The sequence below is a fragment of the Pinus tabuliformis genome, chromosome 6, assembly GCF_031772625.1.
Source record: "Pinus tabuliformis cultivar Carrire ecotype Pingquan chromosome 6, CPIR1, whole genome shotgun sequence".
Classification (NCBI taxonomy): Eukaryota; Viridiplantae; Streptophyta; class Pinopsida; order Pinales; family Pinaceae; genus Pinus; species Pinus tabuliformis.
Window position 1 is genome coordinate 1227355282 of NC_142292.1, and position 144179 is coordinate 1227499460.

General features: G+C 36.9%; 1 pseudogene; it reads right to left on the reverse strand.

The window, feature by feature from the left end:
* Positions 1-9195: 9195 nt before the first annotated feature.
* Positions 9196-83954, reverse strand: LOC149263118 (uncharacterized; annotated as a pseudogene).
* Positions 83955-144179: the final 60225 nt, after the last annotated feature.

Below are 144179 nucleotides of genomic sequence, written 5' to 3' on the forward strand. Positions count from 1 at the left end.
TGATGCAAGTGTAGGTGCAAAAAGTGGATGCAAATGAGGATGCAAAAGTATGTCAAACAAAAATAGATGCCAAAATTGATGCAAAACCTGGAACAAAACCTGGTGCAAAGGATGACACAAAACTTGGCATAAAATTTGGTGCAAAACGTGGTGCAAAACCTATTGCAATACCTGGTGCTAAACTTGGTGTAAGATTTGGTGCAAAACTTGATGCAAATTTTGTGTCAAGTTTTGCACCATATTTGATAAATGGATGCAAATAGCACCAAAAATGGGCTCTAGATGAAAAAAAAGAAGTAAAAAGGGACGCTAATCGCTGGTTTTGTTGTAGTGTACATTATTACATTTAGAAACGTTGGCAAGGTAATGTTCTCAGAGAATTTTATGCCAAGGATGTATCATTAACATACCTATAACCCAATAATAAGTCCTATTTCCAAGACACATGCACCCATAAAGTTAAAACAATGCTCCACTATTGTAGTAAGCTCAATATCCCCTTCCTTTCCTTGAACTGCACTTGAAAAGGTTAACTAGTTAACTACACAAGGCACAAGAAAGGCTAAACTAAGGAGCAAGGAGAAATAGCATTATATATGCAAAGATCACATCACCACGAGATGGTCATATTATCCAATGCAAGAGATGAAAATTTGTTTCAGATTACCAAGTAACATGTCCAGAATATTTTCTTTTGTTACAAGCCTTCATATTAGAATTGGCAAAGTGAAATCTACACAGAAAAATCGCTTAACATGGGATAATCCCTATACTAATTAGTACTCTTTAATGTGGCATCAGACATAAGCATCATGTATAGTCTAATAAAAGCCTTTGCAAATTCATACTTCAAATTTGACACTCTCAATAACTTGAAAAGAAACTTGCAAAGCTTCGTCACTACTTTCTTAGGCATAATCGGTTCAGTCCTTAGTAGAATATCCAACAAGACATACTGACGAGAACACATCAATGTTGCAATAAAATTTAGAGACTTTCACTTCACTCACAAAAAATAAGAAGCATTTCTATAGTTACATACGTTATCATGTTTGCAACCTTCTCCTCTGCTTTTTGTGCATCCCACTTCTTCAGCTTACCTTCAACAACTCTTTCTACAACAAGTAACCACTCTTTCCATTCAACTATAAGGGCCCCTAATATAGGCTATGCAATATTTGCATATTTTTGTGGTAGGGGCTACATGTGGCCTGGACCTCTATGCCTCAAGAAAAGCCCTTTTGATTTCCATGTTGTTTCATCTCCACAATCACAACACCCACCACCAAACCAAACCATTCTAAAATTTTGAGAACAAATCATTCTGGTGGAGCCATTGCAACACAACACTATAAGAGAAACAAATCAAGCTTGTCGTTTCCATCACACCTGCAAATAAATGCCAAATAGAATTTGTAAATTTTTTAAAGATGACACTTAACAACTCTTTGCAACCTTAAATGTCAAAATTTACCATGTGAAGAATATTTCTCCGTAAATGAAAAAGAAAACCCTTTGACTCACCAACGAATGTAATGGAAGTATTCAAAAAGAAAGAACAAGTGACCATTCTGTTGCCACATGCCTGCATGCACCTGTGCACAAAATCCCTGCAGTTGCAATGGGTGCTCCATTACAAATATAGAAAAGCCACAAGGGTGGCATTCCATCAATAGTTTCTTGAAAAATTCATTAAATCTTCCATAGCAAGCTGCTGCCAAATTCTTGTCTTTTAGCTCTGATTGATCAAGTTCAGTTGTGTACAACTCCATGGATTTATGCAAAGATAAAGAAAGAATTTGATGCAAAGGAATGTGGAATGATATATCTTATTGACTAACATCATAATTGATCATGGGTCTTTCATCTAATCTAAGTACAGTTGAACATTGTACTTCTACATCTAACCAGGTCCATGGTTCTCCTAGATTTTCATTACCAGTCATACAACTTTCTATCTCACTAACAACATGAGAATTATCTCTTTCCATTAGTAGTGTTCTTCTTGTTCTATCCTTCAAACTCAGGCTCAGAATATGACACAATTCGACACATGTAACACAAAAGTTCTATGAACATTGGGCCTCCTCTCCCCACATTTGTGTTTGTATCAGTTCTTGGAGTAAGATCAACTAAATTCAATGAATGTATAATTTTGTTTAAACCTCCTCCACCTTTTCCCTTCCACTGCATTGGCTTTCTTATCAAATAACTATCATAAGACTCTAAAGATGTAGGCTTTGGTTTTTTTGTTTGTTTTTGTTATATGTACTCCAAGCGAGTTATCCAAAAAATTTATGCATTCAAAAATAAGCCAACTTAAGGCATAGGTAACTAGAAATCCACCGCTTATCTGGAGAACATTCATAGATTTAGGGAAAGCTTCTTTTATTTCAGTATCCAATGCACTGCTTCTTCCAGTCATTCTAATCACTGAACCTTCCTCAGATGACCGACCACTTATAGCATGCCTATCTACATTTCTATCATCATCAAAATCATCTTGTTATGATACCAACATCTTACTTTTTACCCATTCTACATTATCTAGTGAAGCTTCCCCAGTCACATAAAGTGAATATAAGTGAGCCATTTGAAATTCTAAGATAAATGAAGGAAGCCAATGTTCAATTTTCTCCTCCCGTGAATACTTATTATTCTCCTCTTCATATTCATACCTTGCATAAAAGCAAACAATTCGATCCATGTTTTTGAAAGATCAGGCCTTTCATAAACCATGTTTTTGGCCACTTATATGTGGGTCATTACAAACCATATGTATTCTATCAATCGAACATAGACTTGATTTAAATTCGGTGCTTTACTTACTTGTGAAAACAAATATTAAGTTGTTTATACCAATTTCCAAATAAATCAGACATTATCAACTTCTTTAAATGCTACAATTAATTAGCATCAAAATAACCATTAGGGGATTTTTGAGGTCTAAAATGGGTCTCCCAAGGAAATAATAAAATAATAGTGGAAATAATAAAATAAGATTAGATTACATCATCAAATTTTAGAGGGAAGAAAAAAAAACTATTTTTTCAACTCGTATTTTCAACTTATCTCCCTATGGGTTTACTCAAATTTCACGCAGAAACACTCATTAGATGCAAAATTTGATTCCTCATCCAAGAAGTACCCATGTTGCATACTTTTGATGGACCCTACTACACGAAAATTGAGAAATACATGAAAAATGTGATTGCAATCACGTTTTTTCATGTATTTCTCATTTTTTGTGTAGTGGGGTCCATTGAAAGTATGCAACATGGGTACTCCTTGCATGAAGAATTAAATTTTGCATGCAATGAGTACATTCGTTTGAAATTTGAGTAAAACTTTAGAGAGATAAGTTGAAAATACAAGTTGGAAAAGTAGTTTTAATATTTTATTATTTTTTAATCTTTTTACTTTTTTACTCCAAAAATGGTGAATCATCCCCCATGGTTGACATCATCATCTTGAATCGTATTGGTTCTTATAACGTTTATTTTGGTTGTACATTTTTCTTAAGAGGCCCATTTTAGACCTCAAAATTCCCCTAATGACCCCTAGATGACATCAATAATGAAACATTTGGCACTAGAACAACACCCCAATGTCACATCAATAGTGAAACATGATTATTAACAATTAGTTTACATTGTGAACTCTTGCAAAAACAGGGAAAAACATGCCTTAAGAACCCAACTCAAATTTTCCCCAATCTATAGTTGATCTTGGTCAAAAAGCTTAAAATCTTTCTGCAGGAAATTTGGTTATATGATTGAATCACAGTCAGCAATGCAATCAAGACGTGGAAAAAAATATACCTAAAAAGAAAAGAACTTATGATAAGATGTAGAGGCTCTCACTCCATGGGTGAAAACAAGTTGTAGTTTCATATTTTCAACTGACCTTTTGGATAAATAGCCTGGAAAGTGCATTCACATCCATGGACATACAAACACAAAAGATGAAAAAGAAAAACAAAGTTTTAAATGATTTTTCCATACCCATAATAGTTTTATTTGAAAAGCCACTATGTGGTTGAGATAAAAAACTTAGTTTGCCTTAGAGTGGTGACTTGCAAGTATAATTTTTGTCCCATGACATGATTCCTAAAAATATGTAAGGATGATCTTGTGAGGAGCTACAAAACCTCACCTTTAATGTCTTTCACTGCATTCCAAATTCATATGTGCCACTTGGATCCAGCGACGATTCACTTGCTAGGTATTACCCTAACATTTGAAGGTTGAAGCACACTATTCCAACTTGGTTCCCTATTCTAATATACTTTTTCCCTTCTCTAACAAATACAAAAGAGTTGAAATCTCCCACAAATTGTGGCACATAATTTTTTAATGCACCAACATAGAAAGGTGGGAAATAAATAATCTTCTATGCCACTTTGTCTTCACATTTTCCTTTTCAATTCAAATCCTAATATTTTCCTACCCATATTTTCATGAATAATATTCTCCATTATACAAAATCTCTGATAAACAACACCATATACTCTAGAAATTACTCCTAAAATTAGCTCCAGAAAGAGACTTAACACATAATTGATGAATGAAACAACCTAGAAAAGCAGGAAATAGATAGTCTTCTACACTAATCTCCACATTTTCCCTTTGAACTCAACTCCAACAAACATATATATATATATAATTATTTAGCAATGTGCCATAGGACATATGGATATCTCTATTAGATAATAGGTAAAATCATAAATGTTAGATATTTTCTCTAGCTGTTGAGATATGGGCATGAATCTAAGCACAAATGCAATTATTGTCAGCATATTCCAATGAAGCAGAAGCTCTTAAAGTCCATTAAGGACTTGATGTACTAAAAGACAAGTGTTTGAAAGGTGACAATGATCAACAACTCAATGGTGGTTATCTAATCCCTCCTTCAAACTCCCCTACTTACAAACCTAAAGCTTGCCAAAATATGTTAAAGTCTAAATGTTGAAGCAAACTAAAAGGTTGATGTACTAAAAGACAAAGGTGTTTGAAAGGTGACATCGATCAACAACTCAACAACGATTATATAAACCCTCATTCAAACTCCCCCTAACTACAAACCTAAAGCTTGCCAAAATATGTTAAAGTATAAATGTTGAAGAAAACTAAAAGGTTGATTAAAGGGTTCAAATACAAGGAGTTGTTTTGTGTGTAAAGGAGGGGTTAAGAGACTTAAGCTCCATGTGCCCACTCACATGAAGTAGCAAAGCATTAAGACAGGAAACCCTTCCCATAATAATTATCATATCATGAGGGAAATGTGGAGGATAGGGCTTAAACAACCTCACCTTCTAATATTATGCATGTCTATTTGATTCATTCTCTAAAGAACTATATTTTGGTGGAAATGGATCCTACATGTGGGATTAATTGATTCATCCAAGGGTGAACGCTAGTCCTATGTGACATTAAAGAAAGCCTTGGTGAGAGGGATAAGGGTTCAATTGTATAATGATTACAATTGTTTGTGGTTAATGGATTTGAGGTTAGGGCTAATACCCTTTATGCCAAAATCATTGTGAGAATTCCATCAAAATTGCAGGTGGGCTTTGGCTATGAGTGAGGGTTAAATATTGGTAACTCAGTTTTATGTCCTTCTGCAGGATTATGAGTGCATTTTTTGGTGGAATTTTTGGAAATATTACATAGTGTTTCCTAGCATAGAGGGAATGGGATGATGAACCTCAGGCCTCTGTGACCATTTTTAGAAGGAACTAGTTGGAAATGGCCTCAAATATGGAGTCTATAAATGATGGTTGGGTGCACATTGGTTCACTTCAACCTCCCTCTAGAGGTTGAGTTATCTCCCACTCTCAACCTAAGAAACACCTTTGTAGACTCTACCTCCTTTTCCATACATCATTCTATGGATACACCCTAACTGCTCATATCTCAAAGCTGTTGGAAGGCCCCACTAAAGACAAACATGTGGCTATCTACTTTGATACTAGCTCTACAACAATGAAATATGAAGACCTAAAGGCCAATAATTTATGTGGACGTAGTAACTAAAGCCAAAAATGGGCATTATATTTTTATTTTTCTTTTAGTAACCTAGTGTGTTTGTTGAGTACCGTTTACATTATGCCAGTAGGTTAAGCAATATACCTGTGGACTTCTAAGAGGCAGATATGGATAGGCCTCCATACAATTTTCTTTGGCTACTTGAGCCTTCATCCTTAGCTGGGAATTCCAGGTCATGGTTGCCCAGGAATACATATTTTTTTTAAACTCAAGTTGTATGGTATGGCCATAGGATTTTTTTAATATAAACTCTACCTCCTAACCTTGAATAAAACACTTTGTATTTTCCACTGATCTCGCAGTTTACTTTTTTGATATCTTGTAAATGAGAGTGAATTTTTGGTCTTGAAATTTACTACATCACCCATTTTCTCATAATTGTTTGTCACTTGGGCGAAACAACTTCTAATGGCATCTTGACAATGTATTGAGAACACACCAGAAACAAACATCTGAGCCTCTGATTTATTCATTCTATGGTCTATAGGCTTCAAAGTCTCACATATGGAAACTATAGTTTTGGGGGTTGAATGCCAGAATAACCAATTTTCTTTTAGGTTTGGACCTTCTATAGATGCTTGTCCAGCTGAATCGTATTTTGGACTGGTTGATGAGAATTGGTCATGGTCGTTTCAACACATATTCTTTTCTGATTCTGATCGTATCTCTTCAGGGTGGAAATATATGCATTTACTATAGGCTCATTAGATAGCCCTCCATCACCTAATCGAGGGGATATTTCTACAAACGAAAAATATTCATCAAAATCATTTGAGGTTTCCATTGAAGACACAATTTTATTTCCTATTGATTTCATTTTGAAACACGTAACTTTGTCTTCACAAACTCTTTGATATATTAGGCTTGAATCAAAACTTGGGTAGTGTGCTGGAAGTTCCATAACAAGTTCTAGAAACTCATATTTAGGGAAAATATGATCCTCGAGAGACATTGTGCTAAGAAATGTTTCTCCCCATTGTGGCATATGTCCTTCATATATTTCAGGTTGCAGGTCCATTAGCGTCCACAAGATTTCAACCTCCACTGGGTCTAGATCAAACACAAAGATTGTTCTACTCTGGGTGCATCATCATGTCATATACAGGGGAACCTTCAAAATACAGATTATACCTCTTGTTTTTGTTTTGTTCCAAGTGATGTGACAAGTATGTTCTGGGAAGTGCTTTAGGAAGGACTCTTCTATTCATGTTCAGAGCTTCATTACATTTACCATGTTAATGTTACCTTTTCTGCACATTCGAGTCATTTTTTGGACAAATTTAGGTGTAAGAATGTCTCTTTTGTTCTTTCTTGAAATATTTTGAATCATATATAGGAGGTCCATCAAAAAATACAATATATGACCTACCTTCATTACATTTACCATGTTATTGTTCCCTTTTCTGCACATACGAGTCATTTTTTGGACAAATTCAGGTGTAAGAACGTCTCTGTTGTTCTTTCTTGAAACAATCTGAATCATATGTAGGAGGTCCACCAAAAAAATACAATATATGACCTAAGTCTCCAACGCTTGAGCTGTATGTAGATGTTTTTGTTATCAATGGAACAAAGATGTTTCCTAGATCCCATGTTTCCATTCCAATTCTAACTTTTCGTCAGTTTTGACTTCATGAGTTAGATTCGCCATAGGATCAGGTGCATAGATATCCACCTTTTCAACTTGAAGACACCACTATTCTTCCTTCTCATCACAATTTCCATTTTCACCCAACATTTCAAAATTTTGACAAAATCCTTGGTATTCAAAACTATAATTGAAAATCATGGAGCAACTAACCTTAATTTTACCATACAGACCAGCCAGAGTGATGGACTGATGATCATCATCATATTTCAGCATAGTATTCACATTATTATTTTGCTAAAACTCATATCGAAATTATGTATTGTTGTCGGTACCATTGGCTCCATTAACCTTGTTTTCAGAAAATTTAGATTCCTCCGCCTTCAAGGCTTCACAAACCCACTCTTCTACCATATCTGTTCATTACCTACATTCAAGGTTTTGTTCCACGTTTAATTGAAATATAACCATATGATGGATCTTCTAAGTCATCAGTCTTGGAGAAGTGTGACATGATCCTTTCCTTCTATAGTGGATTTCCCAGACAAGGTGCAAAACGGGTGGACATCTGCTTGATTTGTTCATTTCTCATGCTAGAAAAGGCTTGATCCTTATTGTTTTCAAGTGTGGGAAAATTGTCAGAATACAGTACCCCAATGCACAACTATCGTGAAGGAGCTCTGGACTAGCATCATTCTGAATGCCATTTTGACAATACCCATTGTGTTTGTAGGCTAAGCATTCTTCTACAAGATGAGAGGGGCCTTGAAAATTGGGGTGTGCATAATCATGAGTGCCACATTTCTAGAAGTTGATTTCAATCAACCTTCACAATAATATGACCAAAGATTTGAGTGTCAGGAAGGTTTCCCTCAAAAGTAGTTGATAAGTTACAAAGTTTTATGTTTTTAAACTCAGGAGGAGAAAAAGGAAGTCTGCCATGTTTAGTCACATCAATCCTTGAATTTCCATCCACCATTTCAAATTTGCCATCACCATCTTCCTCAACGACATTGAGTTTACCTATTATTGTTGGATGTTGATAAGATGAAATAGGTGTGAAGGATGATGCTTTATTCTCTAGACCTTTCCTTATCAAACTCTTGCAAAGATCAATTCCAGGAGTAAATGGAACGTGAGGGACCAAAATGGAGAGAAACACACAACATGATCAAAATTTGAAAACCTAAGTGCTCAATTCCTAGAACAACTACAATATTCAAATTTTTGGTTGAGCATAAAAATGTCATTAAAAAAGAAAACCCATACACATACATTAGATTTACAAACTATGATTATTATCAAAATTCAAGACGATTATTATCAAACTCAACAAACCTATACACGTACATTAGATTTAGAAACTACAATTATTATCAAAATTTTCTCACCATAAAATATAAAATAAGTTTTTCAAAATTTATGGGAAGCACTTTTTCTTAAAAGTATGTCATTCACGCCTACCTCTGCCCATGGAAACAATTATATTTGTCCAATCTCTATGATTTTTTAAGTTTTCGTGAACAACCAAGAAGACCAAAAGGCAGAAGAATTTCATATTCAGCAAAACAAAGGAGAACAAGGCTTCTACATCTAGAACTAACAACTGAATACGCATGTCCATGAAGCCCCTTTCTTTGTAACGTTTGAATAAATTGGAGGAACTCTTCTTTTTTTTCCCACCATTGTATAATAGCTGAATGGTCCCACTAGTGACCTGCATTTTCACAAAGTTGAATAAAAAACCATGAAAATTTTAGCTGAAAAACAATTATGCTAACCAAAACAAACAAAAAGGATTAAGATATAAAGTTAGATTCCATAAAAATATTATTGAAATGTGTGGAAGTATTGGTTCATTGGTGAGCTCCACAATATTAATCATTCTATGAATGGTGTGGCCTTATACCATTGGAATGGCATGAGTTTCATAGGGATAAATTTTGGTGAAAGAACCAAAAAAACCACTGAAATCAAGTATAACAACAAAAAACACATACACATTTCCACTGCTCTTGGTGATTTTGAAGAGGGACCATGGAATAGAATCATCATTGACTTTAACAGGGTGACCAATAATCTTTCCAACCATTGGGATTATAGGTCTCCAAGGAGAATCTGCCACCATGGCTATCTGGTTTGTCTCACATGTAGAAGGATCCAACTTCATCTCCTACAGGCCAAAGGTATATTTTTCCATGCATATTCTTCCTATGACACAGAAAGCCATCATAATAGTAGTCTATCATGCCTTTGCAAAAGAATCCCTCCACCACTACACGATCAGAGGTTGGCACTGCAATGGTAGAAGGTGCCAAGGGAGGTATCCTGTCCTGCATGTAAAACCAGAATTCTGCTTCAAAGGGAACTATGAGTGGTGAATTTTCTGAGCAATACTTGATTTTATTTAGTGGAGGGAAGCCACCCTTGGTGTTTAGACATTGAATGTAGGACACCCAATATGTAGTCCCAAAGTTTTCATGGAAGCTGGCCTCTGCCATAACTTGCTTAGTGCTTATAGAATCTGAACCAAACTTTGATGTTATCTGGTTTCATGAAGCCAAGCATAATGATCAGTGTTTAGTATCCATGAAAGGAATATATTGTATTAGGAATTTAAACATTTCATACCCTCAACATCAAAAGAGAAATATGGAACTACGATATGGCTTGTGTTCTTAGATAATTGAATATGTAGCTCTAGTTAACAATTTATATTTTAAAGAACAAATTCCAATTAAAAATAGAATAATGAATTATTTTCTGATACAAGAAATGTGTACACAAAAAATTGATACAGCAAAAACAAGGCACACATATTCTAAGAACATAAACCATTTTTTGAAAATACCAAAAAAGATAAATGGTAAAACCACAATGTAAAGAAAAAGGTATGGATTGAAAAAAAAGGCATCGTTGCAAGAGTTCATTTAAAAAATTAGCTTGAAACCATAAATGGAGACTGTTGCATGCTAGATTCACCAAGAGGCAGGGAATTTTCAAATGGTCCCCATTACATCACAAAATTTAAAATCAAACCCACTGTTTTGAATTGTATTATATCATAACAAATGATGCAAACTTCCAATGGGGTAATCTATTGATTTTATCCCATCTCGGTTTTCTCTCCAAGGAGCTTCACTCTTTATACTAATTTATTTTGAGAAGGTTACTACCATATGCTTATATTTATCACAAGTTTTGCATCTGAATACTACAATTTTCAAGTTCCAAATTTGCTTGCACTCACACAAATATATTATCATTACTTTTAGTATATTTGTACTTTAGCTTGGGCACATGTACCCTTGATTTTTACAATATTTCTACCTTTATATTGGCAAAATGCAAACACAAAATGTCTAGTTGGGTCACATGAAAGTGATTGATCATACAAAATGCAATTTCTTGCACCACTAAAAACCACATTGTATATCCAAATGTATAAGCAAGGGTTGCTTCATCCAAAATTCAATTGCTTGCACCGCTAAAAACTACATTGTATATCCAAAATTATAAGAAAGGGTTGTAGTATAAGTAGAAAAAGGACAATAGGTTTCATTTTGACTCTTCTTCCAAACCTATAGGAAATTCACATGATGACTAGAGTGATTTCCATACTCTTGATGTTGCAATTTCATTTGGCAAGTGTAAGCCTATGAGAAAAGAAAAGTGATTGGTAAATCTAAGGATTGGTGGTATCAGGTTTTGGTGATGCCAATAATGACAAGCCCCCCACTCTCATAAATATGGAATGTTACATTTCAAGTGGACTATCTACATAGTACATGACATCATTTGATAAAAACAATGAGGCTTGTGTTCTATTAATGTTGAAGTTTGATTGATATTTATGAATGTGCTAGAGAGTGAAGAAAATTTTATTAAAAAATTAAATGAATGTTTGAATAAAAAGTGAAATGGAACAAATTATAGAGGAGTAAATGTGTGTGGGAACTTTGTATGGGAATTTCTAAATAACTTTGAATGGATATATGTTTGGCCTTTACTACATGGATTTCATGGAAAAACAAAAACGCTACCCAAAACTATCTAAACAATGGTATCACAAATAGAATGGGGAAATCATGCCTCATCTATCCTGAGAGAGAAATTTAAGCATCTACACTAGCATGCTTAAAACCTTCACAAAGAACGTGCACAAAAAAATATTTGCACTCATAAACAACAAATATTACAAGACTGGTGTAGAAATATTATTAGAGAAACCAAAAAGTTACAAGACAAAGGCATGCTGCATAATACCAAAAATATTATTGGGTGCATGAGTCTTTGCCCTTCTATAGAACTGATCCCTCATATTTTGTGCATGAGCTAGCATTACAATATTTCCAAAATTATTTCTTCTAAGAAGATAAAGGCTTTCACTTAAAGTCTTCAAACACCATACTAGACAATTCCATTAAGGAAGGCATTGAAATATCATGTGTAGGTCCATCAATCATGGACAGGGGTGTAAATATGTTTGAGATGGTAATCTTAGCTATTAAATTTAAATTAATTTGATATTCCAAAGTTTTCCAAAATTATGAAAATGCAGTTTGTAGTAACCAAGAAATCAATGCATAGGGTTGCAAACAATGGATGTTAGTTAGAAACAATTCCTCAGTATATTGGTCACTATGAAAACCTAGTAACAAACCTACTAAAACTAAACCTTCTGTAGAACACGACAACCATAACAAACCCTGTTATACAACAGCTATTTTACATCAATATACAGAATATAGAGCCATACAACAAGGAGGGAAATGCTACAATATGTGTTGTAACTCAAATTGACCCAATTAGTTTTTTTTTTGCTTCTTCTATATTGGCTCAAACTCTACTCGCTTTTTCTCTTCTTCAAATCTATTTGGGTGTTCTCATTCATTTGACATGTCACAACTCTGTCCAACATTTTCCATGAACAATATGTGGGATCAAGCCTATCTACTTGTATTTGGTGTAAACAAGATACTACATCTTTCATCATATTATCGTCAAAGGGAACAAGCTTGAATGGTGTGCCTGGAAGTTTTAGAATAGTTAGGACGACTCACCAGTATGATTCATAGTTATTTTCTCTTTTCCTTCGTTGGAATTGAAAGAAGATTGATATTGGAACTAGAAACAGAAATTTCTTAAGGCATATGGGTAGTGCATAATGCAACTGTAGTGGTACCACCATAGTTATCATTTAGGGTGCATTGGTCTCGTAAGAATTTCTACCAATGACTTACATGTGCTTAATTTAAATCATTTAAAATTAAAATGGTATAGGGTGGTTGCGCAAGGACCTGGGAAAAAATTTTAAATCCTCGAAAAGGTGAACGCATTAAGAACAATAATCTTTCTAAGACAAATGAAATAAACAATATCATGGTAAATAAAGTGATTATGTGTTATACGTTTGATGGAATTCATGATAGCTACAGGAAAGGAAGTTTCCAAGTTGCAACTAGACCATGGTTTGGTTATGGAAATAGATCCAACAAAGAGAAATAGGGTTACCTCCACTTTTGAACAAGCTGCAACTCACAAACTAAATGTTGTTAGGGCTTGGGACTTCAATGATGACCAATACAGGGTATTGTAGACTTCACCTGGTGCAAATGTTTTCGTTAATGTAGGAGATTCATCCGAAGTGAAATATGTCTCCTTATATGGTGGCTATCTACTGGATCATGTAATCTTAACCATGTCACTGGAACCTAGAGATAATTATGAAGTTCAAGTTCAATTTTCTCTTGAACATGGAATTCTTGCAATGTTGGTTATCATATCTACACAGAGGTTGCCTTACCCTTCTAGTGCATTTGACGTTGGATCATATAGAAAAATGATGTCATTTTGGATAACATTTACGTTTAGCAAACGATTAAGAAGGCTACTACAGAGACACAAGTTTCTTTAATTTGGGATTCTATATAGTATTGGGTTGAGAACTTAGAGCGGGGGTTAATTTATGTAATTCATTTGTTTCTAGTTCAATACCAAAACAACGTTAGAAGGATGTCATAATCGTTTCCCAAAAAAATCATCTCATGACACTGTATTGAGTGCCAAAAAGGTCAATCTCTTTGCACAGTTGATTCCTATTTGGGTTGTCTTTGCACAATGTTCTACTTTCTTCATAAAATAGGGTATCATAGTGGATAGTGATTATTGGACATATTGAGATCCCTCATGAATCCTTGCAGTGTTTCATAACCTTCAGTTTTATTGTGTTTGTGCCTATGTCTAATTAGATCTTTGTTCCACTAGCCAAAAATTTTACAAGTCTCAAGCACGACATTATGATGCTCCAAAAGATAAGATTTCGGGCATTTTTTTATGTTCTTGCCATGATAGTTGCAACACTCACAGAAATCAAAAGACTTAAAGCATCAAAGGATAATGGTTTAGTAGACCTTCCCAATGCAATAATTCCAACGAATATCTTCTAGTTGCTTCAATTATACATTCTTAATGGCATATCATAAATCTTTGAAATTAGGTCAAGTACAAGAAACAATGAAGTTTATGAAATTTGGGGCAAAACCAAACACCTTCTACATTGAAGAAGATGCCAAAGGAAATGGAAAATGGAAACCTTATAGATGAGCTTGAGATCTTATTCAACTCATTCATCCTTCATGATTGGAAGGATTCAATCATCACGTTGCAGACAACCAAGGCTCTCTTGCCTTGATATGAAGATCTCAAAATTGTCAATCGATGCATTAACGCAATTGCATGTAAAGAAATGGTGGATCCGTCAAAGGTAAAATGGTCTTACAACCACATTAGAGGCCAAAAGTATTATAATACATTGCAGAGTGTTTCAAGCCCTTCATTGAGTGAACTTCATAGCCGGAGATTCTACATCAACCTAAGGATTCAAATGATTTTGTGTGATTGTGGTATTTTCAATTGAAAAACTCTATGAGAGGGGTATAACCATGCTAGAATCCTTTGGAAGTGTTATGTCTTGTTTAATATCTTGTATTGGAAATTTAGAAGATTTACTAAATTCTTGATCCAATTCAATGGGGTAAGTTTCTCTAATAGATTTCCCAACATGCATTTGTGATGATAGAATAAATTATGTTTTCATGATATATTTTCCTTGAATTTCAGCAATTATTACAAGATTTTCCATGAAATTTTGTTCAATATTAGGAAAACAAGTTGCCTATTACAAATTTGGACCCAAATTTGTAGTTGCTAGTCCTAAATTGTTAATTTTGGAAACTAGGGCCAAACTCCACCTTGGACAACTCATACAATGCAGCTGATATTTTTATTAGATTCCTCTTCTCGAGAGGTGTAGGAGTGGTCTAAATATTATCTCATTCTGACATGTACAAATGGAAATATGAATTTATTTCTATTATGGATAAATTGTCAAGGTCGACCAACAAAATTATGTAGGCTTAGAAGCCAAAAATACATGTCTTTCCATCTTGAACATTGCAAATAAATAGAAGGTGAATCTACCTCATTTGGACATCATTCATTCTCACACATTTCTCTCTCTCATCATCTGATCAGGTCATACAACATCAGGGTAGCCTTCTTCTCCTCCACACGTGTGAAGTTTGACTACATATTTCTATTTTGCGCGTTGACCGAATTGCAGGAAGGTTTGACCAGCATTGGTCAGAAAACAGTTGACCAAGTTTTACTGCATTTTTGTTGGGGAGTAATCTGTTTGGGTAGGCCACATTTCTGGGCATAGAAATCGAGACATTTAGAGTTTTTTTACTAGCGTTGATCGCAACAAGTTTGACCGTAGGTTTGACTCTACGTTGGCTGAGTTTGACTGATATTTTTGGGATTGTTTTGGGCTGATTTATACTATCCTTGGAGGCCGAGTTGACTGGGTTTGACTGAGTTGATTTGGAGGAGATATTATGCCACATTGACCAGCGTTGAATTTCTGGTTAAGACATCCTGTTGACTGCTATTTGACTGGATGGATTTTGACTGTGATTGGGAAAATAAATTTGTATATTGTACTCTCTATCTCTCTCTTTGCTGAACTTTTGAAGAATAATAAGAATATTTGATCAAAGGGTTTTCCCATATTAGGGTTTTTCCATGGAATCTACCAAATATTGTGTCCTCTTGTCTTGGCTTGTCTTCTCGTTATTGTTTATGTTCTATCTGGATTTTAGTATTATGTTAAAGTGATTGCTAATCTGGAAATTGATATTAGGCTGATAAGGAAATTGAAGTAAAATTGCTCTTAAGCATAGAATATACCATTGTTGTCTAAAATTAACATGGTATCAGAGCTGAGGTGAAGACAAATCCCAAGCAAGAGTGAGAAGAGAAATCACTGAGATTTATTGATCAAGGACAAGAGTCAATGGCCTCCACATCCTACTTTAAATCTGATGACAAGCTTCATGATAATTCTGATTATCATGCATGGAAGATGTCTCTTGATTTGGCTTTAGAAGAGCAAGATGTTATGGACTATGGGCAGGGAAAAATTATTGAACCTCCTTCAAATGCATTGGTTACTGTTAAGACAAGTATAAGAAAGGTGAAGTAAAAGCCAAGAAGATCATTAGGGATTCTATTCATAAGAATTTAGGTGCACATCATAGGAGATATATGATAGGTTGGTTGGTATGTTCAAAGCTAGCAATGCAAACCAAGTCATTTTTCTCAAGAAAAATTTGAAGGACATAAAGAAGGGAAAAGGTGAAGATATCCAATCCTAATTCATGAGGATTACTGAGAAAAAAAATAATCTACTTTCAATTGGAGAAGTTATTGTTGATAGGGAGCTCACTCTCATTTCCCTTGGAGGTCTCCCTCGTGAATGGCATGTGTTCAACACTACTATCCTCAACAATGACAAGATTCTAGGTTTTGAAGAATTGCTGACTAGATGTTCTCAAGAAGACACAAGGATGATGGAAATTGACATGCCTTCGAATAGAAATGATCCTACTGAATTCTACACTCATTCTAAAAAGAAGAACAATGCAGGTTCAAAGAAGCAATGTCAAGGAAGACCGGGATTAAAAAATGGAAGGAAGGGAATATGCTTCATTTGTAACAAGTTTGGCCACTATGCTAGGAAGTGTCCTAATAGAAGGGGTACACCTTCTGATGATGACAGCAACAACCACAACAATTTCAGGGGCAACAACAATTAAAGGAATGGCAGATTCAAAAACAAAGGAAAAATGAATGCTTCCGCTACTCAACTTGGAAATGATCAGCCTCCCAAATGATCAAGAAACTCCAGGTATCTAGTGCTGTAGATAACAATAAAAAAGAAGTTTATGTTATATCTTCCCTCTCTACTACCTCTCCTCTAGACACCTTGGGAAATTGGTTGATTGATAGTGGTGCCTTAAGGAACTTCACTGGGTATAAGAAGGCTCTTTCAAATCTGATAGAAAAGGATACAAATTTGGAAATTATCCTTGGAGACAATGCCACCTATCCTGTGAAGGGAGATGGAAATGTTACACTTCAATTGAATCAAGATAACATCGTTCATATACAAGAAGTACTATAAGTACCCGATCTAAATAAGAGCCTGGTATCTATCTCGGTGATGGAAGACAAAGGATTCAAGGTGGCATTCATCGATGGAAAGGTATGGGTTTGGAAATGAAATTTTAAAGAAGCATTTACTATTGTATTTAGGGTTGATAGCCTATATCAAGTTGGAGGAAGTCCATTGGGAGCTATGACTTGAGACACATCTCTTCAATCTGAACTATGGCACCAAAGGTTTGCTCATCTTCATTATAAGGCTCTACTAGATGCAAGGAAGATGGTTATAGGTATGCCCAAATTCAAAATAGAATATGAAGGTGTTTTTGAGGGATGTTCTTAAGGAAAACATATAAGGGGACCATTACCCTCAAGTGATAGCAAGACTACTGACATTTTGCAATTGGTTCATTTTGATCTATCTGGTATGCTTCCCGTGACATCTTTGGGCGGATATTTATATTATGCTATCTTTGTGGATGACTCCTCTCACAAAACTTGGATATATTTCTTCAAGAATAAGGACAAAATGTTCTCATGGTTCCGTTCTTTGAAAGCCTTGGCTGAAAATCAAACTCAGAAGAAGATCAAAACATTAAGGACTGATAATGGAACCAAATATGAATCAAATGAATTCAATGACTATTGTAGAGAAGCTGACATTATGAGAGAGACTACTACTGCATATACTCCTAAGAAAAATGGTGTTGCTAAAAGTAAGAATCGTTCTATCATAGAAGCCACTGGTGCCATACTACATGATCAAAGCCTTCTGAAGTTCCTATGGGGTGAAGTTGCGAACACTATTGTGTACATTCAAAATAGATTCCCTCATCAAGTGATGGACTCCAAAACTTTTGAAGAAGTTTTCACCAGTAGGAAAATTGATGTTTCTCATTTTAGAATTTTTAGTAGTCCCGTGTAATTTCATGTTCCGAAACAAAAGAGAAGAAAATTAGATGCATCTGGGAAGAAAGGAACATTTGTGGGCTACAATTAAACTTCCAAGGCATATAAGATCTATGTTCCTGGTCAAAAGGAAGTGGAGATAACTCATGATGTCACCTTCGATGAAGATGCTTCCCTTGGGAAGATTAGAAACCTTCCTATTCCAAGGAAGGAAAAATAAGCATATACAGGAAAATAGGGAGAAACAAAGGATGACTCGATGCCCGATGTTGAAGAACCAATGGATCCCATTGATCCACCTCCTCATGAGACCTCCTCCTCTAAAAGGAGACCCTCATGGTTTAGGGAAACTCTCGAAGATGTCGAGAGACACATTGCACCAAGGAGGACATTCTGTGAAAGTAAGATTCTAAATAGGTACCAAGGGTACTTAATTGCCATGAGCACCATTATTCAATCTGAGCCTTGCTCATTTGAAGAAGTTGTGAAGCACCAAGTATGGAAGGATGCTATGAATGAAGAATATGAGTCGATTATGAAGAACGATGTTTAGGATGTGGTTCCTAGACTGTAGGACAAATCTGCTATCACATCTAAATGGCTCTACAAGATCAAGCATGGAGTAGATGGAAGTGCGGAAAAGTTCAAGGCCAAATTTATTGCTCGAGGATTCTCTCAAAAGGAAGGTATGGACTATGCTGAGATATTTGCACCAGTTTCCCAATATACCACCATTCGTTCGGTCATAGCCCTTGTTGCCTCACAAGGATGGAACCTACACCATATGGATGTCAAGACTACCTCCTTGCATGGTTCACTTAAGGAGGAAGTCTATGTAGAACAACCCGAGGGGTTCAAAGTCTCCATATCATAAGACACATGTATGCAGGTTGAAGAAAGCCCTATATGGTTTTATGAAAGCACCCTGGGCTTGGTATGAGAGGATCAACAACTATCTGATGGAGCCAGGATTTACAAGAAGTGAAGTTGATCTGAACCTTTAATTTAAGGTTGACAATGATAGACCTCTCATATTGGTACTTTATGTGGACGTTCTCTTTCTGACAGGTGCAGACCCTCTCATTCATCAATGCAAGAGGGAGTTGGATTCCGAATTCGAGATGAAGGACCAAAGAATGATGCATTATTTCTTAGGGCTAGAGGTCTAGAAAAATCCAGGTGAGATATTCCTTTCTCAAGGAAAATACAATGTGAAGCTACTTGAAATATGTGGGATGGTGGATTGCAAATCCATGACTACTCCAATGGAACTTAACTTCAATAAGTTATGTGGAAGTGCTATTGGGCCCAATTTGGGAAATCCTTCTAAGTATTGTCAACTCATGGGGGCCCTGATGTTCTTGGTGAACTCTCGCCCGAAAATATGTTTTGCAGTGAATACATTGACTCAGTTTATGTTTGAGCCTCATCACATTCATTGGATTGTTGCCAAGAATATTTTGAGATATCTTCGAGGCACAATCACCTACAGAGGGAGATACACTGTCGGGAATGTGAGGCTCAATGGTTACTATGATGTAGACTAGACTGGCAGTGTGGTGGATCATAAAAGCACATCTGGATGTTTCTTCTCTCTAGGTTCTACTTCGATATCGTGGATGAGAAGGAAGCATTAGTCGATTGCTTTGAGCACCCTTGAGGCTGAATATATTGCTGCTAGCATGGCCCCCTGTGAAGTTGTTCGGTTGAGGAAGATCTTTAGTGAGATGTTTGGACATGTGTTGGATACCACCATGATCTTTTTGTGACAACCAATGTGGGATTCATATTTCTGAGAATCCCTTGTTTCCTGACCACTCCAAGCATATTGATATTAGGTACCACTTTATCCAAGATATGGTACAACATAGAGCAATAAGGCTCTATCACATTTTGACTGATGAACAAGTCATAGATATTCTTATGAAGCCCCCGGGGAAGGTAAATTTCTTAACCTTCTGTGAATGAATTGGAGTCATGGAGAGACCCTCTTATGAGGGTCCCATATGAGATGGATATTAAACTTTGGGAGCTCTAGGGGGCTTGGGGTACTTTTTGGAGCAATGAGCGACCATAGGGTGAGCGGTTCACCTTCCCCTAGTGGTGTGCTGTGTACAGGGTGAGTGGTTCACCTTCCCTTGTGATTCCCCATGTTGATATATGCATAGGATGAGTGGTTCACCTTATCCTATCACATATGAACAAGATGAATGGTTCACCTTTTCCTACGGGTACATCCTACCCATGCAGTCTCGAACTCATGGGAAGTACCTCTCATCTGGCCAATGAGTAGGGAAATGAGGATAGGGACCATTGTACTACCGATGGACGCATTGTGTACTACCATACTCCCTATGCTAGGATGTTTGATATTTATCTGGGATCAATGGAGACTGACTTCGGGTCAGTGGAGAGTGGTATGATACACTCTTGATTGGAGACTGACTTCAGGTTAGTGGAGAATGGTATGACACATTCTTGATCATTTCTTCTTCACTATTTCTTCATGGTTCAGCATATCAGAGCAGAACAAAGAAGAGCATAATAGAGTATAGCAGGGATGTCAGAGATGGTACAGATTGACAGATGGTTTGGCAGGTGGAGTTCTCCCTAGTTGAGAGGGAATGTTAAATTTGAAAACTAGGGCCAAACTCCACCTTGGACAACTCATATGATGCAACTGATATTTTTATTGGATTCCTCTTTCCAAGAGGTGTAGGATTGATCTAAATATCATCTCATTCTGACATGTACAAATGGAATTATGAATTTATTTCTATTATGGACAAATTGTCAAGGTCGACCAACAAACTTATGTAGGCTCAGAAGCCAAAAATACATGTTTTTTCATCCTCAACGTTGCATATAAATAGAAGGTGAATCTACCTCATTTAGACATCATTCATTCTCACACATATATCTATCTCCTCATGTGATTGGGTCGTACAACTTTAGGGAAACCTTCTTCTCCTTTACACGTGCGAGGTTTAATTGCGATTTTTTGTTTTGGGTGTTGACCAGATTGCAGGAAGGTTTGACCAATGTTGACTAGGCAATAGTTGACCAAGTTTGACTATGTTTTTCTTGGGGAATATTCTATTTTGGCAAGCTACATTTATGGGCACAGAAATCGAGGCATTTAGAGTTGTTTGACTAGCATTGACCGCAACAAGTTTGACCACAGGTTTGACTCTGTGTTGACCAAGTTTAAATGATATTTTTGGGACGCATTTGGGTTGATTCAGACTATCCTTGGAGGCCGAGTGGACTAGGTTTGATCGAGATGATTTGGAAGAGATATTCTACCACATTGACCGATGTTGACTTTCTGGTTAGGGCATCCTATTGACTGTTATTTGACTAGAAAAAATTTAAATGTGATTGCATAAATAAATTTGTATATTGTACTCTCTCTCTCTGCTGAACTTTTGAAGAATACTAAGAAGATTTGATCAATGTTTTTTCTCCGCATTGGGGTTTTTCCCTAGCATATGCCAAATATTGTGTCCTCTTGTCTTGGCTTGTCTTCTGGTTATTGTTTATGTTCTATCTGCATTTTACTATTATGTTAATGTGATTGATAATATGGAAATTGATATTAGGCTAATAAGAAAGTTGAAGTAAAATTGCTCTTAAGCATAGAACATATCATTCTTGTATAAAATTAACATAAATCCATACATATATGCATGCTCACTAGGATGAAATGTTTATCTGTCCCACTCAAGTTCACATTATCATTACCTGAATTCATGTGAAGAATATGAGAGGGATCATGGGGCTTCATTTGAGGCTTCCTAGAGTCTTTAGCCTGCGCAACCAACAAATAACATGAATGATGAATAATTCATCCAAGGGAATATCAGAAAAAAATAAAATAAAAGAAAATAAATAAATAAATATATATATAAACGACGAAACATGTTACATTTGAAATGGATTAGAATTGAAATCATAGGTGTCTCTTCCAACATAGAGAAACAACGATCCAAGTCATATTTCCAAAGACTACGAGTTAATACAAGACAAATCACCAAAGCCACATGACTTAGGTCACTTACTTCAACCCACATATAGGGAATGAAATGGAAACAAAATAAAAGAAAAATATATTTTTAACTGCTACATCTCTCAAATTGTCATTACTCACAAGATACAACTCAATTAATTGTGTTGAATTAGCAACATGCCTTACTATGGAAGTTCCTTGAGTACCAAGTTTGGAAGCAGTTGCTAGTGCTTGTAACGTCTTTTTATGTTTCACATTTGAATTATTAAGTGTGTTTGTGTCAGATGTGTTGGCATTATGATTCAAGTGTTGTCCTTGATGGCAACTCACTCAGAGGATGGTACAGGTGCTCAGAGGTTGGTACAGGTGATGGCAACTTAATCAGAAGACAGATCTTAGTACAGCATGTCAAGGAAGTTCATATACGCATGTTCGTTAAGCCCAAGTCGCGTGTACACGCTAGTTGGATTCAGAAAAAGCGCGTGTATGTGGAAAAGTATCTTTGGTCCATGGTGGTTAGTCCTTGGAAGTTGTGCCTATGATTTCGGACCATTGTGTCTCGACGGGCGTGTCGATCCCTAGTTTTGAAGTTGATGGTATTGTGTTACTATGGTTTTGGCTCTTGGTATTGAGCTAGGCCTAAGACTATATAAGGAGAAGAAGATCATTAGGCAAGATCATCTTTTCAACAAGGCTTGAATATCTAAGAGAGAAAGAGATCTGATATGCAGGTTCTGGGTTGCTTGATCTAAGCCAAGGAGAGATCACATCGGTTGATGGAAGACTAGATCTAAGGATAGATCGGGATCTAATGGTTTGAAATGCACTATCATGATATGGTTGATTATGCGTATTTCTAGATCTGCATATTGTCGCAATGTTATGTTCTGGGTCTAACTAATGTCTGGTACAGCTGCAAATTGAGAAAGTTTATTTTTAGATCTGTACGCAGGTTGGCTTCGGTAAAAGCGCGTGTATACGCGGGTTTTGCTCATTGAAGTAGCGTATATCTTTTGAAGCTTGATTTTGGGTTTACAGTGGGGTCTGACTATTATTGCAGAGTTCTGTAGTCTGCTCTGTGTTCTGGTAACTGGTGATTGACAGGGTTCAGTGGTTCAGTGATTCAAAGTTTGGTTGTTTTATGCTTCAATGATCTATTGTGGAAATTGAATGAATTGTGGTCTTCAGATTGTAATGTTGTGCTTCAGGAATATCCAAGTCTGAAAATGTATGAAAAGTGATACCTGAAAGAAAGAAGATTGTAGGTCAGCACCTACGTACTAGTATCTTGGCTAGTACAAGAGCAAAGGGGGTTGGAGCTCCCTTCCAAGGAAGTTTGGAGAACGAGAGAAGGTTGTAGCCTTCTGCAGGTTGTAGCCTGCGTACTGGTATAAGGCTGCACCAGTACAAAAGATTGTAAACTGAAGTTTCATATTAAAGAAAGATAGAGACAACTTGCAGCAGGTGGTTTTCACCCACATTGGGTTTCCACCTTATATCTTGGTGTTCATGTGTGTGGCTTTTGATCTGTTCTGTTATACTGCACATGTTTAATGTGGTGAATAATGTCCTGATGCACTTAACTGAAGAATAAGCTAACTAAATTGTGAGTTTTCTTCTTATACGCTGTTTTACTTAGTCACAGTAGCGTGTACACGCTGGTTCACTTAACTGAAGTAGCGTATATGTTTCTGAGCTTTGAAAAAAATTGATTGATCTGATAATACTGATTCACCCCCCCTCTCAGTATTATTTCCAACAAGATGTTGTTGCTTTCCCAGATGTGGTAACAATGCTTTACTAGGACCTTAGGGAGGATTTGTCTACTAACATTGATCATGCTTTTTTGTAGCCTATGCTTGTGTAATGAGGTGCATAAACATAGTTAGGTTTACCACTATATGTATCAATACAGAAGGTATTATATTTGAGTTCAGAGTGATTGATCTATTTGTATGTTAACCTATATCAGTTATCTAGGTCTCTTTTGTTTCTCCACTCTCTTCCTCACATACAAATGGAATCCTTATATTTAAATTAATATATGTACAGTTTAGCTTATTGTGAAGGACTACAAGGTTGTTTGTGGGAAGAAGAATGACTTACCAAGTATTGATAGTAGATCATTGTTTAGAGGGAGGCTCTAATATCGTCTCTTTGAAAGGGAGGATCATGATAGTATTGGAGGATAATGGGGTGGGAGGTTTGATAAAAAACGAAATTCCACCACCACAATATCCCCAACAGTTGGCCCAACATAACAATAATGACATCAAGGCTAATTTGATACAAATTTGATAAAATTAAATTTTGATAAATATTGCTTTTTAATTTTATCAGGGAAAACTTTTGGATTCACCTAAAAATTTGCAGTTGTTATGTGTATTGCATATGTGGATTTCAAAATCAGAATATGATGAGTTTGGACCCTTAATTATTCACAGGAACTGCTTCTAGAATATTTAGTACTTCTATCTAGGAGGAGAACTGGATGTGTATGCCTTGGTAGTTTTAGCTTCGATGGAGGACTAGCATTGTGAAGAGAGGATTTATGTGTTTATTTATGCACTAACTTTCTTGAGTTGGTTTTAGGGCTTTGGTTGTTCACTGCGTTGGATTCATGACATAATTTGAGCCTGTGCTTGATTCATTATATTTTCTTACATATATTCATACGGATTGGGAAATATTTAGCATGTGTGAAATGTCTCCGCATGATTGTGATCATTGTAAGAGGATGAGATGTTACCATGTTCTTGAAAACTTGTTGCATGTTTTGTTTTTACTTTCTTCGCAGGCTCGTAGCTTTGGGAATAGTATTTACTTTTGACATCTTAATATTCCTAAAAATTACTTCTCAAACCCTGTTTAATCAAATAAACGCATCCCAACTAAATGGGTGCATAGTCCTTATCTCGAATTCTCTTCTTATCACTTTGAAAGATTGGCACAAAAAACTTAATGAACAGATGGGTCATTTTAGATACAACTTAAGAGAAGAAGCAATGGATTCAACATCCATCAGATAAAATCAAAATAAACCGGATCTTGTGAATTGTTGAAAGGCTAGACACTCTTATACTAAATCTAACAAAATGCCTTGTGATAGAGATCAATGATAAGTACCTTGTTCCACTATAATTTCTATTTAATTTGGTAGCCCACGACCATTAATGTGAACATCATCAGGATTACCAATAGATCTTCCCACATCAAGTGTTCTTCTAAGGATCTACCCAAAGATAGAATATAGTCAGAGATTGATGCATTGCAAGAGAACATTTTGGTGTATAGGCTGAAGTTGAACATAAATAGTCTCTTTAATTTCAAGAGATGTACATGTATCAGGGATGGATTAATAACTTACTAAAACATTGGTTGTGTACCAGTCACCTATAAGCAGAGTGATATCACCATTAGGCAGAGGGAATGGAACATGGATCATGGCCCTGCTAGCTACATTTAGTCTTCCAAAGCCCCCTGCAACTTTCTGTAGATACAATGATGGAAAGTAATAGTAGCTACCTATTTGGTCCTTCACTTGGAACTTGTACATAAAGTTATTTCCTGGTGGTATAGGGAAGTTTGTGCTAGGTACTCCATCTTGCTATGAATTTCTCCATTATCTGGTGGTCTGTGATCTTCTATAACAATTGGGGCCTCACTAGGAATGTGCATGTACTATTTGATGTGTTCTACAGAAAAAATGTAGTTTGCAAGTGTACATTGGTTTTGTATACTTTTAACAAACGATCTGTTCAATGATAGACCATAAGAGAAGGTCATCCCAACGAAACCTGCACCAATTCAAATTGTTAGGAATGATCATCTTATACATAAAAACATTCAGTAATAGCAGAAATCACCCACAATTGACATTTAGTTTCATTGTTCATACCAGGATTGAAGCTGTCCTGTGGGAGTAGAACCATAGAAAGAGTAGAGGAGAAAAGAACAATCGCATTTAACACCTCTAGACATTGAATCAACCATTCAATGGCTCAAAAACTGTGGAAAAATGGGCTCAAATTTTTGTTGAAATAAGTCCTAAGTTCTTCTTCAAGAACTGATCATCAACCCTGAAATCCGTAATGGTCATTATTCCTACTATGAACTCGCCAAAATGATTTACAATGGGTGACTTTGTTGTACATTTATTTTCATCAGTTACTTAGTAGAAGAAAAATAGTCTTCTCAAATACCACAACCTTGTCTCTTGAATTGTGCATCGTTGGCATGTCATTGCCCTCATTCTGCCAGTCACTCTCCATAGAGGTAGTGGGTTGAACCTTCTTTCTGACTATAACCAAGGCATTGACCTGTTGTGGGTCGCAGCTTCAATTTTCACTATCAACACCATGGTGTTGCTAAGGTGGGAGGAGTGACCTCAAGTCTGCTATTGTCAAGACCTTGTCTATGCTATATGCTTTGAAGGGATTATAGTTGGGACTGAAATTTGAACCATGTTTTCACAACGATTACTGTGATGCCAATCCCTAGCAAGACATCATGCTCTGCAAGGGCTATGTGAATTATTTCCTGAGATATTTAGTGGTCATGGGACTCCATCTTTCATTCTTATTGTTACAGTGCTTTATGTTGTATCCTCCCTCAATTTTTTGAATGTGATTGTTGCTTCATACGACACAAATTAGGGCACGAGTTTTGAAAGCTATCAAATTGTCTTTGTGTGATGGGACTCTCTTTGTGTTAGTGGCTTTGAAAAATAATGTTCACTATTTTTATTTGTCCTATTTCAAATATGCTTATCATTTATTGTTTCTTTTGAACAAAATCTGAATGTGTATTTTACTTTTGAGTGAACACTAGAAAAATAATACTCCATTAAGCGTTGGAAAAATAAAACTTTTATTTGTAAAGAGAGTCCATTAGGTTAAATACAAGGACGAGGTAATATTTTTTGTAGAAAAAAAATTACATTAACTCCATTAAGCGTTGGAAAAATATAACTTTTATTTGTAAAGAGAGTCCATTAGGTTAAATAAAAGGATGGGGTAATATTTTTTTATAGAAAAAATTACAATAAGGGGTTTTCCAAGATAATTTTGTGGAGAAATTTTGACTAGAGGGGTAATCAAGTAGGGTAAACAAATTTATTAAGGGAAAAAGAGTAATTGGTTGGTTGGTTTAATTAGTTATTGTCAATGTTGTAGTATTTGTTTAGTTATTTATTTCCTCACCCAGGTTCAAATTCCTGATGAGACATTTTTCCTATATTTATAACACTAGAAAGGTAGAAGCCTCCAAGGAGTAGGACCACCCTGCAAGTGTATCTCCAAACGTCTTGACCCTTCTTACTAAATCACGTGTTATTAGTATATACTTGCAGCATATTGGATATACTTTTGAGTTATATTAGAAATTATTCCATTCCATCTCAAGTGTAGCTCAAATCACTATGATTAATTACCAGTGTTGGGTTTCTCTATAAACTTTTCCTAGAAGTAAAAAAGAACATGACTTTCAATCTAGAAGGGTAGTTTCCCCAAGGAGTGAGACCACCCCACAAGTGTATTTAGAGATGTCTTGACCCTTGCTAAACCATATGTTATTATTATAGAATTGGAAAATATTGAATACACTCTTACGTTACAGTGGAAATCATTTTAGTTCAACTCAAGTTTAGCTCAAGTCACTATAATGAGTTGTCGATCTCAAGTTTCTCCATAAAGTTTTCCTTGAAATAAAAAAGAGCATGCCTTTCAATATTTAATTGGATGAAATATGTATCCTCCTTGTGAATATTTTCTTAACTTAATTAAGGGTCATGGAAAATTTTAGGTGCTATTATTTGCAGGTGGGCTAATATTCCATGCTTTTTCCGAAAAAAAAGATTCGCCAATTTCCATTTTTCTAAAAAATAATTCGCCCAAATTTTATAGGATAAAATTATTTTACCTTATAAATTCACCAATATTATATATTGTCTAATATAAAATAAGTAGAAATCTAAACCTTTTTACAAAATTATCATCAAACAATTTTAAATTTTGGATATTAGGGAATAGCAAGATTCTTTTTTTTGCTAAAGCAAGAATTAGACCTTCTATTCATATGAAGCTAAAAAAATTGGTTACATAAAATACAACACTACCGAAGGAGCAGAAATCCAAAGAGTTAACTGGCACCTGTGCTTTGGTATCTGAGCCAGCTACTCGAGATCCTGGCTTAGGGCCGACAAAATAGAACAACCTTCTAAACAAAAACAAGTGAGCAAGAAGTCATTAAGCGGACTCGATGAGGAAATAGAGACCGAGGTGAAAATATTTCAAGTCCACCAAGTAGATAACCATCGAGCAGTTGTTCCGCCCAAAATTCCCTAATCTCGCTCCTGAGCAGGAATGTGCAAGGAAGATATCCCGGTCCCACCAACTAGCACCACAAACCTTAGCCGTAGATCTGTTACCACTAGATCCTATGGTTGTGAAGGATATCAGGCTGTAAATAAGAGCGAGGAATACCCACCTGATGAAGGCGGTATCTCTCTCCTCCTTAAGTCCGAAAACCACTATAACTGTAGCAAAGCCACCTTGTACTGTAGCAAGGCTCTTGGTGCCTCCTTTTGGTTTCTTGCTTTTTCTCCTCTACTTTCCATCCATCTGCGTGACCCAAATATGCCAGTTCTTTGGTCGTCTGTTTGTCAAACCCTTAACATCCATCAGCTTAATTTTCAACTAGCTGTTTCCCCTTCATGTACTGATAATGCTCCCTGTCTGCACAAGCCAGAGTGTAGCAGTCCTCATGCAGTTGTCCTGTAGGAACCAACTCCCATGAGCAGCACTTGTTGTCTCTTGTACATAGCACCCCTTCATTAGCTAGCCGGTCCGCCACTCTGTTGGCATTTCTACGCACATGAACAAAGCTAAGAGTTCTAAGTGTTCTTAGGTGAGATTGAATTCAGTGATAGACCTGCAAAAGTCTCCAGTGGTTCGAAACTTTGTCTATTGTTATGCCAGTGCCTATCCTTTTGACTGAATTAATTGTTAATTCTGAGTCTGCCTCTATGATTGTGTTATGTAAATTGTGATCAATCAGAATTTCTAAGCCTTGCTCAATGGCCATGAGTTTTAGTTTCCCTCCCCAAATGACTGTGAAGGATGACTTTTATATTGCCCTCTTCATCTCTTATGACTCCTTCGTAGCCAGCATCCCCGGGGTTTCCTTTTGAGGCTCCATCTATGTTGAATTTAAAAAAGCCATGGGGAGGGGGTTGCCAGAAAGCCTTTCCTTCTAATATGTGCCTTGCTTTCTTTTTTGTGCCCTGAGGGACATGTGACTGAAGCCCCAACAGTTCGCGAATGTGAGCATCCTGTTGACCAGGGGGTTTCTTAGGTGGGGTCTTTAAAAGGGCATTAACTGTTTCTTTGAGCTGTTTTAGGATCTGAGCCATGATGCTTTGTGTTGAGCCAGATTTAGCTTTGAAGATCTTGTTGTTGCATTCTTTCCAAACATCCCAAATCAAAAATCCTTGAATCAAAGTCCAGGCTAAATTGTCTGTCTCATTATCCGAGAAGTCTTTCCTCCAATTCTTCAAAGTTTCGGTAATGTCATTTTCATTCCTGACTGTTTGGTTGAAGATAGAAGCCACCCAATTCCATAAGGTGGAGGTGAAAGAGAAGAGGTTGAGAAGGTGATCCATAGTTTCCTCCTGCAGACCACCTAACTGACATCTTGATGGACCAACAAAACCTCTCTTTCTGAGATTTTCCCAATCCAGAATCTTTTTATGTTGTACCAGCCACATGAACAGTTTGATCTTCATCCAGTGTGGGTTGTTCCAAAGATCTTTCCAAGTTTTGTCAGGGCTTGGATAGTTAAGTCCAGTGGCTATTATTTTGTCTTCTTTGAGGTTGAAGATGCCCTCATTGTTTCTCCCCCATCTTAGTAGATCATTCGAGGTTGAAGTTAAAATTTGCCTCTTTTAGAGAATTGCTTCAAGAACTTTAGCTTGGGCCTTCAAAGGGGTCTCTTCATTGTAATCTAGTACCTTCCAAATCCTCCATTTACCAGTGTCTCTTGACTGATCCCAAAAGTCACTTACCCTTTTCAGTCCTTTATTAATGGTATCATTTTTGATGATGTCCAATCCTTATCTACATAGGTTATGTTCCTACTGCCAGTTGTCCTCCCAGAACTAGGCTAGATTCCCATTTCTGATCTCCCAGAAACTATGTTTCTGAACTAAGGCTCTATTCTCCCAAGCATTGTTCCAAATATGGGAACCCCTGATGTGTCCTGTCATTCGAATGTGGTCCCTTTCCTACCAGTCCATTGCATATTTCTGTTTCCAAAGCTTAGCCCAGGGGTTTCTCATTTCCTTTAGCCATCTCCACCAAATTTTTTCCCCCAAAACTTTGCTTAGAGTGTCCGGGTCATGGAGACCCAAACCACCATGGGTTTTGGGTTTGCAGAGCTTGTCCCAAGCTACCAGAGCCCATTTCTTTTTCTCTTCCCCTTTACCCCAAAGAAAATTTCTTTGGATATTCTTGATTTGTTGTAAAACTCCTATTGGGACAGGAAGGGGTAAAAACATGAAAGTTGGAATGGTTTGTAGTACGGCCTTTGTAAGAATTAGCCTTCCTGCTAAATTCAAGGATTCGCTAGTTCAATTTCTAACTTTGTCCTTCAGTTTATTTGTAACTGACTCCCAGACTTCCTTACTCAGAGGTTTATCAGTGAGAGGCATTCCCAGATATTTGGAGGGAAGATGATCTCTTTGAAAGCCAAGAATTTTGGAGAGGTTTCTTTGAATAGAGATATCAGTATTGAAAAAGAAAACTTTTGATTTTGAGAGGCTTACCTCGGTGCCAGCCGCCATTGCGAAATCATGTAGGCTTTGTTTGAAAGCTTTGGCTTCCTTGATTGTGGGTATGCCCTGCAACATGGTGTCCTCCACAGATTGTTGGTGAGTCAATGTGGCCCCATTCTGAGTAAGTTTGAGTCCCTGTATTCTTTCTTCCTCCTTGGCTGAATTGATCTCTTTGCCCAATCCTTCCATCATGAGAATGAAGAGGAATGGGGAGAGAGGATCTCCTTGCCTGAGGCCTCTCGATGGCCTGAAGGTTCTGGATGGAGAGCCATTAAGAAGGATTGAACAACTAGCAATGGTAACCAGGGCCATGACCCACTTTATCCAATTGTGGTCAAAGCCATAAGCTTTAAGAACTTCCTTGATGTAAGACCAAATTAGCTTATCATAAGCTTTCAATATATCCAGGTGTATTATTATACTTGCTTGCTTATTGGTCTTGAGGGAATGAACCACTTCGTGGGCTTGAATGATATTATTGAGAATTTGTCTACCTTCCACATATCCAGTCTGCTCCTCTGACACGAGCGTTGGAAGAAGGGGTTTGAGTCTGTTAGCAATAACTTTGGAAATGATTTTGTACACCACATTGCATAAAGCTATGGGTCTGAATCTCTCTGGTGTCATGGCTTTTTCCTATTTAGGGATTAAAGCTATGAAGGATGCATTAAGCGCTCTTAGAACTATTCTTGATTTTCTCGAGTCCTCCACTACATCAAGAATGTCATGTTTGATTGTTTCCCAGCATGCTTTGAAGAAGCCTACATTGAAACCATCTGGGCCTAGAGCTTTCCCATTGTGCATCTCTTTGATTACTTCATTGACCTCTTCTTCCGTTACTGGCCTGTTGAGATTATAATTATCTTCCCTGGTTACTAGTTTTGGAATATGCTGAGTGAATCTCTTAGTGAATTGAGATCTGTCTGCAATGGTCTCCTATGCTATGCTTTGAAAATGTTGTACCAGAACAGATTCCATTTCCTTGTGAGTATTTAGCTCTTTCCCTTGATGATCTATGAGTTTTGTGATCCAATTATGAGCCCTGTGTTTCATGGTAAACTTGTGGAAGAATCTAGTATTTATCTCCCCTTCTTTAATCCATTGAACTCTTGATTTCTGTCTCCAGAAGATTTCCTCTTGCTGGCATCTATTGTCCCATTCTTGTTGAAGAGAGTCCGCTTGCATTTTCCTTTCCTCTATGAAGCCTTCTGTGATGAGAATTTGATTAGTTTCCTATAGTTTTTTTTCCACTTCTCTTTTAGCTTCAAAAATATTGCCAAACTCATTTTTGTTCCATTCTTTGAGCCTTAGCTTGATGTGTTTTAGTCTCTGTTGCAGGAGGAACATTATTGTGCCTTGGGTGGGCATGCCTTCTGCCCACCATTTTCCAATATTAGTGATAAAGTCAGGGTGAGTGAGCCATACATTTTCGAACTTGAAAGGTATGTTCCTTGGGGTGCCAGTAAATGAAGCTTCCAACTGGATGGGCTAGTGGTCTGAGCCTCCAAAAGGAAGGATAAAAGCTGTCATGATACGACTGGAGAGAAGGAGATCCTCCAAGATTATAAATCTGTCTAGTTTCGAGGCAACCTGGGAAGTTCCTCTTCTCTTATTATTCCATGTGAAGGTACCATTTATTGTGTCCATATCCACCAGTCTCATGTTGGTTAGGAAGTTTTGGAAGGCAATTGAGTCTCGTCTAAGTGTTCTGGTCCCTCCTTTTTTCTCTGTGAGAGATCTGATCATGTTAAAGTCCCCTCCGAGAATCCAGGAGATTACTAGGTGTCTTTCTCTCAGCTCCTCCAAAGAGGTGAGGAACCTGATTTTGTCTTCAAGAAGTTAAGGACCATAGACATTTGTGATCATGTAACAATCCTTGTCCCCCAAAGGTTGTATAACCATTGAAAGGTGGTTTCTGGATGCCTCAACATCCAGGATCTCAAATTTCTAAGGATTCCATAGAGTAAGAATTCCCCCCACTGTATTATTTGCTTTGACTTCTAGGTACTCATATTTGATAATCCATTTACTATGTATTTCTCTGATCTTGTCTAGGGAGCATTTTTTTTCCTTTATAAACACCATGTCTGGTTTCTCTTCTTTTATTCTATTACTGAGATTTATTTGTTTTCTTTTACTTCCTAGTCCTCTAATGTTCCAGGTTGTAAGCTTCATAATGATGGGTTTGTGAAAGAGTAACTGGTGAGATCTTTCATCTTACCTGAATTAATCATGAGTTTCCCACACTCTGACAGAAGTTCATTCTGTCTCTTTCTTCCTCTTTTATTGCTTGGGATTTTGGTGGAGTGTCCTAATGTAGTCTCCATTGATTTAACCCCTTTGTTCTCCTGGTTGTCATGGTTCCTTTTGACTTCTGCAACCTTTATTTGAGACCTTCGAAGGAATAGCTGTTGTACTCTGTCAAACTCCTCTTGTGGTAAACAGTCAATCCCTTTGTTGGTTCCCTTAGAAACTTTTCTAGTTCAAGGTTCTCCCTTTCAAGAATCTCCTGTAGGTCTTGGTCCTCCGTGCCTCCTTCGCTTGTGGTCATCTCATGGTCCCTACCAAGTTCCATAGTGCTTGGTGGGTCCTCCTTTTGTTCATTGTATTCATGTATGATTTCCATGCTGTCCTCTTTTTCTTTCTCTGTATGAATGTCCTTCGGTTCCCTGTTCATTCCATCCCCCCCCTCCCCCCCTTCTTCTAAAATCTCGAAACTATTATGACTTGGTAGCTTGTTCTCGCTAGGTTTCTTTTGGTACCTTTTTCCCCCTCCTTTCCCTCTGCCTCCCACTTTGGTAAAACCTTCAGGGTATTTTCCTGTGTTGGTTTTCAGGTTGTCCTTCCTTTTGTTGAGTGGGCAGTCTCTGAAGAGGTACCCATATTCATGACATTTATGACATCTGAATCAGATGTGTTCATAGTCGACCGCCTATACCCATTTCTGATCATATACTTCTAGGATGACTTCATCTAGGTGTGCTCCCGATAAGTCCATTTCTGCACATATGCGGGCGAAGGAGGTATATTTACCTCGCAGAGTTGCCTCTGATATCTTTATAAAATTCCCTAATTTATTACCTCTATCTTTTAAGGATTCCAACAACCAATAATCTAAAGGTAAGGAGTATAATCTAATCGTATGTAAAGGCCTACAGCAGCATAGAAGTAGGGTCCTCATTCGAAAACTTTGTCTTTGTCCTCCAGGTTAGTGAAAACCACTGTGAAAAAACCCTTGGACCTAAGATGTAGATTTATTTCTCCCTTTGGTTTCCAGTTGTTTCTTATCCATGTGTACAACGCTTTCTGCATGGGCCATATACCAATAAACTTATATATGGCTGCATAAGTCGCCATATGATCTCTGTGCACCTGTAGCGTAGGATCATTTAAGACCACCCAGGGTATAATGTTAGACTTGGGATTGCAAGGTCCCATCGTAGATATGTTTTCTGTTCTCTGACTGCTGTCTCCAGATTTAGTTTCCCTCCTAGCCTCCTTGTAGGTCCCTTCCTTTTCATGGTATTTACTGCTTTCTGGATTTTGAGTACCGGTTGTCTTTGTCTCTGCCTCTATTGGTTTTCGGAAATTGTTCAGACTCGTCTCTTTGCTTCTATTTGAAACCACGTTACTGTAGGAGGGACTGGAGCTCCCTCCTCCATGCCCCTTGTTCAAAACCCTCGTCGCTCAGATCGCCTCCATCGAAAAACCGAGGAACCAAAAAGTACCAGGGACTAGAAAGTTTCACCAAGGTTGCTAAACTTTAATTTAAACTTCCACCCTTAAAATTTTCTCTGGTAAGGGTTGATAAGGATCTTCTTGGTTTCATTGGTTTCATCAAAGAATTAACATTTTATTTATCAACTCTTGATTGTGAGAGGATGAATTGTCATGTGAATTATCACGTGTGTGTTGTTCTTCTTTCAATTGTATTTTTGGCCTCCACGATTAATTTGGTTTAAGTCCTCTAGCTGGTAGTCATCAATCACCCATTCATTTCCATGTCAGGTATTTTACTTTTCAATAAGTCCAAGGCACCTATGTTGCATTGGGATCTAGTTACCTTGTTTAAAAACCCTAGAAAACACCTTTGAGACCATCTATTAGCACTAGTTGGACTTTAACTTGAGATTTACCAAAAACTCAAAGGAACGAATTATGGGGGTTGCTTGGCCAATCCACTCATAGCCTAAACCTATTTGTTAATGAAGGGAAACCAACTATAATATATCAAACATCTTCCCTCACACACATGCATGGAGGCTCTATACCTATAAAGGTTTTCATATGTGTTGTTTACATGGTTTGAATATGAGTTGTTTACGTTAATCATTATTAATTTTGTCACTTATTATCTAGTCATATATTTTAGTTTGAGACTAAATTAGTCATTTTATTTAGTCACTTTTAGTTTGGTCACTTATTATGTAGTCATATATTTTATCCCTAAACTAAATTAGTCGTTTAAGTTAGTCATTTTTAGTTCGGTCACTTAAAATTGCTAAAATTTAGTAGTAATTCACTTGAAATAATTGTGGTGACTAAATTTTAGTCACCTAGTCACTAATTTTGTCATTTTATACTAGTGAGAATATTCAAATGTTTACAAGGCACTCAAGACTTTAGTGTATGGTATCCCAAAGATGAAGTTCTCACTCTTCATGCTTATACAGATGCATATTGGGAAGGAAATGTTGATGATAGAAAAAGCATTAGTGGAGGAGCATTCTATATGGGGCCTGGCTTGGTATCATGGGTAAGCAAAAAACAAAGCTCAATTGCTTTATCTACAACAGAAGCAAAATATGTTGTTGTTGCATCTTGTTGCACACAACTTCTCTCGATGATTCAAGCATTGCAGGATATTGAAATCAATTGTTCTCCACCCATTTCCATTCTATGTGATACTACAAGTGCCATTAGTATTTCAAAAATTCTTGTTATGCACTCCAAGACCAAGCATATTCCAATTAAATATCATTTTATAAGAGAAAATGCGCTTGAACATAAGGTCAAACTAGAATATGTTCCCTCAAAAGAACAAGTTGCTAATATATTTACAAAATCTCTTCCACTTGATGCATTTGAATATATCAGATAGAAATTAGGAATGGTCCCTGCTTCATCACTCTGTTGATTCTTCAAGTTCAGGTGAACTGACTTAGACAGTACTATTATAGACATTTTTGGGCACTGCAACCCCAATCATACATGTCCATAAACCAAGGGCTCTTAAGTCCCTAAAAGTGTTGCTTCACACCCTAAAGGAACAAGGTCAGCTGATTACATCATCTCCCAGAAGTTCTCCACAGAAAACTGCTCAGAACTGGTCAAAGGTGGACCATACAGGCTGCCCTATGCAGAGGGTGCGATGCATCTCACCTACACAGTGTAAAGGGTACGATGCATACCGGAAATCCCTTCTGTAGGGTGCGATGAGCGAGAGTAGACAAATGGCAGAGATAGTTTGCAAGGTGGATCGTCATGGAATCTTCCAGAAACTTCTCCTGTGACACTTGCCTCTATGAATTCGCCCAAGGATGAGTAAGATATCACCAATCTCCAAGTGGAGCCAAGAAATATCAGAGAGAGGACACTAATCAAAATCCCAGAAGCTGACACACCCCCCTGCAATCATCTATATATGGATCCCTCATCCCAGAGATCCAGGGGCTGGAATTTGATATCTTGTAAGGAAGTGTTGTTGGTTTCTTGGTGGAATATCATAGTGTTGGGTGATCTAAGCTTTTCATGAGGTGAAGAAGGGCTTTCATGCTGGGAGGATGACTCTGGGTCAGAACAATTCGTTGTAATCCTCTTTGCTATTCTTGATATTAATAAAGCTATTCAAGTTTTCCTCCACATTCTTGTATGTTTGATGATATATGCATTTGCGTGGTCAATATATATCTGGTCCTATATTGTTTATGATTGTAGATCTCTGTTCTTCGATAGTATTATGCTGCTTTGATTCCACAGGTGCTCTTTGAAGCTGGGTAGACGAAGGAAGAGCAGCAAGGCTCTGTCAGAAAGGAGAAGAACCAAGCAAGGAACCAAGCGCAAGACTGAGGTTGGTGTCCTTTGTTCCCCTCTTATCTACTTCTCATAAAGGAAAACGAAAGTAGTTTTAGTTTGTTTGTTTCTAAGATACCTACCAGTCTTAGTGGGACTAGCAGCTTCGAGTGGACACTAGATTTCCCAATAAAAAAATGGCGACTCCACTGGGGAGCGAATAGATTGTTTGCTTGTCTATATTTGTTTGCTTTATAAACTTACAGATGGAGCCTGAAGTTAAGCCAGCTAGCCTTCGAACTGCATTTGCTATGCAAGTGCAAAGTAGATCAATGCTGCTTCAGTCTATCTCCGGGTTTTGTTTATAAACTGAAAAATCGATTTGCAAACATCATAATTTCCCTAGTGGTAGCTCTAGTAACCTCATTAGATCAACCCCTGTGATTTATATTTACTGAACATCACTTGCTCGGCCTAAATCCCTGAACTGAGCTGCAAACTGTGACCAAGAGCCAAGTAAAGTCTCGTCCTGGTACCATCGCACCCTCTCTTCAAGGAAGTCTGTATGCATCGCACCTCCCATGTGCAGTAGGTGGGATGCATACTAGATTCCCTGTGTAACAGGTGCGATGGTCAGAAAAGGCTAATTTTGCCTTCAGAATTTGGTTTTTCTTCACTCTCTTCAGCTCTATTCAGGAGTTTTGCTGTCTGTGATCAGTATACTACTGTGGAAACCCCCTTCCTTTCCATCATTCCACCTCCATTGTGCAAAGAACTGTGAATGTTTTTATGTATTGTGCACCATTTTCAATTCTCTTTTACAAAGAAGTAGCATAATCGAACTGTCGTTTCTTGATTTGGAAGTGTCGCAAGTGTCGTTTTCAATCGTAGAAAATAATCCTATCATTCTTGATGGTCGATTATACTTTTACTATTGTATTTGATTTGTATTAGTAGTTTTTCAAGTGTCGAAAGCAATTTTCAATTCAAATAGCAAAGTGTCGTCATTATCTTCCCTTCATTTTTGAAGAGAAATTTGTTAGTACTGTCACTTTGAAAAGATAATTCAGATTTGTACTTAGCATTCTTCTTGTCATTCACACATTAAGAAAGCTGAAAACAAATACATGCATGTGCATTTGCATTTAGACTGCTTGTTGATTTGATTTAGGACAGTGCATCTAATGTGTGCTCTCTACTCTATGTTGAAAGAATATCATCTCTCTTTCTTTAGTAGCTAGGATTTTCATTGCAAAAAGAAGATTAAATGATTGTTTATCATCTTAGATTGCATTTTAGGAATTGTATATCTACATCACGCGGTGAACCTGAAAGGCAAATTTCTTAAGAAAGATCAACTGTAAAATAAATTCAATGAACATAAAAATGCTTTGGAACCTAACGCACAACATCTAGAAGTCTAGGCTAGAGACGTATTCCGGCGTCGTAAAGCTTGGTAACTGTTGCTTTCATTGTTGGTTGGGTGATTCCTCCTCTTTGAGATGACAAGTGCCAGTATGAACTTGTGCTCCCACGTACCGTCGATTATATATTGGGAGACCACAATAGGCTATATCCTTTATCCATAGGAAGCCGTGTCTCCCGCCCTATTGGTCGCAATGCATTGAACACAGCATTCGGGAAGATTGACTGCCATACCGTAAAAAGTATTCTGCAGTTTTGCGATTGGTTTGGTAATCCCTCTATCTAGATTTCTAGAGTAGTGTCTTTCATTCGTTTTCAAACTCCTTAAAGGAAAGGTCCATCTGAGCACTTGTCACTTCAGGCTCATTAAAAATCGAAGGCGACTAGAGTCATCTTTTGTTTTTTCTCGACTCTTAAAAATTGAAAAAACAAGTTGTATCAAAGCGTCTAAAATTTATTTTAATCGGAATAATATCACCATTCCCTCGTTGATCTTAGGTTGAGGAAAATGGAGTCCACCAACCAAGGATTTCCCCTTGGAGGAAATCCTAGTCCTTTCTCCTCTTGGGGAGATGTTGGTGCACCTCATATGGCCACATTTTCGCTTCCAGGATTGACGATTGGCTTGCCAATATGGCTCTTCTCGACCTCCATCGTTCTGAACACTGTGATTCCTGAACAATCAAGTCAGCAACTAGATGATACTAAAGCTACTCCCCAACCTTCTACTTCATCCGATTCTCCCTGTCCTCCTTCCTCTTCGCTTGATGAAGCTGGTAAAGTGAAAAATCAAGTAACTAAGAAGGAGAAGAAGGGGAAGAAGAAGAAAGAGAAGAAGAAGAAGGAGCCAGAGGCGAAAAGGGGTAACCGAGCATCGTCTAGTGAAAATCCACACACTGCACCGTCCAAGCCTAAATCTCCATGTGTCATTTGTAGAGGAGACCACTATCATCGAGATTGTCCTTGTATCCCTTGGATCTTAAGGGATTGGTCTCCTCAATTGCACAATCCGGTGTCATCAACCTCTGAAGATCATGTTGAAGTACACCATCAGCTAGTGAAAGCGAAGCATTTGGATAGAAAAGGAAATGTAATTTTCCTTGTAAACTGTGTGAAGGTGATCACGTCGTCCACCGTTGTCCCTTCCTAGATGAAGCTAAAAGAGTCTTGGATAACCGTCCTGCTTCACTGCTACGGCTTCCTCCTCGATATAAGAAACTCTTGCCGAGTCCATCACTAGTTGAAAATCTGACCGACACACCATTTTGGTCGATCGAAGCATCTGTCATTGAAGATAAACCCGCTAAATCCATACCAGACGAAATTCAAAAGTTGAGGCGGCAGTCGACCCGGTCTTGTCTTCGGAAGGTCCATCTTCAGATGATACAATCACCGAAGAGAATGAGAATGACACCGTGCAAATTCTTTTCGTAAACACAGACTCTAATGAACATGGGGGCAATCTACCCATTCCTTTACCGCAGGAAGGAAGTTCGTCAGAGTCATATCCGGCTGTCTATTCGGTCCCACCTCCAAGCAACCTAGTCATTTCCTTTGATTGGAATCTACTAGGCAGACCCCGTTTACCGTCTAGTGTACCATTCCGAATCATTGTACAAGCTTACAAAATGGTCATGGTCGGTACCATCATAGATGAAGGGGCTTCTGTGAGTATCCTTTCATCAACTGCTTGGAAAGCGCTTGGTTCGCCATCGCTTCTGCCTGAGATGAGAAATCTGACAGGCTTCGACAAAGGAACTAGTCGACGATTAGGGATCCTTCCCAATGTGCCCATAACGTTGAGAAGGAAAACCATTTATAGGAACGTAATGGTAGTCCAAGGACCTCTAGATTATAATCTACTCCTTGGGCACAACTATATTTATAGCATGGGAGCCATTGTCTCCCCACTCTTTAGAGTAATGTGTTTTCCGCATGAAGGCCGAGTGGTCCAGCTCATAGAACAGCTTTCGTTCCTCGGCTCACACATAGCTAAGAGTCAAATGCCATCCCTAAATGGTCTTTTCACGCAAGGAATGTCTCATCAATCTCCAGTCCGTCCACCTGAAGAACACGAGTAATTCGGGAGGACATGACTGAAACCCAGGGGGCATGCATCGTGGTGTGTTTCAGCAGAAAAACCTTAGGTATAGGGTAGGTTTCTGCGGAGGATATATGACTAGTTTGACACACCCGTCCGTTTAGGAAAATCGGATTAGACTGGAATAAGATTCCTTCGTCAAAGTTATGTGAGTGGAGGTGACCAAGCCACTCACCTTTGTCTATTTAGGTAGACATTGCTAAGGAAGTGTTTTGTCTGCGACGCAGATAGAGCAATCTTGCGAATGCGAGAGCTTTCATATGGTAACCTGGAAACTCTACTTCACTATGCCTGGGGGCATGCAAACCTTTTTGCTTGAAAGTAAAGAGCGACCATTTATTTTCTTAGTTTGTAGTTTCTAAACCCTTTAAACTCGTAGGATTGGTCATTCCTAGCTTACATAATGAAAGGATACGGAGCAAAGTTTCGAATGGTGCAAGCTCCCTAAAATTGAACCTATCGATGAGACATCCTTATTATACGACTGGCATGAGCAGTTTTTATGTGGAGTTCAAGCTCGTTAAAAATGAAACCTAAGCAATGAGCAAATGTTTCCCCCAGAGTTTAAGCTCATTAAAAAAATGAACCAATTTCCGGTAAATAACCATTATGAATGCATTATCATCAACTTTTGAGCATTGGTCATGTTCTCATCATCACCTCCACTCTGTTTTAGCCAATCATTCACCTCCATTTGATTGTTTACCCATTTTGAGGAATAGCTGCAAAGAGTGATCCTGTTAGCTATCCTTGTGACACTGTCGTGATTGGAAAATTCCAAACCTTACTTGGAATCAGCTGCTACCCGAAATTATCACTTGTTCCTCAAAAAATGAGTCTCCTTTAAGCTCTTTTCACCTGACTCGTAAAATATGAAAATATTTCCGAGTGATTTTCCTCTCCAACTCGTTAAAGCTATCGGGGGTGCTATCCCTCCTTTAGATTTTAATGTTTTTGGACCTGAGGGATTATTACACAAAAATATCGAGCACTTGTTTTGTTCGGCTCATTAAAATTATCGAAAATTCATCCCCTTCGTATCATTTTATACTTTTTCAGACTTAAGGGATTACATGACGAAAAAGGATTATTGGAGTCTCCTTTATGTCCCTTTCAAACTCTCTAAAATTGAAAAGGACCGAGTTGTCTTTGTTGTTAAACTCATTAAAACCAATAGCGACAAACTTGTCCATACAGACAAGAACGAGTTTCACTGTCGCTAGGCTCGTTAAAACATAGCGACGGGTTTTCCCGAAGGGAAAATTATAGAACAAGCATATGTTATCCTCCTCAAGCTTGATAAAAATAAAGAGGTACTGGTCAGCAATGACTGGGGAAAAATTGGGAAGAAAACTTGAAGAAACATTATTGGTAGCAAGTTGCTCTTGAACATGACACTTTCACTCCACGTCCAAGTCGAGTTGGGTTATTCTGTTCACTGGTCATATCACCATTGGTCCATCGCACCAGCCATATTTGGGGTTAATGCTACCAATCCATGTCAGTGTTGCCGGTATGTTCAAGAGAAGTCGCTCAGAGAATTCACCTGTGTTTCATCCACTGCAATACATTCACGCTCCATTCTTTCATGACCACCACCCTGAACCCTGTATCATTAGATCATTTTCACCTACAAAATAATTTACTCCGTTCCGTGTCGTAGATGTGGGATTCATTAAGGCCCTCCTACGACAGGTCACTTCTTGTCGACATCAGCTCTTTATCCAAGAAGTCGACTTAGGAACAACCCTTTTAGTACTTTGAAGCTTGCATGCCTCAATGGCAAGTTTCTCACTTCCAGCGACAGGTTTACATCAATGGCCTTCGACCAAAATATTTTGCATGGTGTTCGACGCCAAGTCCCTTTTTCACACCAACGTGAATTGTACTGTAGTACCTTAAGGGTCATCATCATTATCAGTGATTCCTCTCGTGCCTGTTAACAACTTACATCACTGGCTGGTAATCAGGCGATGTCTTTCCATGTTCGACTCCAGAACATCTTTCACATTGATCGACTTGTACTCCAAGTGAAGATTGAACAAGTTTGAAGACCCCGGATCTAGTTTCATCCATCCGGGCTGCGATATATTCAAGAAAATAAAGACATCAAATGTACATCATTGCTGCACAGATGATCATCCAAATCAAAGGATGATGCCTCTATCAGAATCATCAGTCTGCCACACAGACGGTTGTCTATCTTATGTACATGAAAATGAATTTATAAAGTTGAGCATGGGAATGCCCGCCTCAGCTAGATCATGAAAATATTATTAAGATAATGTATTGTATTGTATCTTATTACAGGTCGCCTTCCAGTTCGAAAAAACTTCGGATCCTCATGATAAAGCATTTCACCCGACATCAAAAGATTAATGACCTCATGCTTTAGGGGGCAACTGTTACAGACATTTTTGGGCACTGCAACCCCAATCATACATGTCCATAAACCAAGGGCTCTTAAGTACCTAAAAGTGTTGCTTCACACCCTAAAGGAACAAGGTCAGGTGATTACATCATCTCCTAGAAGTTCTCCACAGAAAACTACTCAGAATTGGTCAAAGGTGGACCATACAGGCTGCCCTATGCAAAGGGTACAATGCATCTCACCTGCTCAGTGTAAAGGGTGCGATGCATACTGGAAGTCCCTTCTATAGGGTGCAATGAGTGAGAGTAGACAAATGGCAGAGACAGTTTGCAAGGTGGATCGTCATGGAATCTTCCAGAAACTTCTCCTGTGACACTTGCCTCTCTGAATTCGCCTAGGGATGAGTAAGAGATCATCAATCTCCAAGTGGAACCAAGAACTATCAGAGAGAGGACACTAATCAAAATCCCAGAAGCTGACTCATCCCCTTGCAATCATCTATATATGGATCCCTCATCCCAGAGATCCAGGGGCTGGAATTTTGTATCTTGTAAGGAAGTGTTGTTGGTTTCTTGGTGGAATATCATAGTGTTGGGTGATCTAAGCTTTTCATGAGGTGAAGAAGGGCTTTCATGCTGGGAGGATGACGCTGGGTCAGAACAATTGATTGTAATCCTCTTTGCTATTCTTGATATTAATAAAGCTATTCAAGTTTTCCTCCACATTCTTGTATGTTTGATGATATATGCATTTGTGTGGTCAATATATATCTGGTCCTATATTGTTTATGATTGTAGATCTCTGTTCTTCGATAGTATTATGTTTCTTTGGTTCCACAGGTGCTCTTTGAAGCTGGGTAGACGAAGGAAGAGCAGCAAGGATCTGTCAGAAAGGATAATAACCAAGCAAGGAACCAAGCGCAAGACTGGGGTTGGTGTCCTTTTTTCCCCTCTTATTTACTTCTCATAAAGGAAAACGAAAGTAGTTTTAGTTTGTTTGTTTCTAAGATAGCTACCAGTCTTAGTGGGACTAGCAGCTCTGAGTGGACACTAGATTTCCCGATAACAAGTACAGGCTCAGGAGGATTTGAAGGTAAAAGGTTTCAGTATTTCACCTTCTGTACGTGGATCCTATAAAGATAAGTTAGGTATATACACGAGTTTTGAACTGAATAATCACGTATATCTTGCTATAATGAAGAAACAAGATCTAATTTTTCTTGTTGATTCTGGAATTGGTTGATTATAATCTACAAATTCTGGAATTTCTATGCTTTTAATAATGCATCATTGAAATTATAATTTCTTAGCACATAATGATGTTTATCAATGGTGATGTTTCTTATGTTGCTGAAGTTCTTGAATGATGATGGATGAGTTGCTAATTAGGGTTGATGATTATCAGTTGTGGAAAGAACATGTAGATCTTGTTATCTCATGCTATGATTATTTGATGATAATGTTGCTACCTTGGATGAAGTCTATGGAATGAGTGGTTGAGTTTCATAGTTTTTGATGTATGAAGAATTTGGGTCAAGAGAATGATGTTGCTATAGTTTTCACAAAGACATGGTTATTGATATACTACCGCTACATCTACTTCATGATACTTGCGAACATAGCATTTTTTGTTGATGTTGAAGAATTATCTTATAATATCCTACCTTACTTTATGATGATATGCTTGGTCCTCACTTATGTTGTTGGTGCATGCTTAGTCACAGGTTGATGATATTGAAGCTACATTGTCCTATCTTGCATATTGAAGATGGGTTGCTGCTCATAGATGCTTATGGTGCAAATCCTACATAGTATATGGTGGTTGTTGTAGACTCTCTTGGTCTTGTTACCTCACTATATAGGTATTTGGTCTTTGTTATACATGCCATATCTGTCATTTTATGTAAAGGTCATGATGTAATCATTATCAAATTAAATCATATAATGAATATTGTGGACAAGTCTTTTTGGGCATATGATGTAATTTGTAACCCCATTGTTGTTGGGTTCTTGATGTCATAATATGTAAACCCACTGTGATTGGGTAATCGATGTAAGTTTGAGTCCTTGGTGATAGGAAAAGTCATATGCAGTTGAGTCATAGAGTCATGTATTTTATTGTACATCCTTCAGAAATTTTAGCATGTGCTCAAGGGGAGCATGGTCAGTGTTCATTGTTCACACTCATTCAGATCATATTTACAACACTCATATCAAAAATGGAAGAGAAGCCTTCAATCAAGCATTGGTTAGCTCTTTTCCCTTGATGTCAAAGGGGGAGAGTAACTTGGTGTTTGAAAATCTTGGTGCTTAGCTTGATGTGTTTTATAGGTATCTACATGTGGTGGTGACCAAACACCAAAATGGTCACCATCAAGTCCAAAGGGGAATATTGTTGGCATTATGACTAATGTGTTGTCCTTGATGGAAACCTACTTGATGCATATGTACATGTGACAGAAAAAGATCATCAATCTAGAGACAAAAGAATGATAAAGATGAAGTTTGAAGAAGTATACGCAGGTTTGGTGAAGCAAGTCGAGTATACATAGGTTTTATGAAGCAAAGTCGAGTATACATAGGTTTTATGAAGCAAAGTCGTGTATACACAGGATCTAGGAAGAAAAGTCATGTACACACTGAGGTTTGGGGAAACAAAGTAGAATATACATGGGTTTTTTAAATAAAATCCACATACACACGCAAGTATGAAGAAGGAAAGGCACATACAATTTCTACACCGTGGTATTCTAAATACCAATGGTATTTACCTATTAACCTATGGTATTGAGCCCAACAATGGATATTTGACCCTGTCTAAGAATACCATTGGCATTAGTATGGTTTTGACCTATGGTATTGGATAAGGGCTAAGATATATAAGGAGATGAAGATCAAGGCGGTAGATGTGTGCAAGTGATTAATATTTTCATGAATAGTTAGATCTGAAGCAAGTGTGCATGTAATGGGCTCTTATTGATTTGTTTGATCTAAAACTAATTATGCACCTAGGAATTTCATGATGAATAATATCCAATAAATCTGAAATGGCAATGTTGATTATGGGTTGATTTGATCAATGATGATAGTGTCTTGACGTGTGATTTTTCTATGTATGCCAAGATCTGGGTATGTCTAAAGTTATCTGATACAACAAAGGTCTGTGCCAGTAATTGCAAATATGTATGCAGGTTTGATAACCTAAAAGGCGTGTGCACACACAATTTTAACACTGGTAAGTCATGTATATGTTTAGATATATACACGGGTTTGTTTCCTAAAAAGTGCGTATACACAGGGAAATGATTTAAGGAAAACACCTATATAAAATAGGGTTTCACTGTAAAAGATGTCCGATCAGTTTAGTTAGTCTTCGTGTGTTTCTGTTTTCTGTCAATGAAGTCTTACTTGATGATCTGGGATCAATAATGATGCTTTGATTGAGGATTGATCGATTGAAGAATGATGAAACTATTAATTGCTTGTGATTGAATATCAATGATGATTTTGTGATTATATCATAATGATGTAGTGGTTCTTTGTATGATTCAATGTTTATTTCAAACTAACAATGGTTCAGGGTTCAATGTTTCTAGATCTGTACATGGGTATGCCTCATCAAAAGCGCATATACACGCAAGTTTACTACATCAAAGTAGCATATATATTCTTATATTTTATTTATCAGGGCTTTCAATTGATTCTGTAAGATGATGCAGTGTTTGGGTTCAATATTAGTACTCTGGTTATAGTGATCTAACTATCCTGGTTCTTTGAGAATAAGTTGATTGAGTTGGGTTTCATTTGATTCATTTGATTCAGAGATTGGTTGTTTCAATTGATGATTGAGTGATTTTTTGTATTGATTAGTTTCAACGTTGATGTTTGATTTTGGGCTTAAATGATGGTAGTGGGTCTAGTCTGAAATTTTGATGAAACATGGCCTACAAGTTGTGATGTTTTATAGCAGGTGGATCTAGTATGAAAATTTATGAAACGCGGTCCACAGAGGTGTTGAGGGTTGGAACCTTCAATGAGGAATGTGAAGCTTCATTCTAGTGGTAGCTGGTAAATTAGATTAGGGGGTTGGAGGTCCCTTCAAATGGGAGTCAGTAAATGCAATAAGGGGTTTGGAGCTCCCTTCCAATGGGTGCTGGAGAACGGGAGAAGGTTGTAGCCTTCTGTAGGTGGGTTTCTGCATGTTGGTATTAGTCTGTGCTAGTATAAGATTGTAAGAAGTTTCCTTTATAATAAAAATAAGACAAAGATGACAACAACGATGGTTTTTTCCCACATTGGGTTTCCACCTAAAAATCCCAGTGTTCATGTGTGTTGATGTGTTTCTTATGTGTGATGGTTTATTTTGTTCTTACTACACATGGTTACTTTTTATTTAATGTCTAATGAATTAATGATGCACTGGATCAAGATAAACAAATGACGAATTAACTGAAATGTAAGTTTACTAGTTATATGCTAGTTGTCTTAATAACAATCATGTACATATGTGGGTTCCCTTTAGTAAAGTTGCATACAAAAATATAGATATAAAATTGAAAATTTTAATGAATTGAAAATACTAATTCACCCCCTCCTCTCAGTATTTTTCCCAACAATATTTATAGGAGTGGATCTTGCATGTAGGGAAGCATGATAAGAGGTATCAACAACTGAAATAGATATTGTAACAATAAGGTGAAGGTGATAGGGTTGAGTAGCATTACCTCATGGTAGATGCTTGGTGAGATTTATGAACATGGTTTATGTGCTAGATATCAGTGAGCTCACGAATCTTATCTAGAGGGATTTTCATGTCAATCCATATTCAGGCCACCCAGGATACCAGAAGGCTTTGACAACAATGAAGAAGGTCTATCATTGGCTGAACTTAAAGAAAGAGGTAGCTGAGTTTGTTGCAAGATGAGTTGACTGTTAGTAGGTGAAAGAGCAATGTAAGTATCCAATTTTTCTATTGTAGCCTATTCTGATTCCAAAATGAAAATGGGAGGTCATTTCCGTGCACTTCATTACAAGTTTGGTGAGGACATCAAAGGAGCATGATTCCATCATGGTTTTGGTTGATAGGTTGATCAAGGTAGCTCACTTCATTGCATTGAAGTCAACTAATTCAGCTAGTGAGGTAGCTTATATCTTCATCGGGGAGATAGAGAGGTTGCATGGTGTTTCTTAAAATCAGAAACATATGCCAACTTCACTTCCAAGTTTTGGAAGGATGCTTTTACAGGCTTGGGGAAAAATAATATTTTAACACAACTTATCATCCACAAATATATGGAAAAGCAAAGAAGGTTAATAGGATTCTTGAGGACATGTTGAGGATGTATGCCATGCATCAACAAAGGAAGTGGGAGGAGTATGTTCTATTGGTTGAGTTTGCATATAATAATGGGTATCAGGAGTCCTTAAGGATGAGTCCATTTGAGTGTCTTTATGGGTGAAGTTGTAATACTCCTATCAGCTAGAGTGATCTAGTGAATAGGGTGTTGATTTGACTAGATATGTTGGTTGATATGGAGCAGGAGATGCAAGTTATTAAGAAGAATTTAAAGGAAACACAAGACATGAAGAAGATTTATGTGGATCAATATAGAGCATTCAAGGAGTTTCATGTTGGAGAGCATGTGTACTTGAATCTACACCTAAGAAGACACCTTCAACGCTTCTCCTTTGCTCAACTCAACAACCAACCCTCTAAAAGTTTGTGGTTTACCAAGGGAATATGCCTCCACTCCTACGTTTCCCTTGTCTGCTTATTTTACCTCATACACATCACCTAGATGGGCTCTAGCTGCCATCTATGGCATGCAACCTAGCTAAACAGCTAGTTGTAGCTACAACTACCTTATACACAACCCAAACGACCTTTAAACAACAACCTTTTCTCCTATTTTCTACAGCTTCTTCTGCCCTACAAACCGAGCTCAAGAACAAACATATCATGCTAAACACATCCCTAAAATAGGCCACGTTGTCACCTACAACAATGTGGCTTTATCACATAAAATACCTTGATGTTTAGGCCTCCTTACGTTGTCCCTTGTGCCCTTCAAACTGCATCTAAAACTTCTACAATCACTACTCTAAATCCATACTTGAAACATCCCCAAACAGATTTGTCTAACCCTTAAACTTACCTCAGAAATACGTTGTCCATACAACCCTTCCATGCTGTCTAGGGAAGCCTCCTAAACATTGTTCCAAGCCTCCTTCTCCATGCATATTTAAAAGCTATACTTAGAGATATATTTCCACAAAAGGATGCCTTAGATGAATCAACTTTTCCTCAATATATAGGCTTTATTGCCTCCAACGAGTTCACATGTAGAGACAAGTCTACTTGGAATTTTCTTCAAGTTGACCTACTTGAAAATCCAATATTTATTATGTCAACTTCAAAAATTCTCATCTCTCTAATGAAAACTCAGATTCAGACAATTTTTGATGTGTTGGAATATTATTTCTGAGAACTATCATCCTCATCCATTGCATGACATGAATCCATCATGGATTTTCCCTAAAACACGATGGGTGCCAAAACCCCATACTTGGGTTCAAAGCCCACAAGCTGCCCTTGTGCCACTTTGTCCTCCAAACCCTAAACCCTAGGGCTTGGAGTACCTCCCAAGCTACAACAATAAACACTCCCTCTTAGCGAGGTAGGTAATTCCAAGACTAAGAAGTATCTCGTCATCATCATCACTTCTCACAACACTTTCCCAACTCTTGGCGCTCACAATCACGGCAATCCATGTATGCTGAACTACACCCTTCTTGGAAGTGTCGTTGCCACTACCAGAAGCAACCTGCTTCTTCTTCTTATCCTGTAACTTCTTCCACTCTTTCCATGATTCCTTCTTGGTAGTTGTAGGATCACCCTTACTCACCACTAACCACACACTCTTCTTGGGTTGTTGAGTCTCCCTCTGAATCTACAAGCTCCCTCTTGATCTAGACTCCTTGTGAGTCTCTGGAACTTGAACCTTCTCAGAAAATTGTACCTTATTCTCAAGAACCTATGCCTTCTCCTCTTAAGCTTGCACTTGCACCTGTCCCTGCTTCTTTCCATGATCCTTAGGCTTGGCAGTCAACCTGTAGAGACAATGATTTATAACTCTAAGTACAATCCCATCAGAATTAGAGCATTTGAGCCTGAGTCTTTCCTTCTCATCTTGGGACAAGACCTAAAACCCCCTCTTCTCCATAATTGAGATGGAGAGAACATTATATCTATGTCTTGGTACAAATAGTACATCCTGGACCCACATCATATGCCCCGTCTCCATTCTAAATGGAACAAAACTTGATCCTCGGATCTCCAACTAACTCTTGTCACCCAACATGATGTGCAACTTCGAGTCCCATCCATATAGAGTCTCAAAAATATCCCGTGATCTTTTCATATTCTTCGTCACACCACTGTCCAGGTACCATCCATCCTATTTAATAGTACTCCACAAGAAATGAGAAATCATAGAAAAATACTCCTTCATCTTCCAATCTTCTAGCGAGCTCATCCATATCTTCTTTATTGGAAATAAGGGCAATCTGCTTCACTTTTCTTTTCTCATCATCTCCCTTCTTCTTCTTCGGACATCTTGACGAAAAATGACCCATCTCGCCATAGTTGAAACACTAGACTTTACTCAAGTCCTTCTTTTTCTTACCCTTCATTCGTGATGCAAGTGCCACAACATCATCTGAAGCTTTCTGCTTTGGTGGAAGATCCTCATCTCGCAACTCTTCCTAAATGAAGTCATCCCACAATGTATCCTAGTCTGGCAGCTTCTCCCTCGTAATGATTCCTTTGATGAAGGGCTTACATTCCTCAGTGAACCTTTTCAAGGAAATCCTTACCATATATGCATCTGAGACAGTCACACTGATAGAAGCAAGCTCATCCTTGACTTGAGACAATCTCATCAAATACAAGGTCACGCTTTCACCCTTTAACATTTTGGTGGACTTCAACTTATCCTCCAATACCAATACCTTGTTCTTGTTCTTATTCTAGAAAAATTCTGAAGAGACATCCACACCTCATGTGCAGTGTTATTCCCAGACAAATGGGGTATTATGGCATCCCTCACACCATCAAGGATGATCAATCTTTCCCTCACATCCAAATATTCACATATTTCTAGCTGCTTAGGGTCGGTTGGCTTCCTGATCTCTTCCTCGGCAAAATCCCAAATATTGTTGAGCTACAATATCAACTTGATCATTTCCTTCCATGGAGTATAGTTGGATAACCCCTATAACTTGTCCTCATAACGGATACCTACCTACAACTTCAACATTGTAGTGAATGCTTCACTCACAATGTGACCAACTCCCTCTCACGTTGTACTTCATTGCGCACAACTCTTATTTACTTACTTCCAAAGTAGCAAACACGCTTTGATACCATGTTGAATTTCCACGACCTTGGGTCTAGGTTAGGTTCTTAAAATCACTGATGCTACTAAAACAAGAATATCGACCATAAAACTACTTTGCACATCAGAAATATAAAGAAGTAAATCACGTATGCACAATATACACAATTTTAAACAAAATTTTACAATATGTACAATCCCAATCTTCGTTATATTAAACAAACTGAGTAATACAATAGTCTATGGTTTACAAGATACAATGACAAACTTCGTTGCGCAACTTCTATGTCATATCTTGTCCTATCGGTCCTTCACTCCAGTGTTTCTCAATAGTAGTGCCTTAGTCCATCAAGGCATCTAAAAATCGAGACTGCAAGAGGGCTACCTCCTGTCACTGCTACAAGTCACGTTTGTTACAATGAGCACAAGCTCATCAACTTCTCTCTGGGTTGGCCTAATTCTTGAGCTCCAATCTACTAGGATAGCAACAACTTTAGCCCATCAAAGTGTTGCACTTTGGCACCGTCCTTCACCCAAACTTCAGTTGCTCTTCGTCCTTAAAGATAACTTGTCTAGGGCTACCTTTGGTAGCCAACATGCTACCCTCCAACCAACTCTATGTCATCCAATACTATCACTGTTGAATCTACACCTAGGAAGACATCTTCCCTCCCCAGAATGTCTTCCAATTGGCTCCAATAGGCTACTTGACAATTTGATCCAAACGCAATAAAATACCTTGACCCAATACACCTCCAAAAAAATGTTGTTCACCTTACTGCATTGCTATCACTGTACCAATGGTTAGGGCATCAACCTTCAGCCCTTCTCCTTTACTCAACTCAACAACTATTCCTCCAAAATATTGTGGTTAACCAAGGGAATATGCCTCAACTCTTAAGTTGCCCCTGTCATCTTGTTTTACCTCAAACACATCTCCTAAATGACCAGTATTTGTTGACTATGGCCTGTGGCCTAGCCCATCATCTAGTTGTAGTTGCAGCTCCCTTATACACCACCCAAACAATCCTTAAACAATAGGGCTTTGCTCCTCTTTTTTGTGGCTTCTTCTGCACTAAAATCCAAGCTCAAGAACAATCCTATCATGCCCAAAACAACCCTAAAATAGGTCATGTTTCCACCTACAACAATGTGGCTTTGTCAAAGAAAATACCACGCTGTCTAGGCTTCCTTACTATGTCCCTTGTGCCCTTCAAACTGCGGCTAAGACTCTTGCAATCCCTGCTCTAAATCTACAACCCCAAATGGATTTGTCTAACCCTTAAAATTACCTCAGAAATACATTGTCCATACACCCCTTCCACACTGTCTAGGGAAGCCTCCTAAACATTGTTCCAATCCTCCTTCTCCACTCAAATTCCAAAGCTATAATTAGAGATATATTGCCACAAATGGATGCCTTAAATGACTCAACTCATCCTCTATATATAGGATTTACTGTCTCCAATGAGTTCACTTGAAGAGACACATCTACTTGGAATTTTCTTCAAGTTGGCCTACTTGAAAATCCAATATTTATTATGTTAACTTAAAAAATTAATATCTCACTAATGAAAATTTGAATTCAGACTATTTTTGATGCGTTGGAATCTTCTTTCTGATCGCTATCATCCTCATCCATCACATTCTATGAATCCATCATGGTTTTTCCCCAAAACACGATGGGTGCCAAAACCCCATACTTGGGTTCCAAGCCCACAAGATGCCCTTGTGGCACTTTGTCCTCCAATCCCTAAACCCTAGGGCTTGGAGTACCTCCCAAGCTACACAAATCAACAACCTGGTCTTGAAGGAAGTATTGTTGATGTCCGCTTCTTCGATGTGTACCTGATGGTATCCTGGTCACAAATCTATCTTTGAGATCACTAATACTCCCTTCAATTGATCAAACAAGTCGTTAATCCTCAGTAATGGGTACTTGTTCTTGATTGTCACCTTGTTTAGCTACCTGTAATCAATGCAAAACCTAAGAGCACCAACTTTCTTCGTAACAAACAACACTGGTGCACCCTAAGGTGATACACTTGGCATAGTGTACCCCTTTTCAATCATTTCCTTCAACTGTAACTTAAACTCGACTAACTATGATGTGCTCATCCTGCAAGGTGCTTTTGATGCTGGTGCTACCCCTGGTACCAAATCAATAGAAAAGTATACTTCCCTGTGCAAAGGAAACTCTATAATCTTTGCTGGAAACACATCCTGAAACTGCAGCAATACAGGGTACCTCTTGAAGATTTATGCATCGTCAACATCCTTACCCTTATCACTGGAAATATGAACTGCAAACATCACACACCCTTTTCTGCAACTGTGCTTATCCTGCATAGATGTGAGCATCCTCTCTGATGTAGTATTCTTCTTCCCCTACAAGATTCTCTTATCTCCATTATCATTAAAGCACTCAATAGCCTTGTCATAGAAATCTACTTTGGTCCTTTGAAGATACAACCAATACGTACCCAAAATCATATTATACGATCCCAATGGAAGTAGATTCAAATATGCTGCTATAGGCATACCATTCAACTAAAATGCACAAGCTCTTACCCAATGTTGAACTCTCTTCTTCATACCTGTAGCCAATTGCACCCACCAAGATTTTTCATGCACTTATTTTCCCAAGCCACACTTATCTACCAGGTCAGGATTAACATAACTATAATTAGATCTAGGATCAATCAAAATAGAAATAACTTGATCACAAAGCTTACCATCCATCTCAATGATAGATGCATGGCGATATGCCTTCCTGTTGTCCACAGTCACATAAATATGAGGAATACTATGACCAACATCCCCAATTGTCTACACCTCCTGAGAACTATAGATTTGAGGCCTACCTCCTTGGTACAACAGAAAGTCCTTCTTATAATGATCTTTGCAACATATCGAACACTGCAATGGTGCTCTACTATCACCTCTAGTATGCTACTCTCTAGGGCGCAACACATGTCCCTTCTCAACTGCAGTAAACTTCTTGTAAGGAGCAACATTTTATTTTGCACCTGCATCTTGAGGTCTTCCCCGCTTCGATGGCCATTTTCCTTTTACTTTCTCATTTCCCTTGAAATCATGTTTACGATCAGATTTTTTCTTTGACTGCTCATAATAATGCTTCAATTTACGAATGGCTTCCTCTAACGATCTAGGATCATAAAACTTAATCTGGTCTCTATATTCTACTAGAAATCCATTGATGAATCTCTAGATCTTAGCCTTCTCCTTCTTGAGATATGGCACATAACTCAACAAATCTAAGAATCTGCTAGTGTACTCATCATTTGTCATAGAACCCATCTGTAACTCATAAAACGCCTTAGATCTATGATCATAGTACCTCTCCAATAGGTACCTCTTCTTGAAAATCCTCTTGAAATCATCCCAAATCAGTCTTCTTCCTGAATGCCCTTGACATTTTTCAAATCTTCCCACCATATATCTGCCTTCCCTTTAAGACTAAAGGTGTCTATCTTGGCTTTCATGTTCTCTGAGTAGCTATGCAATCTGAAAATTTTCTTCATTCCAAGCAACCATTCCTATGCATATTTTGACTTCTTCATTTCTCCATCAAATGTAGGAGGCTTTACCTTCTTGAAATCCTCATGAAAATACTCACCCATCCTATAGGGATGATGACAGTGATTACTATAACGATGTACCTTGGATGAGGAACTAGAATCATGCCCATACATACCAGTCCTCCTGTCAAGTGTATCTAGTGATCTTCCATCTCTAACTGTGTCCCCTCTATCCAACTTGTATCCGAACTGAGATTTACTACCATCGGCTTCATTAGTTTTCTCTTCGTGCTCTTGACTGATTCTCATGTGTCCCTATTTCTGCAACTATGACAAGCTTTGAAGGATTTATGGATTAACCTCTACCTGCTTCTCCTAATCCATTGCAACTCTTTCCCGAGCCTCAACCAACTTGTCATTATCTTCTTTGCAACTTGTGATCTCTACCCTCAAGCTCCTTAATATATCTACTATAATAGAATAATACTCTTCTCCTTACTACCCAACTGATATGTAAGAAGTGTGATAGGAACTGTATTATACAATTTTTCTTGTTATCTTGAATTATCTTCTTCCTACAGTTATACCATGTCAGATAAACCAAATAGATACCAAAATAAAATCCATACCTTCGTGATGTTTAGGGGGGGATTATCTCATCTGCAAAATCAATCCACATTAGTATGTACATGTATAATCATAAACATATCCATGTAATAACATAACATCACAACAACATCATGCATGATCATAGCAACTGCATACCCTAATCCCATGCATGACAATCGTAACCTTGACAACATTAGATGTACCCAAAGAGAGTGAAACCACGCTCTGATACCACCTTGTGGTATCAGATATGACCTAGAGAGAGCGTAGCGCACTATGATAGTACCCTGTAACACACCTCCTCTCACATATACCCACTTTCATCGGCTTACCCATGGTAAACATGATATGAGGGGCTACTATGATATGAGTCAATCTCCTAGATGAACTTAAGGAAATGGAGTTGACACAACAAGACCTTACTGACTTCCCTCAGGTGCCACAGGACCTCCAAGATTAACCCAACCCCTCCAGGTGTCCAACCCTTAAGGCAACTCCCCTTTTCCCTGACCTAGAGCCCCAGTCGCTCCCTTGCCAAGGCCTCCATGTGACTATGGGTCTCCATTCGCTCCCATAGGCCTACATCAGTGTGACTGTGGCATTTTTCTACCAACTTTGTGCCAATGACTGTGAGAATTAAGGATATCTTTTAGGGTTGGGACTTAGAATCTGCCCATAAAGCTATGAAACTTTTGGAACTCATAAAATACATTAAGACAATTCTTGTAAACCAAAACTCGAACCAAGACTTGACCTGACTATCCCCAATCGGGACTGGCATTCTATCAAACACTTTGTAGATATGCAACCTATAGGTCATGAATGCAAGTCTGAACATATGGGACTGAAAACTTATCTGAGGTTTAACAAGAAGGGTCTCTACCTCGTCACATTAATTTTCATAACATCAATTAGTTATTTCATCCATTATTCATTGAGTTACAAGTAAAAACATGAATAGAACCATGATTGAGATTTATCATATAACCATGCTTATAGCCAACATATAACCAGATAAATAACAATGAGAGAACAACCATTAAAGCCACATAATAACAAGTACATTTACTCATCAAATCATGAGAAACTTAGCATTAAACATAGGAAAAATCCAACTAGGCTTAGGACTTCCATAAATGTCCTAACCGTAGATTGGTTGAACCATATCTTTCTTTCAGCCAAGTAGCCCCATGCCATATTCCAATCATGAATGTGGGATCTCATACGATAAACTAATCCAAATACAACCAAGGGAATCCATAGGTTAAACCACCTGCACCCTATCCATACCATGATCACACCTAAACTGGTGTTGATATCACAAACCGAATCAAGCTTGGATGCCTCAAAATTTTTTCACCATCCTTGACGAAGTTTCTCATCTCCACCCTCAGGATTTACCATGTATTCTGCCATTACCAGTCAAGGGATTCCTAGGCCTTTGGGAATTTTCCTGAGACCACCTCACCCCAGATTCTGAAACCATCCAGCAACCCATAGCTCAAACCAAGAACAATGCCATCACACCATGGCTATCCATAAATGGCTAGGCTAGGCTAAAATCCATTGTCGAATCCCTTCAAAATCCATGCCAATGACAACAAAATAACCATATACCAACATGCACATTCCATGCATGCCAAAACCAGCTAGGAAATCACACATGCAATCTGTTACTTGCAAGTATTCCTTCTGAAATTGCTTGATCATTACCATCCTTTTCTTTCCTTGTTCTTCTTTTGCTTGCTTGCTTGTTTCTCCTCCTAGTGCTTTTCCTCTTTGAGACAAATTCTAACACTCAATTGACAAAAGACTATCAACTAATGATCTGAGGTAATTTTATTAATGAGGCCTCTAATTTCTTCAATTTTCCATTATTTTCTTTCATTTTCCTCCTCACATGCAACTTGTGACCTTTCACCTTCCTTTTCTCCTAATTTCCATTATTTTCATAAATAATATGCCAAAAATACATTCTTCTTTTTTTCCAAATCCTTAGCCATTGCCTTTTCCAATTTCCACTTAGCCATAAAACACAACAAGTGATGCCCACTAGGATATTTTTCCCAACATTCAGCTCGGAATAAGTGTCCCTTGCCTGTGGTCTTGTTTTATCTTTATCAACTTTTATTACATTAATTTTTAACCTGGGGTCATTATAGAGCTTATGATCTTCCTATGAATCTACGTCTGCAATTGACGATAATGTGTCAAAATCTATGTTGAGCCTTAGTTTTGGTCTTATTTTTGCTCAAAGAAACTTACTTATCCATCTATTTTCCATCCATTTTCCCTTCATTTATCCCATTTTGATGTATTTTTGATATCCATTCAGGTATTTAATTTTAATTTTTCAATTTCTAAAGTTTTTATGAAAATTTGGTTTTGAGTGCAAAATTGGAAGATTCAGAAATTCCCGTAATAGCTCTATGGTTGAAATGGTTGCAGGACACTTGGGCACGAATGGAATGCATGGATGGACAGCTTGGGAACTAGGACTAATCCAGAAATGCTTAGTTCGAACTGAACAAGCTTTATTAGGCCCATTTGGTGCTAGTCAACCATGACTAGTCATGCAGGAATCCCATAGAAATAGGGCTGTTTTGAGATTTCATAGGAATGGTCATCTTTCTTGGGTTGGGGATAATGAATTCGACTTGGATAGGTGGATGAGAGTAGATGGGTTTGTTTGAGTGATTATAGATCAGTTTGTTCATGAGACTTCTTATTTAAAGCCAAAACTTTGATGGCTTATGTATTGATTTTGGGATATACTTTTATGTTGTGACATCTTTGGATTGAGAAGTTAATTTGAAGACTTGTGTTATTATTATTTGGCTGTGCAATGATATGGATTTGTGACTGATCTAAGCTTCTGATATCACCTCTCAAAGTGTGCAAGGCAAGGGTGGAAGGCCCCCACTCCAAGCTAAGTACACTTCCTTGTTAAACTAGTTTTATTTCCTTGTAATTTGGTTGATTGTAGCACTAGTTTTTCAAAGCTTTATTTCAGTTTGCTTTATGGTTTATGAATAGTGATTGATTTCATTTGTTAATAGCTTATTCATTACTTTATTGAGTTGGAAAAACAGGTGTTCAAGTTGGGCATCCCTTCTGCTAAAATGATGAATCAAAACTAGTTTCTTTTGTTTACATGCAAGCAATTTTATTTCCATTTAGATTTAGATATTGAGATGAATGAATTATGATGGAATATCTTATGTGTCTCTTAAGTTAAGAGCTTCTTTCGTTTATAATTTATCCATCTTGAGCTTTTGATTTCAATCTCTGATTCATTAAGTGATAATTGAGGTGAAGGTGGACTTCTTGAGGTCAAGAACCCTTTCAATGTTTCTCTCTTTTTAAGCTGATTGAATTAGAGTTATAAGATGTATTATCTTTAGCTTTTGAATAACTTATCTTTCAAGGTTTGGTTATATCTGATCTTCACATATAGTGAACTTGCCTCAAAGCATAAACAACCCGGATTGATAAGAAATAATTGTGTTAATTTAGGACCATAAATTAGCTCAACATTTTGGCGCCGTTGCCGGGGAGGCAAATATCGACATAGTCAATAGAAAGATAAAAAAATTCAAAAACACAAAAACATTAGTTACATTCCATTTAAGTTATGTTTCTTTATGCCTAGATATAGAGATCCTCAAGGTAGATTTATTAAAAACCCCCCAACAGTAGAAATAGGATCATCACACAGTCCAGTTACTAGTAATCCAACAATTGAGGAGTTGGTAGAAAAGCAAAGAACTGGCCAAAGATTAACCTTGATTGAAAGGAAAACCTTGTTAGCTTGGGAAGCAAAACAAAAACAATTCTCCACTTCCGGAAAACAAAAAGAGAAAGGAAAACAACTTGTTTTTCCATCCATCAATCCTCCTATCTTCCAACAAGTTGAAATTCCACTTGAAATTGAGATAAATCAAACAATGGCAGAAGAGGGACATGGATCCGTTATTCTCACTCCTGAACAACAAAGGGCTTAATTTGAAAGACAACAGAGGGAATGGAGAAGGAAGAGAGAGGAAGAGGCAAAACAAGAAAATGATAGGAAGCTAGAAAACGACCGGAAAAGACAAGAAGATGGACTTGACCAAGAAACTACTTTCGGTTTTCCGATAGTAGATACAAGTGCAATATTGGGAGAAGAAGTAAAAATGAAAAATATTCCATCTTCTGTATTTCCAAACTTCTATGGAATGTCTACAGAAGATCCTGATTCATTCATGTTTGAATTCGACATCTTATGTAGAACATATGGATATACTAATGACGTTCATAAACTTCGTCTTTTTCCTGCAACATTAAAAGCAACAGCTTTAAAATGGTTTATGGGTTTAGGAGAACAAACAATAGCCTCTTGGGATGATATGCAAACCGTCTTCCTTAAGAAATATCAAGCTTATTGTAGATCTAGAGATTCAAAGGAAGATGTGTTTAGAATGACACAACAAGAAGATGAAAGTTTAGAAGAATATTTGGAAAGATTCGCATATAATCTTCAGAAGTCTAAACAACATTCTCTGACACAAGAAACTATTCGCACAATCTTTCTCAAAGGTGTAAGGGATGAATACCTTGACATTTTGAATGTGATGGGTAAAGGAGATATTTCAAACCTTCCATTCGATGAAATTGTCGAGTTATGTCAGAAATATTCTAGAGGAAGATCAAAAACCGGAAGAAGGGAAGTGAGCTCCAAAGCAGCAAAGTCAGTTGTAGGAGGGATAACAAGAGCTGAAATAGGAAGTCTATTAGAAAATTTCAAAACAGATCTTTTGAGTACATTAGGGACACAAGTGGATGTGCTAAAGGCAAACAAGAAGAAAGAAGAACAAGAACAAGCCTTAGCAATATTTTGTTCAAAATGTAAAAAGAAACATCCTTTGAGAGACTGTCCTTTGGATAGTATTCAGGTTTGCGGTCTTTGTACAGGCAATCATTCCACAGAGAGTTGTGTAAAATTGAAAGAGTTACAAATGAACTCAATGGAAGAAGTGCCAGGGATAGAAGGTTTCTATTATGTTGCACCACGAAGACCATGGCAACCTAGAATGCCTCAACCAAATCAGCCACAATTCCCTCAACAAAATTATGCTTATCCACCTTATAATCCTTGGACCCCTCCAATGCCATGGCAAGCTTGGCCTCCACAACAATATTCACAACAACCTGCACAAGGTTGGAGAGGATATGGTTATGGCAACCAGCAGCCTCAACAATATCAACAACAATACCAACAACAATACCAACAACCATTTGCATATCCACAATATCCGCAATCCATACCGTTTCAACAACAACATTCTGTATATCCGCCATCCATCCCATTTCCACAGCAGAATCCACCATCATTGTTGACCCAACCACAACAATTACAATTACCTACAAATCAACCCAGACCAACTCAAGTGCCAGCCCAACCGATGGCCAATCCAAATAACAGGGTGGACAAATCTGCATACACAGTAGAGGAAGCAGCATGTTTTCCTACATATTCGATCCTTCCTCTTGATGATGTCCATCTAAAGTCTGGAAAAGTGCTTAAAAAGGATTCTCCTCCAATTATAGAAGAACCAACTGAACAAGGAGAATCATCTGAAACATCACAAACTGAGGTACAAAATCACAAAGGAACAAATGTTACAACACAAACACCACCTTATCCAGAAAGGTTGGTGGAGCAACAAAACCAAATAATCCTTCCTGAATTTGATATCTTAGATGAGTTAAAAAATGCTTATGTCAAAATTCCTTTGTTGAAAGCAATTAAAGAAATACCAATATATGCTAAAACAACAAAGGAATTGTGCATTCGAAAATCAGAGAAAAAGAAAAAGGATCCTACAACAATCCAAGTCATTGGTAAATTAGCAAGTCTCATGTCTACACAAACCTTAGTAGAAAAATATATTGATCCCGGTATCCCAATGGTTACCATATCAATAAATAATTTCTCTGTACCAAATACATTAATAGACTTGGGAGCAACTATAAACGTAATGACAATGGAGACAATGAAAACTTTGCAATTAAACAACATTAGATCAACTTCAACAATCTTGGAATTAGCAGATAGATCTAAAGTTGTTCCTGAAGGAATATTAGAAGATATCATAGTCTCCTTGGATTCGTGGGAGTATCCTGTTGACTTCCTGATCTTGCAACCAAAGACAAACTTGGGAGGACATCCTCTAATTTTAGGCAGACCATGGTTAGCCACTGCTGATGCCTTCATAGGATGCAGATCTGGAAGCATGATTATTTCACATGGAGATGAAAGGAAACATATCACTCTTTATTCACCTGCACAATCCACTTCTTTAGAATCAATACTTGAAACTCAAGAAAAGCAACAATCAAAAGCAGTTTTAAGTATAAATCAATTCTTTGATTTTAGAGAAGAAGAAGAGAATGAAGATTTAATGGACCTTTTTATCTCAGAACCAAGTATCTCCGAGCAGCTTAGAGAAGCTCAATATGAAGCTGCCAATGAACTTTTGAATCAATGTTTTCAGGAAACCTGTATTGTTCAAACTTTGCGAAACTCTTTTATAGACATCTTTCCTGTAAACACAGTCTCCACTCCTACAACAAAAACAATTGAGGTATATCCTGGGAAGATTTTAAACATTGGAAATCAATTGCAATCAACACAAGAGCAAGAGGTAATGGCGCTATTACAGAAATATTCAAAAGCTTTTTCTTGGGATTATACTGACATGCAAGGAATTCATCCTAGCACATGTATCCACCACATCTATACAGATGACCAGCTTAAACCTGTAAGACAACCTCAAAGACGAATGAATCTGATGATGAAGGAAATAGTGAAAGAAGAGTTACAAAAATTGTTGCAAGTTGGATTCATTTATCCTATTTCAGATAGTCAATGGGTTTCTCCACTGGTTATTGTGCCAAAGAAAAATGGAAAATGGAGGGTATGTGTAGACTATCGAGAATTAAACAAAGCTACACTCAAAGATCATTTTCCTCTACCTTTTATTGACCAAGTGTTAGACTCATTAGCTGGCAAGAAATTTTTCTCCTTCTTAGATGGGTTTAGCGGATACAATCAGATCAGAATAGCAGAAGAAGACCAAGACAAGACAACATTTACTTGCCCATGGGGAACCTATGCATATAATGTTTTGTCATTCGGTCTATGCAATGCACCTGCAACTTTTCAAAGAGCAGTACTTGCAATATTTGCTGATCTAATTCATGAATGTGTAGAGGTCTACATGGATGACTTCACAGTTTACGGAAACACATACAATGATTGTTTAAATAACCTTGAGAAAGTCTTGAAACGATGCATTGAAACAAATTTGTCATTAAGCAATGAGAAATTCTATATGATGTTGACAGAAGGAATAGTTCTGGGACACCACATTTCTGCTTCAAGAATAAAGGTGGATCCAGCCAAGATCCAAGTCTTAGTAAACTTAATGCCTCCTACAACACAGAAAGAGGTTAGAAGTTTCTTAGGCTATGCAGGCTATTATAGACGATTTATTGAAAACTTTAGTAAAATAGCCCAACCTCTGTTCAAATTATTAGCAAAAGACATTGAATTTCACTGGACAAATGATTGTCAAAATGCATTTCAAGTTCTGAAAGAGAAATTGTCTGTTGCCCCCATTCTTCGTGGGCCAAACTGGTCATTACCATTCCATATCTCAACTGATGCATCTGATACAGCGATAGGTGCCTCTCTGGGACAGAAAGAGAACTTGTCTACTTATGCAATATACTTCATCAGCAAAAATCTAACACCTGCAGAAATGAACTACACAGTCACAGAAAGAGAAATGTTAGCTGTTATACATGCAGTAAATAAATTCCAGCACTATATAACAGGATATCAAGTTTTCATCCATACTGATCATTCAGCAATCAAATATTTGATGAACAAACCAATCACCAATGGACGAATAACAAGATGGTTACTGTTACTACAAGAATTTAATATCACAATACAAGACCGGCCAAGAAAAGAAAATCAAGTGGCTGACTTTCTGTCCCGCATACACTCACCCTCTGATCCAAATCCAGTTGTAGATAACTTTCCTGATGAACATCTGTTTGCCATCACAGTCAAAACACCATGGTTTGTAGATATTGCAAACTATTTATCATCTGGAAGGTTTCCAGCTCAATTCACTAAAAAGCAAAAACACAAAATTGTTAGAGCAAGCTCTAGATATACATGGGTCAATGGTGATTTATTTTATACTGGTTCAGACTTAATAATTAGAAAATGCGTACGAGAAGATGAAATATTAGACATTCTAAGAGCATGTCATGATGAACCCTGTGGTGGCCATTTTGCAGATAAACGAACGGCATATAAGGTGCTGCAACTAGGCTATTACTGGCCATCCATCTTCAGAGACTCTAAGAAGTATGTCAAGCAATGTGATAGCTGCCAGAGAATGGGACGACCAATAACATCATATGAAATGCCACTGAAGCCACAGGTTCTCATAGAACCATTTGAGCAGTGGGCACTTGACTTTGTTGCACCCATCAATCCACCATCAAATGGGAAGAGGTACATCTTAGTATGTATAGACTATGTAACCAAATGGGCAGAAGCAAAAGCAGTTAACAGAGCAACAGAAGATACAGTGGTCACCTTTCTTTCTGAACAAATCTTTGTCAAATATGGAGTACCTAGACAAATTGTAACAGATCAAGGAACACAATTTACATCAAAGCTGGTACATGATCTAACAGAGAAATACAAGATCAAGCACAGGAAATAAACACCATATCATCCACAAGCAAATGGTCAAGTCGAATCAACAAATAAAGTCCTGGAAAATATTATGACAAAAACAGTACAAATGAATAGGAAAGACTGGTCTGAAAAATTAAAGGATGCGCTCTGGGCCTATAGGATCACTTGGAAAACAACAACTGGTTTCAGTCCATACCAGTTAGTATATGGGAAGGAAGCTCTACTTCCTATAGAGTTTCAGATACATACATACAAACTAGCAGCTGAACTAGGACTCGACTTGACAGAAGCACAACAACAGCGGATCATGGAACTGAATCAGTTAGATGAGCATCGTCAGCAAGCTATGGAACATACTACATTAGTGCAACAACAAAGAATGAAGTGGCACGACAGATACATCAAAACAAAGACATTTCACAAGGGAGACTGGGCATTGCTTTTCGACTCCAAATTCAAAGACTTCAAAGCAAAGTTCACAACACACTGGCTAGGCCCATATGAAATTGATGAAATATTTGACAATGGAGCAGTAAAGATCAAGACAATCGACTAGGATTCCACCTCATTTATAGTGAATGGACATAGGCTCAAAGTTTATAATAGGCCTATCAGTAAAGAAGCATTTATGAAACAACTGATCAAAGACACAGAACTAGAACTCATGGCGCCAGATTCGCCATCTTCCAGTCTACTAGTTGAATAAAAATTTATTAAAAAAAAAAAAAGAGAGAGAGAGAGAAAAAATAAATTGTTTGCAAGTGAAAACCAGGCAACTGGCACATTGCAAGCACGAATTCATAGGGGAAAACCAGGGTAATTTGGACTCTATGAATTCTTTCTACTTGTTCTACAGTTCTCTGATCTCTTTAATGCAGGTACACTCCACCAACCAATGACTTGAGGACAAGTCAACTCTTCAACAAGGGGGGAGACTTGCATTTGCTCTTTAAGTGGACAGCTGAAGTTGCAACCATCAACTCTTTAGCTGGAAACAAGACCTGTATTGTCAATAGAAGGACCTGATATACCAAATCATTGCCAGGGGACCTGAAAGACCTGCCAATGTCAACACAACATGTGCATCTTTTGTAAGCAGAAAAAGGGACCTGAAACAATGCATCATTACAGAGGGACCTGATTATCAATTCAAGATTAGAACCTGAAGAACAAGGAGCAGCAATAAAGTCTACATTTGAATCCATCTACGATCAATTAATTTCATCCTACTTGTACAGCCATCATCCAGGGGAGTATATGTGGTCATTTTGTACTTTAAAAATTCAAATTTTTCTTAGAAATTCTTAGTTTTTGTTAAGTTGAAATTAGTACCTGGGGATATTCATTATCATTTACATCCTATATTCCTATAACCCCTATACATTATAACCCTATTCCCTTTTATTTCCATATATTTCCCTCTTTTCACTAACCCTAATACCCCTAAGTATTTTTCTTTGCAAGCTTAAAAAGGCCAAACTAGGACAACTTTCAACCTGCACATACAAGTTCATGCAACTCAGAGCATTAGTAATGGTAATAATTTTAAACATGACCCCAATGGTCATTTTAAAATTATAGAACTATGTTATATAAAGCAAAGCAAAAGCAAAACCTATGCGCTATATGGAAATCAAAACATATATATACCATAATATATATGGAAATATCAAACAATACATATACCATAGGTTGACAAAAGGAGTGAATAGTACAAAACACGCAAATGGTATATGGTAAAAGGTATATATGTGTTGTTAAACGCGCATATGGTATAAGGTATGGCATATAACATAGTCACAAGCAAAGGTTCATGCATCGACGTTAATGAAATATGGTGGATGGTTGTGAATGAACAAACAATAGAACGTTACGGTGGGCATCCAAACATCATTGCATAACCTATCATTACACAGCAAGCAGTGAACACATGGTAATGGAAGCATACGGCGGTGGGTATGATGATAAACCATTGCAATGAATCAAATAAGTAATCCCATACGACAACCGGCCAACACTTAACACGGTGGCATGGCGATTTGTTTACCCATTGGTTGATACGCTGCGCAGGGATCATGCGTACCAAGCCATGACTTGGCATCCTCATGACACAGTCGGGCGACTGGTCAATAGGACAGCCATGTAAGCCATGACTTTTCAAACACCAATGAATATACATTTCGGTACAGCCTGAAACGGTCATGAACACTGACCGAGCTCATGAGCAGTTTAAACCATAACCCCGTTCCTCATCGCTGCATAAGCTCAGAAATGGTGTTTGAAGCTGCCACCCAGTGAAAAGAGAAGCGAATTGAGTCGGGAGAATTTAAAGAAGAAAATTGTTCCGGGATTGATGTTTGAATAACGGATTTTCAGGGATTTATTGAGGTAAGGTGTTGGTTGTTTTAAAAGCTCGGCACAGTGAATCGAAGTTAGACTCTCAGTTGTTTATGATAACGATTGTTTGCCTTGCCACCAATCAAATTGAAACGGTTAAACCAAGATTTGGAGCGCCGATATCCCTCTAAGTGCTCGGTGATCTAAGGTAAGCCGAAATCGTAGCCCCAACTCGGTGATTTGCTGCATAAAAATTGGTATGAATCCTTAGTGGATCAGGTTTCATTTAAATGCGATGGGTTTGCATGATCAACATGTAGATTTTGGCAATGAATGTGGAATTGTATGCTGTGTCGTGTCAAAAACGTAGCCCATGAACTAAGGAAACATACAGTGCAGTGTTATTGAATGGTGAATGGCGGTGAATGTTAATAAAAAGCGTTGTAGAATGCCATATAGTTGTGCGCCGATTTAAAAACAAGCAGTCAAAAACAACATGCATCCCTTGCTGCGCACTGATTTATATCAAAACAGAGGATTGTTATGTTTTAAAAGATTGAATGCCTAACGCCATCTTTGATGAAGGGATTGTATGTCAAAATCATTTTGAATATGCTGTGTTTGTTTTGTTTTGGGCCGAGAATTTTTATGAGACAGCCGAGAGCGGTGTTTACAAACTTTTGATGGGCCGAGGATGTATTTTGCTTGTAATTTGTTTATAAGGCCGTGAGCATGATTTCAAATGCGTTGTGTTTATTTATTTTTAGAGGCTGAGCGTATGTGAATAGCCCTCTAGTTGCCATGCTAAGATTAAATCGCCTTCGTGCTCATAGCTCTGATTGCACCTGAGTATAGTTGATATAAGATTGAGGCCGTGTGCATAATTTTGGCACATTACACAGTCAATTTTTTTTTTTTTTTAAATGATGATATATTGGGTTAGGCCGAGAGCATTTCTGTACAATTGTTGGTGAGGCCGAGAGCCAAATGTAGGTGCATTACACAGTTTTCTTGGTGAAAACATAAACAGTCATCAATGATTTGAATTTTGGCAAAATAAAAGAGGACCAGGAGCATGTATAAACATCGTTTGTATGTATATTGTTGTTTTCAAGAACAGAGGGCAGCATATTAACAGGGTATACAGACATTTGTTGCATTGAACAGGGGATAAAACAGTGTTGTTGCAGAGGGCAGAGTTAAACAAAGGTGAATTGAGTTGATTGAAAAGAGGAAGGTAAGGTTCTTTGCCTTCAAAAATTTCATTTCAAAATCAAGCAAATAATTACATCTTTCTTTCAAAATGAAATTAGTAACAGCAGCGGAATTTATTCATTGGTTTACAGAAGCAATGTCAAACAGAGTAGAGCCAAAATTCCAGATAGAGAGTTGGGGGAAGGAAACAATAGAAAAACTTTACCAAGCAGGGATGATCAGTTTCCTACAAAAATTTGATGGCCACTCTGAACAAATAACCAGAGAGTTTATAAACAATTTCAATCAAGACCAGACACGGGTGGGAGATGTCATTATTCCTGTAACCCAAGAATATCTTTCTCAAGCCTTAGATCTGCCCATGATAGGTGAGAAGTATTACAAAGGCCTGCACTTTAAAGAGAAAGCTTGGACTTTCTTTCTTGAGAAGAAAAGAAAGGGGACATTTGACATAACAAAAGGGATACCCAGGGAATGGTTTAATGAACCATGGGGTGAGTTGGTTTTGGTTATCCAAAAGTTCTTGACCTGTGATAGGGGGTATATCATGGCTCACTTGTATCATGTCAGACTTCTGCAGCATATAAAAGGGGAGGATATGATAAACATGCCTTATTTCCTATATAGGAGCCTCTTGAGAATGATAGAAACAGTCAAACATGAACACAGGCCTAAAGCAGGACAGATATACCATCAAGGATTAATCAAAATCCTAGTTGAGTATCAGGTGAGATCACAGGGCATAGTGTGGCGAGAATTCATGTCTAGAAATCAATTCATTGAACAGGTTCAGGAGGTACAGGACAAAACAGAGCAGGAAAACAAAGGATTGATGAACTCACCCTTATATCCTAGAACAAGAGCCAAACAACAGAACAACATGGCCATGCAAGAAAATCAAACATCTGTTATGTCTATTCCTAGGCAATTTAGGAATAAGAGCCCCATTGACTTAGAGAAGGAAGTAGAAACATATTCCCCAAGACAGCAAGAAGAAAATGATTTTGCACAAGAGGCATTTGAGAAGGATTCTTCCTATGATGGTGCAGCAGCAACATCACTTATGAAAACAACACAAGATTTTGAGAGAGAACTTAACTTAGGAAGAATCAGAGATCTAACTGACCAATTGGAAATTAGCAAAATCTTAGAGAAGCAATTAAAGGAAGAAAATAAGGCAAATAAGAAAGATAATGCTAAATTGGTCAAAGCAAATGAGAAACTGAATGAAGAATTGGGGAGGCTAAAGAGGAAAAATGATCTACTCTCTAAGCAAGCATTTAAGTGGCTAAAGGAAAAGAATATGTGGCAGGAAAAATATGAGAAACAAAAGGTCAAAGCAGCTTTGTTTAGGGAGAGACATGATACAGGTTTGGATTGTTTGGCCAGGGCAGCACAGCAGGAGGCATCTACAGGTACAACATCTACTACAGAAAGGCGAAGGTCAAAGAGGAACAAGCAAGCATGGGGACATGCTTGATGATAAGCAAGGGAGAGATGTTGAGCCTTAGTTTTGGTCTTATTTTTGCTCAAAGAAACTTACTTATCCATCTATTTTCCATCCATTTTCCCTTCATTTATCCCATTTTGATGTATATTTGATATCCATTCAGGTATTTAATTTTAATTTTCCAATTTCTAAAGTTTTTATGAAAATTTGGTTTTTAGTGCAAAATTGGCAGATTCAGAAATTCCCGTAATAGCTCTATGGTTGACATGGTTGTAGGAAACTTGGGCACAAATGGAATGCATGGATGGATAGCTTGGGAACTAGGACTAAGCCAGCAATGCTTAGTTCAAACTGAACAAGCTTTATTAGGCCCATTTGGTGCTAGTCAACCATGACTAGTCATGTAGGAATCCCATAGAAATAGGGTTGTTTTGAGATTTCATAGGAATGGTCATCTTTCTTGGGTTGGGGATAATGAATTCGACTTGGATAGGTGGATGAGAGTAGATGGGTTTGTTTGAGTGATTATAGATCAGTTTGTTCATGAGACTTCTTATTTAAAGCCAAAACTTTGATGGCTTATGTATTGATTTTGGGATATACTTTTATGCTGTGACATCTTTGGATTGAGAAGTTAATTTGAAGACTTTTGTTATTATTATTTGGCTGTGCAATGATATGGATTTGTGACTTATCTAAGCTTCTGATATCACCTCTTAAAGTGTGCAAGGCAAGGGTGGAGGGCCCCCACTCCAAGCTAAGTACACTTCCTTGTTAAACTAGTTTTATTTCCTTGTAATTTGGTTGATTGTAGCACTAGTTTTTCAAAGCTTTATTTCAGTTTGCTTTATGGTTTATGCATAGTGATTGATTTCATTTTTTAATAGCTTATTCATCACTTTATTGAGTTGGAAAAACAGGTGTTCAAGTTGGGCATCCCTTCTGCTAAAATGATGAATCAAAACTAGTTTCTTTTGTTTACATGCAAGCATTTTTATTTCCATTTAGATTTAGATATTGAGATGAATGAATTATGATGGAATATCTTATGTGTCTCTTAAGTTAAGAGCTTCTTTCATTTATAATTTATCCATATTGAGCTTTTGATTTCAATTTCTGATTCATTAAGTGATAATTGAGGTGAAGGTGGACTTCTTGAGGTCAAGAACCCTTTCAATGTTTCTCTCTTTTTAAGCTAATTGAATTAGAGTTATAAGATGTATTATCTTTAGCTTTTGAATAACTTATCTTTCAAGGTTTGGTTATATCTGATCTTCACATATAGTGAACTTGCCTCAAAGCATAAACAACCCGGATTGATAAGAAATAATTGTGTTAATTTAGGACCATAAATTAGCTCAACAATCTATGACAAATAAAACATTCAATATTAGTGTTCAAAGGAGAGAAATGATTGTTCTTTATATTATTGGAAGAAAATGATTTCATTTGAAAATTCACTTTCCTTGGTTGTTGGTTTGGTTGATTTCTTAATTGTTTAACTGGTTTTTTAGAGTTTTCTTTGTTATCCTCAAATTGTTTTGCAACAACTTGTGAACTATATTCTCCTTTAACAATTTCATGAAAACCAAGACCAAATTTGATGGAGGGAGACCTTTGATTGTTAAGAATATTATCCAATATCTTAGATCTATCTTAAAATCTCAATTGCTTATCCTTTTATGTTAGTTTACCTTCTAGTCTACATACCTCAACCTCTTTTTCTCCTTTTGTCTTTTCCAACTATATTCTTAACTAATGATCTCTTCTTTAAGCTCATTTTCGCGTCCTTCAAATACTTTAAGTATCTCCTCATATAATTTTTTTGACTTTTCAAGATAAGATTTGAGAGATATTATCTCAGCTTGAAGTCCTTCACAATAACTTGTTCTTTCTTTAAGTTCCTTGATTGTTGCATATCCTCTAGTCTTTGACATTGATCTTCCTTTTCTTTATACTGCTTCCTCATTCCCTCTTCAATTTTGCTTCCTTCTCCTAGTCGATTCTTTAACCTGATAATTTACTCTTTGTAAGAACTATCATTTCCATCAAATAGTTTTAATAACTTTTGATGGTCTCTATTTTCAATTGTGATATTTGTAATCTCTGCTTCTAGAGCCATTATTTTTTAAGTTGGTTTCTCTAGAAAATGATTACTTCCACTTCTACCCATGAGATAAATTTAGTTGATTTATAATTTTCATCACTACATATACAAGGAAACGAACTACAATTATAACAAGATCCAATACCTAATTATTCTTGATCATTATCTTCCTCATTCTTAACCAACAAAATACAAGGTGCTCCTAAATCTGAATATTTGTTGATATTTTTCAATATAGTTTGTCCTTGATCTATGAACGTAGATATTTCCATGACATAAGATACATCATTGTCACTGCTTTCCTAGCTTGAACTCTTCCTTTGTGTTTCCTTATTCTTGTGCTTCATTCCCATTGTCCCTGATCCACTCTCAAGCAGTTAAGCTTCTACTAGAGAGACCTACTATGATACCAATTGTTAGAAATACTTTGGGGGGGGGGGGGAATAATTATTTCATGCCCAATTAAAACTTTATGTTAGTGTGAAAATTCTTAGAAAGTGTACCAAAAATTCTTTACTTAATTTGCTAGTGACAAGAAACCCTAACAACAAAATATGTCTATTGATATGCTTCATATTTGCAGCGAAAAATTAAAAACTTGGAAAAGATGATATGAAAATAGAAACATATAATAGCAAAAGACATTAGAACAACTGAATGGAACAATGCTGATTTTATTATTATTGATAAGACAAATTACACCTGATGAGGAGAAATATGTAGACTCGGGGTCTATGAATTCCCCTCTGTAGGATGGGTCCTTTGTAACCATGTGCTTTAGCAGGATATTCAGGTCTCTCTCAATGGTTCTATGTTATGGGCAGAAGATAGCAATGAAGGATTGGCCTCAATATGGGAGCTCAAATGTCACAAGATGATAATAGGGATGATGAAAATGGTCATCGTAAAGAATGAGGAGAAAACCCCTCTATTTATATAAAAAAAAATTAGATAGATCGAGATTTAGAAAATAATAAAATGTTATAGAGTAAAAAAAAATCTAGTTGTTATGAATATTTTATTATATTTTTGAGAGGGGAAGAATATTTGAAATGATAAAATATCTTGATTTAGAAAGTGGTTAAAATAATTAACAAATAAAAAATTATTTATTAATTAATTTATGGTAACTAAGTCAAATTTAAATTAGAAACAATTATTAAATAATGATTTAATAATTATTTCATAAGAGAAGTAAGGGAATAACAAATAAGTAATGATTTATTTAATTATTCCTATGCGGTTAAGTAAAAAATGGTTAGAAATAATTATTTAATAATTATTTCAAGAGAATAATAAATAAATAATTATTTATTTAATTATTCTCATGGGGTTTTTGGATTTTAATGAGAAATAATTTAGGAAAATGGTTCACTAAATTATTTCCCAAGGTGAAAGTGGGTTTTAATATGTAAAAACCCATCCTACATGGTGTATTTCGATTAATCTAGTAAGATATTACTCGGTGATCATTTTTTGGGTGATAACGGATTGCCCCCCAATGTAAGAGTGTTAATAGCACATCGTATGACAGAAATACGTTGTAGGTTCACTTTCATGAGACATCGAAGAGGAGCCAGAGAGAGAGAGAGAGGGAGAATGTTGAAGCAATGAAGGGAAGGGCTGAAATTGGAGGGGCCGAGACCTAATTGTCAGATAGAAATCTCCTTTTATTATGAATATAAGATCTAAATGAGGCGGGGGAGGCATACTCATACCTTCCAAGATAACCTAGTACAAATGATAATGTTGTGCCCAACAATACAAGTCTGAGCTGCAAAGTACATGATACATGATATGATGGCTTCAATTAGGCCAAAGAGTGATACAATGATAAAATGTGTCCCATATACATAAGTTTCCTGGAATACGGAGGCTAGGACTGATACAATAAAATATGTTGATCTAAGGACATAGGGCATAATGCCCCCCAAGCTAATACGAGGGGGAGATCACAAACAAGGAATAATTTTTGAATAGGAAAGGGCTTTGAAGGTTTGAATGGAACATTTGAAATATAGGTACATCTTATGGCCTCTGCGATCATTGGAAACCGGGCGAGTCAAATCTACAAAACTGCATCTGAGGCTGATCATAATCTGTTGTCATCCAAACATGTAGGGGGTTACCTGAAGGGCCACCCCCTCATGAGTTATGGAACATCTCACACACATAAGAAAAGTTGGGACAATCTATTGGATCACTGGACCATCAAGTGTACAAATCTAAATCGTGTGGTAAGGAGCCGAAGTTGAGAACACAAGAAATGAACAAGTAAAGGGAAATGATGGTTCCCTTTTCTTTATCTGAAGCATCGAACAAGGATGAAGGATGGAAACAAGGTATACCATCGTCTAGACCACTCTCCTAGAATAAATGCATTGAATTCGACAAAAGCGGGCCTGCTAGAGGTGAGGCAATGACGATTAATCCTCAACAAATGCATGAGGATCATAGTAATGTGAATAATATAAACCAAAACTAGGGATAATGGTGGGGAAATAAGGGGAATGATGGACTTATGACTTCCCTTTTCAGAGAAGAATATGCAATTTTTACTTGGCAGCGACTGATACGATTATGGAGGGGATGGTCAATTACTTAGACAAAGGCTTTTCAAAGACATGTCAGAATAGTTGAAGGCCAAAAATGAGCAAGATGGGATGAATGTAGGACGCAGGTGGATGGTATATTGTAACAGGAATCAATGGGACTCTGAACAGACTCCATGGATGGAGGGGTGACTCATCTCAGATGCTTTGAACAAGGTTGACTCTATGATGTTTCCACATGGGAAGGACCCAAAGGGTACCATAAAAACATGAGTAAACAATGGTTACTCATGATGAAACTTGACACATAAGTAAACAGGTGCAAATACAAAGTGGTGTCAAAGTATGAGTGACTCATATGCAAAGTGAGACCTCATGGAAAAAATGGCTTCCGAGTAAAGTTTTAAATTGCCAAAAATGAAGAGAGACCGTTTATAGAGATCATTGAGAGATTTCCAATGGTGTAGCTGGTCTATCAAACCAAGCTACGGTTTTTTCATAATCACGAATGAAAAAATTGGGGTTTTTCCTATAAAAGGCTTCTTGCCCCCAATTCCAATTCTTTTGTAGAGTGAGTTGTTTGATAATATGTAGAGGAGGAGGCCCTAAATCTTGGTGAGCCCATATGGGAAAAATTGGTAATTGGTTTTTGGATCTGCGGCTTTCAGGCTGATGGCCTTACTTGTCTAAAAATGAGCTTAATGCTTCTTGGAAGGATGGTTCCTTGTGAAGAATAAATGTCAGAAAGGAATGCGAGAATGAACTACTAGAGAAGATCTAGTGTCATCCCTGCCCACCAAGTCAAACATGGGAATTAGGTGGTTAGTGTGGAATCACATAAAATAGAATATTTGAAGATATGGTATCAAGCATATACGATATGTGATGTGTATATGGATTTCCGAAGAGGTTGGTACGAAAAACTATCCAAGTAATGAAAGGATAATCGCTCATACCTAAATCGTTGAGGTCTAGGTCGAGACTGTTATTAGTGAGAAGGTGGCCAGGGGTGCCATCATGTCCCCAAGCATGAGATATTTCCTCCCATCATATGATGATGGAGGGGACTTATCGGGTATGAAAAGGTGGGAATAATGCCCCTATCTAGATGAGTTTGTGGAGCACCATTGTGTTCTAGGTGCTCAAATAAGGGATTCAAATATTCAACCCTATTGACACAAGAGTCTCTAGAGGATGATGAGTAGATGTAGGGGCATAGATGCCCCCCAATTTTGTATGTATGGTTATAGCATGTTATGGAAATGCCAAATGTATTTAGAATAATGGATTCCAAACACTTATATGGATATACATAATATGGTTATGCACTTTGTGTGTCTTCATCATTTCTTGCTATGGTTTTCTTCTTATGGGAAGAATGGATGGATATAGTTGGAGAAAGGCAATGGTGGATTGTAAATCATGCTTGGAATTGCATATACAAGTCAAACAGACTGAATTTCTAGGTTTTCATACATGGCATCACCATACCAGAGAGTGGCTTCTGATATAATGAATTGATGCTCACTTAGATGACACTGGGGTTGAACAACAATAATGTCTAAGGGACTGGGTTGTTGATATAAAAAGGAGGGATGATGAAATGGATCATCCCTATGGTGATATAAATTGATATGATATTCTAGAGGTTCTTCAACATGGGGAAGTGATGGGACTAGAATAAACACTACTAGATGCGATAAGAGGGTTGGGAAGAATTGCTTCTCATGGACTCTCAAAAATGGATTCCTCCTTACCCAAAAATTGAGTGGAAATGTAATGGCCACAAGGTGGGTGTGTTTCGAATTATTAGGTTAAAAGTAAGGGGTGATTGAACCAATAATGATCATGGGAGACATGGTTCACATACACAATATCTACTATGGTAGACTGATGACAAGTGGATACAAGGTCCACCAATGTTGAGACCGAAGTGTCTTCAGAAGATGTTTCTAAAGAAACACATTTAGGCGCTCCCAATGAGTCTAAAGAATTTGATCCCATGGAATACGAAAGGTAGATAATTGGTGTTGAATTATCCATCATCTCAACATTAGGAGGGGGAATCATAATAGTGGTTTGAGAAGCCTCCTGTCCTGGCGAAGAATTGGTGCACAAGTATAAAAGAAGGAGAGTCACTAGAAGTGGCATATAGTTCACGATGAACATGGATCATATTGCAAAATTATTTAAGACGATAAAAATGATGGGAATAATTTTCGTATGTATCGCACAAAGAACAAGGGTGGTCCGTACTTCACAATTTATTTTTCTTGGCGGACTCAGGTAAAGTGACTTGAACCTCAAGAATCTTAGGATTGGGTTTAATATCTAAGACTACACTCTTAACATGGTGAAGGTCGGTAAAATTATTGGTGGCATGCCTAAGAACATCACACAAAGCGCATGGAGGAGTAGACTTCAGTGGTTTAGTAGGAGTGGTTCTCGCTTCAGTTGCCTTGTCCTTGCCCCATTTTTTCTAGGATTTTACCCCGTTACTAGATGCTTCCACAATAGGAGTTTCTTGCTACTAAGGTAATTGTGTAACTAGACAGAGGAAGGGGTGGTAGGAATAGGTTTTATTGGAGTCAAATCCATGTAAGGTTTGAGTTGGTTAGGAGGTGTGTTTGTAGGAGGAGCGATATACTAAACTAGGACCCCTAAAATCAGGTTAGGAAGACTCAACATAGCCATTACAAGAGTAGAAAATATTCCTAGTGATGGGGATAAAAAATGTATCTGAATAAAGTAGTAATGACCTAGAGGAGATCCTATAGAAGGAGGAGGTCCAAAAGAAAAACCATCTGAAGGGAAATGGACTGGAGGAATTGTTTCTAAAGGATAAGGTGAGTCTTGAGGAGTGGATTGTTAGGGAGTTGATTGTTAGGAAGACATACCAAATTTCCTATTAGTAGCCTTTGATGCATGAATAATGAAAACACGTGAAGAGATAGGCTCAAATGAACCAGACGATCGTCCATAATAAGCCTGAAGAAAAGTGGAATATTTATTGACTCCAGGGAAAACATCGGTAAAGGTAGGGGTGGTCTTATTGCCTTCCATTGATGAAATAATATTTTGAGGAGAACTCTGAGACTAACGGTCATAGTAAGTCAGCTGATTGATAGTGACAATCTTTCCATTGTGAGGAAAGAACATCTTGCAAAAGACAGAACATTTGATAGCTGACATGGCATACATATAACTATGACCAAGAAATAGTTTATAATATAAAGGGGTGTCAATAACTTCGATATCGATTATGATCGTATTGCCATCAACAACGATGGGGAAATTCCAATATAAACTAAGAGGATATGAGGGGTGGCCTTCAATGCACAAAGAGTGAAGGTGGATGGTGAGAGGTCAGTTGAACCAAGTACTTTCAAGACATTAATGACTATCATACAAGTGGAGGCGCCTTCATTGACTATACATTGTTGAACAATGTCATTTTTTGAAGAGACTGGTATCTGAAAAGAAACAGAGGAGGGTATGGGAGGATGAACTGCTTTATCAACATCAAATATGATCAGGAAATCATCAAAAGGATCCACAGTCCCCAAAGAAGTGAGTAGATATTTCGGTTGTGATGAGCACTTTTGGAGAACTTCTAGTGTTGGCATGGTGGCAAGAGAATGTGCCAAGTCATTTACTATACATTAAGTGTGGACAAGTTTAGAACTACCAACATTTCGATGTAGTGGTCCTTTGGTGATCTTAGGGTTAACCTCTACCTTAGGTTGGGATATCTATAAGGTATCATTTGGTGACAAAAGGGGCTTAATGGAACTTTTGGGTTGAGAATCATTCATTGACTTATCAGGAGGATTGTCATACTATCGCAGCCAAGTCTAGAGGTTGATATCATCGTAATTCATCATGAGAAACTGAAAATTTCCATTCCCTGGCTACGAAGGTTGGGGAGTTGGAGGATTTTGGGTAGGTTGGGAATCACATATTCTTCATGAGGGAACAAATTAGTAAACATTGTTGATTGCGTGGAAGGTGGAGGCGGTTAAGCAATAGGCTTCTTCCCTTGAGAGGTAGCTTCTTGAGCTTCCCATGTCTGACTCATCTGAGGGAGAAGGGGACATTCATTAGTGTAATGGACATAAATTACACAACAAGCATAAGGTTTAATTTTCCTAAGATCCTTGTTCTGCTTGGGTAGTCTGCCTTGTTGTTGGGTTGCAGGATTAGACTGATCACCCTTATTGGCATTAGGTTGCCTACCTTGTTGGCCTTGATCATTGTTATTGGTATTAGGTTTTCCACATTGGTTTCCTTGAATGGGAGAACTTTGTTGGACATATACTTGACTCCGTGGAGGTAGTTTTTGTTGCGATAGAGAAGGTTTAGGCATGGAAGGTTGAGGTGTTGATTCCATTGGGGCTAGAGCACTAGGAGGTGAAAATGGATAATAAAGGTTTATGATAACATTTTGGTAACAAGGGTGAGAAATAGCTAGCCCTGGCATTGGCTAAACAAAATGGGAAAATGCATATGACGTGCTTGTACCTTGGTAAGAGTTGACACACGAGGGATTAGGAGGATGATAAGTGTAGGTGGAACTGGCCCCCCCCGGGCCCGATTGGCCATAACTCGTAGGAGGTTGAGAATATGGCGATGGGTGAGGGTGATAAATGGATCCAATGATACCTTTAGTGGCAGATTCCCCTGGTGCAAAAGTGACACCAGGCCCAGGGAGATCAGGAAGGACAATATAAACATAACCTGACTGTGTGTAAGTCAAATCATATTTGAGAGCTATCTGGAGAGCTTCTTCCTCGATTTGAAGAGAGTTTGAGGTGGCATCCTTACTTATGGGAGCCAAGAGAGTTGCGAAAAGCCAATCCATGTAGAAAATGTCCTCAAGTTTAGAAGCTTTACAATGGCTACTCCTTCTACGCCATTCTTGTACATGATCAGAAAGGAAAGTGGCCAAGTTTGGTTCTTATGTCATACCGAAGAGGTTATTGGATATATGATAGGAATACATTGGAAAAAGTCAGAAAGGTGCAATGAGAGGCATGTGATTGGTCGACATACCACTTGGTAGCAACTCTAGTTAGTGTTTTGGAAGAGAGGAAGATGAATGGAGTCCTCGATTATGGATTTCGATGAGAACCATATTTGGAAAGAGAAAACATGATTGGTAGTGTCTCCTCCATGATTTCCTTCAAATTTGGGGATATTATAGTGGAGTTTGGTTGGCATGGAAGACCAATTTTGGTCATGGAGAAGGGGATCATTGATGAGCTGACTTAAGTTGGGGAGGCTCAAACCATCCATGTAGGGAAGTAAGAGTTTTTTAGCGATCATGCCCAGACATGTTGTGTTATTTCTTCCTTGAGGTTTACCATGGTTAGAACCAATGTTACCACCTGGGTTTCCACCACCCGCATTGGGTTTGTCATTACTGCCTGCATTAGTACATGACATGGTAGTGGTGTGGGGTTAGGAGGATGTAGAATCTAAGGAAGTAGAAGAATCGGAAGAATTGGAATCTATATATGGACTAGGTGGAGTAATATGGGGATGGATCCTAACTTGACGAGTAGGGGTGAGAGGACATCCTAAAGAAAACTATGGGAAAAGGCCATGATGTCTCCTCGACAAGTGCCTAGGGTGCACAACGGTGTCAGGACAAGATAGGACATAAGGATAAAGGATGAGGATAAAGAAAAGGAGTAACAGAAAACAAGAAAACACCTAGTGCAATGGTGTAAGGTGAAAACTAACTATAATGATATGCTACATTAATCCAAGAAAACATGTCCTATCAAATAGAAAATGATCTCTATCCTAAAGGTTGTCTAAATGCTCAAAATAGTCGTAGCTCTATTATTTTAGATGGCCTTCCAAAAGAATTCTTACATGACAGGGTCTGATATCTGCAAGTAGAGTTAACTATGGTAAGCTAAGGTAGAGAGATGGATAATTGCACATAACCACCTCTATAGGGTGTTTTACCTAAAACTGACCACTAAGGTTACCTTCGTCCAACGAGGACAGTCAAGTCTTGAGCTTCTTGGTAGTTAGTGAACAATGTGGAACCCTAGACCAATGCTAAGACCTAAGCCTAAACCTCTCTATATTGGGTCTCTATCACTCTTTGATTTTGACCATGGGATTGTGAAGGATTTTAATCTTCCTATAAAGACAATTGTCTATGTCTCAGTGTAAGTGATTGATGGGGTTTTTGGAATCCTATCCCACCAATCCTAAACCTAACTACAAGATTGTTTTTCCCTACTACCCGAGTGGGATTAATCTATTTGAGTTAAGTTATGATTAATGTGGAGTGTTTCAATTCTTAGCTTGACTGTTGTTAACAGTCTCATGTTATCTTAAGGTGTGAGTGTGTGGATAAAAATGTGTATGCGGATGAGTTGATTAAATCATATTTTATGATGCCAATGTTGTTGAAAAATAAAGTGCATAAACTATAAATAATACTAAAAATAAAAAGTAAAATAACAACAAACTCAAGCACATAATTACCCACCCAAAAATGTTATGAAGCAACAAGAAAGTGATGGAAAAACAAGTTACTCAAAAACATTAAATGACCAAAATATATAATGTCTAAAGGGACTAGAATCTAAGGTCAAATATACTTAAATGATGCAGAAATATTAGAAAAAAAAAACAAAAAGAAAAGTGTTGGAAAATAGTAGAAAACAAGTTGCAAATAAAAGGATACTCAAGGGGATCCTAAAGAAGAAGAAGAAACCCAAGTTTCAAAGGGAAACAAAGTGTTATAAAATTGAAAAATGATGGAAACAATGGCTGAAAGTTTTGTAAACTAGACTCCTCAACTCAACAATTTTTCTCCTAAATGGAAGAGGTATACTCTAAACCTTATGGGATTTTTTCCTTCCTCAAAATGAGAAAAAATTCTAAAATACTCTAGGCCTAGGGGTCAACAAGAAAAGCAAATAAACCATTCCTGACACACAGGAAAAACTCTAGGGAAAAAACTAAAAATTCTGAAAAACAAGTGGGCACAAGCTTCGACTTGTTAAGGGCGCCCAGTTACAAAAAAGGTCCCAAAAAGTGCAACCTAGGTCGTAGTTTCTAGTCCAAAAAGTGTGCTCTGTCTCCAAAGTTTATGCTAGATAGAACTGTTGCAGATTGTATCGTATCCTATGCGGTTGGTACCTGTGGCCTACAAAAAAGAGTACCAAAACCCAATAGAAGTAAGAATTTCCCAGAAAAGAAGAGAAATATAGAAATAGAAATGAGAATTGAGAGAAAGAAAAATATTGAAAAATGCTGAAAATTGTTGTAACAACAGTCACCAGGCTTCTGAATTTTTAAACCAGTGGAGTCGTCATTTTTTGACGACTAAAGATCCAGTGAAGTCGCCATTTGTTAGTGCAATTTTTTTGGAGAAGTGTACCAAAAAGGATTTACTTAAGTTGTTGGTGACAAACAACTCTAACAACAAGTGTGTCTACTAATATATTTCTTTAAATCTGCAATACAAGTGTTAGAAACCCTGCAACAAATAATATGAAAATACAAAGGAACATATAACAACAAATATTATAGTAGAAACCCAATGGAGAAATGATAATAAAAAAAATTATTATTATTAAATCAAAATTGTTACACCTAATGAGGAGAGAATGTAGATTTGGTTATGTGAATCCCCCTCTCTGAGATGGATCCTTTTGATACCTTGTGATTAAGAAAGATATTCAAGTCTCTCTCAAGATGTATGCTATGAGCAAAAGGAAATGGTGATGGAGGATTGAACTCAAGGTGAGAGATCAAATGTCATAGGATGATAATGGGAATGATGAGAATGGTCATGGTGAAGAATGAGGAGAATACCCCTCTATTTATAACAAAATATTGAGATAGATCAAGATTTAGAAAATAATAAAATATTATAGACTAAATTAAAAACTAGCTGTTATGAAGATTTTATTATATTTTTGAGAGAGAGAAACTTTGAAATGATCAAATATATTTATTTAGAAAGTTGCTAAAGTAATTAAAACATAAAAATTGTTTTATTAATTACTTAATGGTGATTAAGTCAAATTTGAATTAGAAACAATTATTAAATAGTGATTTAATATTATTTCATGAGAGAAATAAGAGAATAATAAATAAATAATGATTTATTTAATTATTATTGAGTGTCTAAGTAAAACAATTGTTAGAAATAATCATTAAAAAATTATTTTGAGAGAATAATAAATAAATAATAATTTATTTAATTATTCTCAGGGGGTTTTTGGATTTTAATGAAAAATAATTTAGGAAAATGATTCACTAAAATATTTCCTAAGGTGAAAGTGGGTTTTAATATGTTAAAACTCATCCTACGTGGTGTATTATGATCAACCTAATAATACATGGCTAGGTGATAATTTTTGGGGTGATAACACTTTACTTAGATTATACTTTTCGTTTTAATGCATTTGATCCATTGGTTTATTACCATCATTATGTGATGATGCAGGAGCATCCGGTTAACAAGGCAGAGATAGAAAGAAGGTTGACATGGTTTCTGAGAAGGACAGAGAACACAGCTCACAGAACGGACGACATGTCTGTTTTTTTTTTTTTTTTTTTATTATCTGTCGTTTTTGTTTTCTGTTTAAAATTCCTAGAATAATGTAACGAGTTCTAATTAGGAACAGTAGTATTAGTTAGAATCATTAGTTGCCGAACAGTTATATACTGTTGTAAATACAAACAAAGGAAAACATGCTAGTCATGAATAAATTTCAAATATGAAATAACTGATGTAACTGACAACAGAACAACTAACAGCAGTTATCCAACTGCTTGAGAACAATGATACAAAACGGAGGAAAACAAGCCCAAGAGGGGTTCGAGAGTGAAAAGATAAAGAACAGAAAGAAATATATTCATTTTGTTTTCAGTGCACAAACAGTCCCTACGTGCGTCCTCAAAAGAAAAACTGTACAATTCAATGTTGTGTTTCTATTTTATTTTTTATGTTGCAAAACCTATTACATATTCTTGACAGACTTCGAACCGAGCGGGAGGACAAATAAACAAACGAAAGGTGACACCAACCGGCACAGGCCACGCAGTTACAGTGTCTCAGGCAAATACATTTTCAAAGGTATGCAAACGAAACCATAAGGGCGATTCAAGATTTTCTTTCCACATAAATTCACGGAATAAATATAATTATTAAAAGTCCATCTCAGCATTACAAATTATTGTTCAACGTAGCTTCAAACCCTACCCAGTTCACAGGCATAGGGATTGACAGGGTTATGATCAAAAGCCCGCAGTAAGAAGTTACCCAATACAGTACCCAACAAACAAACCAACAGTCCATACAAGAATCCAACCTAGTACAGCCAAAGTAAAGAACAATTCTACCCGTATGCTATCTAGATTGGCCGGAAGCCCAAAGCGTTCGAGCCACCGAACGACTCCACCTGCATAGGGACGAATAGAGAAAGGGTCAGTTACCATCCATCGAAGAAAACCAAGAAGCTGAGAAATTGAAAGGGATTACTGAGAGAGTAAACAAGGAACATTACCTGAAGGTGAGCCGCAGCTGCAGAGCAAACCCCTCAAACGGACGAACCCCTGCTCACAGAGGAGCTGGGCCATTAGTCCCAAAACAAACAACGAAGAAAAAGTCCAGCAAAGAACAAGAACTTACCGGCTAAAATAGTAGAGGGACGAACAGAGCAAGCCGCGCAACCCATCGAACTTGGAGGCTGACGAACCGGGACTGTAACCAATGTTCCATTAACTTTACAGTTCTCGAATAACCATGGACTCTTGAGAGAAACGAATAGACAGTGAAATAAAAGCACCATGACAAACATCAAAACCGGAAAGAAAAACACCACAGCGACAGAGGAAACATATATATATAAACAGTACCATAGCTCGAACCTTACCAAAGCGACACCAGACAGTCGAAAACATACAGGCCCAGACTTGGAACAATAGAACCGCAACCAAACGCTTGCTACACAGTCGACCGAGTAGGTGGGGTTCGCATACTTCACCGCGGACATTACAACAGTCACAAAGAAAATCGCCAGAGACTGCAGAGCTAAACGATTAGGGTAACAATGACAACCCAAAGGGCACGAACAGGGTAAAACCCAAGCCGAGGCAACTTTCCAAGATCTCGAGGAGGGACAGTTGTCCACCCGATAGACCATCACAGTACATGCCGTAACCTAAGGTGATTGTAAATCAATCCATATTTATTACCAAATCAATTGTAATACTGTCTGATTCATAAGAGTGTTACACGTCCGCTTTGGAACGGCGGGACCACGTGGGCTGGCCCCATCATGTGAGATAAATATGCGATTATGAGTAGCATTAATCATTAAACATGTAAACCATAGAATTCAAAGCACATCAACATAAGACATGCAGGAACATTGGGATTTCAGGTGGAAACCCAATGTGGGAGAAAACTATTGTTTCTTTTATCTCTATCTCCTTTATTATTATATAAATAAAAGCTTAATTACATCCTGATCTTGTATTGGCACAAACTCTTGCCAGCACACAAACTCCTACTTGCAAGAGGCTACAACCTCCACACATTCTCCAACACCCACTAGAAGGGGGATGCTACCCCCTGAGGCTATAAGATCTACTCGTCCTCCAAATCCTACTTGAAGGGAGCTACAACCCCTTCACTGAAGGAAACAACCATCAATACATATGTGGACCACGTTTCACAATGTTTCACACTGGATACACCTGCCACAAATAAACATCAAAACTTATATGCCACCTTTCATCAATTTTCAAACTAGACACGCACTCTGCAATAAACTCAAACCAATATACCAACTGAATTCCAAACCGAATCACTAAAAACCAATACCAATACTAATGCACCAATCACTGAGAACCAATCAATATGACCAGACTACCAATACTAAGCCAATCAAGTACCAAACCATTGAATATTGAATCAAACCCATTTACTGAAGCACTGAAAACTAATCTCTAAAGCAAGTCAATATACTAATCACTAAAGAACCAATATATGAAACCAGGGAATACCAACTTAATCATTGAATAGAATTGAATCACTAAATAATAATACCAATACAACCAAGTCAAACCAATATACTGAATCAATGCCAATAAGCCAGTTAAACCACTATAACCAGATCAAATCAACACATGTCAATATTTGTAATGAACCATGTCTAAATGCTCAACTATAAACTCAAGCTAATATCAAACCAATGTACTAATCAAACCATAAAAAAATATCCCACTGTCACTCAATTGTCAAATCCTTCTCCACTATAATTTCTAAATGTGCATAGATACAACATTATTGTCTCACGAAGACCTCTTTATTCATAAATAAAGAAAATCATGCAAATTTCATGGAAAATGACAACAACAACATATTCATGGTCATAACACATACTAATCATCAAAACTCACTACTAGTATGCTCAATGATTGTACTCGTGTAGCTAGGAGAGAAAACATAGTGTCGACTTTACTAGTTTCAACAAGTGACAAGGAGTAACATAAATACACTTTGACAATAGTTCAATCAAGAAACCAAGAAAAACCATAACTCTCTCGCATCAAATCAAATATCACCATAAGAAAACATCTTATCTACTCAATGTTGTCAACTAATTCAATCCTTCAAACAATTATGTCATCATCCATCATTTTAAAGATCTGTCATAACTCAGGTCATTTGATTTATATGGGAAAAGGAACAAGAAGTAGCGTATAAGTTCTCTATCATAAAAATCATGTAATCTCTTGCATATTGAATCACATATCCCTGCATAACCCTTCAATAATTTTGGAAATAAAAACTTTACATACTACAGGCCTTTCACTACATCACAACTAATGAAATCCAACATCCTCTATTGCTAATAGCATAAGAAAACCTTAGAGGCATTCTTCCTACTCATCAATTTATCTCATTGGGATTGCATATGTTCTCAAGATTTTTAGAGCACATACAAATTCTAATGCTAACTTAAGAAACATTGACATTAAATAAATATAAGACAAGAGCTCTTTTTCACTGTAATAGGTCTCTGCCCAAATAAGTTCTTCCCACATCAAAACAATTATTCACCACATATTATGTTCAGACCTCTGCAAGCCATAACAACCTTTGCTTTTTTCTGTGCATACACATTACTATTAGTCACAAAATCCTTTGTTAATGCACATAGGTCAAAAGGATACTATAAAAATCAATTCATATGTGCAACAAGAAAAATATCTACATATACCTTATTCCCATCGAACTTTGCATCAGGTCATTGCTATGATTGATTATTTATTGTATTCATAAAGTTAATTTATCAATCAAATAATTGTCAATACATTAATAATTTTTGCAGTTAGAGCTTCTTGCTAATCCTTGTATAGATTATGATTCTTGCAATCAATGCACTGACAGTAGATCTAAATAGATGGAAAAAAAATTAAGAGTCATATAAGTAATTCATTCTTTATAACATAAATTTACTTCTTTGGTTCATCATTACACCTACAAATCACACATAATGCATAACAACTCATTCAGTAAATCTCTTCTCATCATTCATCCTTCAAATATCCTTCTGATTCATCACCGAGGAAGAGATCCAAGTCTCCTTCCTCTCCTAGTGCTCACATGCATCGAAATTATATCACAAGAATTTAATCCATTTCACACCCTTTGCTCTTGGTCGACCTCCTTTATATAAAAAATTGATTTCCAAGTACCCCAGGAAAAACCAATGTATTTTCAATACCACAAGTAGGTAAACCAGTGTAATTCATTTACCATGTCAATACAACCCTATGCGCAAAATCCAACTAGCAAAACCCTCGTTTCGTGTGCAAGTTATTTTTTGCACCCTACAAGCTCAAATGCACCCATAAACACTCTTCCATGTGGCTGGGAGGCCTCTAGCCACACCCATAAGCCTTCTCCCATGTGGCTAGGAAGCCTCTAGTTGCACCCACAAGCCTTCTCCCATGTGGATGGGGCATTCTAGCTACACCCTTAGGCTTTCCTCCATACAACTGTGGTTTTGACTAGGGAAACACACCTTTTCTTGGTCTAGAACTTGCCCAATTTTTGCTACATGTTATTCAACACCTATTCATGCCTATGAAGTCTCTAATCATCTTAGAAAATATTTGTAGGCCTCAGTAACTCAATTATTCAGTCACTTCTCTAATCCTACATTAATTTTGCAATGACACTTTGTTCTTGCACAAATCATCAATCTTCTACTAGATTCTCTAAATTTATTCAAGTCTCTACAACTCAACCTTTATCCTGCACTTGACATTTATGTTAACCATCATTAACCTATGATAATTCATACATGTAGACATATGACACACTGTGGCAGTTCATCAAAACCAGGCCATGAAGTCATACAATGATCCATAGACAAGTTGACACATTCATCAATGTAGGTTGCCACCAAAGATGACACTAGAGCCATCACTAGTACAAAATTGCTAATTAGTTACTAAAACAATGACTAAAATTTGCATATAAACGACTATTTTTTATTTGGTGACCAGTAGTAGCTAATTTACAGTATCTTACAATGCGACCAACTTTTAGTCTTTTTTAGCTTAGTCATTAATTGGTTGTCTCAATTTTATCACCTAGTAGTATATTTAATCATAAATTTGTTAATTAATTTAGTCATTGATTTAGTCATTAATTGCCACAATTAATGACCAAAGAAATATCACCAAAATGTTGGTCGTGTTATAAGACATTGTAAATTAGCTACTAATAGACATATATATGCAAATTTTAGTGATCGTTTGAAATCAATTAATGACCAAAGAAATATGACTAAATTTTAATCGTGTTATAAGATATTGTAAATTAGCCACTAATAGTCATATATAGCAAAATTTAGTTGTTATTTATAATCACAATTTTATCATTTATAGTAGTCATTTATCTTTTTCTCGTAGTTTCATATTCATTATATAAATGACTAATTTAGTAGTTTATATTCATTTCATTTACTTTTATTAAAAATCATTATAAATGACTAATTTAGTCGTATATTCATTTTATTTATGTTCATCATTAATCAATATAAACTATTAATTTAATAGTTTTAGATTGACTTTATGTTTTCATTATTAATCAACATAAATTAATTAGTATGATTTTGCCACTAAATTACAAAAATGTCATGCAATGTGCACTGATTCATCTAATATGAAAATCCAAAGTTACATATGTTAATTACAATACTAAACAATATCAAGTGCAACTATAAATAATCTCTTGACGGTGTTGGACCCACCAACATGTCAGGGGATCTCCCCGGTAAGAAATATCAATTAAACCTCAAACTATTTCGTGTACGAGTCCCAGCAGTGGGTCGTATGGTAATGCCTTGACCGTGATTTCGCACAGAGCCAAGTAAGATAACTCTGTTGGTAGCAAGGGTGTCAGAACTACAATGAGTCAAGGAAGGTGCATGAGAGGTTCTAACACACTGAGGGTGAGGTGAGTGCACCCCTTGGAAACCTAAAATAGTACGCGGCTTGGAAGGGAACACACGAGCGAAGATGCATCACAAGTTGGAAAGAAAATTAGAAAGCAATCGATAGTGATGGTTAAACCAATAGCACAGTTAAGAAAGATTCATACATATTTATACAAAATAGTATATACTTGCATGCATAAGCAAACCAATACATATATCATTTAGAGTAAACCAGATAGCATAGAATACAATACAACAGATGCATGAAACGTGTTGGCTCTTATTATATAAAGAAGTGTAAGTTCCAGTCATACAATACATCCATGTCCAATCATTAGTTCCAATAGTGGAATGTTACAGCCACATTCACCTAATCCTCCAAAGACATGTACTAGCTCTGCACAGTGGAGAAGCCAAGGCTTGTTACAATTTTGTCCAAGCTTTCTCCAAGATAGTCTTATCGGAAGCTTGGATGACCAAAAGCATATACAATGAGTTATAAGGGACAATTTATAGCAAAGGGTGGGGTGAACCTTGACATTCACCTTTGTGAAAGTTCAACTACCCTCATGAATCTTCACGTAGGGTTTAACCCCATACAGAAATTACCTCGATATGAATTCTAAAACACAGAAAATAAACAATGTGAGAGCATAACACATAAAACACATATACACAGAGATTTTCCCCTGAATCCAAAAATTGGGCCTACCAACTTGATTTTTCATTATGTTCCTTTCAATGTTACAATACATATGTATACATGCCGAAGCATCCAATACCATGGACCGAAAACCATCACGTCCAAAACCATGGACCGAAAACCATCGTATCCAAAACCATGTGCAAAAATCATGCACAAAATCATAGGTAGATCTGCCCAACCTAACATAGGGTCCAAAACCAAAATTTTCCAAGTCGCTACCCTGGACCCCATAGAGTGGAGTCACCTGCACCCCTCAAAACCCATGTTACCCCCCCACTATGCAATCTGTGCAACGAAGGGAGGGCTCCGCCCCCCCTCTAACCCCCCGGTTAACTACGTGGGATAGTCGTGGAAAGAATATAACACAACCCAACATTACTCTATGACTGTTACATCCACCTATCGCAAATTGAATTACACTTGACATGACTTTACGTTACAATGCACATGTACTCATGTCAAACAAAATGGCATAAGAAATTTAAGCTAGACATCACTCTGACTTAGACAACCATGGAAGTCCAACTCCTCAACATCCTCATGTTGATCGATAGTAACATACTGATGCCAAGATTGATAGTCCTTAATGGTGTTTGTGTGCTCCACAGTGACATATGTCTGAAACCTAACTCTTGCCTCCAGAGCATCGGGGTACACCGCACGGGATCCTCTGTCCAACTCGTCTAAAAGCATGTGCATCATTGTATTCAATGCGGCTGGACCAGAAACATACTTGTGCATGATGTACGCACTGATGGGAAAGTGTGGGCTGGTGGAAATTCACATCAACTCATCAAAGTACGATTCAAGCTCTAGTGGGACCTACTTCTTTGTCTTCGCCTGGGTGAGAGTCACAATAGATGGAAATGCAGGTGTGCGCACCACAACATCCATACTCTTGAATACTCGTGCATGGGAAGCCTGTGTGCTAGTGATGAGCTGCGAGAGCTCTTCATGGTTCTGGATCTAATTCTGGATATGTGCTTTTAGCTCGACCACATTGGCCGTCATCATCTTAGGCAAGTGAAATGGGGCTCCCTTCTATTTCATCATCCATGTTTGCATGTCATCAACAGTAGCATGCAAGCTTGTTAAGATACATGCTCTTCTACAATCCATTGAGATGGATGATTGCCTTATGCGCGGTACCAAACTTGGAGTACAATGATCACATCACTATGTCAAGGGACAATACTTCATCTATAATTGCCTTCTTCAGTTCAGATCGGGTGGACGTTGTCACCAAGTCTCCTCGTTGCTTGGTCATCTGTAGTTCCTTCGCCATTCACTCATTCTCAACTATCAGAAAGTGAGCACTTGAGCTAGTGGCTTCGGCATACACTTTGGTTGCATCGGTTAAGGCTATTGAATGTTTGCACACATCAGTCATGATCAATCGTTCTTCAACTTGCGCTGAAGATGTATGACCCTCCGGAGTTGATACTCTGCGAGACTGCACAACTTTATGTTGAGATTTGTCGAATAAGTGTTGTGCATCTCTCCTTCCGGCTGATCACCAAGGATCTCAATGCCTCCTTGGTCACTTAGACTTGCTCATCTTCTATATGTGGTGAAGTGGGTATGTCGACCTCTTGGTGATGATGCTTGAGGTCAGTGTCCTGTTCCAACTCCTTCTACTCCATGTCTGCATCCAACTATTGAAGTGCTAGTTCTATCTCATGAGCGAAGTATTTCTCCTATGATGGTTCACCTTGTTTTCCTGATGCCAGTTGTTCTAATAAATCAACTACTTGTACAGGCATTGTTTCATCTGTTTTCACATGTTTCACCCCTTGTTGTACCTGTTGTTGCTCCGGTTCCCTCTCCTTTTTGAGCAACTCTTGTTCCTTTTGGAGTTTCTCCTTCAGCTCATGTGACTCCTTCTCTACTTCTTCCATTCTTCTCTTATCCCTCTACCTCTGCACGATTCACATGTCGTGTTTATGCCTCCTTGCCTCTATAACCATAGTTACTTTCTCTACCAATGGATTTTCTCAGAACTTGCAACTTTTCTCCTCCTCCATGCGATCAAAAATCTTCCTCTTACCCTCGTCATGCACTCATATGCTTTCCTCTGCTACTCCTACTATTGCTAGCGCTGGTTCTCTTCGTGATGTTCCTTCATGTTGCTTCGCTAACCACTGCACAATGAAGCTGACCTGTTCTTTGGGTCTAGAGAAACTGTAGCAATATCTCCATGCATCCTCCTTGGCCCAATGAAATGCCTCGTGGATCCAGTTGAACTAAACTCTCATGCAGTGATCCTTCACAATACAATGTGGGTCATACGGATTGCAACTTTGGAGGTCGAATGGATACTCCTTCATTTGTTCTTCTTCAACATCCACTTGCTTGATACTCTGGATCTCATATAACCCAATCCACAACGAAAGAGCGAGCCAAGGTTCCTTCTTCTTGCGGTGCAGTCTAGTTGTGAATCCTACCGAGATGTGATAAGCTACTTCCTACATGACAAGTATGTCTAAGGAAAACTTCGGTAGAACATGCAGAGGCTTCTCCGAGCTGAACATTTAGATGAAGGTGTCAGATGGTGAGGCATTCTAATCAACAATGTCTAACAGTGCCTCCATTGCTTCCTTTGACATGCAGGGTGGATCTTGTTCGAATATCATCTTGTAGAGAGGGTGATAAAATGATTAGACGGTCATGTGATTACTCCTCTAAAGCTGCATTTGGGCAAGAACTTGAAATATGTGTTCACAACAATCTCCACCGGTGACCATGCCCACTCCAAGCCTGGGAACTCCTGCTAGGCACAGATTGCATCTAAGATGGAGGTAGACATGTAAATCTCTGCATCGGGTGACTGTCGAGCCTTTGTTACTTGTTCCTTCAACTGATGAGCCAACATGCTAACCAGTTGCATGGTTTTTCCTCTCTAGCCAGTTGGTCCAACATGATCACCCAACTTTGTGGGAAGGTTTCTGCGCTTTCTTGGCCATACATTCAACATGAAAATATGACCAAGTATTGATACACCTTCCACAATATCTTTGTCTTACAGATCTGGTTGGGTGTCAACATGAATCGAGTCAGCTCCTTTATCCAATTCTCTAGAATGTCTCTGGAGTTAGCACTGTTGTTGGGTAAACTGAAGGGAGTCTTCATGATAGTCGCGGGCTCTGACATTTGATACATATCATGATAGTTTCATGCCTAGAAGGTTGCAAGCTTCGTCCCACTGACACTGCTCAAGGTCATCGTCTCGAGATCAGTGTGAGAGACGATCCAGTGTATCATGTCCCCGCATGGGAACGTAGGGTATATGCATGCAATCTGGTACAAGCCGGACTTGTGAATTTTCACATACACCTGACGGTCTTTGAGATATTCCTCAAAAGTGCCTGCAAATGCTTCATTGACCTCTTACCACTTGAGTTTGATGTCCTTGTCTAGAAACAACCTTGTATCTTCATAGATCGGTAGAATAGAGGACACTCACTCAACTGATGCTCCAGTTGCCTTTCCGTTAGTGTCCTATGATCTCACTCTCTTGGAAGCCATTGATCCTGTAATTCTAAGAGGTAGATGAACACATGAAAGATATGGAGACAAGCAACATGAATGGCAAGAAATTTGTCAGTGAAAACTAAAGCAAATTCGGGGAATGACATAGCACATACCTGGGGAACTGATAGGCAAGATTGTGCAATTTCTTCTTAGAGGCTGGGTGAATGGCTGCTAGAATTGCACAAAAGGGAGGCAAGACTTGTTGCTAGCTATTGGGATTGCGTAATGCACAATTCCAGTTGGGAGTGACTGTGGGCTCATGGACTACATTGAGCAATTTTCTGGGCCAGTAGTCACTACCCCTCAGAAATGCACATTTTTGGAGAGGAAGATAGAGCCTTCCTTCCCCAGATTGTGCAATGTTGTCTCGAGGGAAGGTAGAGTACGGGCCAAGGTTCGTCAGACTCGCCAACGGGTAATTGAAAGAAAATATAAAAGTGAATGCCTGGTGACACTAAGTGAAAGAAAAAGTGATAAACAGTGCATGAAAACAAGAATGAAAGATTCAGTAAACAGATCAACATGCATGTGGGTGAAGCGAGTCACCAAATCAGTGACCATTCATGCAAAACAGTTTCATGCATGCGACAATAGTGAGATAGCAACGAAAAACAAAATAGTGCTAGGACAAGCTAGTATACATGTAAACAACAACAAGTGTTCAAAGAAATCAAGTAAACAACACTCACACAAGCGAAAACATAAAAAGCGACAGGAATGCTGAAAAACACAAGTTGAGGCCACTTAATTGTGAATAGCTGAGCTAGATGTGTCAAAGTCTTGGATGTGTTGTGGGATGTCATAGCTCCAATACTGATGTGAAAGAATGAGCTCTGATGCGTCGAATAAATAAGTTTTGAGCTGATGATGCGCATGCCACAAATATAGGAAAAAACGACACTTGGAGGAATGTTTCTAAACAACTTTGAATGTAACCTCCAGCTGCTAAAAATAGCTCCCTGAATCATGGGATGCCTTTTGCATGTTGCTTTTTTCTATTCCGGGAAAAAAAAGCTATGCGTGCAAGTCAAGTTTCCTTGGTCCTGGGTGGAACTGGTTAACCCAACTGTTGCATGAAACTGCGCAACTGTTTGAAGGAAATGCACATTTTTGGCTAGGAGCTGGGTTGGTTGCCCAGGATATTTGTGCAATTTCTGGGCAGAGCAGCTGAATTTTGCCGAGATTTGCTCAAATTCTTACCTGAGCAGACCTGCTGGGGAAATTGCACAATTTTCACTATGAGGGTTGGCTGGAAGAATTACGCAATTCTCGAGCCCACAAGCTACCAGACAGGATTGCGCAATTTCTTGAGGGAAGGTTGGTTTCCCTACAAAATTGCACAATTTCTTAGGGAAGCTGCTCTGCGTGCAACTGGACCAAGTCTGGATGAATGACCTGTGAGGGGAATGCATCAAACTGTGATCGACAGGCTGCCTTTGGGCAAGAAAAATACTTAAGCTTGTGTACTTGATGAAGCAAGACAAGGTGCTATGAAAGGTTGGTAGGGAGGCTCCAAAACGAAGATAAGGAAAAATTTTGGAGGGTGGTTGTAGCCACTACAACACTTGGCAACACACTGGTAGAAATCCAGCTCTCTCAATGGACCTCGTTCTTGAAAAGCAAGTCTAACACCTCCTGAATTATTGTTTAGTTCTCAGCTCATCTTGGTTTCATACTAGCTTAATTTTAAGATGTAGCATCTGCCAAGATCTTGGTCGATTGACACACATTCCAAGCCAAGGAAACACCATTCTTTTGATTGGGGTTGAGGGGTATATTGGTGCACAAGTAGTATAGTCTTCAGAGTCTTAGTTTCATCTTTGGTGTTGCTCCGCTACAAGCAGGCTTGGACAATACCTCGGCAGAGTCACATAGGAACACAAGCATGGCTCTGCTGTGAGTGAGCCTGGTTAATACCCCAGCAGAGTTACTTGCATCAGCTCTCTGTGCAGGAAGCCTTTCTCTTCTTTCGCCTTATTCATTTTCATTTCGAATTTTTCATACTTTTTCATTTTCTCGTTCTTTTATTTTTTTTAGACTGTGCATAGCACTTATTCATTTCATAGGCGGAAGAGAGATCCTGACTTATTGAGAGAAAAAGAGGTTGTTCTAGTAGAGAAGTAGTTTATTATATCTCTAACGTGCTTTTTAAGGTTTTCCCCCTCACCTTACTTTACTTCACTGAGCTAACAAGGGTTAACCCAAAAAACAACCGACTAGAGTAGGTGACACTAGTTAGCACGCAAGTGTTGTGTTTTCACCAAGTTTCACTTTGAACAATGTGTATTTTCCTTCAACGTATCATGGACTAAAAGTAACAAGTTCTTCATATAGAGGCAAGGTGACAAATAATCAAGTAGTGATAGTTGTACAAGCCCTCTTATACTTTACCCGGCTCATTACAAGAGTCATACGTGGTTTCATGCAAAGCTAACCTATGAACAAAACAAGAAAACTAACAAACAACAAAAAAAGCAAGAGCAGAAGCAAAAGTGAACACGGAGCTAGTAAGCAAACAAGCCAGTGAACAAACAAACAAACAAAGTAAGTAAGCAAATAATCATGCAAGAAAACTAACTGAAAGCAAACACTACTCCTACTCCTAAGCTAACGGTGCATGGGCCTGATCACGTGAAGTGATGTTTCCAACGCAGCCACTGGCGCATTGGTTGACCCATGTTGGCGAAGGCTTGGTCTGCGAGCAACCCAATTGTGCGAACAAACCAGCAAGAAAGATATAACAATGAAGACAACCACACTTTGTGTTTCAAAGTGCACACAGGACATAAGTGAGTACACATGCATGGCGAGCAGTCCATGGACTTATCATGAAGCTGTGCAACACTGCATGCAACTTTGAAGCATAAGCACATTCTTGATTGGGACATGCAAGCAAATGAAAGAAACAGAGATAACTTGCGTTGTGCATGCGTGCTTGTAATGTAAGATTCCTCCAATGCATGAGCGATAGGATTTTGAAGTTCGAGTGGAGGAAGCATGATCTGTGTGTGAGATTGATCTTCAATGCATACAGATGAGTGATGAGGAGCCTTGGGTGATTGAATAGTTTCTTAGTTGGAAGTGAGACTAACCCCAAGAGAGCAAGGACTTGACATAACCATCAGCTCAGGCTGAAGTGCCTCGACAGTCTTGGGTGTTTCAACTTCATCATCAGGTAAATCATCATAGACTGGTGTCATCCAAAGATTAACTGTGATAGAGTCTTGATCGTGATCAAATATTGTAGTAAATGGATCACAACTGCCACGATCATAAAAATCAATGATTTCATCGGCATCCTCATGATCAGATGAATCAAATAGAGGGCTAGATGAAAAGTGAATAAACTCGTCCTCTATGTTTATGGGAAAGACAGATGAAAGATCAAGTGGATTTTCAATGAATAACTTATCCTCTCCATTGTTGAATGATGGACCAACATTCGGTGTGTCCTGCGAGTGATCAACAATGGATGCATCCGTGGATGGAGATAGACATGCAAAATCATGCATGACAGGTTCACCAAAGATGTTAGGAAAGAACGGAGGAGGCTCGGACAGAAGGTAGTCATCCTTCACTGAGTGTTGATGTTCTAGCTCCCACTCATACTCTTCATGAATGACAATGCATGTTGGCCGTGTAACACAAACTTTGTCAATGGCTTGTTCCTCGTTCACAACAAGTGAAGAGTAAAAAATGGAAGAACACAAGAAAGTATCATCTGGAGGAACAACCGAGTGCAAAGACGGAGGTTGTGGAACAAAATGCATATGCCAACTCGAAGGACTCACAACCAAATCTATGTGAAAATTAAGTGAAGTGGTGTTGGGAGGATGTGAAAGTTGAACATGTGTTTGAGCATGATCCTCAACATCACTTGATTGTGGTGGATATTTTTTATGAGGGGATGGCGGACAACCACTCGTGATAGTGACCACATCCATCTGAGATTGCACAGCTCCATCACTGAAGAAGGTTGAGCGAGGCTTGATTTCAAACCTCTTGTTGGGACGAGTAGATTTCTTGATGAAATACTCAAATTGGTCCCAAAGATAGAGGAATTTCATCTGGCTCCTTGGAGCTTGAAACTGCAAGTCATGGAAGCGCTGCCAAAAACCCATAATCGATTCATGCAGAGCCTTCTGTTGTTGTAGCAGTTTTTGGTCAAGATGGTCTAGATAAAAATGATAGAAAGTGTCTTCAATGAGATCACAGAAGTGCTCAAGTGGGTGCATGCTATCAGTCAGTAGGTTGAACATCCATCGAAGTGGAGATTCGCAAAGTGTGTATGCAAGCAGCAAGCCGACCTATTCATCAGAACACCCATCTTCCTCATGAAGCATGGAAATAAAGTCATGTAAGTACTCAGGCCAGGCTACTTTTCCTTCACCATCATACATGTAAGTGGACAAGTGATCAAAAAACTCCCTCGTGATGGTGACATCTTCATGATTCAAAAAACATCACAAAGGGAGAAGAGTGCAAGAATCCATGAAAGATATGCAAAGGTTCAAAACAGGATGAGAGGACATAGCTTGTCATCTGGCCCTCCTTCTGGCGCCATAAATGTTGACGGTGCTGGACCCGCCAACATGTAAGGGGATCTCCCTGGTAAGAAGTCCCAATTAGACCTCAGACTGTTTAGTGTACGAGTCCCAATAATGGGCCGTATGGTAATTCCTTGACTGCGACTTTGTATAGGTGCAAGTAAGATAACTTTGTTGGTAGCAAGGGTGTGACAACTGCAATGAGTCAAGGAAGGTGCATGAGAGGTTCTAACACACGGGGGTTGAGTTAAGTGTGCCCCTTCGTAACCTGTAATAGTACTCAGCTTGAAAGGGAACACACGAGCAAAGATACATCACAACATGGAAGGAAAGTTAGTGAAAAATCCAAAGTGATTGTTAAACCAACATCACATTTCAGAAAGATTCATACATACTTATATAGAATAATGTATACATGCATGCGTAAGCAAACCAATACATATATCATTTAGATTAAACTAGATAGCATAGAATAGAATACAAAATATGCATGAAATATGCTGGCTCTTATTATATAAACAAGTGTAAATTCAAGCCACTAGTTCTTATAGTGGAACATTACAACCACATCTGCCTACTCCTCCAAAGAGATGTACTAGCTCTGCGGAGTGGAGAAGCCAAGGATCATTACAATATTGTCCAATCTTTCTCCAAGGTAGTCTTATCGGAAGCTTGGCTAACCAAAAGCCTTTACAATGAGTTATGAGAGACAATTTATAGCAAACGATGGGGTGACCCTTGACATTCGCCTTTGTGACAGTTCAACTACCTTCATGACTCTTCACCTACTCTATGACTATTACATCCAACTATCACAACTTGACTTACACTTGAAATGACTTTACGTTACAATGCACATGTACCCATGTGAAACAAAATGGCTTGAGCAAGTCAAGATAGACATCACTCTCACTTAGACAACCATGGAATTCTAACTCCTCAACATCCTCATGTTGATCGATAGTAACATATTGATGCCAAGATCGGTATTCCTTGATGGTGTCCGTGTGCTCCACGGTGACGTATGTATGAAACCTGACTCTTGCCTCCATATCATATGGGTACACTACTTGGGCTCCTCTATCCAACTTGTCTAAAGCATGCACATCATTGTCTTCAATGCGGCTGGGCCAGCAACATACTTGTGCATGATGTCTGCACTGATGGGCAAGTGTGTACTGGTGGCAATGCGCATCAATTTGTCGAAGTACGAGTCAAACTCTAGTCATACCTATTTCTTTGTCTTTGCCTGGGTGAGAGTCCCAATAGATGGGATCACATGTGTGTGCACCACAACATACATACTCTTGAATAATCGTGCATGGGAAGCTTGTATGCTAGGGATGAGTTGTAGGAGCTCTTCATAGTTCCATATCTAGCTTCAGGTACATGCTTTCAGCCCAACCGCATTGTCCCTCATCATCTTAGGAAAGCGAAGCGGGGCTCCCTTGTATTTCATCATCCATGTTTGTATGTCATCACTAGTAGCCTGCAAGTTCGTTAAGATATGTGCTCTTCTAGCACATCATTGTTGCCATCTTTTGAGATGGACGACTGCCTTATGCACGATACCAAACTCGGAGTACAATGCTCGCATCATTGTGTCATGGGACAATACTTCATCTAGTATTTCCTTCTTCAATTCATCTTGGGTGGATGTTGTGACGAAGTCTCCTCCTTGCTTGGTCGTCTGTAGTTCCTTCACCATTCACTCATTCTCAGCTATGAGAAAGCAAACACTTAAGCTAGTGGCTTCGACATACACTCTGGTAGCATCAGCCAAGGCTACTGGATGTTTGCCCACATCAGTCATGATCACTTGTTCCTCAACTTGTGCAGGAGATGTATGATCCTCTAGAGTTGATACTCTACGAGACTACACAACTCTATGTTGAGATTCGTCGAATTAGGTGTTGCGCATCTCTCCTTCTAGCTGATCACCAAGGATCTGAGTGCCTCCTTGGTCACTTGAGACTTGCTCATCAACTAGATGTGGTGAAGAGGGTAAGTCGACCTCTTGGTGATGAGGCATGAGGTCAGTGTCCTATTCCAACTCATGTTGCTCCATGTCTGGATCCAACTATTGAAGTGCTTGTTCTATCTCATGAGTGAAGCCTTGCTCCTACGATGGTTCGTCCTATTTGCCTGATGCCAGTTGTTCTAATGAATCAATTACTTGTATGGGAAATGTTTCATCTATTTTCACATGTTTCATCCCTTGTTGTACCTGCTTTTGTTGTGCTTCCCTCTCCTTTTTGCACAACTCTTGTTCCTTTCGGAGTTACTCCTTCAGCTCATGCAACTCCTTCTCTGCTTCTTCCATTCTTCTCTTATCCCTTTGCTTCTGCGCGATTCACATATCGCACTAATGCCTCTTTGCCTTTGTAGCCATAGCTTCTTTCTCTACCAATAGATCTGATCGAAACTTGTAGCTTTTCTCCTCCTCCATGCGATTGGCATTCTTCCTCTTACCCTTGTCGTGCACTGGTATGCTTTCCTCTGCTGTTACTATTGTTGTTGCTGTTGGTGCTCTCTATGATGCCACTTCATGTTACTTTGCTAATCACTCCACAGCGAAGCCGACCTGTTCATTGGGTCTGGAGAAACTATAACAATATCTCTATGGGTCCTCCTTGGCCCAATGAAATGGCTCGTGGATCAAGTTGAACTGAACTCTCGTGCAGTGATCCTTCACAATACAATGTGGGTCATACAGATTGTAACTTCGGAGGTTGAATGGATACTTCTTCATCTATTCTGCTTCAACGTCCACTTTCTTTATACTCCGGATCTCATATAACCCAATCCATAATGGAAGAATGGGCCAAGGTGCCTTCTTCTTCCGGTGTAGTCTAGTTGTCAATCCTACTGAGATGTGATAAGCTACTTCTTGCATGACAAGTATGTCTAAGGTAAACTTCAGAAGAACATGCAGAGGCCTCTCCATGTTAAACATTTGAATGAAGGTGCTGGATGGTGAGGCATACCAATCAACAATGTCTAACAGTGCCTCCATTTATTCCTTTGACATGTAAGGTGGATCTTGTTCGAATATCATCTTATAGACTAGGGTGAAAAAATGATCGGATAGCCATGTGATTACACCTCTGAAGCTACATTCAGACAATAAATTGAAATGTGTTCATAGTAGTCTCCATCGTTGAACATGCCCACTCTAAGCCTGGTGATCCAGGTCCGGGTGTGAAGAAGGACCCTTCTAAGACCTTTTACTTTCGTGATTTTTTAAAATTGCATTTTAAAATAACATTAACGAATACATCTGTATGCGGAAAAGAAGAGGAACATAACAATCATCAACACATGAAAACATAAGCATTGATAACGGAGTTTGTCCAAGAGGGACTACGTCTCCAGATCTTGGTGTCAAGATGGTGTAGGCCACTGCATTAAGTGTTGTCAATAAAGGTGATGTATAAAAGTCTAGATGATGTCATGATCATACAAGGAAAAGTGCCCTCACGCAGGAGTGGTTCTAAGAGATATTCCACAACCAGAATTCTCAATCAACCTCCTATCAGTATGACACAAAAGCATGCATGGTGAGAATCCCGCAAACATGCCACAAAAGGGATGTCAAAACAAAACACATGCATGATGACAACAAGAGTATCCCAACATCATACAACAAGGGATCTCAAAGCATAACATGAAGAGTTATGACATCAAGTACATCATATAGAATATTATGCATCAAATCAGCAAGGAATCATGACAACATGGAATAAATAAGATCCTGCCTCAATATCAATCAAGGATCTATGTAGCATAATGGAATAAGAAGAAGTATATAAACAATAATCATATACCTCACACCACGGGCCATCTGAAGAAGTGGATGTTCATAAGACAATCCACGGTGAATACGTTGTTCACATTATCGATGCGCAGGCACAGCCCGCTACCAATCTATCATGGCCTCACTACGAATGGCCATATGAAGAAGCAAGGAATATGAAACAACTGTCAATAAGCTGAAGCTCGCTGAAACATCGATCTCACAGCATCGATTTGCAAGAAGAATCGATCAAAAGATGAATTGATCAAAAGAATAAGAATCGATCATAAAGAGAAGAATTGAGCAAAGAGAGAATAACTGCTCTGGACTCTCGAATCTGTAGCTCACTGGCTATCTGGCTCTATAGCGCTCTGGCTTATGTCACTGCAGCTCTATGATCTGCCTAAATTTCAAGCGCTCTTTGGTTTCATGCTTCTCTATAGCTCTGTGGCTCTGCGGAGTTCAAGCGTTGCTCTGGCTTCTCTACGTAATTCACAACATTGTCAAGCTATCTCTGTCACACAGCCTCTCGCCTCGGCTCTCTAGCACTCAGGCTCTTGGGCCTCTTCATGTACACAGGCTATCAGGCATTCCCCTTTTCAGCCTCGGCTCTCTGCCGGGCAGTGTCTTTGCCTCTGTCTAGCAACCTTTCGCCTCCTACCTATCTCGGCTGTCTGTGTCCATCGTGTTTTATAACATGTTTGGGACAAGGCTGCTTAGAAATCAGGGGGGTCTGCTTTCTTTATAATGGAAGTCATTTGCATAAAAGCATTGGCTATTGCAACAAAAACTTGAAAATATCCTTTGTTCTGTTAAACAGAAACACACTGAAAAACTAAAAAATTTGACCAAAATATAAAAGACCGGATCTCAAATTTTATTAAATCAGGCTTATAATTCCCATCAGGTCCACGCCTAATCACTTATCGCTATCGCTTCTACCAATAGCCCTACATATCAGGGGATCACCAATCACCGATTGCCGATTCGCTAATATGTCGATCGCCGATATGTTGATCGCCAATATGCTGATATGCCAATCATGCCGGTCGCCGATCGCCAATATCGGCAATCGCTAATCACAATCACTACTGCCCGGGATCCTGGTCCTAGGCCTTTTGGCAACCCGATCCATCGATCCGACACTCCATCACCGATTCGCAAGTGCCGATATCACCGATCGCTGCCTAAATAGCGCCAATATCATCCATCGCTTGCCTCCAATTGTGAGTTTCATTTTAAAGGCTTAAAACCCATTTTTAAAGGAAAATGCCTCATTTTCCTAAGCAATAAAGCAACCTTCTTTTCAAGATAACCTCATCATCCGGACTTGGATTGAAGTGTCATTCACGCTGTTGGAATCAGGACGATGAGATCTACGCTCTAGTCCTAGCTTGACATCATTCTGAGAACTTTGATTTTTGAGCGTTCATGAGCCTTCTTTATCTTGGGTTTCTCTCTGGAGCCACCTGGATCAATCCTCCCCATTGAAGAGCTTTTGGTCCTCCAAAAGCATGAAAAATAATCTAGAATTCTCTCTATACCCTATCTACATCACAAGCGTCCTGAAAAGGTCTTCCTTCCATCTCCTTCACCTTTGTACTTTGGAGCCTTAAGCGACGAGCCGACACCTGCTACTTTTGCAACCTATAGTACATTGTTTTGCAAATCACATGCTTGAATGATATTACCAACTAATGACCCAAAGTCCCACGCTTTCCATGAGTTTATCACATACTCGATGGTCAAGTTTACAACAAGATGGACGTAATATCCCAGTTATGACAACAAGGGCAACCTATCATGGTTGCTTCAAAAAGTGATGGAAAACACATCATCACTACAACCCATGATTTACACACATAAGGCCAAACACTATTGTGTGGATAAGTGATGGAAACATAACATCACTTTCAGAGTTTTAATATGTGACTCAAAACATGACCAAACATCATTGTTGCTGACCACATGATGGAAACACATCATCACGTTTACATTTTAAAATGCAACAAGTGATTTACAAAAGAATGACCATGAAACAACAACATGTCTAGAAACCATTTCTCACTTATCTTTGTGAATGGGTCACCTCCTTGAGGTGGTTTTGCTTGTCGAACAACTGCTTTACCTGGTTCATGCACCGACACTTTGTCTTTAGGGCGCTACTCTAGATGGAGCTTCCAGCAAGTGGCCTTTTGATGGCCATTTCTGTCGCAATGACTGCAGTAGGTTTTCTTCCTCCATATCTTCTTAACCTGTTTCTTTTCATGTTGTTGAGAGGGTTTTTCATGCCTCATGAGTGCTATCATTCTTTTCCAACACTTATAAAAGGTATGGTTAGGTAAACCACAAAAGGTACATGTTTTTTGATGTCTTGGTCTTCATTCATTACTAACAACATGATCATAATCAAAATGAAGATCGAAAATGGTTATACCTTCCTTTGCTATCCTTGATGTCAGTATGGCGATGAAATCTCGCCTCCGCTCTCTTCCTGCAATGGAAACTGCCATGGGATGATGGGGATGTTTTCCCATCATTCTCTTTCCTCGACGATGTCTCGAACGAATCTAACATCTTTGAGCACTCTCCTTTAGTGTATCTCAAGCCCGCAAATGGATTTTCGTGCACAACCTCCAAAGGTCAAGTTATGCCTTGGTTATTAACACCAAGTCCTTCTTTCTCCTTGTGCCTCATCCTTGTAAGGCTGTAATTGGGATCTCCAAATCTCCAACAGACATCATAATATGAGAAGATGAAACCGAAAGGAAATCAACATCTTTTACCTTCTCTTTCGATTTGGAAAGATCTAATGAGGGTTTCTCATCATCTGTTGTTGGTGGTTCGCTAACTATCTCAGTGTATTCCCCAACTTCTTTCCTCACATACCCAAGTCTTGCCTGATGGGTAATTCCTCTACTTTGATGGGGTTGACAATGCCTTGGCCATTAATTCCCAACTCTTTTCCTTCATACCCCATTCTCTTCAACAGTTTGGAGCCAATTTCTGTGGTGTGTTTTTCAAACACATCGAAAGCATCATCATGAAACATACATGAAGATGGAGAACTACTTTTCACCTCACATGAGTGATGCTACAACTTTTCCAAGGCCTCATCCTTTACTTGCAGCTATCGCATTAAACTTTGTTTTTCCTCTTTCTCTTCATGTAAGCACATCTTCAATTCATCATTCTCTGCTTGAATATTATGTTTGTTTTGCTTCAGTTCCTCCATGGCCTCTTCTGTGGCTTTCAACTAAAGTTGTAACCGCTCCTTTTCCTCTGTTTCTTTCTGTAGAGTTTCATATACAATTTCCACTTTCTTGCAAATGTCGAGCATGGTCTCGCACATCACTCTTTCATCCTCTTTCATTGCACATTCCATTGTTCACGTTGCAATTCACATGCACGTAAAGACCGCTCCAATACTACTTGATCCAGGTCTGGGTGTGAAGAAGGACCCTTCCAAGACCTTTTAATTTCGGGATGTTTTAAAATTTCATTTTAAAAGAACATTAACAAATACATCTACATGCGGAAAAGAAGAGGAACATAACAATCATTAGCACATGAAAACATAAGCGTTGATAACAGAGTTCATCCAGCAGGGACTACATCTTCGGGTCCCGATGTCAAGATGGTGTATGCCATTGCATTAAGTGCTATCAATAAAGGTGATGTACACAAGAGATGATGTCACAGTCATACAAGGAAAAATTCCCTCACGGAGGAGTGGCTCTAAGAGATATTCCACAACCAGAATTCTCAACCAGTCTCCTATCAGTATGACACAGAAACATGCATGGTGAGAATCCCGCCAACATGGCACAAAAGGGATTTCAAAACAAAACACATGCATGACGACAACAAGAGTATCCCAGCAACATAAAACAAGGGATCTCAAAGCATAACATGAAGAGTTATGACAGCAAGTACATCATATAGAAGATTCCACATCAAATCAACAAGGAATCATGACAACATGGAATAAATAAGTTCCTGCCTCAATATCAATGAAGGATCTATGCAACATAATGGAATAAGAAGAAGTATATAAACAATAATCATATACCTCACACCATGGGCCATTTGAAGAAGTGGATGAAGAATTTCATGTTCATAAGACAATCCACGGTGAATACGTTGTTGACACTATCGATGCGCAAGAACAGCCCGCTACCAATCTATCACGACCTCACTATGAATGGCCATATGAAGAAGCAGGGCATCTGAAACAACTGTCAATTAAGTTGAAGCTCGCTGAAACATCGATCTCACAACAAATTTGCAAGAAGAATCGATCAAAAGATGAATCGATCACAAGAATAAGAATCGATCATAAAGAGAAGAATCAAGCAAAGAGAGAATAACTGCTCTGGACTCTCGGCTCTATAGCTTGCTGGCTATCCGGCTCTATAGCACTCTAGCTTATGTCACTGCAACTCTGTGATCTGCCTAAATTTCAAGCGCTCTCAGGTTTCATGCTTCTCTATAACTCTGCAGAGTTCAAGTGCTGCTCTGGATTCTCTACGTAATTCACAACATTGTCAAGCTATCTCTGTCGTGCAGCCTCTCACCTCGGCTCTCTGGCACTCAGGCTCTCGGGCCTCCTCACGCATGTAGGCTATTGGGTATTCCCCTTTTCAGCCTTGGCTCTCTGCCATACAACTTCTTCGCCTCTGTCAAGCAGCCTTTCACCTCCTGCTTGTCTCATCTCTCTGCATCCATCGTGTTTTATAACACGTTTGGGATAGGGCTGCTTAGAAATCAGGGGGGTCTGTTTTGTTTATAATGGAAGCCATTTGCATAGAATCATTAGTCGTTGCAACAAAACCTTGAAAATAGCCTTTTTTCTGTTAAACAAAAATACACTGAAAAGCTGAAAAATCCAACCAAAATATAAAGGACCAGATCTCAAATTTTATTAAATCGGGCTTATAATTCCCATCGGGTCCACGCCTAATCGCTTATCGCTGTCACTTATGGAAATAGCCCTGCATATTGAGGGATCACCAATCACCGATATGCTAATTGCCGATATGTTGATATGTCGATCGCCAATCTGTTGATCATTCTAGTCGTCGATCACTGATATCGGCAATCGCTAATCATAACGCTACGGCCCGGGGTCCTAGTCCTAGGCCTTTCGCCGACCAGATCCGCCGATTCGACACTCCATCACTGATTCGCAAGCACTGATATCACCGATCACTACCTAAATAGCGTTGATATCAGCCATCGCTTGCCTCCGATTGTGATTTACCTTTTAAACGCTTAAAACCCATTTTTAAAGGAAAATGCCTCATTTTCCTAAGGAACAAAGCAACCTTCATTTCGCGATAAATTCATCATAGTGTCATTCACGCCATTGGAATCAGGACGACGAGATCTACACTCTGGTTCTGGGTTGACATCATTTTGAGCACTTTGATTTTTGAGTGTTCATGAGCCTTCTTTGTCCTGGGTGTCTCTCCGGAGCCACCTAGATCACTCGAGAATTCCTGTCAGGAACAGATTACATCTAAGATGTAGGCAGACATATAAATCTCTACATGCATACCTCCAGGTGATTGTTGAGCCTTTGTTACTTGTTCCTTCAATTGATGAGCCAACATGCCGGACTAGTTACATGGTTTTCCCTCTCTAGCGAGTTGGTCCAGTGCGATCACCCAAATTTGTGGGAAGGTTTCCGTGCTTTCTTGGCCATACAATCGACATGCAAATATGACCAAGTATTGATATGCTTTCCACAGTATCTTCGTCTTATAGATCTGGTTGGGTGTCATCTTGAATCGAGCTAGCTCCTTTACCAAGTTCTTCAGAATGTCCCTGGAGTTAACATAGCTGTTGGGTAAACTGAAGGGAGTCTTCATGATATCCATGAGTTCTGACATCTAATACATCTCGTCATAGTCTCGTGCATAGAAGGTTGCAAGCTTCGTCCCACTGACACTTCTCAAGGTCATCGTCTTAGGATCAGTGTGAGAGATGATCCAATGTATCATGTCCACACATGGGAACGTGGGGTATCTGCATGCAATCCAAAACAAGCCAGACTTGTGAATGTTCACATACACCTGACGGTCTTCGAGGTCTTCCTCAAAAGTGCCTCCAAATGCTTCATTGACTTCTTGCCACTTAATTTTGATTAACTTGTCTAGAAACAACTTTGTATCTTCATAGGTTGGTAGACTAGAGGACACTGGCTCAACTGCTGCTCCAGCTGCCTTTCTGTCAATGTCCTATGATCCCACTCTCTTGGAAGCCATTGATCTTGTACTCCTAAGAGGCGAATGAACACCTAAAAGATCTGGATACAAGAAACATGCATGTCAAGAAATCTGTCAGCGAAAACTAAAAAAAAATCGGGGAATGAAATAGCACATACCTGGGGAACTGATAGGAAAGATTGCGCAATTTATTTTGGGAGGCTGAGTGAATGGCTACCAGAACTGTGCAAAAGGCAGTCCGGGATGTCTGGGAGGAAATAGTGGTTGTTGGATTTGCATAATGCGTAATCCAAACTGGTTGCTGGATGTTGGGATTGCGTAATGCGCAATTCCAGCTGGGAGTGACTGCAGGCTCAGGGACTGCATTACGCAATTTTTTGGTCCACCAGTAACTATCCCTCAAAAATGTGCAAAACAATCCTGGAGGACAGTGCCTAGGTAGAAATGCGCATTTCTGGAGAGGAAGATAGAGCCTTCCTTCCCCATATTCCGCAATCTTGTCTCGGTGAAGGCAGAGTTCGGGCCAAGGTTGGCCAAACTTGCCGACGAGCAACTCAAAGAAAATATGAAAGTGAATGCTTGACGACACTAAGTGAAAGCAAAAGTGATTGAAAATGCATGCAAACATGAATGAAAGATTCAATAAACCGATCAACATGCATGTGGGTGAAGCGAGTCGCTGAATCGGCGACCGTTCGTACAAAACAATTTCATGCATGCGACAACAATGAGATAGCAATGAAAACTAAAACAGTGCTAGGATAAGCTAGTATACATGTAAATGACAGTAATATTTCAAAAAAATCAAGCAAACAACACTCACACAAGCGAAAACATAAAAAGCGATAGGAATGCTGAAAAAGACAAGTTGAGGCCACTTACCCATGAATAGCTGAGCTGGATGTGTCGAAGAGTCTTCGATGTGCCATGGGATGTCAGAGCTCCAATATCGATGTGAAAGAATGAGCTATGAGGTGTCAAATAAATAAGTTTTGAGCTCATGACACGCATGCCACAAATCTAGGAAGAAGCGACACTTGGAGGAAAGTTTCTAAACAACATTGCATGTAACCTCTAACTGCTAAAAATAGCTCCCTTAATCATGTGATTCCTTTTGCATGTTGCCTTTTTTTATTCCAGGGAAAAGCAAGCTATGCATGCAAGTCAAGTTTCTTTGGTCTCGGGTGGAACTCCTCAACCCAACTGCTCATGCATGAAGCTTCTCAACTGCTTGAAGGAAATGTGCATTTTTGGCTAGGAGCTAGGATGGTTGCCCAGGATATTTGCATAATTTCTAGGCTGAGCGGTTGACTGCTGCCCATATTTGTAAAAATTCTAGGCTGAGGAGCCCTGCTGAGGAAAATTGCGAACTTTTCACTGTGAGGGTTGGCTGGCAGAATTGCATAATTCTAGAGGCCAATAGGTTGCCTGATAGGATTGCACAATTTCTGAAGGGAAGGCTGGTTTCCCTCCAATATTGTGCAATTTCTTGGGGAAGATGCTTAGCTTGTAGCTGAACCAGGTTTGGATGAACAACCTATGAGGGGAATGCATCAAACTGTGATCAACAGGCTCCATTTGGGCAAGAAAAGTACTAAAACTTTTGTACTTGATGAAGCAAGACAAGGTGCTGTGAAAAGTTTGTAGGGAGGCTCCAAAACGAAGCTAAGGAAAAATTTTGGAGGGTGGTTGTAGCAGCTACAACATAATATCAACCACATAAATTATATTATATGAAATTTCAAGTATTACAATATGAGTTTCCACCTTAATATTGGTTGGACTACAATTTACACATGAAAGGCTATTTCATCACTTCAAAACATTATCATTATGTTTCCAAGGCATTGCAGGTGAATTCACCAACTCTAAAGCCTTGACCACTAGTCTCTATGTGTGTGTCTTATTCGGGATATTGGCCTTAACGGTATCACTAGACTGGTTATCTTCTATCTCTCTTTTTGCATGTGTCACTCTAGTATTATTGTTCTCCTCTTTCTTCAAATCCTACTACTTTCCATCAATACTAAGTTCTTTTTCTGAAAACAAAATGAAATAAAGCGCAAAGTGTAATAAATGAAAGATAGTGAACACAAGAATATAAACTAAAGTAGAATATAAAGGATTTATATGAAATATGCCTCAACATTAACAATATTAAAGTCATTTCGTGGCTAGATGACATGTATAAACAAAGAAAATAAAATGTCACCATAGAAAAGAACACCTTATTAATTTAGTATTCAACCTTCAGGGAAAGCTTAGGCATAATCATGCCAACTAAGCTATATGCTAAAAATATCAAGTTGTAAATAACTTGTGAAAACAAATAATCTCAGGTGTGATGTCAAATCCTTGTCATTTTATTCGCAACAACAAAATGTGATCAAATAACAACATGAAAGTAAAATTTTCTAATAGTAATCAAAATATTTCAACAAAAAACATTTAAAAGGATTTCAGTCAATATCGTGTAATACTAATTTCATCTTGAAGCTTTGGTTGTTGTTTAAATGGACATGATACCAAGTATTTTCAATTTGATAGTTAAAATACAAAACAAAATCAAAAGAAACGTTCAAAATACAATGAAACAATGTTAGGTCCCTATAATACTAGTGATTCCCCCATTACTATTGTCATTGTAGCCCTTAGTGTTATTGTTGTGCCCCTATTGTCCCCATATTGTTATTATTGTGCCCCATAGAAGCCCACTATTGTTATTGTTGTGCCCGTATATTATTATTGTTATGTCGGCATTGATTATATTGTGGCCCCTTAGACTCCTATATATAGAAAAGGAGGTTTTGTCATTTGTATCATCCAATAATTATTCATTTGTGTAATGTAAAGGAGGTTTCCCCCAAGAAGAGGCTGATTTTGAAGTCGTTAATCTATCTTTTCTTCTATTTTGTGAGTTGATTACATAACATTTGGTATCAGAGCTTTGGATTCTAGGGTTTCGTTGCTCTAAAGGGGTCATCGTGGAATTTTCACTATAATATTTTTTCTACGATGTTTCCGAAGCTGAAATTAAAACCCATTTGAGCTTAAATATCGATAAACCTCGGGTCCGAATTTCAGAGCTTTTCTCACTATATTTTTGGAGATGGGATCCAAGGAAGTTAGGGTGTTTTGCAGGCTCCCGAATTATATCTCAAACATGTGACCTAATGAAAATCATCATAACTTTCTCTCTGAGCGTCAAATTTGAATCTCATAAAAATATACAAAAGGAGGATCGCATATAGTTTTCTTTATATTTGTTTCATGTCCTAAGGTCAAAGCAGTGACACGTGGCACTTCGTACAATTTTTCTCTATTGAACCAGTATATAATCAGGTCATCGTGGGAGATTTAGAATAACTCTTCCTTGGGGAATGTAACCTTGATAAGACTTGTGGGGATGGAAAGAGAACTCAGAGGGCTACCACAAGACATAATTTCAGACCTTAGAGATTTGACATTACAGAGATACAACAGATTCAATATCAAGCTCCTACAAAGTGAAAAAAGGTGTGTAGTTTTTTTAAAATTTTGCATAAGATTGGTTTGAAAAATTAATTTGACAGAATTCAAAGGGAATAATGAAACATTATTATCATTAATTGATACCCCGAAGAAATAAAATGGAAACACCTAGTAAGCACTCTGAAAGATCTAGCATGACTCATGAAGAAGAGGAAGAAATGCAACATGATATATCAAAATTACGAGACCAAATGCAACAAAATTCACTCTCACAAAAAGTAACAGAAGCTAAGATGGATAGTTTAAAGAAAAGAATGGAAGATAAGATGGATGACATGGAAGCTAAGATGGATGGCATGGAAAATAATATGGATGGTTTACAGAAAGACATGGAAGATAAGATGAATGGTATAGTAGAAAAACTTAAAGGAAACATGGAAGAGATGAAGACAAATTTGACAAATTTGCTACAAGAAATGCTCACTAATGGCAAAATGGTAGTAAAGGAAACTCATGAGGAGAACAAAAGAAATGTTAATCATGATTTCATAGACTCTAATGGTGGATTGAAGACCCACCATGTTCTAAATATTGATATGAGGAAATTTGACGGCAAGGATCTCATAACATGGATACTACAGATGGAGCAATATTTCGATCTCCATAATATCAAAAACACACAAAAGGTACGTATTGCAACTTTATATTTGGAACCAAATAAGTTTGTATGGTATTGATGGCTTTGCTCTCATGAACAAATTGTCACTTCGGAAATTTTTACAAAAGAAATGATAGCACATTATGAGGATACAAAAAGCAACACATTTTTTAGCCAATTGATAAATCTCAAACAAAAGGGTTCAATGATGGAGCACATTGACGACTTCCAAAAATTGAATATAAGGGGAAAATATATTCCAGACACTAGTACAAAATGACTAATTAGTTACTTAAAAAAAAACTAAAATTTGCATATAAACGACCATTTTTCAGTAAGTGACCAATAGCAGCTAATTTACAGTATCTTAAAACGCAACCAACTTTTAGTCATTTTTAGTTTAGTCATTAATTGGTTTCCTCAATTTTACCATCTAGTAGTATATTTAGTGATAAATTTTTCATTGGTTTAGTCATTAATTGTCGCAATTAATGACCAAATATACAACAAAATATATTACTATATGAATCCTTGAGAAAACCAATTAATGACCAAAGAAATACGACCAAAATGTTGGTCATGTTATAAGATATTGTAAATTAGCTACTAATAGTCATATCTATGCAAAATTTAGTCATTATTTGAAACCAATTAATGACCAAATAAATATGACTAAATTTTAGTTGTGTTATAAGATATTGTAAATTAACTACTAATAGTCGTATATATGCAAATTTTAGTCATAATTTTAATCAAAAAATTATCATTTGTAGTAGTGATTTATCTTTCTTTGGTATTTTCATATTCATTATATAAACGACTGATTTAGTAGTTTCTATTTATTTCATTTAATTTCATTCATAATCATTATAAACGACTAATTTAGTCATATATTAATTTTATTCGTGTTCATCATTAATTAATATAAACTACTAATTTAGTAGTTTTAAATTTGATTTTATGTGTTCATTATTAATCAACATAAATTAATTAGTATGATTTGCAATTAAATTTTAAAAAAATGCCATACAATGTGCATGTTTATCTAATATGATAATGTAAAGTTACATATGTTAATTACAAGACTAAATAATATCAAGTGCAAATAAAAATAATTTCAACCATATAAATTTTATTATATAAAATATCAAGTATTACAATATGAATTTCCAACTTAATATCGGTTGGACTACAATTTACACATGAAATATTGTTCCATAATTTCAAAATAGTATCACTTTGTTTCCAAAGCATCACAAATGAATTAACCAACTCTAAAGGCTTGAACATCAGCCTCTATGAGTGTGTCTTATGCAAGATATTGCCTCTAAGGGTATCACTAGACAGATTATTTTCTCTCTATCATTTTGCATTTGTCGCTCTAGTGTTATTGTTCTCCTCTTTCTTCAATTGCTACGTAATATTGAGTTCATCTCTTAAAAATGAAAGAAGATACAATGTAGAGTGTAATACATGAAAGACGATGAATACTTAAATATAAAATAAAGTATACTATAAAATATTTATACGACATATACCTCAACATTCGATAGTGGCCACTATGCAGCTAGATGACCTATATAAACAAAGCAAATAAAACATCACCATAGAAAATAACACCTTAGGAACTTAGTATTCAACCTTCAAAAAAACCTTACGCACAATCATACCAAGTTACATTTTAAAAATATCAGGAAATAGATAACTTGTGAAAACAAATGGAAAACAAAATATCAGTGTAAAAAATATCCTTATTGCTTGTTCTAAAAGAGGCATGTTCCTTAAAGTTGGATATTATTTTGGCCACAGTAAAATTTCCTCGCTAGTATGACCTATGTTTTTAGGATCATGACATAGATCCAAAATCATATTGGATTGTGGAGACAAAATTATTCAACTTCTCAAGATGAGTACCTCACTTGGTTGAATGAAGGTGTTAGTTGTGAGTAGTGTCAAAACCTTAGGGAAGCAGAACACTAAGGCCTAAGAAAATATATCACCACTTTTCCACAAAGAAAAAATTTCAATCCCACAATGGCCTATGGGAGTACATTTCGTTGGATGGATTTCACACAACAATGTAAACTTTGAAACAGGAACTATAAAATCAAAACGGGAACTCTGGCCAAAAAAGCCCCGTAAAAACATCAAAAACAGTGCTAAAAACGAAAGTGTTGATGCTGGAATAACATTTTTTTTAGGGTAAATTTTCAACATGTTTTAAAAATGGTGGTGAAAACCATTTTTTTGTGCAAAAATTGTCCAGAACACTCTCAAAACGAAAAGTGTTGATGTTGGGATAACACTTTTTTTTCAAGCGTAAAATTTCAATATTTCGAATTAATGGCGTAAAAGATTTTATCATGACCTCGAAAAACATTAAAATTTTAAAAAAATAATGAAAACATAAAATAAAATTAAACAATTAAAACAATGAACACACACACACACCAAAAAAAAGGTTTAAAAAAAATAACAAAACATAAATTAAAATATATACTAAAAACAAAACATAAAATAAAAACAAAAAACAAAAAAAAAAATCAAATATATAAAAAAAAATGACAAAAAAAAAAATCAAACATCAAAAAAAAAAAATCAATCATAAAAATGAAAAAAAAAAACAAAATTAACGATAAGAATTAAAAAACTAAAAAAAAAAAATTATAAATTATAAACAAATAAATAGTAGAAAAACATATTTTAAAAAAAATGGAAAAAGAAAAATATCTTGTAAACCGTAAATAAAATTGGCAAAAAAAACAAAAAAACAAAAACAAAAACAAAAATATGAAAAGAAAAAGTTGGTAAAAATAGAGAAATTTAAAAAACATTAACAAAAAAACTAAAAAGAAAATAGAAAATTAACAAAAGAAAATTAAAAACCACTAAAATGAAGATTAAAATGTTGATTACTTAAAGAAAAATAAAAATAAAAATAAAAACTATCTCATAAACCATAAAAGAATATATATATATATATATATATATATATATATATATACACTAACAAAAACTAGGAAAAAGGTAACAAATTAAAAATAATAATAATAATAAAATTAAAAACAAATTAGATTAAAGAAAATAGAAAATTAACCAAAAAAAATGAAAAAACTAGTAAAATTATTATTAAAAAAAAATAAACTAAAAAAAACAAAAATAAACCCAGATTATACAAAAAAAAAAACAAAACAAAAAACAAAAAACAAAAAATGAAAATGGCGTAAAATATATCTATTTTCAAAAAAAAAAAAAACATTTAAAGTTTATAAAGAAATATGTATTTTTTGATTTAAAAAAAAATAATTATTTTTTATTAAACTTACATTTTTTATGTCAAAACAAAATAAATAAATAAAATAAAATTTAAAATTAAAATTTTTTTGTTTTAAGCAAATCTTTTTATTTAAAAAAAAATTATTAAAAAATAAAAAATAAAAAAAATTTAAATTTTTTTTTTTCAAAAATAAAAAAAAAATCATTAAAAAATTTATTTATTTATTTTTTAACGAATTTAATTTTTTTTTATTTAAAATTTACAAAAATTAAAAAATTATTTAAAAAGAAAAATAAAAAACATTATTAAAAAAATTCTATTTTTTTTAATTAAAAATAAAAAAGGTAAACTTTATAATTTTTTTTTTTAATACATATTTCTTTAAAACTTTATATATATATATATATATATATATATATATATATATATATATATAATTTGAAAAGAAATATATGTTTTTAAAATTTTCATATGTTTTTGGTTTTTTTTTTTTATAATTTTAGTTTTCTTTTGTTTCTTTAGATTTTTATTTATATGTTTTTAATATTAATTTTACTAGTTTTTATTTTATTTTATTTTGGTTACTTTTCTATTTTTAATCTAGTTTGTTTATATATATATATGTGTGTGTGTTTTTTTTTTCTTCTAATTTTTGTTAATGTTTTTTTAAATTTTTCTAATTTTACTTTCTTATATATATATATATATATATATATATATATATATATATTTTGTTTTTTTTCTAAATTCTTTTATGGTTTATGAGATAAATTTTTTTTAGCATTTTTTATTTTGTTTTTTTGTCTTTTTTATATATATTTTTATATTTTTTTTTAATTAATCAACATTTAAAAAAAGAAAAATAAAACAACTTGAAAATTCGTTAAGTAATCATAATTTAAAAAAAAAATTGGACATAATAAATTTTAAAGTGTGAAAAATAAGTCCTCTAAAAAAATGTATGCTGCATCAACACGTTGCATCAATACATTTCAAAATCAGCATGAAAATCTCAAACATTTAAAAACAAATATTTATATTTGATACATAAGAAAATTTAAAGTGTAAAAAATATCCTCAAAAAAAAAAAAGAATTGTATTCTGCATTACCACTTTTCAAAATCGGGTCACATTTTTACTACCCCTACGAAACGGATAATCGTATCAGTTATTTAAAGTGTGAAAAACTATGCTCTAAAAAAATATGTGTGTTCTGCATCACCCCTTTTCAAAAATCGAGTCAATCTTTTGCTATCTCTATGAAACGGGCAGCAGTATCAGTTCCCATTTCAAAGTTTTCGTTGTTACACTTTGAGAGATGATTGTCTAATACAATGAGAAGTGTACATATATTGTCACAATGCCCCTCATAGTTCGACCCTATAGTTGTGTCTTATAATATTTTTTTTCTCTGTAAATACCAACTTCTATTAACTGAAAGGCAAAATATTTTTACATATGATCGAGGCGTAACAACACTCGTCAAAACAGAACAGCCCCATTATAGACATGAGCTGGGGAAACCAGTTACAAAGTGCAGGAGACCAGAAATCAGACAAAGAGAGAGACATGCTTTGCCGTGAAGGAGAACTGAGCCAACACAGAGATACAAAAGATTTTGCAACCCAGTATATAAAGAGTCATCAAATTCCACCTGGGAGCCAAAAAAACGATAGGACATTTGCATAGAAACCTGACCATAAGCCTGAAACCGAAGCCGAAACAAAAAGGAACAGTCCCAAGTGGCGTTACTTCTCCTCTGCTGGTTCATTGTCCTTCTTCTCAGCCCGAGCAGTGTCTCCAGTCTTCAGACCTTCACTTCCGCTTAAATCACTGTCAGTGATAGCTATGGCATGCTCCGCCTCGCCCTGAGTTCTGTCCTCGGCTGCAAGTCCTGTGTCTTCAGGTGGAGGAGGATTTTTAAGAAAAGCCTCCTGCTCATTTTTCTCTTTTTCCCAATTTTTCATGTTGTCTTTGCCTGAGGAGTTCTCACTGCCTGGAGAGGGGACAGGGGCGATGCAGGCCAAGGGGGAGACAAGGTTTTCCTCTTCCGAGAGAATAAGGGTAATGTGGGCGGTGACCAGGGGTCTGTGCAGATTGCTTTGAAATTTGAAGTGCGTTGTTTGAAAAGCACTGTTCGGTATGGGTTTCCTGCCAGAGCCAACAAAAGGTCCAGCATCATGGACAGGGGAGGGATTGAACGAATCTGGCGCTGTTTCCATGGTAAAACCAACTGGAGGTTGCAGACGGGTGTCACGACGTCCCTCAGAGCATTGCCGCTTGCCTGAATGCACCATGATGACAGTATGAAGGTGGGACTCAAAAGGGTTATGGGTGGGATGACTACCAGGACGGGGTCGGGTAAGGCAGGAGGGATGCTCGCCAGAGCTAGCGACCGATAGCACAGTATAACAGAGCGTATAGACCGCTACGAGAATTGCAGACAATAACAGAGAGCGAGAATCAAGAACAGGGGCGAGATTACCTTTGAGAAGGATGGCTTTGAGCCCGCAGCGATGCACCAGATTTAAACCATCACCCACAGCTCCCGCAAACCAAGTTCTATCACCGCGCGACAGAGCCCAAAGCTTGATGAATGAGCCTTGGATCGGCATGATTATAACCGGAGGCATAATGCATCGATCAACGCAGAACTTAATTGCAAATCCACCACCCGAGCTCGCATTAATATTCATTCCCTGCTCGCATGAGGTTACGTCCCAGGAGGCCACGCTGCTCTGCAGCTGGCAGTACTGGGCATTAAACTCATGCATGGAGAACTGTGGAAACCGTAATGACACCTGGATCCGGGATTGTGTCTTATAATATTAATCATATCATACTATTTAATTATAAATTACGACTATCATTTAATTATTAGTTTGAATAATTAGTCTGAAATTGCATTTTAAGTATTTCTATATACATGAAAATATTCAAAAAAAAAAAGTATTTTTTGTGACTAGTTAATTTCAAGTGAATCTAAATACACAAGAAATTATGGTGCCTCGAAGTTTCTCTAGCAAGTATCTTCTCATTGTACCACTTGCTCCCATGTCCTCTATTGCTTTTGGTGAATTCCTCTTTGATGATGTCCAATGCCAATGCAATGGGCATTTAGCCTCGATGTTTTTCTAAGCCAAAGGGAAGCTCCACAAGTAACAACCAAAAAGTAGCGTCAAATATATTATTGGGGGCCAAAATGCAGTAATTATATGACAAGCCAAGAAACATTGCACGTTAATCATCTTCCCTTTAATATTGATTAATAATTTCTTTGCATGATCGTGTAATACTAAAGTGTCAAGTAGGGACATTTAAAGTTAATCATCCTTCAATATCACCTTTGAGAGTGCTTAGTAGCTAATACTTCCTATTACACACACAGTAGATCACCAACTTCAAGGATAGCAATATGAACACAACAAAAATGAAATTAAAAGAAATGCTAGGAGGTCAAATGTGACTAATCTTGGGTAAAGAAAATACCAATCCCTTCACATTAGCAAGGCATTCTTAGGCACTAAAATATAAATCTCTTTGATTGCATCATTTTCGTCTTTTCTTTAATTTGTTTAATTGAGAACGTAACTTTCAGAAGAAAAAAAAATTCATTGAAAAAGGTCTCAAAATCCTAACAAATGCTTGAGTGATTGTCGTATCAATTAAACATAAAGGAAATTGTTCGATATGCTTTTAACTTGCGGAATATATTGAAGAATATGAAGCTTTCTCATCCCTTTCTCCTAATCAAATTGTAATCTGTGGGTTCCAATCAAGTAATCAATTTCCCTCCAAGATAGTTAAGGGATCACTTTGGAGAAGGACTTCTAGAAGCATTGGGATAGTAGAAACGGAATTAACTAGGATGAAAATGAAGCACTTTAGTGGGTGCTCCAAAATATTTGAACGCAACTGAAAATTCTTTTGTACTCCCTCCACACATTTTAAAACAGAAACCATTCAGCTGTATCTCGTTTATTTTCCAACTTTCTGTAATATGTAATTCTTTGAGGAAGAATATAGCATTCATAAATATTTCATGAAAGAGGACTCTTCATAATCCTAATAAGTCTGGCTCTAACAAATAAACAATTTCATGTAGTGAATAAATCTTACATGGTAGATTTCATTGATTAAAATGACAACTTTATTCTTAATCTCATTTCAACAAAAATAAATTCAACCCTAACTAGTTGGGATGTAACAAATCAAGAATTTCATGTAGTAAAGTAAACTTACATGGTATATCCTAATTATTTGCAATGACAACTTTATTTGAGGCAAACTTTGAACACATTTTTGAGATTTCATAGAAATATAATGATACTATTTACCTGTAGGATATGAGAAAGCTATCTACATCTAGCACCCATCACTAGACAATAGTGTTATTGAGACACCATCTCATGGCATTAGAATCATGGATAGATAGTGATATAGATATACCTTGCAACACCTATTCAACACTACCTTCAAGCTTCAAATTCATCAATTGATTTACTTTAGTAGCAAATTGTAGTGAGATTTTATTAAATACAACTCGACAAAAGCCATCTATAATAGTTGTCATTTCCTTCTCTAAATTTATCCCCCTCTGAAAATAGAATAACTGATATTACCCAATTTTTGAGGTACTTGCTTCATGTTCAACATGGGTTATTGGGTTCTTCACGTGGAAAAGGTTGCAAATATTATATGTATAATGGAAACAAGCATGCAATTCAAGGTTGCTCCTAAAGTCTCTTGGGTGAATTATAAAACACCATCTACTTAAAACATGATATATGGTAGTAACAAAAACCTACCCAAGGTCCCACTCAAGAATTCAAAATGTTGTAAATAGGTGATGTCTTAAACAATATCAACTATTTAATTTCATAATCACACTAAAATAAACAAATATTTAAAATGTTGAAAAGTGTGAAAAAATGGAGTTGGAATATTATAGTTATGTCAGGGTAGATATAGCTATGTAAAATGTAACTTCTATCTAAAGCATGTAAACGTAACTTCTATAGCTACATGAAATGTAACTTCTATATAAAAAAATGGAGTTCAAATATTATAGTTACATGAAAAGTAACTTCTATATAGCATTTTAAATATCCTTTTTCAGTCATTTAAGAGACTAACATTTTTTTATCTTCAATTAATAACTTAATACTCCACCAAAAATAGCATTTAATTGGTTCTTCACCAACCAAGGGGAAATTTTAAACCAGTGTGAAATGCTTACTCATTCCTCTGCCATATTTATGATATTTTATTTGTGTGCGGATTTAAGCTAGTGTAATGTAACTTCTACATATTTGACAATTCAAATGTAAAAAATTACCCAAATTGAAGTTCTACAATTGGCATATGCACAATAAGATACAATATGCACGATTTATAAGTAATATCACATTTACATGTTATATCAAGACAAACTTCATTAACTCTTATCTTATAGTTGGTGATCAATATAGCCTTTAAAATTATGAGAAATCCTTGTCATATATTATATTTAATGATGGATATAGCTTTTAAAAGCATCAACCTTGTTTGTTATTTTATGTGCGGTCAATTTAAATGGAAGTGCTCATAATTTTATTCAATATTATCTTGTACAACTGGAAATAAAATGATGTGGGGGTGGAAAACTTTATCGTTTCTCCCTCGGTGCAATAGAGATCCACTACTATGGCATGGAGATGTTTGGTGTCATAAAATGGTGCAATGCATCCTTCAATATATGTCACAAAACTCCTATCACCTCACAAACTCCTCTCATCTACAACAATAAGAGTCCTCTCAAACTGCATGGTCTCCATCTCATTCATCTTGAAATAAGTGGATATTTCCATGGGTGAGAAAGTGTGCTTGGGGATTTAATAAAAAGAGATATCACTAAAAGAAAAAATACAATGTAGCATAATAGTTATCAGCAGGAGGAACAACCCTACCAAGATAATTCCTAAATAGATCAAGATACTCCTGAATTACCTCTTATAACGAACAAAAGATAACCTCAACCACCTATAGAGTCTACCTATGCATGGTAGCATTGAAAACACTATCAAAAACAACACTACAACAATGTTGGTCAATCTCTTCTTCTAGTCAAGGGCATGCCCAACTTTTGAAAAGTATCAAGCAGGTTAGGGTCCACCTCATCTAGGCTCCTCTTCTTCTACCCTCTCTATTTAGGTTCAGAATTATAGCAAAGGCCTTGGAAATTGATGGGTGGGTAAAAGTTATCAGACCATTTGGGTTCTTCCATTTTTAATCATTGTTGGTAAGCATTGAGTATAAATTGCAACAACCATTAAAGTTCCTTCTTTTTAGCTGAAATTAACCTAATATTTGGAGAGTTGTAATGTTTAATGGATCTAAGTATATTCTACTCAAAATATTGTAACATGGTTTAAAATTGTAGGCATTGAGATTAGAATCTAAGAATGAAACATAAAATATTTTATGTTCATGATTACGAGAAATTTTAATTTCATGTAACAAAGTTTGAGGAAGGTATAACATTTTCATCCTACCGAAAAATTTTATTGCATCACTCGAGCCCTTTGAATTTGGGCATAGTAGAGTCCATTACACAAACAATCAACCACTAAAAAAAAGGTGAAAAGAAAAAATAAAATTTCATGCATTCTAACCCTAGAAAAGTTAGGGCGAAGAGAACTAATCTGTACAATAAGGACATGAAAAATTATTACTTTTCCATTGTCTTTTGATGAATTGTTGTTCGCAATCAAGATCTGCATTACCATAATCATTAAACCCTTTGTACAATAAGGACATGCAAAATGCTTACTTGTGCATTATCTTTTGATGAATTTTTGGTGCAATCAAGATCTGCATTATCATAATCATTAAACCCTCAATTGTAGATGAAATTTATGCTTTGATCACATAAACCCTCGAAATTGTTTACCCATAAGAACAAAAATTATCTTTAGTAAAAAGGAAGAAAAATTCATACCAATGTACAAATGGCGAAAATCTCCACACCTAATGGCCTTGCCCTCCCTCCATCTAATCGTTGATGCTATCCTAAGGTGTTTCCTATGAAAACTCCATCTAAGGTTCTAATCCCATGAAATCCATAGATCACGTTGATGGTTTTCCTTCTTCTAGCATTTCCACGCAGATATCAACAAGGCAGAGAAAAAAAATGCAGTGCTATAATGTGATGTTGTAATCTGTGAATATTATATTTGAGCCCAACACTAAACTGGAAATGAAAAATAAAAGAAATATTTATAATGGGAAAAATAAAAGAAATATTTATAATATATAATAAAATATATAAATTGCAATTGGATTAAATTATTTATTTTTAACAAGAATTTGTTATTTTTCTGTAAGAAGCTAAATTAAAAGAAGAAGAAGAAGTCAGAAAATGATACTCCGGTGAGTGTAAACATTTAAATATGGCCTCAATTAATAATAAAAATTTAAATTAATAAAAATAATAAAATTCAATTTGTTATATTTTGATTTTGTTATTAAATTGTGAATAGGCTTTGTTACAATATATGGGTCAATACCATGGCTTATCAATACTACAAATCCAAAAACCATAACTCATTTCAAAACCAAAATATTTTATAATAACATTACAAGATTCTTAACCATGGATATTCACCCCCACATTATGGTAGATATTATTAACTTGTAAAAAATAGCCTTTGTTACAATACCATGGGTCAATACCATGGATTACAATACACATGCCCAAAAAACATAAATTATTTCACAATCAAAATATTTAATAACCATAGCTATTCACCCTCAGTTTACCATGGATATTAACTTGTAAATCGACTTTGTTAGAATACCATGGGTCAAGACCATGGCTTATCAATACCACATGCCAAAAAACCATAACTTATTTCATAGTAAAAATATTTTATTTTAATTTAATTTTACAACATTTTTTTAATTGAATCTAAAAGGGAAAATGTTACAATATGAGATATATTTAAACCCTCTATCCTAACCACTACTAAAAATATTCCCATAGAAATTAATTTAAGGTTTTAATAAAATTAAGCTAAGATGGATCTATGTTGGTTCTTTATATATATATATATATATATATATATAACCAGCATAGATCCATCTTAGCTAAGGATCCAAGGAATGAGAGCAAGCAAATTGACTAATTATAATAGATTAAATATAGTGCATGATTTTTTAAAGTTTTTCATTATTTTATTTTCTTTAAAATGATTGATCCAAAATATAGGTTTAATATTTTACATCCAATTAAGTTTTTTTAATTTAGATAATTTCTTAAACACAATACAATGTGATAAAATTTAAGAGAGAGTTGGGGATGGCATGGAGAGAGGGAGGGAGATAGTGAAAAAGTTGGAAGGCGGAGAGAGAGAGTGATGGGAGGGAGAGAAAGTGAGGTGGGAGACAGGGAGTGAGAGGAAGGAAGAGAGAGGAGAGAGAGAAAGAGAGAGTGATGGGGGGGGGGTGAGTGAGAGGAAGGAAGAGAGAGAGAGAGAGAGAGATGGAGTTGGAGTGGGATAGAGAAGGAGGAAAGAACAAATACATAGAGAGATATAGGTGGATAGAGAGAGGACTGAGAATGGAGAGATTGAGAGAGAGAGAGAGGGAGAGAGGAGAGGAGGGAAGATAAAGAAGAGGAGAGGATAGAGATATGGAGAGAAGGGGAAAGGAGACAGATGCAGACATAGAGATGGATAAGGACAGGGGGGGAGATAGTGATAGAGTTGGATAGAAGAAGGGGAGAGAGAGAGATTTGGGGGGGGGGGAGATAGAGGGAGGTGGGAGATAAGGAATAGAGAGGAAGGAAGATAAAGATGAGGAGAGAGAGATGGAGTTGGAGGGGTCGGGAGAGGGAGGAAACAAGAAAAACATAGAGGGAGAAAGGTGGAGAGAGAGGGGGAGACAAGGGAGTCATGGAGAGAGAGTGAGGGAGAGAGGAGAGCGAGAGGGAATATAGAGAAGGATATAGACAGAGAGGGAGAGAAGGGGAAGAGAGAGATAGACAGAGAAGGGGAAGAGAGGGAGAGAAAGTGTGTGTATGTTTCGGGGGTGAGATAGAGAGAGGGAATAAAAAAGAGACACAAATACAAATATAGATATTATATAGTATTATATAACCAAACTAGATCCATATTAACCCTAACTATTAAGTGTCGAGAAGGATCCAATCTCTCGAGGTACAAACCTTTCCTCAAGTTTTGCACTAGAAAAAAAAGCTTGCACCTCGAGAGATTGGATCACTCTTTGTGCTTGATGGATATGGGGTTAAGATGGATCTAGGTCAGTTAAAATGAAATTAAAGTAGTTTTTATTCGATATTATAGTCTTAAAAACTAAAATTTCTCTTCAAATTAATTTCAAATTAGAACTAGATCCAATTAGATTTAATGAACAAATTTTTAAAAAATACATAAAATATTTTTTTTATTAAAAAATATATTTTTAAAATTACAAATTATTAAAGATAAATAATGCAAAGTTGGCTCACCTATACACCATGTGAGGATGAAGGAGTGTTTAAAGATGGATAACCTTTCAACCAATCTTTAACGTCCTTTCAATACCCTATCACTTGTAACTTTAGATTGCTTGACACAATTAAGATGACTAACATAAAAAATTGATTCATATTATTGTAGTACTTGTTAGATAGTTGTGTTTTTGTTCTTAGACTAAATTAGTCATTCATTTTAGTCATTTTTAGTTGTATTACTTATTAGCTAGTCACATATTTTAATCTGCGACTAAATTAGTGATTTGTGTTAGTCGTTTTTAGTTCGGTCACTTAATATTGCTCATTTTTGGTAGTATTCCACTTGGAAAAGTTGCGGTGACTAGCTTTTTTAGTCACTTAGTCACTAATTTCTCATTTCCTACTAGTGAGAGGAGCATAGGATTGATGTGTTCATAGGGGTTTTAAAGGATAACATCCAACATGAGGTTCGCCTTTGGGAACCTAATTCATTGGAGAAGGCATTCAGGATGGAAAGAAAAATGGAAAGAAAAATTATGGCAACAAAGAAGCCTACCACTCACAACTATAAAAATGGAAGTGTTGTTTCCCAAAGCTTTCCACAACCTACAAGGTTGACACCACAACAATTGGAAGAAAAAATAGCAAAAGGGATTTGTTATTGTTGTGATAGAAAATACAGTAAAGGTCATAAGTGTGCTGAGAAGAAATTATTTTACATAGATTGTGAAGAGGAGGAAGAAAAGGAACAAGAAACGTCAAAATAAGACAATTTACACTAGGAACAAACCCTAGAGAAAGAAGAAATGAATCCGACCATATCTTGTAATGCATTGGCGGGAATTACCACTCTTCAAACTATCAAGATAGAAGGACATATCAAGAAGAAAAAGGTAATAGTGTTGATTGATTCGGGTAGTACCCATAATTTTATTCATTGTATGATAGCCAAGGAATTGAATTGCTTCCTATATCCAGCACCAGAGTTTTAAGTGATGGTTACAAGTGGAGGAACCATAAATTGCTTAGGAAAGTGCCATAATATTAGGATATCCATGGGAGAATACGTACTGAATATCTCAATGCTTTCCATTCCAATGTGTGGTGTTGATTTTGTACTAGGAGTCCAATGGCTACAATCCTTGGGTACAATATCTTTTAATTTTCAAGAACGTTTCATGAAATTTTCTTTGAAAGGAAAGGAAGTTGAATTAAGGGGTATCATGAGGAAACTAGGAAAGATAATCAGCTCTAACAGAATAACAAAGCTTCTAAATAAATAACAACAAGGCATAATTTCACAATTATGTTCACTAGAGGTTCCCACATCGAAATCATCTATTTCTCCATATCTCCAAAAAGTCTTAGACAATCATTCCAAGGTATTTGAGACTCCCAAAGGTCTCCCACCTATTCGTGATCATGATCATGCTATTCATTTGATTCTAGGAAGTGTTCCTCCAAACATCAGGCCTTACAGATATCCCTATGCCCAAAAGAGTGAAATTGAACGTATGGTTGCAGAAATGCTAGAGGCTGGTATAATTCAACCTAGTCAAAATTATTTCTATACTCTAGTAGTATTGGTGCACAAGAAGGATGGGTCATGGCACATGTGTCTGGATTATAGGGAGCTCAACAAGCTCACTATTAAAGATAAATTTCCCATTCTTGTCATTTATGAATTATTGGATGAATTGCATTGATTAATTTACTTCACCAAGTTGGATCTTCATTCAGGATATCATCAATTAGAATGAAGACTACAAACATTCCAAAAACAACATTTAGAACTCATGAGGGTCATTATGAATTTTTGGTCATGCCTTTTGGCCTTACCAATGCACCTTCTACATTTCAAGGTTTGATGAATTCCATTTTCAAACCCTTCCTTAGAAAATTTGTGTTAGTATTTTTTGATAATATACTAATCTACAAGAAGTCTTGGAAGAATCATGTTCAACATGTTGACAGGGTGCTTAAAATATTGGAAGAGAAACAATTATATCCAAAAATCTCCAAATGTTTCTTTGGAGTACAAGAGGTGGAATATCTGGGTTATATTGTATCTCATGAAGGTGTGAAGGTAGACCCTAGAAAAATTAAAGCCATTAAGGAATGGAAAATCCCCACATCCATAAATAATTTGCGAGGATTTCTTGGGTTGACATGGTATTATCACAAGTTTGTTAAGAATTATGAGCGAATAGTAGCACCTCTAACAACATTATTGAAGAAAGATGCATTTTCATGGATTCCAAAAGCAACGAAGGACTTTGAACATCTTAAAGAGGCAATGTGCCAAGCACCAGTCTTAGCTACACCAGACTTTACAAAAACCTTTATTGTGGAATTTGATGCCTCAAGAAATGAAATTGGTGTTGTTTTAATGCAGGAAGAAAGACCCATTGCTTTCAAAAGTCATCCAATCAAAGGAAAGTATTTACACAAAGCTATTTATGAGAAGGAAATGTTGGCAATATTGCATGCACTTAAGAAATGGCGGCCCTACCGAATGGGAAGACACTTCAAGGTAAAAATGGATCATGATAGTCTTAAATACATTTTAGAAAAAATATTATCTTCAGAAGAGAACTAAAAATGGGTCACAAATATGTTGGGTTATGAATTTGAAATCATCTACAAAAAAGGGACGCAAAATGTTGTGGCAAATGCACTCTCAAGAAGGATGAGGATGTGGAAGCATGGATTTGCACAATTTCTATTATCCAACCAGATTGGATAAACAAAGCAAGGGATGAATGGAAGAATGATGAAGAAGTGTGGGCACTCATTCAAAAGTTACAATAAGATCCTAGTACATCTGATACATTTAGCTGGAAAAATGATTCGTTATGGTACAAAGATCGCCTATACCTATGTAATAATTCCCAACTCAAACAAAATATTATTATGGAATTGTACAACTCTCCCTTAGGAGGGCACTTTGGATTTTAAAAAACTTACTAAAGGGTTAAGAAGGAATTTTTTTGGGATGGCCTTAAATCGGATATGCAAAAGATTGTGTTGTAATGCTTTGTTTTCCAACAAATTAAAGTTGAAACAATTAAGACCCCAGGTCTATTAGAACCTTTATCCATTCCAAGCCAATGTTGGGAGGAGGTTTCAATGGATTTTATCACAGGCTTACCCAAGTCCGAAGGAAAGAGTGTCATCATGGTGGTAGTTGACAAACTTACCAAGTGTGCACTATCGAATCCATTTAAAGCCAGTATAGTTTCTACTGCATTTATGGAAACAATTCAAAAGTTACACAGAAACCCAATGATTATTGTAAGTGATAGAGATCCCATTTTTACTGGAAATTTTTGGACATAATTATTTTCTTGTCTTGGTACTCAGTTAGCTCATAGCTCATCTTATCATCCTCAATCTGGTGGGAAAAATGAGATAGCAAACAAATGTTTGGAAGGATATCTTCGTTGCTTTGTATTTGATAAACAAACACAATGGGTCAAATGGTTTCCTCTGGCTGAATGGTGGTATAACACTTCCTTCCATACTGCAGAAAAAATGACCCCATTTATGGAACTTTATGGATATCATCCACCATCCATCACATCATATTTAAGAGAAAATTCTAAGGTTCAAGCAGTGGAAGATCACATTGAGCATCAACAACAAGTTCTCCAACTCTTAAAGGATAACCTCACTTTGCTGCAGAATAGAATGAAACAACATGCGGATCAACATCACAACGAAAGAAGTTTTGATGTAGGTGACTTGGTATTCCTATGGCTACAACCATATAAACAAATTTCCCTCATGCAAGCTAAGAAGGATAATAAATTATCACCAAAGCATAATGGTTCGTACAAGGTGTTGCAAAATATTTGTACTATGGCATACAAATTGGATCTTCCAACAACTTCCCAAGTGCACCCAGTTTTCCATGTTTCATGCTTAAAGAAGGTTATAGGTGACAAACTCCCAATTCAAACAACATTGCTAGAACTTGACGAGGAAGTAAAAATCATATTGGAACCTATAGCAGTCACAGAAACAAGAACTCGACAGCTAGAAATCGATCAATCTTGGAGTATCTCATCAAGTGGAAGAAATTACCCGCTGAATATTCCACATGGGAGGGTGAGAATTTTATATAGAAGCATCCAAAACTACTCAAGCATTGAGGACAACACTTTTTTTAAGGAGAGGGGCATGTTAGGTCCCTGTAATACTAGTGATTCCCCCATTACTATTGTCATTGTAGCCCTTATTGTTATTGTTGTGCCCCTATTGTCCCCATATTGTTATTATTGCACCCCATAGAAGGCCACTATTGTTATTGGTGTGACCTTATATTATTATTGTTATGTCGCCTTTAATTATATTGTGACCCCTTAGACTCTTATTTATAGAAAGGAGGTTTTCTCATTTGTATCATCCAAGAATTATTTATTTGTGTAATGTAAAGGAGGTTGCCCCCTCGAAGAGGCTAATTTTGAAGTCGTTGATCTATCTTTTCTTCTATTTTGTGAGCTGGTTACATAACAAACAATAAAGAGAGGATATCACAAAATGAACATTGCAATTATAAAAACATTGTTTACCCATCCATCAATGTCTTGTTAGGCGTTCCTAAAACATTTGCTTGCCCAAAATAACTATCAGGTGAAAGAATCACAACATTAAGTACCATAGGAATCCCTACTAGAAAAATTTCCAAAGTTGATGGCTTAGGTGCCTGAAGGATCTCCAACAAAGAATGAATCATATTCAAGACGTGATCTGCATTGTCTCCCCATCCTTTTTCCAATCACATTTCATGTAACCTGCCCACACTAGAGTCAAGTGACAATCAAACGAAGGATTTGACTTTTTTTTTATTATCTTTTATATCTATAAAATTTGAATCTAATTTGTTTCGGGAACATATTAATTCATATTTAAAGCCTTCTTGTCATGAGAAGGTATCAATCAAGTAGAACATAAAAGAAATCTACCTTAATGAGGCCCTCAAGCAATTTCTACAATATCAATATGTTTCTTGTTGTGATATCTTGGATAGAAAAAATAACATATTTACAAAAGAAAAATCCATATATTACTTATACTTAAACTTTTTTTATGGTGTATTCTTAGGTAGTTTGTTAAGATGTTCCTCTACCTTTACTAAAGCAGATTGTAGCTTGGTTAAACTTTGTATCCTTTCATTCAGTATCAATTTCTGCAAGATAAATGTCACACATTATTCTTTTTCATTTCTCAACATGCTACATATGATAAATTGAAAGTCACATAAAACCAAGAGCAAACCCTTTTCTAATGAAAACAAACAAACAAACAGTGGTTGTAATAAAACTTCACACCTCATAAATTACTCTTCGACGTGCTTAGGCTAAAGGTGAGATTCTTTGAATGATCTTTAGGTCATATTCAGTGGGATATTCGTATTTTCACCATGATGTCAATTTGGTGCTAGAAGAAATATATAAATCTAGGGTATTATCTGTGAAATTCAAGTATAATTCAGAAAAATAACATCATTTCAATGTAGTAGAGAGAGAAACATCTTCATAATTAGGCTTCTCTATTTTAGTTTGATTTGAGTTGAGTTTGTATTTGAATATATAGTTTTCTCTAAAGAAGTGACATAGAAAGATGAAAATTGAAATATCCCTGTAAATTTTTAATCAATTCATATTATATATATCTAAAATAGCCAAGCCATTGTTCTCTACTATTTGATAGAGATTTATTGTACATAGAATAATAATGAATTAACTATCAAACACAATGATGAAATATATTAACTAAGGAAAGAAAAATTACATGGATGTGGTATTTGTGTGATCGAAGGAAATCCAATAATGGTTGCATGCTTTCTATTTCATGAAATAGTATTTAAGACAAATTTCAGTTCAAAACTTGACTCCATTACCAATAGAAGATGGTCATGTTGAGTAAGGAAAGGATGCATTGAAGGGCTCAAGGTTTAGATCCAATACATATTTATCCTTGCAACTACAAAATACAAAGTTTTCATCATTTTCTTATCCAGGTAAAAATAAAAGTGAGTCGGTATTTGTGCACTTGTGTTAGTATATGGAAAAGAGAGCACTAGTGTATCCTAGAGCACCATATCTCTCTCCTCCACAAATACTAGTGTATCGTCAACACTATTGTACATACCACTAAAGGATGGCATTGTTCATTATACTTAACACTATTGTACAATGTTCTAACTACAACCCTCCTAAAGGAAGAGTGCTTTGGTTGGAACATTATCAAAAACACACGGATAAACTAACTCTAAAGACATGGAAAAAAAAAAACCTTGAAAAAGCCATGAATTTTACCTTAAGGACATTAATAACACCATTTTGAGAAGCGATTTACCAAAGAAATCATTTCCCATAACCTTATTCTTACTTCCCATAATTATCCTCTTTTGTAAAATGCACTAAATCCTACTCTAAGTGCTCCAAGACATAATTAAAATGGTTGTCGTTCTTGTGGTAGCTCTTGTTGCAAAGAAAATGAGTTATAGGAAGAGGCTTCTTACACAAAAAAAATAACCAAGACAACAAATTTTGATGTTAGTGATAGACTCAATTATTCAATTAATTTCTAGATGAATGATTGAAAATCATAAAGACATCTTAACCTTAGATTGATTAAACTTGGAGAGAGACTAAAAAGCAAAATACAAATCATCTAATACTTAATACATCTCGATATATATATATGTATATATGTATATATGTATATGTATATGTATATATATATATATATATATGTATATCTATATATATATGTATATCTATATATATATATATGTATATATATATATGTATATATATATATGTATATATATATACATATATATATATATATATACATATATATATATATATATATATATATATATATATATATATATATATATATATATATATATATATATATATATATATATATATATATATATATATATATATATGTATGTATGTATGTATGTATGTATATATTAATTATTTGTTTATCTTTTGTGGAAATATTGATTTCAACATTTTTTTTTGTTTTTTTTTTTTTTTTTTTTTTTATCTATAATCTTTACCCAGTGACATATCTCAACTATATTGGCCATAAAATGTACCTAGCCTCCTTAAATTCAGTTATAGAACCCTCACCTAGTTACATCTTTCATCCATATTGAGCTGTAAAGAGGACCTAGCTACTCTAGGTGAAGTTATAAATCTTTCATCAAACATAACTAGCATTTGACAAGGGAAAAGGCTAACTTGTATAAAGGCACCTCCTCTATCACAATTGTAGAAATACAACTCACCATTTTGTACTCTATTATTTTGTGCACATATCCATCAAAACTAACTATTCACATTATACACTTTGATAAGTCTATGCATTTTTTCAATTTCAGCAACTTCTTGTCTATCTTTGAACTTTGATGGGTCAATATCACCAACAACCACAACAAGGTTAACGAGCTCCAACGTTAGATAAAATCATGCATTGTGGAATTTCCAGCTCCAATGGGGCTTGGAGAAAACAAGAGGATTAGGGTTAAGGATGTGGCTTCTAACTAAGGAATCATAGGGTAGCCACTTCCTGTAATGAACAATAAATCAATTCCATCTGGTCTACTCGGGGCATAAAACCAACAAAGGTATTTGTATGTGATGATATCTAGTCTACATTTATAACATTTCATGTCAGCGGGTTTTTTATTCTTTTGTTTACTTTTTCAATCGAGTTACAACACTATGCACATTGAATTGCATTACTTCTGAAAAGGTTATGTGCATACAAACTCAAGGCAGACAGGAAAAAAATAAATAAATAAATAAATAAAAATAAAATAAAATGTAAATAAATAAAATAAAAAGTAAATAAATAAATAAATAAAAAATAAAAAAATAAAAATTTATGCATTTCAATCTTGATAATTCATCAGCTTTTACCTCTGAAAATATTTCTAGGTAAGGCCACACATCAAATCAAGAAACCCAATGGCACAAAACTCCTTTTTTTGTTCTGAAGGGCACCTGAAGTATCCAAGAATGTTGTGTTCCACTAATTTTTCAATTTGTTGATTGCATGTTGTATTGTGGGCCTCAAGAATCAACCGAGTCACCTTGTAACAAAAAACACCAAACAAAAAATATAAAATATAAGGACTTAGAAAACCAAAATAAAAGACAACATTGAACCTAAACGCAACAAAGAAGGAAAAATAATTTTCTCAAATAAGGTCATTGCTAATTTAAATACAATAGAAATAATGTGGGTAACAAAGTAGAACTCTACCACAATAATTGATGATCCATGTCATTTTATTCTCAGCATCATTTCAGTCTCCAATGCATAAACTTGGTCAAGTATATACACAACCCATTCTCAACTAAGAAGATGAAAATGTTATTTTCAAATAATCATGAAAATATTTAACACACAACAACTATAATACTAATATTATCTTCAAGTTTTGGATGTTGTTTAAATGGATATGATACCAAGTATTTTCAGTTTTATAGTTAAAATACAAAACAAAATCAAAGTAAAAGTTCAAAATACAATCAAAGAATAAAGAGAGGATATCATGGAATGAGTATTGCAATTATAAAAAGTTTCTTTACATGTCCACTAGTGTCTTTCATTCCTAAAATTGCTTTCCCAAAATAACCACGAGGTGGAAGAATCACAAAATTAAAAAACATAGGAAACCTTCCTAGAAATAGTTCCAAAGTCAATGGATCGGGTGCCTAAAATGGATGAATGGATCATGTGGATCACATGCCAAAACAGAAGCACCTAGCAACTCAAAAAAAGATAGAAACGTATTTCTACTTCTATACTATCATGCTTTAGCCAAATCAATTCAGATAGATAAAAAGATGCTTCCATCACCATACAGTAGTCACCAGGACGATCACAAAATCATCTAGGAACAAAACATATCGAGAGAGAAAAAACATATTCATGATGCAAAATAACAACATTGCTGAGAACATTTCTCATTAAATATAAAAACATGTTTGTCAACAAGCATACATAATGTAGGATCATTCCACATGCAAAACTGTGCAATAATGTAGTAGGTGGAAAGGAATAATGCATTAATATGTAGCCATAAATAGTGTGTTTACACAACAATTTTGTCATCGAACATAACAAAATGTAGGGTATATAACCAAATACAAAAGATGTTGTTCAATAACTGCTTAACTTTCCTGAGCCATATCATTCATGTTTTACATATGAAGGAAATACTTGAATTCACAATCTTGTTTGACACAAAGTTAGTTTCTTCTATCTAGAAGACTGAATTATACACAAAACATACATAATTAAATAAAAGCCCAAGCTTATCCCAATATATCCATGCCAGCAATAGGTCCTGAACAAAGCATAAAGGAAAAATCAAACTATACAAGATCAATCCAAGAGATCAAGGATAGGAATAACCTCTACAACATCCTAGATAATGGCTTGTAATAGATCCAAGTGATAAAAGATACCATCATTAGACCACAACCATGTTAATGACCCTGGTTCAAGCCCCCTACAGGCATGGAGCACTAGATTATAAATACAGCAAGTTTGACAAGTTTCATATTTAGCATTAATTGCAAAAAAAAAGATACCATTATTTTAGTGTACGAGAACAAAAATATTAATTACCTATTCTTCATACTTCTTGATCTTCAAGAGAGAAGTATGTTCTTTGAGACGTCAAGCATCTTGGTTTCTATTGTAAAAATAAGGAAGCTTTAGTGTCCAAGATTATGTTCTCTTTCCAGTGACCTCTACAACACTCTCCAAAGTCTTGTCAAATCTTGTCAATTTTTCAGCTTTCATTATAGGATTTTCCTTTCTGATAGTCTCATGCCAAGCCTTTAGATAATAAAATAAGAAGCCATGTGTTTCAGAATAATGGTGCAGAGAGAAAAAAAATCCCCACAACGACACTTAAAGACCATCATTCTAACACATTTCTTGCAGTAAGTGCATTGGTTAGCGAGATATTTTGGTTGCTCCCCTAAAGAGGTCCCTTCTCCTTGCTCAATTGTTGCTGGCCTCGCCAACTAATCTGTTATTTTCACAGGTTGTTGAAGGCCTAAAGCATGACTAGAAGATTTCTCCACCATTGCAATAACATAGAGATCTTATGTCGGCTTTAGCACAAAAAAAACTGGATTACCAAAACTATCAGAGATCAAAGAAGACAAAATCTCTCTCTGCTTCTAAAATGAATTGGAGTACCAAAACTATACTCTTGTATAGAAAAAGAGTAAAAAAGAAAATTGAATTTGAGATAACTCAATAACATCTTAGATATGATATGCATTGATATTTACATTTACAAGAAATGGTATTATCTAGACCTAAAACTATGTCAAAACTCTATTCAAGTTGTGCATGTCCCATTTCTGTTAAGATTCTTTGCTTGAATGGTGATGTACCACATTTTTCATTTGAAAGCTAGACATGAAAAAGCTGACTTTACATATGCACTGTGTCAACATTGTGGGAGTACAGAGATTACATTGCACATCTTTTGGAATTGCAAATCTGCTAGAACTTGTTGTGAACTTTTCTCGAACTCCTGAAACTATATCTTGTACAAGCATTTTTTATAGAAAGATGCCTTACTAGGAGATTTGGATGAAGTTGATCCTCCTCACTTTTGAAGAGTCTGGCATTGTATTGAATTAGGTTGTCTATACTACATTTTGAGGGCGAGAAGCAATGTTTCTAATGTCCCACAATTTTCTATTGAATCCTTTTGTGTGATGATGTATGCAGATCTGAAGGCCCTGAGGCCCTGCTTATAGCTAAAGATTCCCCGATTTAGAGAGATGCTAGATTCTTTGATGCTCAAGCTTAATTTCTCAAGGACCTTCATACCATCCTTTAGATAGACATTAGCCAATTTGTATGATTTTTTTTCTTCTTGTTAGCATAAGCAACACTTTTGTTCATTTTTTTGACTTGAACAAAATTAGTCATGGAACAACTAGGAGATTACCAAATTCCCATGACAATAACAAGATATCACAGATGTAGAGCCAACAAATGTTAGAATGTACCCGGCATAGAAGAACATGTGGACAAAATGGGAAGGTTCCTTTTCTATAAAAGATCAATGCCTAGACCAATGATTGAAACAATTCTATATTATAGAATGATTGAAAATTTTGGGGTATTTTACAAAGGAAGAAACTAAAGGGCTATTTTTTATGACGCTATTACTATGGTTCTTCCAAACATTTCATTTGAAGGTTGGTTTTTTTACTAGTTCCAATCAGTTTTGAGTTCAGAGGGTTTTCTGGACCGATCACCAGTTTGGTTCCAATAACATTGGTCGTAATAGTTGCCCCTTGAGTTGTACCTTGTGGATTAGGTTTTTTATCATTAAGCACAATTTCAGAGGTATCAAGCCCCCATGGCCAAGACAAGGTTATCTCCTTATATTAGTCCATTACATGAACATAACAACCTATTCGCATTAAAAACCTATCTATCATCTATGTTATTATACATAACAGTCAAATGAGCAGTTGTTCTTGTTGGTCATGGATTACACACACATTATATGAACTTCTTAAAAGGTTTAATGGTTAACCTATTCCCTTTTTTGAAGTCACATGAACATATTAGTCTCATCTAAGTGTCACACTCTGGTGTGATACTTATTGGAGAAATGTCCAGCTGATCATGTGCAATGTATTCTCTCTTAATAAATTTAGCTACTGTGATTTTTTTCCCAATTATTGTAGGACTATAAGAATTTTACTAAAAAAAAATTATAACTGTGGACATTACAGTAAATTAATAATACTCAACACATGACTGTAAGAATTATTGTTATCTAATATGCATAACTAACAACCAAATTTAACATTTCATTAACAAAAACAAAATTTCAAATTGTTTTCTAGTTATCTCAAATCTAGTGATAAGGAATTGGAAGAAATAATTCAATTAACATGATTGAAAGTAGCATGAATCACATATAACCACACCTGAGCTAGTATATCTATAGTGCAGCCTAGAAGGCGAGAAAGGTCTCCATCATCTAATCCACAAACCCATCATAATTTCTCTCCACGTTAAACCAGAAGCCCAAGCCTCAACCATACCTACAAACTGCAAATCCAGCTCGCAACTAATCTGCCAAAAACAAAAGATATCATTTCGCGTAAGAACATAATAAAGTAAAATGACCTAGAATTTAGCATTAACAGATGGAATAAGAGCATTAAGATGACATGTAATTTGAACATAACACTCACCTCCACATTATGTTTGACTTGTAATTGCATAAGTGATGCACGTTACTCTATTAAAATTTGTGTAACATCATTAACTGTACTTGATGCTTCATAAATGTAAGTAGAGGAATGAAAATATAAACACTCATTATAATGCAATAAAGGTCGAGTCTCACAAGTCAAAAGACTACTCATGCTACAAGAAATTAAACATCACCAGAGGCCTACATTGAGAACAACATTTCAAATGAAATGTTTGGAAGAACCATAGTAATAGCCTCGCAAAAAACAACCTTTTAGTTTCTTCCTTTGTAATATACCCCAAAATTTTCAAGTGTTCTATAATATAGAATTGTTTCAATCATTGGTCCAATCATTGACATTTTATAGAAAAGGAACCTTCCCATTTTGTCCTTATGATGAGTGAGATCAAGAGAGTGGTGCTCGTGCTCATAGAGATAGAGAAGAAGATCCTCGTGATAGGTATTGTCATTAATCCACCAACAGACGTTGCAGTAGATCCAACAGCAGCATAGGTGGTTGATCTTGGTCTAGTTCCTTTGATTCGAAAATTTGATCTCCAAATCAACAACATGAATGTGATAGATCGAAAAAAATCACTTGGAACTAAACCATATTCACAATATACTTTTAAAATGGAACTAAACAATATTCAAAATATACTTTTAAAATTTTCAGAACATTTCTGTGAATATAACTTTGAAAATTAGATTCAAAAGAAAACACGTGGTTGGATAACCGCGTTATGAAAAATGTCATCAGTGGGGCGCCGGCTACAATGATGACATCTTAGATGTTCCTTGAGTTCCTTTACAACAAAATATCTACTCAACAAACGATCTTCAGAATACAGTTTTTTATCCTTATTCAGTTTTGACAGTCGATCTCAACTAGAATACGGTTTCATTATCCAGTTGCATGCACGAAAATTTGGAGGGATTTACCCATTTATTGATGAATACTTGACCCGTGACAATCTTCTTTTAACATTCAGGCTTCAATTTTCTAGTCGACCAACAGTATTTGTTCTCTCAAAATTGCGATGGTTCTAAACATTCATCGACAACATTGAGATTAGGCCCTCCAAAGTGTTTTACTACTTTTGATCGCGAGCCAGATCCATACGGCCTTAATGATCCATACCTTTGTGGTACAATTCCTTAGATGGTGGAGACCCAGGTTTTGGTTCGATTGATCGTGATCTAGTTTCTGATGTCCATGATCCATATTTGAGATAAAAGTATCCAGAGTCTAATCCAGCAGAAGTATACTTTCCATCAGTAGCACCAATCGTTAGTAATAGATCCTGCAACATCAGTAGTGGTTTCTATAGCAGATTCTATAGATGTTGACCGACCTGCCCTCCCTGTTCTGCTCTTCCCCTATCCATTTTCAGCAACAGAGGCCGCAATTAGTAGACGCACCAGGTGGGTAACAGAAGCAAGGGTATAAAGGACGGTTGATCTCTCGTTTGACAACCATATCGCTCAGGGTTGTGTGACATACCTTTCATTTCTAGAGCAACCTTTAGATATTATCCAGCAGTCGATTAAGTCGGTGATTTAGACATTGATCCAACTATTGATAGAGCAACCTTTAGATATTATAGAAGAAGAAGTTGGCTCTATTGTTTTTGATCCTGATCCAGTTTGTTTTTGATCCTGATCCAGTCACATAGCTTCCAGGTGCAGTTTTTGCAAATGCAGATTGACATATAGACCCTCGGGGACAAAGCCAACTATACTGTTATTATTGGTGGCTAAGACAAAGGCTAAAGCATGGAAAGAATCTTCGTAGTCACACCTGAAGCCAAAGGCTAGGGAAAAGGTATATTAATCTGCGTCTGAGTTAGCTAACCGAATTGAATCATCACTGATAACAGAAGCATCTGGGCCAGCAGTGGAGACACGTGTAGAGCACTCGTCTAGTCATTAACCTACTCGAAAATTCATAGCCAATCCAGTCTTTTAGCAATACCTTCAGCCCCAGATCGGAAGTTCGTCCACGTAGGAGTCATTTCAATGGGATTGAGGTGAGTTAACTTCTTCCAATTCAATGAGCAGAAAATGAGTCACAGGGTCCATCATATTAGCCTCCCCCCACATTTATTCCTTTCGAAGAACAAAGTGAAAGTCCCCTCCCATAATAATACTTGAGTTTCCCATAAATTTAAGGCCCAAAGAAACTTTTCCATAATTCTTACCTGTTTTTATACAGGCCATAAATGTTTACAATAGAGAAAGACCACCCGAGTTCTCAGGACATAATGTTTGTCCTTAGAACTGAAGCAATAATATCTGAGCTCTGTAGTTGGAGAGACTGGTTCCATGTTGTTGCTAGTTCCCCAGACTTACCTGCAGCATTATAAGACACAAAATTCCAACCTTTTAGAAAATAATACAATATTTTATTCACTTTATCCCCCTTCACCATTGTTTTTTGAATCAACAATACATCAAGTTTATGAACCATAATGATCATATCTAAAGAACCTTTTTTGGGGAGCACCCAACCCCTTCATATTGAGAGAAATAACTATCATTATTTGACCTTGTGAGAGGGGTTGACCTCACTCTAAGGGCCCCGGTTATGGTTTTCTTCTTTCATTTTAGGATTTCTCTTTTGGATTTTTGTTGGGAAATTTATAGAAAAAAAGTATTTCCAAGGGTAACATGGCATAGGGTTTGGCTAGTGTCAATCCCTATCCCTCTTTCAACCCTCCCGCTCAACACTGAGGGTTTGCAGAATCTAAAATGATATATTTTCTTATCTAATTTTGACAACCCCACCTTTCATAGATACAGGATAGCTATTATCTAATGGGTCTCCCCCGATGACATACATCTGGCTCTTGAACATGGGATGGGATAGTATCAATGGGATACTTTGTAGGATTAGAAGAAGGGTACATCCCATTGCTTAAGTAGTAATAATAATAGGGAGGGGCTAGCATTCGTTTGGACTAGACCCACAATGAAATAATAATAGGGCCTCACTCCTATGACTATTAGATAGACCCCGCATTCACCCCACGAAGAAACCCGCCAGTAAAACAAATATATCCTCTCCGGTAGCATAGTTTCACCCCGGTAAGCCCGCCAGTAAACCCGGCTGACCAGAACTTCAATCTATGCCCCTCTTCGGGGAGTCCGGCCAAGTCCGTAAGGTCATATCTCAGAGCCTTACTTTATCTAAGTGTTATAGCTGGCTGTGACTCGTAACATTACTTTATAGGGCCACCTATGAGACTCTTACTTATGATGCAGACATATCACTGATATGCATGCCGCATGTACGCCTAGCATAGACTCTTCCCTCCCTGGCATACCATTACTAATAGTGGGTAGTAGTGGGACTACCTAGGATAGGGTGGTCCCATGGGCCTACCACTAGTGGTGCCTACCAAACTATGCCTACCACGGGTAAGCTTGATTCACCTTTCAAGATCACTATACTGGGTTGACTTTTCATAACCTTACCTTCGCTCAGGGAGGACCAGCACCTTACCAAGCAGAGCTAACTCAGGTCATACCTCTTCCTTGACCTGATCTAGCTCTTTGAGGGGCCAAGGAAATAAGGAGAAAGGGCCAAGACTTAACACCGCGACCAACCAAATAAGGCGCAGGACCAACCAAATAAGGCGACCTTACCTTACTCAGTTAGAAGGAAGGGGTTGACCTTGCTTGACTTGATGGGACCAACTCTTCGAGCTCTGGTAATACCCAGCCAGCCATTCATTCTAAATACTCTAAAGGAAAGAAGAGTCTCGCCCCCTCGTGACTAAAACGGATACGCTCAGGGCCAAAACTGCTAAGGGCATTCCATCCGGCTCCAGCATCTGGATAATATTCTAAGAATCACATCAGGACAAAGTATTATTCTTTTTTCCCATTCTTTATCACGCTGCAACAAGACAATGAACCGATTCACTTGATTTTCCCCCTTAATATTGTAGTTCTTAGGGGAAAAGGTGACATAAATAGAGTCTCGATGATCATTGGATATGGTTTGATCAGTTTCAGTTTCTAAATAACTGAAGATTTGTTCTTCCTTCCCATAGTAGTTTGAGTCACCTAATCTATGTTCAACTTGATCCACGTAAGAATCAGAAAGTGATTGATGTTTGGCAACAAAAGGTTGAACATATACTTGATCTTGATACTCATTAAATGGAAAGGGTACTACACCAGATCCGTATATACCTCACGATAATATCCATAGATAACTCATCCTGAGTATAAGATGAAAATTACCATGTACATATTCAGGTGCATGACACACATTAGTACGCGAGTGCATTTCTCCATCTAAGTCAGAATATATATTTTTGGAAGATGTTCTAGCACGAACCTCGACAATAAGTTGTTCTGATTCCACATATTGATCATTCTTAACCAAAAGCAAACTTTGTGGTGGAATGGTTAAGTTATATACTTGATGTTGGCCATCAAAAGTAATGGATAAGTTATTATTACAGAGATGCGAAGGATGTCCATTATGTGTACGTGCGGGATAAACCAAATTCTCATTGAATTCAATCTTTCCATTGAAATGGGCTCGTATATGCTCTGCAATAACACTAGTAAATACCCCCTAGTATGAAAAGTCCTTAGTGTTAGTTGAGTCCCTGGTTCCCCAGTGGATTGGCCTGCAATAATACCTATTACTTCTCATAATTCAATCAAGTGACTGTGAGTAGTACTCTGACCACAACGTAATTGACAAATCCGAGATATACTCTTGCAGGTAGAGGGGGCTCATATATATATTGGTTGTGTTCGAAGGATACATATATATATCAAGATGTATTAAGTATTAAAAGATTTGTATTTTGGTTTTCTGTCTCTCTCCAAGTTTAATAAATCTAAGGTTAAGATGTCTTTATGTTGTGGCCCAAGGCATGTGTAGTCCTCTCATGTGGTCCCCTCATGATTTTAATGGCTTATATGTCCCTAGGTAGTGATTACTCAAGCTAAAGGTTAAGTGTGAAGTCATCTCAAGACTCACACAACTTAGCAAACCAAAAAGTATTAGTGGTAATTTATAAGGAAGTCAATTTTCCCCTTTTTAGATATTTTTGGATTTTCAATAGTTAATCCATTTTTTATATTAAAAAATAAAAATATTCAATCAATTAAAAATCATTTTAGATTATGTTTTCAAATTAAAAGTATTTTTAATTTTTGTCAAGAAAATCAAAGTGGCCATTGGATGGAATATATTACCAATTTTGTTTAATGTTCAAATATTGAAGGATATTGCCAACTGTGTTCAGTGTTCAAGTTAAGCTAGTAGAATGAAGAATGATTGATCTCCAAGGAACACAAGAGGCCAAGATTATGTGAGATCTATGAGAGGCAATGTTATTAGAATATGTGAAAATAGATCAAGTAATTTTCAAATTTTCCACACATTTAACGTTTTATTCTTGAATTGCTAGTTGATTAACAACTTTATCGGTTCCTAGGCTCTTTGGTTTGGTGCTTGAAGAAGACAAAGAGTAATTTTCAATTTTTCCACACAACTAAGGTATTACTCTAGAAAACTAAGGTATTACTCTTGATTTGATAATTGAATAGCAATTTTACAGGTTCACTTTTATGGTTAGTTGGTGTAAAGGCCTTTCTAGAAGACATTTTTTTTGGGTTTTTAGGTTTCAACAATGGTCATCACAATTAATGTAGGGAATAAATTGTAGATAGTTTTATATATTTATTTTGAATTTTTCATAATTATTAAAGAGTAAAGAAGGTATAAATATATTTATAGGTGGTGTTTTTTTTAGCAATGTTAAATTAGGTGTTAATCTAATATTGAGGAAGATGGTTGTTTTTCTATTCTCCATAATGTATTCTTCTCTTTGCAAGTATTCTTCATAATGTATTTGACTCAATTGGAAACCTTTGAATTTAATTCCTTGTGAATGTGATCAAAGGACATAACCTTGAATTTTCTAATCAAATTCATAACGCTAATCATATATTAATCCAATAAATAAATTTTCAAGTATAACCTTTCAGTCAATTCGTAACGACCTTTGAATCCCCTATCACATGTAAGTCCATATTGTTGAAATGAGAGAATTAAAAGACTAACATAAATGACTACTATTATTTTAGTACTTTTTAGGTAGTCGTATTTTTGTTCCTAAACTAAATTAGTCATTTATGTTAGTCATTTTTAGTTGGATTAGTTATTATTTAGTCGTATATTTTAACCCAATAGGAAATTAGCCATTTATGTCAGTCATTTTTAGTTGTGTCAATTAAGATTGCTCACTTTTTGTAGTATTTGACTTGGAAATGTTGTCGTGACTAACATTTTTAGTCACGTAGTCAATAATTTCATCATTTTCTACTAGTGCATAATGCCAACACTGAACCGCTTCAATCTCTGCCAAGCGGGTATTACGCTGAATGAGAAGGTTGACAAGCTAGTTTGGGGTGGTCAAGCACATGAAGGTAATATCATGGTTAAAAAAACATATTCCTACATTTCTCCTCAGAACAGGTATGGTACCTACGATCCTTAGACATACAAAATGTGGAAACGGGAGGTGCCCTTAAAACTAAAGTGTTTTACATGACTTGTACTTCACAATCAGATTCTCACTTGGGAGAATCTATCTAAGAGAGGATTTAAGGGCCTGTGGATTTGTCCTTTGTGTCATGGTGTGAATGAACACGTGGTGCACATGTTTTTGAGTTTCCCCTTTGTGCTCACAATTTGGGATGAGGTTACCAAGCTTCTCAAGATTAACGCAATGGTGGAAAAGTCATCCACTAAACCATGCCTCAGTGATGGGGCTGAACTCTATAAGGAATATAGAACTATCTCACTGTACATCTTTTGGGGCATTTGGTGGAGTAGAAATGCCAATATTTTCAATAACAGTATCCCTAATATGAGGCTTTCCTGTTTGAAGATCTTAGTTTTTTTAGGAGACGAAAGCCGCATAGGAGATCTTGTGTCTATAAGGAAATCGGGTTGTCATCTTTGGTGGGATACTTTGACGGGACATATTTGGATGGGTAATGAGGGTGTGGGGCTTATATCGTGATACAACCTCCCGAGAGCTCTCATTTTTTCTGGTCTAAGGGTTCTGGATCCAATTGTAGAGCTGGGATGGTGAGGCTTTGGGGTGTTTTGAGGTGTGCATCATGGTTGGCAATAGAGAAGTTTGGGATTGCAAGGAATTCCAAATTGGCAATTGATTGTTCTCAAAGTGGGCAATAGAGGAGCAAGGAATTCCAAATCGGTAATTGATTGGGCTCAAGGTCGATCTTCTTTCGGGGTGTCATCTTTATTTCATTGGATGTACCAAATTAAATTCTAATGGAATCCTTCAATAGCCTTTCCTTCTCCCATATTTATTTGTGCAGAATTCAACAGATTTCCTCTTGAAGCAAGGTGTCTCTACCCAGCCTGGTCAGATTCGGTACAATTTTCTTATCGATGGCTCGATCAGCTGCTCGGGAGATTTCAATTTTTAGAGGAGGCGCTGGATTTGTGGTTTTTTTGGTCTGTTTGCTTCTCATTCTTACATCTATTTCAGTTATTTCTTTTGCATTCCGCGGCATATCCTTTTTTGGTGTTTTCCAACCTGGTGAGACGTGTTATTACCTCCTCGTTGATGGCTCGATCAGATGCTCAGGGGCCTTCACTTTCTGGCGGAGGTATTGACTTGTTGATCGCTAGATCTGATTGCTCCTTTTTTTCATCTAATTCAGGTCCTTTTTTATTTTGTTGGTATGTCTTTTTTAGGTGCTTTAAGAGCAGCCGGACAATGTAGAGAGCGGTTTGTTGATATTGACTGGAAGTTTCACGGGGACAAGGACATTTTGCGCTTCGTCCATCGAAATGGTTTAAGACTCACTTCTGGTAATCTTTTCGAAAATGACCGATGAATTTGCCTCAG